General features: G+C 42.4%; 2 protein-coding genes across 4 annotated transcripts; both read left to right on the top strand.

Annotated features, from left to right (window-relative positions):
• Window positions 1-11,904: 11,904 nt before the first annotated feature.
• On the top strand, window positions 11,905-23,553 carry pitx2 (paired-like homeodomain 2). Of its 3 annotated transcripts, none has more exons than XM_046295701.1 (4): window positions 11,905-12,415; window positions 15,046-15,130; window positions 20,039-20,241; window positions 21,552-23,553. In XM_046295701.1, the coding sequence occupies exons 2-4, from the start codon at window positions 15,085-15,087 to the stop codon at window positions 22,113-22,115; spliced, it is 813 nt and encodes a 270-aa protein (XP_046151657.1). In that variant the 5' UTR covers window positions 11,905-12,415; window positions 15,046-15,084; the 3' UTR covers window positions 22,116-23,553. The 3 variants fall into 3 exon arrangements, with proteins under 3 accessions (XP_046151657.1, XP_046151656.1, XP_046151655.1); XM_046295700.1 differs by having other exon boundaries at window positions 11,906-12,415; window positions 15,062-15,130; XM_046295699.1 differs by lacking the exons at window positions 11,905-12,415; window positions 15,046-15,130 and adding an exon at window positions 18,734-19,321.
• Window positions 23,554-43,966: 20,413 nt separating this feature from the next.
• On the top strand, window positions 43,967-75,186 carry elovl6 (ELOVL fatty acid elongase 6). The gene is made up of 4 exons (XM_046295702.1): window positions 43,967-44,250; window positions 63,936-64,067; window positions 64,377-64,528; window positions 73,526-75,186. The coding sequence occupies exons 1-4, from the start codon at window positions 44,168-44,170 to the stop codon at window positions 73,987-73,989; spliced, it is 831 nt and encodes a 276-aa protein (XP_046151658.1). The 5' UTR covers window positions 43,967-44,167; the 3' UTR covers window positions 73,990-75,186.
• The last annotated feature ends 37,697 nt before the right edge of the window (window positions 75,187-112,883 follow it).

The raw sequence follows: 112,883 nt of genomic DNA on the forward strand, positions 1-112,883 counted from the left end.
TTCCATCCTCATGATGCCATCTATTTTGTGAAGTGCACCAGTCCCTCCTGCAGCAAAGCACCCCCACAACATGATGCTGCCACCCGCGTGCTTCATGATTGGGATGGTGTTCTTCGGCTTGCAAGCCTCCCCCATTTTCCCCCAAACATAACGATGGTCATTATGGCCAAACAGTTCTATTTTTGTTTCATCAGATCAGAGGACATTTTCTCCAAAGAGTACGATATTTGTTCCCATGTGCAGTTGTAAACCACAGTCTGGCTTTTTTATGGCGGTTTTGGAGCAGTGGCTTCTTCCTTGCTGTGCGGCCTTTCAGGTTATGTCGATAGAGGACTCGTTTTACTGTGGATATATATACTTTTGTACCTGTGTCCTCCACCATCTTCACAAGGTCCTTTGCTGTCGTTCTGGGATTGATTTGCACTTTTCGCACCAAAGTACGTTGATCTCTAGGAGACAGAACGCATCTCCTTCCTGAGCAGTATGGCGGCTGCATGGTCCCATGGTGTTTATAGTTGTGTATTATTGTTTGTACAGATGAACGTGGTACCTTCTGTCACGCGGGACTAGGTGGGTGAGGAAGGAATCAGGCACAGATAGTTCCACTGGGAAAAGGTGCACTTTAATGTGGCACAAAAAATAACAAGCCCAAAACACAGGGCGCGGCGCGGACAATAATGTGGACCACCCAGGGGTGGACCTCAGGGTGCCAGGTCCAGAAACATCTCTAGATTTATTTTTTACCTTTATTTAAATAGGTAAGCCAGTTAAGAATTCTTATTTTCAATGATGGCCTAGGAACAGTGGGTTAACTGCCTGTTCAGGGGCAGAACGACAGATTTGTACCTTGTCAGCTCAGGGGTTTGAACCTGCAACCTTCCGGTTGCTAGTCCAACGCTCTAACCCCTAGGCTACCCTGCCGCACTGTGTGTACATAACGCACACACGTAACATAAATACAATCCTGCACAAAACAAGGGCGGGTACACATACTTTAAATAAGGAAGCCCATTAAGCACATACAACAGGACCCAGGTGAAACTAATAAGACAAAACAAACAGACAACGAAAAAGGGATCGGTGGCGGCTAGTAGGCCGGTGACGACGACCGCCGAGTGCCGCCCGAACAGGCAGGGGAGCCAACTTCGGCGGATGTCGTGACACCTTCAGGCATTTGGAAATTGCTCCCAAGGATGAACCAGACTTGTGGAGGTCTTCAATTTTTTTCTGAGGTCTTGGCTGATTTCTTTTGATTTTTCCATGATGTCAAGCAAAGAGGCACTGAGTTTGAAGGTAGGCCTTTAAATACATCCACAGGTACATCTCCAATTGACTCAGATTATGTCAATTAGCCTATCAGAAGCTTCTAAAGCCATGACATAATTTTCTGGAATTTTTCAAGCTGCATAAAGGCACAGTCAACCAAGTCTATGTGAACTCCTGACCCACTGGAATTGTAATACAGTGAATTATAAGTGAAATAATCTGTCTGTAAACAATTGTTGGAAAAAGTACTTGTGTCATTCACAAAGGAGATGTCCTAACCGACTTGCCAAAACTATAGTTTGTTAATAAGAAATTTGTGGAGTGGTTGAAAAATTAGTTTTAATATCTCTAACCTAAGTGTATGTAAACTTCCGACTTCAACTGTATGTGAAGTTTCCACGATATATAAATGTGATAAGTTTGTGGCGTATTTCAGAGATACTACAATCAACATTAGGCTGGGTATCAGTCAAGCAAGACTTCATGAGAAGTTTGATGATTTGTGCCACCTTCTTCAAAACAGTTTTTAAATGCATATCTAAAGAAGCGCAAGCAGTTGTTAATCATGCCCTGTCCACAGGCACTTTCCACACTTCATTAAAAACTGCAATGGTGAAACCCCTTCTGAAGAAAGGTAAGATAGATTCTTCAGCTCTTAGCAATTTGTGGCCAATTTCCAACCTTCCATTCTTAAGCAAAATTCTTGAGAAATTGTTTTTCAAATAGCTAAATTGTTTTTTAAGTGGCAACTGTATTTTTGAAAAATTCCAGTCTGGTTTTCATGCCCACCACAGCACAGCCTTAGTTAAAGTGGTCAATTATCTTAGAGCCAACATAGATGCCAAACAGCTCTCTGTCCTTTAAGATTTAAGTGCTGCATTCAATATTTATGACCATTATGCCCTTCTGGGTAAACTGGAGGGGTGAGTTGGCCTCTCCAGCCTCTCCGGTCCAGTTCTAAATTGGTTTAGGACCTATTTAACCGGTCAAGAGTTTTTTGGCAACCATGGAGAAACATCACTCAGAGAAAACACATATCACATGTGGCGTTCCACAAGGTTTGGTTTTGGATCCCGTACAGTTTATATATGTTACCCTTTGGCAACGTTTTCAGAAAGAACAACTTTACATTTCTGTTTCACCAGAGGATTTTAGCTCCACGGATAAATCATTGGACTGTATTAGTGATTTAAATACTTGTATTGCTCATAACTTCCTCCAGCTAAATCAAGACATTATTAAAACGTATCATTAAAATGTATTGCTTGAGCCAAAGCACAGAGAGAGAATCTGGCTGCACATTTTAATTCACGGACAATAAAATACATGAGCAGGTAAATAAAACCTAGGTGTTATTTTAGATTCTGAACTGAATTTCTAATCGTGTGACCAAAATAGCTTTTTACAACCTGAGGAACAATGCCAAGGTACATCAGTTTCTCTCTCAGGCTGATACAGAGAGACTCATCCATGCTTTTATTACAAGCAGGCTTGACTACTGTAATGCTCTCCTGTCTGGTCCACCCAAGAAAGCCATTGGTCAACTGCAAAACATACAGGTCCTCTGGCACTGGAATTTTAACTATCACAAAGTTATTATGCCTCCAGCCTCTGGAATAGCCTGCCAGGGGGGGGGGGGGTGAAACTGTGGACACAGCTAAAAAAAAAGATCTTAACACACTTCGTTTTAGCTTTGCTTCTCCTTCGGATGCTTTTTAGTCATTACATTTTTGTCATTTTTTTTAAAATTATCATATGTTTGTGTAGTAAATATTTCAACTTTAATTTTCATCGTTTTTTGTTTTTTTTCCTGTGAAGCACATTGTGTTGCATTTCATGTCTGATAAATAAATAAGGCTTGATTTGATTTGATTTGGAATATAAATATACACTGAGTGAACAAAACACTAGGATTACCTGCTCTTTCCATGACATGGACTGACCAGGTGAATTCAGGTGAAAGCTATGATCCCTTATTGATGTAACCTGTTAAATTGACTTAAATCAGTGTAGATGAAGGGGAGGAGACGGGTTAAAGAATGATCTTTAAGCTTTGAGACAATTGAGACATGGATTGTGTATGTATACCATTCAGAGGGTGAATGGGCAAGACAAAATATTAAGTGCCTTTGAACAGGGTATGGTAGTAGGTCCCAGGCGCACCAGTTTGAGTGAGTCAAGAACTGCAATGTTGCTGGGTTTTTCACGCTCAACAGTTTCCCGTGTGTGTCAACCCAAAGGACATCAAACCAACTCGACACAACTGAGGGAAGCATTGGAGTCAACATGGGCCAGCATCCCTGTGGAATGCTTGTGACACCTTGTAGAGTCCATACCCCCAACAAATTGAGGATGTTCTGAGGGCAAAAGGGGGTGCATCTCAATATTAGGAAGGTGTTCCTAATGTTTTGTACACTCAGTGTATACTGTATGTACTGAAGATGATGGTGTATATAGACATTATGGACAGTATATGGACAGAAAAGGTGTAGACGTTATATAGGATGAGCCTTAACTAGAATACATATGAATTGAGTAAAACATGATGTAGACATTGTCCTGTTTTCAATGACTACAGTGCCTTCTGAAAGTACTCACCCCCCTTGACTTTTTCCACATTTTGTTCTGTTAAAGAATGAATTTAATATGGATTAAATTGAGATTTGTTGTCAATGGCCTTCACACAATATCCCATAATGTCAAATTGGATTTTGTTTTAAATGAATTCATAAAAAATGAATAAGTATTCAATAAGTATTCAACCCCTTTGTTATGGCACGCCTAAATAAGTTAAGGAGTAAAAATTTGCAGAACAAGTCACATAATAAGTTGTAAGGACTCACTCTGTGTGCAATAATAGTATTTAAGATGATTTTTCAATGACTACCTCCTCTCTGTACCCCACACATACACTATGTAAGGTCCCTCGACACCTATTGGTAGATGGGTAAAATAAAAAAATACAGACATTGAATATCACTTTGAGCATGGTGTAGTTATTAATTACACTTTAGATGGTGTATCAATATGCCCAATCACTACAACGATACAGGTGTCCTTCCTAACTTAGTTGCCGAAGAGGTAGAAAACAACTAATGGATTTCACAATGAGACCAATGGTGACTTTGAAGCAGTTACAGAGTTTAATGGCTGTGATGGGAGAAAACGGAGGCTTGGTCAACAACCTTGCAATTACTCCACAATACTAACCTGATTGACAGAGTGAAAAGACGGAAGCCTGTACAGAATAAGAAATATTCCAAAACTTGAATCCTGTTTGCGATAAGGCACTTAAGTAAAACAGCAAATAATGCAGCAAAGAAATGCACGTTATGTCTTGAATGCAAAGCTTTATTTTTAGAATCACTGAGTACCACCCTTCATATTTTCAAGCATGGTGGTGGACGCATCATGTTATGGGTATGCTTGTCATCGGCAAGGACTAGGGAGTGTTTTAGGATAAAAAGAAACATAATAGAGCTAAGCACAGGCTAAAACCTAGAGGACAACCTGGTATAGATTGCTTTCCAACAGACACTGGGAGACAAATCCATCTTTTAACAGGACAATAACCTAGAACACAAGGCCAAATATACACTGGAGTTGCTTACCAAGATGACATTGAATATTCCTGAGTGGCCTAGTTACAGTTAAATCTGCTTGAATATCTATGGCAAGACTTGAAAATGTCTATCTAGCAATTATCAACATCCAATTTGACAAAGCTTGAAGAATGTTTTAATTAATGTGCAAATACTGTACAATCTAGGTGTGCAAAGCTCTTAGAGAGTTACCCAAAATAATGACAGCTGTCATCGCTGCCAAAGGTGATTTTCACACTCAAAATTACTTTTTTTTATAGAACAATCTGACTGGGTGTGCCTGTCAGGGCATGGCTCCCCAGTGGGTGTGCCTCAGTCCACCCAGGCCCATCCATGTCTACACCCCTGATGCAAACAGTGCATGATGACAATTGCGGATTAGAAATAGCTCACTAACCAACACTTTGGACTAAACTTGTTCAATACCTGGTTTGCATACCCATTGTTGCCTTAGTTAGCATTTACTGGTAGATATCATAAGTCGAAATGTCTTTCCTACCCAGCCGGCTACCGATGACATTCTTCTGTGAGCTGCTCCATGCCAAAACCAGTCGAGAGCTGCGCACTCTTGCTGCCTGCAGATGATATTCCGCTGAAACTAGGCTATGTGTGTGGCGTGCATGTGAATATATTTCACATGCTTTGCAATTGTGTAGGCTGCTTTGTGCATGATATCTTTATTGAACTACATAATGAATAAGTCGTATACCTCCACTACACTACTTTGATATGCATCAGTAGGGATTAAGAAGTGAGTATAGGCAATGCCCACTGAAGAATACGTGTGTAGACGGTTTATACCTGCATATAGCTTCCACTACACCACTGGCCATTTGTGTTTTACATAAAGTGCTCTCTCCTACACAATGGTATTACGGTTGCTGTCCTTTCAGAATCATGAACCTGTCACACACTGAAGGCCTATAGGTTCGCCGCTGTACTAACCTGTCACACATTGAAGGCCTATAGATTCACCACTGTGCAAACATATCTATAGTAGATATAAAGGCTGTTAAGAAACTGTATTAAGGTTTCATTAAATATTTGGCCTGGCGAAGGGGTTTTATGCGCTGACTGAATGGAAGCTAATTTGAGTTTTTTACTCTGCTGGTCTCGGCTGGTCTTGGGAAGAAATTAGGAGTCCTCGCTGTCTGAGACTGAGTACAAATGTATCTGACACGGAGACAAGACCAAGACATTCAACATGGGGTCCGTGACCGGTCTAGAGTACTACAACACTGCCCGGAGAAGCTATTTTTCAGTTTCTCTGTCCCAACTTTGATTTACCTGTACTGTCGCCTTCTAGATGGTAGCGGGTTGAACAAGCCGTGGCTCAGGTGGCTGAGGTCCTTGATATATTTTAACATCATTGGTTTTTTAAACACAAATAAACATTTGATTAATAAAAGATTTAGTCTGTCGTCTTCCTCAAATGAAGGGGATGATGACACAATCTTTGTAAGAGGCAGGGATTTAATTTTTCCTCAACTCGTGGCTCAGTCATTTCATTCAGGTTAAGTGGAGTTAGCCGTGAGTTAGCCTCTGAGTAGTTTAGTTCTGAAGGATTCGTTGACATAGAAATTTACCTGGCTAAAAAGTGAGCCACTTTCACATGACCAAAGATACCTCGCTACAGTGCATTCAGGAAGTATTCAGACCACTTCCCTTTTTCCACAATTTGTTACATTAGACTTATTCGAAAATGTATTAAATTAAACATTTTGGTCATCAATCTACACACAATACCCCATAATGACAAAGTGACAACATATATTTTTTAAATGTATGCAAATGTATTAAAAATAAAAATCAGAAATACCTTAACGTAGTGTGAAATACGCATAAACAATAGCCTACATGTAGGCTAATTCTGCTGGGGGGCAATGACAAGACTTGCAAGGACCATGGCCCTTTCCTCCACGTGTTCCTCCACGTGTTTCCATGGCAACCCCATTGTTTTGGTTGAGATCGATTGACCTCTTTACCACATCTACAGTATGCATTCAAACTACCCTAAAACCCCTTATATGATGCACTTACCTAAGGAAAATGTTTGAGGGGCTCTATGCAGCACCCTTAAATTTCCTTAGGTAAGGGGAAATTATTTATTCGGGGAAATCTTTAAAGGAAACACTTAAGATGTTTTATGCAAACGGGCCCAGGTCCTTAGCACAATCGCTCTCCCTCTTCCTCATGCTGTTAATCCCTCATTCTTTCTATCTTTATCTACCACCTTTATCTCTCCATCTCTTCCCCTCTCCTCTTCTACTATAAACATCTATCTCTCCATCTCTTCTACCCTTCTACATCTATCTCTCTCACTCTTTCCCTTACAGTCATACTCTCTCTCTGCCTCAGTAGACCAATTATGGCTAAGCTGATTCCGATTGCGACCTGCGATACACCTGAGGTACATGGTCAGGGGAGTTAGCGTGTAGCCGATCTGTTTTACATGTTATTGACAAGATGGAAGTATCATGGTCTTTTTATTACACCAATTTCATTCTTGGCCAATTTCCCCTTCGGCAGGTTAGTGGCAGTTCGCAATAGATTTTTTGGTTGTGTGGAATTGATCAGCGAACTGCTTGAGCAATTTATTGGTCCCCTTGCATCTGTGATTAAGATCCGCATGCTACGTGCCCTTATCTATGTGTCCGGCAATATTTTGCAAGACTGATTGTGGGATCTTGGCACTCGTATTAAAAAAAAGGTTGCATTGTGTTCTATATGAGCGTGGGTTGACTTCCCTGGGGGATTCTTTGTTGTTCTCTGGAACATTTTAAATCACCTCTGACCATAGCAATGTCATGTCTTAAGTCAATAAGAATACAGACATGCCTGTTAAATCTGACCAGAAATGACAACAGAATATTTGTTCACGTGTCAACATGGGCCCAAGTTTAATTCAAACTAATCCTTTCTCATTGGAAGCGGTTGTAATGTATGAGATTCATATTAGAGCAGTCAAAGGCCAAAACCACCATGACATCAGCGATGCATTTTCTTTGGGAACTCAAGGCTAGGATAATTACAAAGAAGATAGTATAGGCAAACATCTGAGTACTTTTTAAATATACACTGCATTCGTTGGTAGGCAAGGGGGAGTGCAAGCAACCATGTAAGTTATTATATGTGCCAGCTCTATTAAATTCAAACCGCAGACTCATGTTTAGCTGGACTGTACTAATAGCCTAGCCTACTGTCATGCTGCATCTTTCCCACTGGGTGTTGAGACACAGCTTGGATATAATAAGGATCAGGCGGAAAGCCATTCAACAAGCTCAAGAGCTATCCAGGAGTCACCCTTTTAATTTAGTTCATTTGCAGCTTCTACTTATTAATTTGACTTAGAATAATGCTGGGCCAGTTGAAATACATGTTTTTTCCATTGAAGACGTTTGTAGTAGTGAATTTCTAATCTTTCTCTCTCCCTGTTTCTCTCTCTCCCTACCTCTATGTCTTTCTCTCTCTTACTCTCTCTTTCTATTCCTCTCTCTCCTCCCTCCCTTTCCTCCTCGCTCAAATGTAGCGATGGTAAATTAAGCTGATTTCCAAGCCATTACTTTCTAACATATTAGCAGTACATAAACTGATTTGTTTCAAGATTTGTGGCCTTGGAAACATCATTTGACTCCAAATTTTATTACATGGCCACAGAGTGCCGGCCAGACATTACGTTAGGCGACAATCACATGTGGGTTTGAGGGCTGATGCAGAAAACGAGGCAGACCAGTGTCTCAGGCAGACATACACTCCTGAGAAATCGACTTCACGTCCACATTACCAAAGCCTGCCACTGAAAGAGAGATTTTATGCTGAAAGACAGATTGATAGTGGACCATATGATGTCATCATGCATAGTCCAGTGTTTTGGGGTGGGAGATGGTATGAAAAATGTACAAGTTCATGTCAACCTGGAATGGAATGTATTGTTAATAGTGATGTAGAGATTTGATTGGTGGAGGTGAGAAACATTTGCACAACGTTCTGCTTTGGGGTATTTTTAGTCTAATTTAACTATACTTTAATTGAATCCTCAAGGTCTACGCTGGATTCGACTTTAATGACTAGAAAATGGGATACGAAAAATAATTGGATGTGCCAAACTATTTATCCTACATGTCAGAAGAAATAAAGTGTTCTCGAAATAGACTTACAACACACTGTGTCAGGGGCTTAATATTAATGACACTATGGAGATGAATAGAGGGAGATGTGTGATACAATGCCAAATAGTTCAATATCTCAACTCTTCTGATTTTGGTGCATGAGTATCAGTGGAGGCTGCGGAGGGGAGGACGGATCATAATAGTGGCTGGAATGGAGTCAATGGAGTGGTATCAAACACATGGAAACCTTTGTCGTTGATGGGGTTGATACCACTCCATTGACTCCATTACAGACATTATTGTGAGTCGTCCTGCCCTCAGCAGCCTCCACTGATGTAGTACAGGTGAGTGATAATTGAACCAGTGATAAATGGTCTATAACAAATGTGTGCTATACACAGTGATCACTCACCCCCTATACCCCCAAACGCACATAACAATCTAGTTATTGGGCTCACAGCAACAAGGCCTAGAGAGAGAGAGAGAGAGAGAGAGAGAGAGAGAGAGAGAGAGAGAGAGAGAGAGAGAGAGAGAGAGAGAGAGAGAGAGAGAGAGAGAGAGAGAGAGAGAGAGAGAGAGAGAGAGAGAGAGAGAGAGAGAGAGAGAGAGAGAGAGAGAGAGAGGACTGTCCTGCTCTGGCACAACACAGTCAATGAAGCATTTACTAATGTAACATACATCAAACCATAAATAATTTAGGAAGAAAAAGGTAGATGTAGGCTATATCAAAATGCAACCAAGAAAACACTCACATGCATGTGACACAGGTTTTTACAAATTCCATTTGCAATGCAATGTTTATTATACCATATTCACAATGAATAGACTATGGAGTTGATTGATTAGTTCAGCAACTGATAGTCAATCCCATATTATTTGCCCTCTCTTTGGTTATATGGTGGCTGCATTAGGCTACACTTTCATATCGTGGAATAACAAATACACCCATAAACATGAAAGGGATAGGGTCATGTCTAAAAGTTAGAGTATGCACAAGTAAAAAGTTGAAAAGTCTAACTGTACTGCTGCCGACAGCTGAATGTGTGCCAAGTAGATGATGTGCTCGTTAAGAATCAGGAGAGCGCACTCGGTCAGGTCACCTCCTTTCCCACATCACAGCCCCATCAGACATTCTTTCAAGTGTCCTTCTGCGTCGCCAAAGATGACAACAGCAAATCGATAAGTGCTTGAAATGAAAAGAAGCCGTCGGTTTGCCCCCGAGGCAAAAGATTTCATAGCACCAGCAGCAAGCAGTCTTGACTGAACTTCATGCATTCTTTTGCACCTTTCTTCGTGAAAAGGAGAAGGCAGGCTCTCGTTTTTATTCTCCAGATGAAGGTAAGCGCGGTTATAGAACAACGTGACTCTCAAGACGCAGACTTTTCCCCCTTCTGATATGACAGGCGGGGTTGGGCGTGATGTACCAAAGGGATGCATGCCAGGTTGATATATTTGATAACAGAGTTGGGGGATTTAGGAATTCTGCGGCCCACACGGAGATCAAATATAATGGGTGTATATAGGTCATCTTCAGAACATTTTGTGACCTGATATTAAAATAAGGCGTCGCAGAACAGAAAGTATAGTGCTATATCTGCATTACAGGCTACCTTGCGCGTGTATTAATTCATAATAGCCTACGAATGTGCTTGTTATTTAACTAGGCTATAGACATGTGTTATGCCTATGACCGGACGCAGAGAAAATCAGGGATACAACTCTCATAAATAAGGGTAATTGATTTCCTGTGTCCATAGATCTAATCCGATTGCCTTACACGCAAATGATAGCACCAGTATAAATCATATCTTTACAATAGTTCATTAGACATGCACGTCGAATGCATAATTTACCCACAAGATTATAAGGCCTACATGTTAGGAAGGTGTTTTAAATAGTATGCGTAATGGTATTCTGCGCGTATCATTCAATTAAAGGGGCAATGTGGGGAAAAACATAAGATATACAAGTCCTCTGTCGTGTGCATGTTTTGCTTCAGTGCCCCTTTGCCGCGAAATTCCCATGTGGTTGTGTGCATTAATTCCTTGTTTAATGAGAGTATGACTAAAAATGTGAAAGAAGGATTAGGCACGTGAAATGTACATCCGGTCTGCTTGGCTCATTTAAGATGTGAAAGGAATATCAGTTGTATTTTAAGGATCTATAAATTGCATTTGCATCACAGCCAGCTGTTCGCTTCTGCAGAAAATATTCGATAAGTCTAACAAAAAACGTGTCAATTAAAATGTAGGCCTACTAACTAGATTTATATAAATGTTTATCTCTGTTACACCAAAAATCTCACGCAAAAATGTTTCACTTTAAACTGCCAAAACATTATATAAATGTTTTCAATTTACATTTAAGACATGGTCATTTACACTGACACTGTAAATCTGTTTCAAATGGCAGATATTTGTTTTATCATGATATGAACATTCACAATTCTCATATTTGCACCTGCCAACTAAATTCTAGTCTACTTTTATGATTTATTGTTGTGATGCTGGTTAGTAAATGTAATCAATTCATGAATATATCGCTTTAGCGACTGGTTTCTGGTAAATTTCAACATATATAAGACTCTCTTCCAGCAAATGTATTGTAGCCTAGGTGGGCTGCAAAGAAATGATTGACTTGGAAATAACAGTAATGAAAATGAACATAGGCTTCAAATGCCCTAATCTTACTGAGATATATAAATAGTATAGGCTATTTTATACCGGAATTATAGAGTAAAAAATATGTAGTCATTGCCAATTTGCTTATGCAAACATACACTGTGAATTAATTCCATGTTTGATATATTATCTTAATTAATGAAGGCCTAAAAACAAGAAAATACAAAGGGTAACCTATTTGTTTTAATTAGGTTTTATGCAATACTGTTACATTTCGTTTATTTTATTTTTCATTGTGGTTGTGAATTGAGCGTTTCTAAGTTTATACTGTCTTTAACTACACATGCACGCTGGCGCAGATAAAGACACCCACTGAGGAACACACACTCACACAGACACACACCCACGCGCTCTGTCTCAAAACTCAAGAGTGAGAGAAAAAAATGCGCCACTCTTTCAGTGACTGTCTGGGGAAAAAAAAGTTGTTAAGGCTGAGGACGATCCAAGAAGAGAATTATCTACTGAAGTGACAGCGCCTGCTTCACCATTTTTAATCGCACTGTTAGCTAGATGGTTATAAAATCGTATGTGGCTTCAGTTTTTATCCAATAAGCGGGGAAGAAAATAAATCTAAGTAGCTCTGAGACTTTTTCCTTCGGGAGGCAGACAGCAACTTTCATATTTTGGACCTGGAACTTCGCTGTCTCCGGTTCTTATCTGAAAGGTGAGAAGCGGACCCATCGGTGTGGAATTTACCTCTTAACCAGACAAGAATAAAACAGGAAAGGACGACAAACGCTGGCGTCTTCGACCACTGGTAAGTGCTGAGGCTACACTTTGCGGAGATGTGAGTTAATGCAAGTGAAATAATTCGTTCCACCTCGGGTTAGCCTTTTCGGCGTAATCTGGGAAAGTCTGATGTGAATTTCATCAGCACCGCAGTAACATGAAGGGACATGATAAGTGAGTTCGTGGCAGGTTTCACCTTACAAGTCCGCCAGATGATAATGATGTATCGTTAGCACTGAATTGAACATTGAATGGACTGGACTTCATGGTCTTGCGCCTCTAATTAGCCTAATGCAAAAACACATGCTTTTTATTATTTTTATTTTCTTAATGCAGACAGCTGGACTGGGGTTGTTCGTGTTTTGAAGGAAATTGTGCAAACCAAAGAAATAAAGAAGCATACATCGAACCTTCAAATATCGCTTTCTGATTCAACAATTGGTTGTGGGCTAATGGACTGATTGCGCATCAGTTGCGTTGCGTATATTGCTGTGATTGCATTCTTAATCTCAAACTGGGCATGTATCCGATTGAAATAAATATAATATAGGCTATTTATATTATATGTCGATTATAGTAACACCCTCAAAATATTTTACACCGGTAAAAGGCACATTAATGATGCTATAGATCAATACTGATCATTTAGGCGTATGACTAGGCTATCAACGAATATAGACCGAATGTTATGATTTAGGACAAACATAATTAGACATTCATGGTGTCACAATACACACATTTAAATTGACCTAATTATTATTATTGTTATCAATATTTTTTACAAGTGGTAATAATACAGTAGGCCTAGTAGCAGTAGCAGTCGTAGTAGCAGTATAAGTAGTATTAGTACCAGTAGTAGCAGTAGTAGTAATAGTAGTAGTAGTAGTAGTAGAACTAGTTGTAGTCGGCCTTGTAGTAGGCCTAGTATTAGTAGTAGTTGTTGTTGTTGTAGTAGCAGTAGTAGTAATAGTAGTAGTAGTAGTAGTAGTAGTAGTAGATCTAGTAGTAGTAGGCCTAGTAGTAGTAGTAGTAGTAGTAGTTGTTGTTGTTGTTGTTGTAGTAGTAGCAATAGTAGTAGTAGTAGTAGTAGTAGTAGTAGTAGTAGTAGTAGCAGTAGTGGTAGTAGTAGGAGTAGTTGGAGTAGAAGTAGTAGTAGTAATAGTAGGATCAGTGGTAATAGTAGCAGCAGTAGTAGAAGTAGCAGTAGTAATCATAGTAGTAGTTGCAGCAAAAGTAGTAGCAGAAGTAGCAGTAGTAATAGTAGTAGTATTAGTAGTAGTAGGCCTAGTAGTACTAGTAGACCTAGTAGTAGTAGTAGTAGTAGTAGTAGTAGTAGGCCTAGTAGTAGTATAGTAGTAGTAGTAGTAGTAGTAGTAGTAGTAGTAGTAGTAGTAGTAGACCTAGTAGTAGTAGTAGTAGGCCTAGTAGTAGTAGTAGTACAATGGTTATAATGAGAGACTTGCAAAGTAATGTATGTATTAACTATGCTTGCAAGTTAAATTGGAGTTAAAGTAAACTTCTACAAACAGGTACATTTACCTCCTAATCGTGCAATATTAATTGAATTATTACTTCTTTTTTTAAGTAACATGAATCCAATTAATATGATCAATTGAACTTCTAACATTTCTCACGCAGGCCTATGTGCATACAAGGCTACTGCTCCTTTTTGTGGCCATGTCATTTTATTCGCCCAAAACTTAAACAGGAACTTTCAAATTCAAGTGAATATTTTCGATATTTATATGTGGCTTCTTTGAAACGGCTATTCCCCGTCAATGTCATTTCTAAACCAGTTGTAAAGAGAAGGGGTTAAGGGGAGCCTGTTGAAATATGAATGAAATCGTATTTCTGCGGCTGATTAGATAACACGAGGGATTTGCAATAACCTTGCACCTTGCAACCTGACACCCCATCTTTCATTTTACGGCGGAATACACGAGAACCTGCTCCACTCAAACCAGGGTTAGCAGGTACACGCCATGGGAAAACTAACCTCCAATTTCTCACCCTTTTGAATGAAAATCACAGATGTATGCTATAAAGCAGGTGAGGCGAGTAGGAGATCCGTGCCGCGCAGGCGGGTCCAGAGAGAAAAATAATGAAGGGGGAAAACGGTTAACAGCATGATTGCATGCAAATTTCCCATCTTAAATTATCATAAGCAAACAGTCGGAGGTCTGGTCTAATAAAATCCCATCTGTGTTACTTCATATCGAGTTAGTATGGAGCTGCGATAATGAATTTTGTAATATCCCACCGACAGACATCTCAATCAGCCATTAATCCCGTGATTTTACTGCGGATTCACTCAACTTCCAGCGCCCCAAACTGCTGCATGCTGCCTGGCACAATTTACGCCAACCCCGTCACAGAGTACAGTTGCACTGCTTTTCTGTGGGACTGCATGGGCCTCACATTTGAAGAGCAGTTTAAGTAATGGGGCCTATTCAAACGTTGGATATGTGAGGAAACTTGAGGAAAATTGTGTATAGCGTCATATATTAACAATTATGAAAACATATAGGTGAGAATTGTGTTTGGTCCTGTACTACAATGTATTGAATGTAAATTAATAATGATTGTGTGATTTCTTTGGAGCACACAAGGTAGTGTGTAATCGATGCAACATTTTCAGCATTCTCATAATACATCCAGTCCCTCTCTTTTCCAGAAGCCGTTCTTCTAATTGCAACAATGGACTCCCACTGCCGCAAACTTGCATCAACTTGTGCACAAATAGGTGAGTATCTATGTAACTTTTGACGCACCATCACCACACTTCAACGTGACATTCTTTTCGCACACTGCAGTAAACAGATGCTGAGTTTATAGCAGCATAATTTCGCGTTTTGTTTCCGTTGCATAGCAGGAAATACGATGCATTTCTCTTCTTTAATTGTCACTTTTTTGTCACAAAGGCCTACTTCTTCGTTCCCAAAATGTCAGAAACCTGTCTAGGCCTAAATGCGCTTTAGTCGGGGCGGCAGCGTAGCCTAGTGGTTAGAGTGTTGGACTAGTAACCAGAAGGTTGCGAGCTGACAAGGTACACATCTGGTCGTTTTGCCCCCGAACAGGCAGTTAACCCACTGTTCCCAGGCCGTCATTGAAAATAAGAATGTGTTCTTAACTGACTTGCCTGGTTAAATAAAGGTAAAAACAAATATATATATATATATATATATATATATGGAAAAAGTGGTCTTATACTGTCTTAGAGTGGCACCTGGTGGCTGGGTATGGATGTGCAGTAGCGGGCGACTGGAAAAGGCCTAAGCATAAATTCTATCTTCAAACACCCAGCTTTTGTTAAACGTGCCAGAGGTTACAAATTACTCGCAACACTATATATGAACTACTTTTCTTTGTTGTCATGTTGTCTGTTTTCTTCATTTGACGTATTAAGTAGTCTAATAGCCGATCCTTGGCCTATGAATGACAGGCTATCTAAATGTATTTATTAAATTAGCCTATAAGGAACTCTTATTTTTATGAGACTCCCATTGAAACTTACAGTAGCTGTAATTGATATTGCACTCGTGTGGATATCCATGCTGAATTAATGTATCTTACACCAAGTCGTGGCCCATATCAGTTAGCCTATGCCAGAATATGATGACGCATTTTAAATGCTTACACAGAAATATGCACATAAACAAAAACTGCTATTGTCCGTATGAGTATAAGATACATGAACGATAAATACCCTTTATTTCGTCTGGGCCATGTCAATAATGTTGGAGTGGATTTAATTGATTTTGTTTTCAGGGAATGCCATAAAACGAATATTGTTTAAGTGCTAAACGAATGACCAGTTTGTTAACTCTTAATTTAGCTCATTTTATTTTCGTTCATGCTATATTGGATCTAATCAAGTGACAAAGCACGCATCATCCCGTGAGCCTACTTTGCTCCATAGCAGCAACTTGAGCAAGGACGGCGTTATGATCACTCATTGATTAACAGTAATAAGATAAATAGAAAACATAATTATTTGAGGTAATGCAATGATGAGCCAACGAGGCTTGCAAATGTAGGCACCGGAGTGAAGAGACACTCGAGCGACCTGATTATTGGGATCCCCTTTCAACTGTTTTACACCAGCCTTAATATATGCAGGTCTTGATAGATTGACTCCAGGGAAAACTAAATGTATAATGAAAGCTTATTCGTGAGGAGGAATATACTAATGGGGGAATCTGATGTCCCCTTAATCTTATGTAAAAAGCCTTGTCGTCTCCCTTATATTGACTGAATTACTAATTAATGGCCTTCTATGGCGTATCGCGCGCGGTAATCCGCGGAAGAGAGATAAAGCATTCTGAAGGTAAAAACAGAAGAGGAAACCGATAATCCACTGCAAGTCTAGTATTACTTTCAGAAAATAATTGAGCAATCACTTGCTTGCATAGCCTACACAAACCCTTTGGACTGTTATGCCATTTACATGTTTTTCTTTTGAAATGATTAGTATTATTTGTTTTGCCTATTAAAAGACATAAATCAGTCAACATAAATCAATTCTCAGAATCCTCGCCAACACGCAGACTGCAGGTGAATGCTTTAGGCCTATGTCATGTTCAAATAAAATGAGTCACCATTTAGATCATGAAGAATTAGACCCCACATTAATCGCATATCAGGGAGATTTAAACAAATCAAATCCACCTGATATGCCTGACAAGGGTGCATGGATCGGCATTCCAGAGAATCCTCAAATAAACTGAAGAAATAAATGATGAACGGAAGACATGCAGGATAAATTCACATCTTCAGTCAAGGATTGCATATATTATCGGCCAGCTACATATGTACCTACAGTGGGGTGGCTAAACACACAACACGAAATTATTTTTTATAAGGAGGGAGGATGGAGGTATAATCATACTCTTGATTTCAACAGCTCTCGCTACCTTCCTCCATGATCCGCGGGCAGCTCTCCCACAAGAGTGCAAATAACGTGTATATCAAGGGCTTTCACGGGATTAGCTCAATAACGTATTAGTAGCCCATATCCTGATATGTACGAGAATGGGGTGAAAAGACGCGTGATGGCTAAATATTCAGCAGTTTACATGCCGGCCTATAGCCTTATCAACAAATCACAACATTTTTTTTTTTTTTTAATCAACTCAAATTATTCATAATTTGTGTGATATTATAATTATTTATATTATTCATAATTAATAATATCAATGCATTCATAAATAATAATATATTATCTGACTTGTGGGGACTGACAACGTTTTCTTCCAAATGTTTGTGTATAGTGTTGCATGAATGAAGATTTTAATGTTGTTTGCATTTACAATGTTAACACAAAGGCCGAAGGGGAAGTATAGTGGTCACATGTAACTGCTGTCAAAAGCCTGATTAGAGAATATCCTCCAAGCATAGGCCATTTATCTGCTAGGATACTGGACATATGTTTACTTTATTTTTACGCGTCGTGATCTTGAGGGAATAAGCGAAAATGCAATGGGAAATCAGCTCTAAGTCATTAAAAGTCCTTATACCAAATTCTTAGGCAAATGAGAGTCTTATCAGATTAAAAACCACAACAAGTCGACTCCCTGAGAACCGCTGAGAGGTCCAAATGTACAGGATATCGGCTAAGGACCGAGATAAACTGCGTCATTTTGACGAGCTAGAATGAAATGGTTACTTATTGCCTAAACCAAGGCCATTTAACTTTTTTCCAATTGGTGACAAATTAGGATATATGTGTGACTAGATTGTGTCACTTTACTTCTTATGTGGTTGATTTATCTGGTCATCATTTATCTGGTAGTCCAGATGGGCACAACTTGAAAGTGACAACATCAGTTCTGTGAACTGGGCCCTGCATGGGGTCTGCGCATCACCATATCCCCATCTTAGAAATACTGTAGCGTTGCTCGTGTGCGCCTTGCTTAGAGGTAGCTAGCTGACTGTTAATGGAAAGATCAGTTCGTCAGGTCATCTTTATTGCTTCGTTTCTTCAATGGGAAGAAGATAAGATTAGCAAGAACACAATGAATAGGCCAAATTTGACCAAATAAATGCATCATGCTGTTCGTTTGACTTGATTTTTAGATATGATTGCCTTAGTTGGGTTAGTGTTCAATTCTGCAAAATGGGCATTCGGTTCGTCTTGGGTAGGCTACACTACACGGTGCCTCTCTCTTTACATGCTTTTAAAAAAAGAAAAAAAAGCACCGTACTCTACCCGGCATAAACAGATTGGCAGACGTCTCTTACTTCTCCGCGCGCCAGTTGGCTGGGCAAACCGTCATGTCCACGTTGACGGCCTGTATAACAAATGGGAGGGCTCTCGGTGACGTCAAAGGTGTAGGAGAGAGTCACAGTGGGACAGCCAGAGCGCAGCGAACAGCTGAAATGAAGAGTGAGCGGCGTAGTGTGCCTAGCCTCTGGATATAATATCACCTACCTGCCCTTGTCACTCTGGTACTCCGCACAGCTAACAGTATCAGCCCGAGATACATATTTGCTCTTCCTTCAATCAAAACGCCGTTGCATTTTCATCCAACGCGAATAATGCTGGGTTTCTTCTAAAGACATTTTAAGCCGTTTAAACAACTTTTTTTTAAACATTAATTTGCCAGAGGAGACGTGTTGCTGTGAATCTTAACATCACTGATTCCCCCTTTTCCCTATCCGTCGGACGTCTCTCTCTTTTTGCCTGCACTGAGGGAACGTAATCCACCTCTGACAGCGAGTTTTGCGCGCTATCCTATTCATATGAACTCTATGAAGGATCCATTGAATTTGGACCATCATCACCACCACCACCTAACCGGGACTAAACTCTCCTCCACGCACCACACGGCACTAGCAATGGCCTCTAGTCTGCAGCCGTTGCAGCGGTCTGTGGACTCCAAACACCGGTTAGAGGTGCACACAGTATCAGACACCTCCAGTCCGGAGTCCGTAGGTAAGAATCATCCCGTGGTGCAGACTACTGTCAGCACATGGCTTTTTGAGGATGGATGGCCGCTTTTCTGATGATAGGAAACAAGATGTCTCTCTACAGCCTCTCTCAACAAAAGCTGTTTGAGACCGAGGACGTTATTAGTTTATGTATGCAAATAGTCTGGGTATTGGAAATATCAGACAGAGGATCACTCTCTTTTTGACTATACAGATATTGTGATTGCGCCAGTAATTGATTTATTTGTGTCCATAAGTGTCAGGGAACGTGACGCTGTCGTTACTTTCATAACAACCTTTGACTCCGGTGAAGTTATATATTTTTCGAAATGTTTCATGTCTTCACGCATATTTTTGTAAGTGTAATAATTGTAATGAAACGTTTACATTTTTTTACATGTAAACCTATATTCGATGAATTACAAAATCTAGAAACGTTTTTAAATACCATTTGTGTAGTATTACCATTGTGCATTCTGACATTGTTTTGGAGTCACGTTGTAGGCTTTTTAACTCATTTTCATGTAGCCTACATGCTTTAAATAAGGAATCGTTACATTATTAGCAGTTTAACTATGAGAGTAACATTTGATCCCAAGGTTTTAAAATGGGTTCCAATTTTATGAGGATACCTCTTATAATACCGCCCAGGATAGGCTACTTCACGCATGTGACCGACCCGACAATGACTCATTTAGTATTTTGTTCACTGTTTCAACAGAGAAAGACTCAAAGGGCCAGAGCAAAACTGACGACTCTTCAGATGATCCTTCTAAAAAGAAGCGACAGCGGCGACAGAGGACTCACTTCACAAGCCAGCAGCTACAGGAACTGGAGGCCACGTTCCAGAGGAATCGCTATCCGGACATGTCTACAAGAGAGGAGATAGCCGTGTGGACCAACCTCACAGAGGCCCGCGTCAGGGTAAGGCCCTTGAGAACGAACACCATTCATGTGTATAATTTCGGGTTATTTGTGCCACTCATATATGGAGTCGAGGCAAGGATGTCAATTATTACGTAGGGAATTTGGGCACACATAATTACTCACCTCCAGAACATGTTGTCTTAGGGAAATAAAATTGCATGACTGATTCTTTGCAATGATATGACTCAGTTATAATGTCACAAAATAGTAAAATACCATACATTAGATGGCTACGCCTATAATGCATTGTTATTTAGAAAATCTCTTAATGATAGGCGGTCTACCTACTTTACTCTATATTTTTCCCTGTACAACAGTACGATTTTACTGTCAATATCTCTGCAGTGGATAAAATGGAAATGTATTAAATATATCAATTTCACACATTTACTATATTTAGGCTATAATATCACAGTTTTGTTAGATATCTGACATTGCTGATAACTAGATAATTAGGCTGTTATTAGTCGTTTTAGAAAAACAAAGCATAATTACAGGCTAATTAACTTGTTAGCTGTTAGAACTATTGACATTATTGGCTGACAGATACCAATCTTGTTACTATGTTCGTTTGAATGAGGTGCAACGCTTGTATTTTGCGTTTATCATTCTCATGTTGTTTAACTAAAGCTACTAACGTGTTTGTCTCCGCCTATGGAGGAATACACATCTTCAGACACCACATTAAGATGGTCCAACGACAGTTAGGAACGATGGATGTGTATTGGGATTCTATTGGAATCAACCCAGATTGCTCTGCACGAGAGAAAGTGACTCAATTAGGCCTGGTAGAGTTGCAATCCAACATACTATTGTTATCACAAATAGCGTTGCGCTTTTACAATCGTTTTTTGGGGGGATTATGTAAATTATTTAAACGTTTGAGAATAACTAGATTTTTGGGATAGCCTGTGTTAACAATAATAATAATTTAGTTGTATATTTATATTATTTTGCAAAGCCTGTGTTAACAACAATAACAATTGAGTTGTATATTTATATTATTTTGCAAATTGGTAAGGTCGACATTTGTCATTTGTGAGAAATTCATTTAATTGATTTACAGTTGTATGTCTGATTTTGACTTAAGACACACCTGAAGGCCACACATGAATACCACATCTGGTTCCTTGCAGACCAATTAGGATACCCATCAATTACATTTTTGTGAATTGCACAGGATAGCCAACAAGTCCTAATATTCGTATGTTGGCCTGTTGGCTATAAAATAAAGCACGTGGGGCCGCCTTCATATTGCATTAATAGCCTATTATTAAATTCTGAACTCATATTTGTCTTTGTCATAGGTGTGGTTCAAGAACCGGCGAGCAAAATGGAGGAAAAGGGAAAGAAACCAGCAAGCCGAGCTATGCAAGAACGGCTTCGGTCCTCAGTTCAATGGACTTATGCAGCCCTATGAAGACATGTACCCCAGCTACACATACAACAACTGGGCCGCCAAAGGGCTAACTTCGGCCTCCTTGTCCACCAAAAGCTTCCCTTTTTTCAATTCCATGAACGTCAACCCTTTGTCATCGCAGACGATGTTCTCCCCGCCCAACTCCATCTCTTCAATGAGCATGACTTCCAGTATGGTGCCGTCCTCGGTTACTGGCGTGCCCGGTTCGAGCCTCAACAGCCTCAATAATTTAAACAACCTTAGCAACCCCTCTCTGAATTCGGGAGTTCCCACGCCAACCTGCCCGTACGCTCCGCCGACCCCTCCTTATGTGTACAGGGACACTTGTAACTCCAGTCTGGCAAGCCTGAGACTGAAAGCCAAGCAGCACTCGAGTTTTGGATACACCAGTGTTCAGAATCCAGGCTCAAATCTGAGCGCGTGCCAGTACGCCGTGGATAGACCAGTGTAATACCTGAGAATTTCACGAGCCCCAGTCAGAGGAACGAGAGACTACTTCTTTTTTTTCCAGAAGGGCACTAGAATACTAAACCACCGAAACCCGCGATGGAGTTTCAAACTTAAACGGAAGTAATTAGGCTTTTATTTTATTTTATCCTATTTAGTATTTTGTTCTACACCGGCGAGTGGAGAATGTATGATACTTTACTTTCCACGCTTGTTTATTTTGAGGTTTCTAATTTTGGACGTTAATGACTGAAAGGTTGTATATATATCGAAATATCATCTCCAGTTTATTGAGGCGAATGCTGTTGCTCTCCAGTTTTCTCAAGGTTAAATTTAACAAAGCATGTGAAAACCCTAAAGGAATAATGTTTTGCTTGCAAACAAGGGAATGTACATACTAAACGCACCAGTTGTGTGTTTATAACATATTATAAATTTATTATTAAATGTCTGTGTGAATATCGATTTAGAGTAGCAATCTTGCGTATAAAAAGACGCATCAAATGTTCCTGCGAAATTAAATTGGTTTTGCTCTGTGTATACTATTTAGTACGGAATTTTGTTTCGTTTTTTTTCAACAAAAAAATAAATAAACTATTGTGTTTTATTTAATGGAAGTAAATATATTGTTCAAAACGTTTTGTTGAGGATTTTTGTGCTGATCAAAGTGTTAGTGTGAGTTTTGTCGAGTCTATAGTGCAGGGAATGACAGTGTGTCTATCGGGGTTCGATTACGCGAGCTACCAGGCCTACTAATCTAAAGCGAAAACAATGGCCCTCTCCAATACACATATGAATCGAGACGCAGGGAGATGCACGGGTGGAGAGGGCGAGATGCCCCGCCAGATTAACTGCTGAATACATGTCTGCTTTTTAGCCAAGGCCCCGGAGTGATCACTGGTGCTTGAAATAACACTGGAATCAACAAACTGGAATTGGACCACACAACAAAGGCCCGAGCTCATTACCTTCTGACACATAATAATCACGAGTGCTATATATATATAGCCAAACAATGAGCTTCACTGGACGTTTAAGATGCGCCTCTTGATGCAGTGGAATGTGATTATAGACATACATAACATTCTATATCACAAAATAATCAATAATACCAATACAATGTTAGCATCTTGTTTTTATTTTGATTTGTGCAATGTTCTACAAATCTCTCATAAACACAGCGATTAACTATTGCAAAACTATTCTCTAGCCTATTGAGATATAGGCTATATGACAGGCCTATGGCGTCGTGTTCTGGGCGTAGATGTTCATATTGTAAATATTTTCACTTTTGCTATATTTGTTGTGCAGATCTACAACAATCTGTCTTTTCAATAAGATAACAACACCAATCATAATATCAATAACAATTGGCTAACTATGACTACGATAATAACAATGTTATACTTGGCTGAATAGTACATTAAACATTTTTAAATGTGGCTTACTATTTTTTCCAGAGAGCCCATGCACCTTCTTTTACGCATTGTGTTGACATGTTCGTTCCGGCATTGTAGTTTTGTCTATACAGTCCTGTTTACAATGTGCTGTGGTCCGTTATCAAATGCACCAGTGCGTTTATAGACAATCAAAACAACTACAAGGCACCGAGAAAATATAATTCACAAGTTTGAACAAACAAAGAAAGGTATGTAGCTCGGGACGGGGGAGGCTGAGACTTGTGATCTAACGTCAGCGCAGAGCTCGAGATCATTGTAGAGCGCTGATGAAAAATGGAAGAGTTACCACTGTTGGCCACATTGGCTAACAAGGAAAATGCAACCTTCAGCAGATGTCGAGGGAAATAGCCTTCCATTCGAAATCAAATGCACTGTGCAGGGAGGTTTATTTGGCCTAGAGGAATTATTTCATATTTGCAGGTGACCCCTTGTTCATTTGATAATGTGTTATTCATTATGCTCATACAATGTTTGAAACAATAATTGACCTAATTTAGTTGTGCTGTAGCGAAAGTCAATCACTATTTTATTAGCACATATTAATGCGCGTTGAGGCTCATCAAATATAACATAACATGAAAGAAATACTGGTCGGATTTTTTTTTGCCCTTATAGCAGCATCCACCAGCTGGAGCACCTAGGCTACACCAAACAAACCTTTTCCATAAAAAGAGCCCCCCTAAAAATGTTTCTTAAAGACCTGGAGGCAGTACATTTTGAATTTCAGATCCGCTCGAGTTTGATGGAGTCGGTAACATGGAGCAATATTAGGCTGACAAGGATAAGTTGCAGCCTGGCGAATATGCAGTCTGCGTCTCAATACACATCCCAATCAACATTTGGGCACAGAGGGCCTGAAGAGACAAGTCTTCAGGGAGACATCTCACTCGCCCAGAAACCGCCCAAGACTCCAGACCTCTCCTTCTGTTAAACATGGACTACCCGGTAAGAAATATATTTCAATGTTTTCAATAAATTACAAAAATATAACAGGGTTGACAGGCTTATTTTTTGGTAATTGACCACAAGTGGTTTGCTCAAACATTTTTATTTGTGACCAAATTATTTCACGTTTTTGAATTTAAAATGATGGAAAATGCTTTTAGCTTTTAAAAATTTAGGAAGGCAATCTATTTGATCAGGTTTATTTGGTTGCAGCTCAATTTTACCTCCTGCAAAGCGAACGTCCTTAATAATATTAAAAACGCTTCGGTTTGATATCTGTCATTATTGAGATTCATTTTAAAGAGATGTAAACAACCATTCAAAAGTAAACTCAACTCCTTGTTTCACGAAGTCAATGTTATTTCAAGAGCTTATCCTCCACTAAGCTGGGCCTTCTTCGCTAATAGCATAATCATTTTTTATTCATTTAACCTTTATTTAACCAGGTATGCTAGTTGATAACAAGTTCTCATTTACAAATACGACCTGGCCAAGATAAAGCAAGAACAACAACACAGAGTTACACATGGAATAAACAAGCGTACAGTCATACCTCAGTTTATTAGGCTACCACAAACAACACCAATAAGACTAATAACTACTTAGACTTTAGAGAATAAGCAAAGCTTTGTTACCTTTTTGAAGATGTTACCCTTTTGCAGTTTTTTTTCTCTCGCTTGGTTGTTTTATTTCCACTGTGATTGTAGCTTACTCTTTACAGAAATAGAAATATCCCGAAACATAATGTGAATGCTGATTCAATTCGTTGTCTAATTTTGTCACCTCATGTTGGGGTTCTTATGATAAGGAAAAGTTACAGAAAATGCAGAGACCCTATCACCTCTATCCCACCCCGGGAATTCAAATTAAGCAAGTGAGAGCACACATCCATGCATGACTCGTTACTCCTAATCTAAATAATTAACAAGCTCTCAATATTCATGTCATGGTGTGCCAAACATGCGAGACATTTTGCCAATATGGTGTCTATTTGTTGTCCAATTATACACACCAATTACATGCAACTCCGATCTTCTGAAAGCTATTTTCCAACGACTTTGCTATGCACGTCAACTTGTTTTAGGTCTTTCTGTTCTGTGCAAAATGTGCTCGACATGCCCTTGCAATTTTTCATTTCAGATACACGGGTGCACAAGTTGATAAAAATGCATGAGCAATTTCCTATTCAAATAATTTTGTAGTCAAATATCAACCAAGTCAGGCATAGGTTTGGTCATCTTAGTGGGTTATTATATATAATACATTAACAATATTAAGCAAATGGAAAATTAATGTTTTCAAAATAGAAATGCATTTTTTCACGTGGGCGATTATTCAATAGAATCATGGAGTTTCTTCTCGTTTGAACTGGGAACGGGGTGAATTAGGTCTTTTAACTATCGAAACAACTATTTATATTTTCTTTCTTTGTTTTACCAATGTGTCAAGTTGAATTATAGTATTTCAAAAGCTACCAATTTATTAACACTTTCAACACTGTTGCATTGTAGGGTGGCTTGTCAATGGCGGAATTGACGACATTATTTGAGAAGAATATGCCTACTTTTTTGTCAGATTCAACAGTTAAATTGGCTAGCCATAAACAAATAACTATTGAGCAGGCCTACATTAGATGCGTTGCTTAAACGCAAATCCCATTCAGCCTGGGAAATGTACACCTCTTCCTTTTGATGATTTGATTGCATTATGCTGTACAAGGCAAATTGGTATTGTCATAATCAGTGAAATATCAAAGAGAATGGCAAGCCCTCTTGCATTGGCTGGATAGTAGGAATACACATTGAATAATCTCAGACAAACTCCTTCATGCTTATCAATTCCAATTATTCGCCTCTCACACACACAAACACAATAATCCACACACATACACATTGGCCATACCACTCTGGGTCAGTGGGGGGCTTCTGACCAATCATAGCATAGGGGTCGCTGCTAGAGGTCAGATGAGCTGACCTCAAACATTCTCTTCTCACCCCCCCCCACACACACACAAGGAGGCCCTCCATAACAAGATGAAATACAATTATTCCCTCTCAGACAAAGGTGTCTTCCATAGCTAAGTGTACACATCACCTTGTCTTTGTTTGTATGAAGAAAGAGTCCTTCTGTAGCTCAGTTGGTAGAGCATGGCGCTTGTAACCCCAGGGTAGTGGGTTTGATCCCCGGGACCACCCATACGTAGAATGTATGCACACATGACTGTAAGTCCCTTTGGATAAAAGCGTCTGCTAAATGGCATATATTATTATTATTATAACCCCTATACATGTTACATGGTAATTGCATAGACAGTGTAATTACAGCATAAAACATCTGTTAAACCTGTTTGTGGTAAATAATTGTACATTACATAAGTAAGAACCTTACAATAAAGGGGGTCTAAAGTCACTTGTTGTGTGTGGGTGTGTATATATATGTTTGCATGTGTGCACACCTATGTGTGTGTGTACGCCTGTGTATGCCTGTGTGTGTATATGCTTCTGCTTATGCTGTGAAGCCTGGGAGCATGCAAGTGTGTGTGACTCGGACAGCTCTAGCTCCTCTCGTCCTGTTTCCGTGGGCTGCTGGCTGGCCGGTCGGCTAGAGCGTGTGAAAGCAGATAACCAGGGCAAATTTCATGACTCACACACTTCCTGCTCTGTGAAGTTATATTAAAGGATGCAGAAAAAAACTATCTGATGTTTTGTCTCCAAATCGATTGCTACACATTGAGCATGTTGGCTTCACCCTTGAGTGTGTTCAAAGGATCGGTACCATGGCCCTAATGTGCCTTGAATAGAAAAATAATATGATCCGAGGATGGATTCAGTAGATAAATAAACAGTCTTGTGTTTTCTAACAGTCTTGCCTTCAACCATGTGGTGTTAAATTGACTATTCAGTTTTCTAGTAGTCTTCCAGAAATGTATTGGAATGGGAGGTAATAGCCTATTAGGAATGTGCACTGTGTCTTTTGGGTGACATGGGACCATGTATCAAGCGTTTCAGAGCAGGAGTGCCTTATGACCACAATGAATACAATTACATGGACAGGGGGAACTGATCAGATCAGCTCTCCTACTTGAGACCAGCCAGGTCACCTGTGATACAAGTCAGTAATCAATGTCCATCCATGTTTGAGGATGTCGGGAGATGATGTGGAAACAGGCCACTAGGAGTAACAGTGAGCACTCTTACCTTCAAGTAGGTTTCAGTTTTGCGAGTGTGTTGTAAGCGGGAATGGTGGATGGGCAGATGAAGCCTATCCCCTACCTTAACCATTCTAAGTGAATGCCTAACCTTATACATTTGGAGTTAATGCCTGAAGTTAACCCCAACCTTGGGGGAGTTATGCCTTTACAGCACAGGAGGTTGGTGGCACCTTAATTGGGGAGAACTGGCTCGTGATATTAACTGCCATTCCATTTGCTCCGTTCCGGCCATTATTATGAGCCGTCCTTCCTAAGCAGCCTTCTGTGCTTCACAGCGTGAGGGGTTTTTAAACCCAAAATACACTAATTCATTATCATTTACTGAATATGCCATACGTCTGTTGTGTCTCTGTTGGCCCTATATAGAGACATTAGAAGCACATTCATAGTGCCTTTTGAGGTATGCCTAAAAAAAAACGATCTCAAACACAGAGACATATTATCCACTAATCACCCAACCTACTGCAACTACCAATATCTTCCTCTTCATGTCCCTTCATGTTAACCTGAGTCTCCCCCTCATGTGAGTCATCATGTTCAGACACCTTTAGTTTACACTGTAAGTCTGCTGTCTGGCCAAACGGCGTCAATCGCTTCTCAATGTTTTCCTTTCTGCCGTCACCTCCTATAACATTCTAAATGGCTATTACCTCTACCCCCTACTGTCAGCCACCCAGAGTCTCTGACAACTACTCTGATACAGAACATACTTTCATGCTGGTTAAAGTTTGACCTCATGTAGGAGGATACATTTCCTAAAAGGCAAATGTTTCAGCAAAAAATACATAAAATAAATATATACAATGGCAAGAAAAAGTATGTGAACCCTTTGGAAATACCTGGATTTCTGCATAACATTTGATCTGATATTCTTGGGATGTCTGGTGTGAACTGCCCTCGAAGTCATGCCACAGCATCTCATTCGGGTTGAGGTCAGGACTCTTGACTGGGCCACTCCAGAAGGCATATTTTCTTCTGTTGAAGCCATTCTGTTGTTGGTTTACTTTTGTGTTTTGGGTCGTTGTCCTGTTGCATCCCCAAACTTCTGATGAGCTTCAATTGTCAGATTCTCCTAAAATTCCCCTACAAAATGTCATGATAAACTTGGGAATTAATTTTTCCTCGATGATAGAAAGCTGTCCAGGCCCTGAAGGAGCAAAGCAGCCACAAACCATGATGCTCCCTCCACCATACTTTATAGTTGGGATGAGGTTTTGATGTTGGCGTGATGTGCCTTTTTTCTCCACACATAGTGTTGTATGTTCCTTCCAAACAACTCAACTGTAGTTTCATCTGTCCACAGCGCCAGTAGCGCTGTGGAAGATTCAGGTGCACTTTTGCAAACTTCACATGTGCAGCAATATTTTTGTTGGACAGCAGTGGATTCTTCCGTGGTGTCCTCCCATGAACACCATTCTTGTTTAGTCTTTTAAATATCGTAGACTCGTCAACAGAGACGTTAGCTTGTTCCAGAGATTTCTGTAAGACTTTAGCTGACACGCTAGGATTCTTCTTAACCTCATTGAGCATTCTGCGCCTTGCTCTTGCAGTCGTCTTTGCAGAACAGCCACTCCTAGGGAGAGTAGCAACAGTGCTGAACTTTCTCCATTTATAGACAATTTGTCTTACTGTGGACTGATGAACATTAAGGCTTTTAGAGATACTTTTGTAACCCTTTTCAGGTTTATGCAAGTCAACAATTCTTAATCTTAGGTCTTCTGAGATCTCTTTTCTTCGAGGCATGGTTCACATCAGGCAATGCTTCTTGTGAAAAGCAAACTCAAATTTTGTGAGTGTTTTTTTATAAGGCAAGGCAGCTCTAACCATCATCTCCAATCTCTTCTCATTGATTGGACTCCATGTGAGCTGACTCCTGACTCCAATTAGCTTTTGGAGAAGTCTTTAGCCTAGGGGTTTCCAACCTACACTGGGAATGTTTAAATTATATATTCAATATAGACAAGAAAAATACAATCATTTGTGTGTTATTAGTTTAAGCACACTATGTTTGTCTATTGTTGTGACTTAGATGGAGATCAGATCCAATTCGATGACCAATTTATGCAGAAATCCAGGTAATTCCTGCCGGGCGCAGTGCATGCTAACCGGGTCGCCAGGTGCACAGTGTTTCCTCCGACACATTGGTGCGGCTGGCTTCTGTGTTGGATGCGTGCTATGTTAAGAAGCAGTGCGGCTTGGTTGGGTTGTGTTTCGGAGGATGCATGGCTTTCGACCTTCGTCTCTCCCGAGCCTGTACAGGAGTTGTAGCGATGAGACAAGATAGTAACTACTAACAATTGGATACCACTAAATTAGAGAGCAAAGGGGGTAAACAAAGAAAACCCTTTTGCAATTATGTTAGCAAAGCTGAAAACTGTTGTTCTGATTAAAGAAGCAAGAAAACTGGCCCTCTTTAGACTAGTTGAGTATCTGGAGCATCAACATTTGTGGGTTTGATTACAGGCTCAAAATGACCAGAAACAAAGAACTTTCTTCTGAAACGAGAGGGGTTTACCAAAACAGCTTATATAACCTAGAGGATTTAGGGAGAAGGGGGAGAGGATGAAGTGAAGGAGAGCGACTGTTATTGTGTGTGTGTGCTCACCTGGTTTCCACACTAAGTGGCTACGGAGTACTTTATGCTGAAAAACAGACACATGAGGACAAACACCTATCGTGGTGTACCTGAAACATTTAAATATAGAGGGCTATGTGTTTCACCACTTGGTTATTGCAAGGCTAACCACCAGGGAAATCATGACTTGGCAGCAACAGATAAACACAGCCATTTCACTGTACTGTGGTGTAAATCTGAAAATTAGCAGTTGACATCTTAAGGGTTAAAGTGTATATATATAATATATACAATTACTTGTTTTAAGCAACTGTAAAAAATAAAATAAGAACATTATATATATATAATGTTTTATTTATTTTTTACTTTTACAGTTGCTTAAAACAAGTAATTATTGGCAATGCTTGAGTTTGCCTAAAATTTTATTCCTGTCAATTAAATGGTGAGAGAAATGACAAGACAACCCAAATACGGCCCTCATTTCAGCTGAGACACTCAGACACAATCACTTCACTGTCTTGAGGCCCCCAGAAGCCAACCTAGGTACTACAGTGCATTCTAATGGTACGCAATATGACATTTTTTGCAATCTTGAGGTTAGCAGGTATTGAGTGTCTATATGGCCCAATTCCAAACCAAAAACTTGTTTCCTTGCAGATCTGAAAATAACTAAATAATTTTCATCATAAGAAACTAGACCATGTCAACGAAAATACCTACCCAGATCTTTACGATCAGTAGATCGGGTAATCAACAAGGAGCGAGGGTAGAGACCAATGGATAGCACTGGTACCCAGAAGCGACTTATTGGTTCAAGCTATATGTCACAGATGGTAGAATCTCAGGAAGTTTATCTAGGAAACACACTGCGGAATATTGATCTGTGGTAACATTATCTATGCCTGATCTCCACAGGATGTCCACTTCCACTGGGGGCTGCAGTGAGACAAAGCTACTGGGATCTCCTATAGGACCTACGGTCTTCTGACAGACACCTGCTACAGTACCAGGGAGAACCATGGCACCACGGTCCTCTACCTCTATTCATCTAGATTCTACACTACAGTGTGGTTCATGCTCATACTGCAGTGGAACATGACGCCCAGTAATACTGAATGACTAATTTAATCATATTGAAAATAGTTTGTTTCAGTTCAAGTTTCATTCTACTGTACCAGTGTTCATTATATGCAGTTGCTAAAATGTATATGGTTTGTCTTGACAAGATGCAAGCATAGATTATTACATTGTTATTCACAAAGATGATTATTGTCTCAATAAATAAAATGTCCATAAAACATGTTGGCATTAAAAAGGTTTAAACAGTTCCTATAAGTGACAGGGTGTTTATATTGCTTTTCACCACTCTGTAATTCAGATAATATCCAACACCACCAAATAACTGTTCAGATGAAGTAAATATTGAAGTTTAAATACTTTAAAATACTTTATAAAGTATTTAAGATATGCTTAATTTATTTTGGAGATTGCACTTTTGGGACTATATATTCCATTAGTTCCATTGTAAACATAATCAAGTGCATCTCAAGTATTTGATGTATGACTTGACCCAGGTCTGGAGCACTGTCTGTGACAACCAACCCATGTCTCAGTTACCTTACTTTATTACAGAGCTTTAACAACAGTAGGAAGACAAGACAAGACATGCCTCATTTGGTGAGCATTAAAAAGAGTTTAACTTCTGACAAACATTAAAGGGATAGTTGACCTCACAAACATTAAAGGCATAGTTCATCTTCTTACAAACAAAACACAGTTCAACCTTCTTCACATTATCACATAGGCCTGGACTACTTTGCAGGTTAGAGCATGTACATTGGCTTGAGGCGGCTGAAAGGTAATTTTTGTGGTGCAACAAGGTATATTGAATTGACACCCTATAGTAATACTGAACCATGAATACCAGTCTCTCCTAAACTGGCCAGTTTGACATGACTCCCTTCAATTGTTTGCTGTGAAATTGCACACCGGTGAAAGGGCCACGCACAGGTATATGTGCCGGGCAGGTTGAGATAACAAGCGTATAAATGTACATTGCATTACTTTTTATGTCCATACCACCAAACAACCATTAGCAGTTACCTGGCCATGTCCAACCTCCCTCCTTTTGCAATTATACTATTTAATAAGGAAGGCACGTCCGAACCCGCTCTCACTCTAATACACTCTGGTGAAAAGCAATTTGCTGCATGCTCCCATAATGGGAGTCCCATTCCAACATCGCTGCTCATTACCGGGCGCAGTGGGAAATCCACTGTGTGCGACGCGGTAATCCCGGCTGGAAGGCGCCGCGATCATTAATGGAATGGACAGAACGGTAAGGCAAGACACACAAGGGATTGGATGGATGGAAGATGGATGTGACTCCCAACACATAACCACATATCAAATATGTTGGTGTTCTCTGCGGGAGAATATGACGTGGTGCCTCTGAAACTGCCTAACAAATATGTTTTCCCTTGACGTCTTGGCAGGCTGTCCCTGAGGTCTACTATTTTCTTTAACATGAACATGTTCCTTCCTGAATCAAGTGTGTTGCTGACCTTTTGCTGGACTTGACTTCCTTTCAGCTCCTATGGTGGAGTAAAAGGCCTCAGCGGTTGCATCTTCAGCTAACTCTGGTCTGACCGGTTTTCTCCTGCCTTCATCTTTTCCGCGTTCATCCTTCTCCAAGACTTCACCAACCTTACTTTTTCTGGACCGGTGAATACATTTTGGTACAAATGTCCATTCTTTATAGGACTGTATGCTTAAAAACGGGTAAAAAAAAAAAAAAGAGTAGCTCCACACAACCCCAGTCCTCTAGGAGCATGCTCAGTGTGTTGATGCACACATCTAGCCAGAAGAGGGCAGCAAATTTAGTCAAACCAATTAAAATGGTGGAAACCGTCATTTGAGAAGTTTGTATGGTCATGACAAGTTTAATGAGCTTTAGTGTTTGAGTCATTGGAAAACATTTTAGTTAACTGTGCTTGAAATGAATTAAACCACTATTATCCTCATCAATACTTTGCATTATACACTCCTTGTAAACATTGTAACATGACAACTTCTATGTGTTCATGTTCAAACTACTTTATCTACAATTAGTGACAATAGTGTGCTGCCTATGGTCACAGAAAAGGTTGCTTCACTTTGTTGGACCTGCATTTTGGCAATTTATCTGCTATCCTTCAGGTTACTGAAGCAGAAAGGTTAGGCAAAATATATTTTATCCTCACTAAACCGATTGTATAGCCACTTTCCCGCAGCACAACCCTGTGACAGCAACTGATATAGTTTGGTTGAAGCGCTCACGCTAGAACTGAACACTGTTGTTTACCTTGTTCAATCACACATCAGATCTTCCATTCTCATTGAAAATGTCCCCCTTATTTCTAAAATGTTACGTGGAGTAGAGTTATTGTGAGGTACAGAGCTGGTTGTATATAGAGAATAGAAGGGGAGGCCATGTCATGAATCCTGATTGTCGAGGTGAGTGAATGGTTCTGTTCTGCTCCTTGAAGTTCACTGCTAATATATCACCAGCAGACGGCACTCTACTGGAACAAACCAATGACTGTACGGAACATGCAGACAAACTGTATACCTCTCATTCATTGCCTTGAAGACACAGACTTGTCTACTCCTAAACAATAGTGCGATTGTGCTTGTATAATGTTGCCATCATGCAATTGAACAAACCCTACTGTTGTGGGCCCTCAATGTGTTGTCTGGATCAAATAAGTTTACTAAACTTAATTCAATAGGCTAGGCACACATAGAAAATGAACACTGCTCACCACTCAAAGCATTCTGAAACTCTTGTTACATATGCCTCTTGGAGGAAGGAACAGGGAATAACAAGGAATAACTGAATACATTCATGTGAGCTGATGTCTCCCTGTACATCCTCTCTCGCTCTGTCTCTCACACCCAGATTAATTTCCTATCCCCCAGAGTACCTTTGAGGGTTCTCCTATCCCAGCTGTGCAGAATAAGGCCAAGATGCCTGGCATGACTGACCAGAGAAGCTGGATACTCCCTCGAGGCAAAGGCCACAAAAACAAGTGGACACACACACACACCAAACCAAACCAGTTCATCCTCCCCTGGACAATGAACACAACTTCATTCCTTTTTGATCCTCCTGTTGAGTTGTACCTGAACCTTGGTCCGCAGGTAGCCTAGTGGTTAGAGCATTGGGCTAGTAACCAAAAGGTTGCTAGATCAAATCCCTGAGCTGACATCTGTTGTTCTGCCCCTGAACAAGGCAGTTAACCCACTGTTCCTAGACTGTCATTGTAAATAAGAATTTGTTCTTAACTGACTTGCCTAGTTTAATAAAGGTTACATTTCAGGTCTGTGGGGTATCCTTAATGTAATGAGCTCAGGCACTGACAGGCAGAGGGTCATATAGCTTTGTGGGGGGTCCTTCATGTAATGGTACACATTATACACTGAAACAGTCATCACTTTTATGCAGTCATTACTGCTTTGATTGAGTTTCTTTTCAGTTACAGGAAGGTGCATCAGTACACCACCCTGAATCCAGGACTCCTTACGAGTCACAGAACTGTGTTAGACCACAGAGTTAAAGCATTGGGACTAGCTCAGGGAGCTAATGCAAGTCTTCAGGTCTCAGGCGAGGTTTCTCATCAGGCAAGCTTGGTTTATAGTACCACAGACAGGATTGGTAACTCTCAAAATGCATACTACCGTGCTTCGAGCACGCAAATTGGAGCACAGGAGGGTCGGAGTATGAGTCCAAATAAAAGTATGGGAAACAGAGCACGGAGGGCACTTCTCAAATGCGTACTCCATTTGTATATATTTAGAAGCATGTATCGATACAAGATTCAATTGAAAGTATGTTAAGAAATATGATGCTACCACGCAAAAAAATGACGCAAAATGTTTTCAAATCAATGGAGGACACTATTTAAGCTAAATCTAGAGAAAATACACTCCGACTTCAGAATGAAATGTTGCCTATATTATCTTGATACGTTAATAAATACATGCTGTGTTAATTTTGGAACGCTTACCTGCCTACGACTGTAGATCGCAAGCCCATAATAAGTCAATAGGGCTAACTGGCTCGCTACTACTAATAGCTAGCCCACAATTTATTTTACGTTTACCTTGCATAACATTACTTTAAGGTCATTTTTTGTCTGTTTAACTAACTGGCTAGGTAGATCATTATGATTCACATATCTAGCTGATAATTATGAACTAAAACATTTGCTTTGCGTAAATCTGGTTTTCATTGTCTTGGCTGGGAGAAGGTTCAGTGAATGGGGAGGTAAAGCGTGAGGTAATACAGTAGGAAGAGTGTGAGTGCTTCTCAAATGTAATGTTTTATGCGTTCTCCACACTCTCGACCTTAGAAGAACATACTCAAGAGAAAGTAATCGGAGAATGCACTCAGAGCATGAGTGTGTGGAGCATGGTAGTATGCATATTGAGAAACACCTGATGACTCAATATGTGCAGACAGAAATATTACCACATTATCACACACTGAGGATGACAGTATTTCTACATCAGGTGATATAACCTACCCCTTTCAAATCTAGGGCAAGGTTGTGGGAGTCCACTCCATATTGGATAACAGAATGTGTGTGTGTGGCGATCTGCCACCTGCTGGCTTGGGAAACACCGCTCTTTGATTGCAATAGTTGAGATAAGTTCAGATAAGAACAGCCTACTGTAAACGTATTCAGGTGCAAACTGATGGAGCAATTCACAATTATACTCCAGCAAGCAACCTTCCAAACCCTACCACCCAGATAATAAGCCCTAACTCTAAGTTTGCGAATTTGGGGGACATCCAGGAGCAGAATAGAACCAGCAGCTTATAATGCCTCATGAATTAGTGTTAAAATGCCCTGTATGAGATGATCCACATAATGACTTGGGAATCCACGCAGGAGTTCCATATTCAGGTTTTGGCTCTTAAGGCAGTTGCTTGTGTAAGGAGGAATGACATTATATCACTTAATGAGCATTAGTGGTGTAAAGTGCTTAAGTAAAAATACTTAAAAATACTACTTAAGTAGTTTTTATGGGTGTCTGTACTTTACTATTTATATTTTTGACAACTTTTACTTTTACCTCACTTCATTCCTAAGGAAAATAATGTGCTTTTTATTCCATCCATTTCCCTGACAGCCAAAAGTAATTGTTACATTTTAAATGCTTAGCAGGAAGAGAAAATTCACAAACTTATCAACAAAACATCCCTGGTCATCCCTACTGCCACTGATCTAGCGGATTCACTAAACACACATGCTTCGTTGGTAAATGTGTGCCACTGGCTATCCTTAAATAAATAGAAAAACAAGAAAAGTGTGCCACATGGTTTGCTTAATAAAAGGAATTTGAAATGATTTATACTTTTACTTTTGACACTTAAGTATATTTTGAAAATTACATTTACTTTTGATACTTAAGAATATTTCAAGCCAAATACTTTTAGACTTTTACTGAAGTAGTATTTTACTGGGTCACAATCACTTTTACTTGAGTCATTTTCAATTAAGGTATCTTTACCTTTATTCAAGTATGACAATTAGGTACTTTTTCCACCACTGACAAGCATGTGCATTTAATGTAACTCCTTAAATATGTAACTCCTGCATGGTCTCTGAAGTCGTTACACCCCTGTAAAGCATTTAATTCAGGGCATTATAATACTGCTTCATAAGGTATAACAAGTTGAAAACCTTGCAAACCTGAATACGGAACTCCTGCACGGATTCTGATGTCATTACCCACCTGTGGAGCATTTCATGTAGTGCATTATAACATCCACAGAGCATTATGGCCAGACTGAATAACACCTTAGGAAGCAGTGTTATAATTTACTGTCTGTAATGCTCTGTGGATATTGCAATGTATGTATGTTTATGTGCAGTGTTATCAGCACATGTTATACATAGCTTATAAGGCATTAGGAATGTGCTCTAATGCAGTATGAAGATGGTATTCATATGGAGTATTACCAAATGATTATGCACTACTATAAGTAAAGGAAACTTATTTTTGCTGCATATTTCTCAAAAGGCTGTATGTAGTAAGCATTTGCAGTGTCAGTGATGACATACACACCGTGACGTATTTCATTACACCTTATATCATCTTCACAGAGTCTTGCCCGCTACTGAATGGTGTAGTGTTTCTAACACAAGTTGGAGGAGAGTCTTTCATCAGAGATAGCATTTATTTTGGGAGATTGTAAAATATGACCTTTTCATTCAAGACAGGGGAAAAATATTGTTTCAGGTGATAATAAAACATATTTTGTTTAGTTACTTTTTCTTCAACTTGTTTCTCTAACTTTGTAGCAAGTCAAGCTAGCTAGCTAAACGTTAGGCAAGCTTGAAGATACCACTCTAGCTAGCGACCTCCACCCCACCTAATAATTATCATAAACAAACTTAATTACCAACACTAACTTAAATGGGTTGCAACAGTCATATAATTTAATAGGATTAACAGCCAATGTCTATTATTTAACATTACTATTAAAATAGTAATAATTTAGGGTACTAGGGAGTAACTAGCCCCCCCTGTCACGCCCTGGTCTAAGTATTTTGTGTTTTTCTTTTTGTATTGGGTCAGGCCAGGGTGTGGCATGGAGTTTTTGTATTGTGGTGTGTTTTGTCTTGGGGTTTTGGTGTGTATGTATTTGGGATTGTAGCTAGTGGGGTTATCTAGCAAAGTCTATGGCTGTCTGGAGTGGTTCTCAATCAGAGGCAGGTGCTTATCGTTGTCTCTGATTGGGAACCATATTTAGGCAGCCATATTCTTTGAGTTTGTCGTGGGTGATTGTCCTGACGTCCATATACTGTGTTAGTTTGCACCAGTTTAGGCTGTTTCGGTTTTCATTACGTTTATTGTTTTGTAGAGTTTGTGTTTTGGATTCGTGTTATGTTGTGTGATTAAACATGGATCGCAATATACATGCTGCAGTTTGGTCCGACTCTCCTTCACCTTATGAAAACCGTGACAGAATCACCCACTGTAAACGGACCAAGCAGCGTGTCGACAGGCAGGAGCAGCCCAAAGAGGAGCTGCGTATTAAGGATTTTTGGACATGGGAGGAAATCCTTGACGGGAGAGGACCCTGGGCTAAACCAGGGGAGTGTAGCCGCCCAAAGGTGCAGCAGGAGAAGAGGAAACAGGAGCAGCCCAAAGAGGAGTACAGTATGGCCTATACTTCTTGGGAGGAGATAGACAGGTGGGCGGTCGACCCAGGGAGAGTGCCGGAGCCCGCCTGGGATTCGATGGAGCAGTGTGCGGAAGGTTACAGGAGAATGAGTTTGGCGAAGCAAGCACGACGGCGCGGACGGAAGCCCGGGAATCAGCCCCAAAAATTTCTTTGGGAAGGCTTACAGGGAGTATGGCAACGCCAGGTAGGAGACCTGCGCAAACTCCCTGTGCTTACCGGGGGGCTAGAGAGACCGGGCAGGCACCGTGTTATGCAGTGGTGCGCACGGTGTCCCCAGTGCGGGTGCATAGCCCTGTGCGGTATATTCCAGCTCCGCGTATCGGCCGGGCTAGATTGAGCGTCGGGCCAAATGCCATGAAGCTGGCTCTATGCATCTGGTCCCCAGTGCGTCTCCTTGGGCCGGCTTACATGGCACCAGCCTTGCGCTCGGTGTCTCCGGTTCGCCTACATAGCCCAGTACGGGCTATTCCACCTCGCCGCACTGGCAGTGCGACCGAAAGTATTCAACCAGGTAAGGTTGGGCAGGCTCGGTGCTCAAGAGCTCCAGTGCGCCTGCACGGTCCGGTCTATCCAGTACCACCTCTACACCCCAGCCCTCCGGTAGCAGCTCCCCGCACCAGGCTTCCTGTGCGTGTCCTCGGCCCAGTACCACCACTGCCAACACCACGCCTACAGTGCGCCTCGCCTCTCCTGCGCTGTCGGAGCCTTTCTCCACCCCTGCGCTGCCGGAGTCTCCCGCCTGTCCGGCGCCGCTGCCGGAGTCTCCCGCCTGTCCGGCGCCGCTGCCGGAGTCTCCCGCCTGTCCGGCGCCGCTGCCGGAGTCTCCCGCCTGTCCGGCGCCGCTGCCGGAGTCTCCCGCCTGTCCGGCGCCAGAGCCCCTCTGCCCAGAGGCGCCAGAGCCCCTCTGCCCAGAGGCGCCAGAGCCCCTCTGCCCAGCGCCGCCAGTCTGCCCAGCGCCGCCAGTCTGCCCAGCGCCGCCAGTCTGTCAGGATCAGTTAGATACACCAGTCAGCCAGGATCCACCAGTCTGCCAGGATCCGCCAGAAGTGCCCGTCGGCCAGGATCCGCCAGTCGGCCAGGATCCGCCCGTCGGCCAGGATCCGCCAGTCAGCCAGGATCCACCAGTCAGCCAGGATCTGCCAGATCTGCCAGTCGGCCAGGATCTGCCAGTCGGCCAGGATCTGCCAGATCTGCTAGTCAGCCAGGATCCGCCAGAAGTGCCCGTCGGCCAGGATCTGCCAGTCGGCCAGAATCTGCCGGAACCACCAGCAAGCCAGGATCTGGTAGATCCATCAACCTGCCTGAGCTTCCTCTGACTCCCGAGCTTCCTCTCACTCCCGAGCTTCCCCTCAGTCCCGAGCTGCCTCAGTCCCGAGCTGTCCTTCAGTCCCGATCTGCTCCTCAGTCCAGTGGGGTTCTGGGTGAGGACTACTAGTCCATGGTCGGCGGCGAGGGTGGCCTATCCAGGGACGCGAGGAGAGGGGACTAAGACATTGACTGAGTGGGTTCCACGTCCCGCGCCGGAGCCGCCACCATGGACAGACGCCCACCCGGACCCTCCCTATTGTTTTGAGGTGCGTTCGGGAGTCCGCACCTTAGGGGGGTTCTGTCACGCCCTGGTCTAAGTATTTTGTGTTTTTCTTCATGTATTGGGTCAGGCCAGGGTGTGGCATGGAGTTTTTGTATTGTGGTGTGTTTTGTCTTGGGGTTTTGGTGTGTATGTATTTGGGATTGTAGCTAGTGGGGTTATCTAGCAACGTCTATGGCTGTCTGGAGTGGTTCTCAATCAGAGGCAGGTGCTTATCGTTGTCTCTGATTGGGAACCATATTTAGGCAGCCATATTCTTTGAGTTTGTCGTGGGTGATTGTCTTGACGTCCTTATTCTGTGTTAGTTTGCACCAGTTTAGGCTGTTTCGGTTTTCATTACGTTTATTGTTTTGTAGAGTTTGTGTTTTGGATTCGTGTTACGTTGTGTGATTAAACATGGATCGCAATATACACGCTGCAGTTTGGTCCGCCTCTCCTTTACCTTATGAAAACCGTGGCATCTGGATGAAGGTCATGCTTAGGTGAACACTTACAAAAAAATACATAACCAGGCAAGTCAGTTAAGAACAAATTCTCATTTACAATGACGGCCTCCCGGGGAACAGTGCCCTGTTCAGGGGCAGAACAGATTTTTACCTTGTTGGTTACTGGCCCAATGCATGAGGGTGCCAGTTACCCAGGTAGAAGATTATGGCATAGGGTTTCACACAAGTGTTAAAATCCATTTAATCACTTTTATTTAGAATTATTTGTAAGTAATACTTAAAAGCTAAGTGTAGTTGTCTTATTTTTGATTATTTAAATAAAATATGGGAGGGAAAGGGTGCTGCACATGTCACCTTTAATATCTGCATTATGAGGAGATTTGATGTAAAGTCTTTTTACTTACCTGCTGTCACGTTCGTCATATACATAATGAGCGGACCAAGGCGCAGCATGAGTAGAGTTCCACATATTCATTAAAGTGAACCTTCAAAAAACAACAAATAATAAACAAACGTGCAGTTCATAGCGCACATAGCACTAAACCAAAACTAAACAATATCCCACAAATGCAGGTGGGAAAAGGACCACACTAAGTATGATCCCCAATTAGAGGCAACGATCATCAGCTGCCTCCAATTGGGAACCATACTCACACCAACATAGAAATTCAAGACTAGAACACACCCTAGTCAAGCTCTGACCTATTGCACCATAGAGGACCCCAAGGGCTCTCTATGGTCAGTGTGTGATACCTCCAAAATGCCCCCACCCCCCCCACACACACACACACACAAAAAGGTGTGGACTCTGACCGCAAAACCTGAAGGGTTAGGGTGGGCAACTAGCGTCGGTGGTGGCTCCGGTGCGGGACGTAGCCCCCGTTCAGACAGCGGATCTGACCCTGAAGCCGGGCTGAACGCCGTGCCCGGACTGGGCACTGGCGCAGAGGAAGTCTCCGGCCATAGATTGCGACTGGACGCCGTGCCTGGGCACCGGCGCAGAGGAAGACTCCGGCCGTGGAGTGGGACTGGACGCTGTGCCTGGACTGGGCACCAGCGCAGAAAGCTCCGGACTGTGAACCGTCGCTGGAAGCTCCGGACTGTAAACTGTTGCTGGAGGTTCCGGACTGTGAAACGTTGCTGGAGGTTCCGGGCTGTAGACCGTCAATGGAGTCTCCGGACCGTGCCCACGCACAGGACGTACCGGGCTGGGGAGGCGCACTAGAGGCCTGGTGCGTGGAGCCAGCACAGGTGGCACCGGACTGATGACACGCTCTTCAAGGCGAGTGCAGGGAGCCGGCACAGGACGTACCGGGCTGGGGAGGCGCACTGGAGACCTGGTGCATTGAGCCGGAACACGCTCTTCAGGGCGAGTGCGGGGATCTAGCACAGGGCATACCGGGCTGGGGAGGCGCACTGGAAGGCCTGGTGCGTGGAGCCTACACAGGTGGCATCGGACTGATGACACTCTCTTCAGTGCGAGTGCGAGGAACCGGCAGAGGACGTACCGGGCTAGGAAGGCGCTTTTCAGGGCGAATGCGCTGCAGAATTCACCTAACCAACATCTCTCTCCGATCTCCCTCCTCGAACAGCTTCATCGACTCCTAGACGGTCTCTGGCTCTCTCCTCGGCTCGACCGACAGCCCCTTGTGTCCCCCCCCCAAAAAATGTTTCTGTGGCCGCGGACCCCAGTGTCGTCACTGTCCTCCTATACTCCTTGGCGACTCCCGCCAAGGAAGGGTTTCGCATTTGCCCATATCCGTAGCGCACATAGCACCAAATGAAACAATATCACACAAACGCAGATGGGAAAAGGACCATACTAAGTATGATCCCCAATTAGAGGCAACGATCATCAGCTGCCTCCAATTGGGAACCATACTCACACCAACATAGACATTAAAGACTAGAACACCCCCTAGTCACGCACTGACCTATTGCACCATAGAGAACTCCAATGGCTCTCTATGGTCAGGGTGTGACACCTGCACATTTTGTTTGTACTTTCTTTGCTGTTCCTTTTCCATACAATCCATTATGTACAATTCCACTAAATATTATTTGAATAATGCAACATGTTCAATCCCAGCAGTCATTAAAATGACATTCAGGAGCAAAAGGTTTTCAATAGATGTTTTTCATTCATTAAAAAACATATATTATTTGGAATATAATATTGGAATGTAATATAACTAATAACATTAAATAACTTTGGAATATAACATTTAATAACAATAACTTAACTCATTAATTCAGTGTGACATTGATGTGGAAACTCTCTTATGCTCTGCTATTGCATGATTCTAATTTGTACATAGATAGCTTTATTTGTGACCTCCAGTAAAATTGGAGCACAACTCATGAGCCCACCTCCTGCAATGCTCAAACCTAATCCAGTCCCCACCTGTGACTGAAAATTGGGAGATATGCCAATTTAAAAGCTCTTAAAAACATAGCTAGCTATCTAGCTATATGACATAAAATGCTGTGTAAAATACCTAAAATTCAATAAAGTAAGATTAACTGCAAAAGTATCAGTCATTTACAACTGAAATTAAGTTACGTTATCTTTTTAATGTATTTTACCTCAGACGATCTGGTAGTAAGGCTGCTAGCTAGCACTCCTAGCAGCTTTTGCGAACTAGTTAGCTGGCTAGCATTTACTGCTATCGAAGTTGCTAGCTAGCAAGTTAGCATAAAGTAGCGCTAACTGTGCTAGTCATTGTCTAAATGACAGGTAGAAACATTCATAACTGTAAAAGGGTAACTGACCCCCAAAACACTAATCCAACATTATTTAAAATGTATTTAAATATTTATCTGTAAACAACATGATTATTTATCTTAAGGCTTGTACATTTAAAAACAATTATAGATCCAACTTCATTGGAGTAACGTTATATAAACTTTAAAAAAAAAAAAAAATGGATACATTTACCACAAAATAGTTTTGTTGAAATATGTCCAAAAGTTGTGAAGACACAGAGGATTTTTTGTTGTTGTTGAGCAAGAGCAGTGACAGTCAGAGAACGTATTTGGTAACTACCCCAACGGGCTAGTTACCCACTAACGTTAGTACCCTATACGAATGGGTAATTGCTTACAAGTTGCTAGCTATCCCATAAAGCCATCACCAAAAACCACACATGTTCATATTTTTCTGTGGTTGGTCACTTCCTGTTCTTCCACGGACTCGTCCTTCTCGCAAGCAGAGCCTTCAACCGCACGGGGGCGTTGCGATTCCACTTTGTTGTGGACGTCCCCATTTAAATGAACGACATCCTGCGCAATTTAACGGGGTTCCTATGGTTAACGTGAACGAGGCATCACAGTGACAATCTACTTGCAAAATAAATTCGGCGATTCAGGCTTTAGGACCGTGAATCCACCTCCTTGGTGGAGAGGGCCTATGCCGGATCGAGCTGTCATATAGTCTGACGTTCGCGTTCAGTTTGATAGTTTTTGGCAGGGTCAAGAGCGATGCAAGACAAGGAGTGTAGATGAGATAGAGAGATAAAGAGGAAACCAGTTAAATATAACACCCAATCAGAATATAACTTTGTATCCGTTTACAGGAAAGCGCACAGTGAACATGTCGGTGTTGGCGCTACAAGAGTACGAATTTGAGAGACAGTTCAACGAGGACGAAGCCATACGATGGATGCAAGAAAACTGGTAGATATAGTCTATGAAATATCATATTGATGTGGGGAGGATTGTTTGTGTATATGTGACACAATTTCCTCATACTCGTATTAATAGAAACAGGAAATGAATTAATAAGAATAGCATGCTGCTAACGTTAAGCTTGCAAATAGCTTATGTTGTGGTCTGCTTAGGCTTTCCTATAAGGCTTTCCTATAATAACATCTTTCTCATAAAGCAGCTAGAGGATCATCCGCACACAGACAGTAGCCTACCCTATTCACAACATATGCAGGCCTGGCTGTGAATTAGGTACAATGAATCAAGAAGGTGCCCATTGGTGAATAGCCTACCAACTGAACCTATCACTCTATTATTAGGTTACATCTCGTTACAATTTCCTTGCCTTCTGATGTGACTTTCAGTGATTTGCGTATGTAGAATGTTTATTTTTAGGCATCAGATTCCAGGTATTCAAGGTGATTCGGCGCTACTGTTATCTGTCTGCTGACCAGATAATTCCGTCCTCTTACATTTACCGCTGCCCAATAGCCCTGTATTACAACCGGTACGCTATGAATGAAATAAATCCCACATGCCGAGAGTTGACAGAGGTAGACCTTTCGTTTATCAGCATACTATTTTGTCTAGTCCGTTGCGCTCCAAAAACGGATTACATTTAGACCTACAATATGCACAATACCGGTTTGGAGTCTGTAGTCTCGTTTCTCTGGCCAAACAGACAGAATAACTAAACAAACGTGTTCATTCATTGACACAAAGCGCACCAGTGCCTGTGAGTCTAACCTTCCTAGCCTATAAATCTAAGGTGCTAACCATTACAAACACATTCCTAAAGAAAAGATGACCAAATTATAGGCAAACACTCAAAATAACATCACTGCCTGGATAGGCTATATGTTCATGTTCTGGCCAAACCCTTAACATATACATATGCTCACCAAAGACAGGGTAAGACCATTATATATCCACCACAGACTGAATAAATAGAAAACTAACAAAACTGGTCTTGGTAATGCCTATTGATGCCGGATGATGCAGGTGATGAGCACGGCCATAATCAGGTTATGCTCCATCTGAAATCACACCCTACTAATACCTGTAAGTGTCTAGGAAATAAATCACCATTATGTTTTTTAAAAATCATTTTTATAATTGACTGTTATCCATGACAATCAGTGTCTAATTAGTCTCCTGTGTTTACCATTGTAATAGCCTATGGGAGGTTACCACTTATGCATTGGTTATTAACTGACTTAAATAATGATTAAAGTATTTATACCTGTTGAAAAACCTTCAATAGACAGGTAAAAATCTAATTTGTAATGCAACAGCAGCCTACACTAATGCCACACGCTGGTTTATTGGTAGGCTACAGAACTAGGAAATAGCAAAAAGAAGTGTGTTAATTTGTAATAGTAGAAACATTTATGTTGCAATTAAACATTCTTTAAAAAGGAACAATTTACAGATGTCCAATGTGTTCCTTTTCAGAATCAAGCGTGTGGAAACATTGTGCAGGAGCTGCCCATAAGTTGGTGCTACCAACGGACCAATAGAAATTATCTTATGATGTCTGCTGACAGAGTGCTAGCCAATCACATAGCAGCTCATGATCTGTGCCCACTCTTCTGGGCAGCGTTTGCACTGCAGCAGGGATGTCTGCTCTGACAAGACCATACCGCATGGTTCTGAGAGGAAATAACCACTGCACAAATTCACGAGTGGTTAGTCATATTCACCCAAATTGACATTACACAATAGGTGTATGAACATGTTACATGTTTTGAGAGATATGTTATAGAGTAGTCAACTTAGTTGTAAATAGGTGCAGCCCTTCAGCCTAAACTCCTAAAGAGAAAAATAATAATTGAATGCTAACCAACCTGTTTCTTTCTCTGCCGTACAGATACAATAACAATGCATTGCTTCATGGGTGATTTTCTGGCACATTTCAACTGCCTTTAACCATTGGGGCCCTATTCAATGAAACAAAATACCATAATGGCACTTTCTGATGCATGTACTAATCAAAACAACACTTTCAAACTCTACAGCATTGTAATTGAAGCATGTGTTCTCACTATGCAGGTGACCTCCCTCTCTCTCTCATCACATTTCTTGAATGGGCTACTGTATGTTGAGGCCTACCAAATACCAATGGGAAATAGAGGAAAGTTTTAATGGTAGGCTGCTGCAGTCTATTGACTACTGTGTGATGAAATAGTTGCAGGGGCGGCCTCTGTAGCTGCCAGTACTAACAAACTCAGAGGAAGTGCACCTTAGTCCAGCGAGGACAAAACCCCTGGGGAAAGTGAGGACAGATGATAAGCTCTTTTGGGAACGACTGCAAAGAATCAAGCTTACGCAAACCTTGCCTCGTTGTTATAACAAGGCTTGCTCTTTGCTATTGGGGTGTTCAATCCAAACGGGAGAAAAATGTCATGGTTGACTCAGCATGTCTGGGAATGGCATCTGATCTTCAAATCACTGCTTCGGCTTCAGGGGGCAGTGTGCTTAACTTGAAAAACAGCATATAGCTACCCTCACATAATTGCTAATTAAACTACCCTCACTTGCCATTAGCTCCTGCAAATACCCTCCCCCTCAGGACAAATGTTTTTGGTTGAATCTCCGTGAATTTATCAAATCTCCCACTGGGCACACCATGTCATTTCAAGGTTGATAATTGGGTAATATTTGGTTGCGATGTTTATTCAATGAGATTACAATCACTCAAATGGGAATACAATTTCAGATATTTTCTTTATTTACACAACAAATTGTGATATCACTGTTCATCTAATAGCACAACCACATGACCTGTGTTGCAGTTGAGATTACATTAAAAGTGCATGGTGCAAGTGATCAATAGCGTTCAAGATTCTGCACAGATCATTACAGCAATTGTGAAGATTTTCACAGACCTGCGACAACCTATGCACACTAGCTTGAACATATGATTACATAAGAATACCTTTATAGTTACAGTAACCTCAATGTGGCCATGGATGTGTTTCTCATTTTAAGGTTGAATGTTACTTTAATTTGTAAGAGCCTTCATTTAAGGCTATTTTCTGTATTACAAAAGTAGCATTTAATTGTATTTGTTGACAATGCAACCAAATATCAACATTTAAAGGAGATGTATCTACTGCTTGCATAGTTTCACCTGAGCCACTGGCTTCATCCCATTCTTTAACTTGTATTTGTGGTTGAGTTATAATTTATTTTCTTCTATTTTGTTTTTATTTGGGTGGGGTGGGGGGGGTGTAGATCAGCTTTAATATTGTAAATAGATTGTGGCTTCTATCAATGTTATTGGTTGAGAGAATGCCAAGAGTGTGCAAAGTTGTCATTAAGGCAAAGGGTGGCTACTTTGAAGAATCTCAAATCTCAAATATAATTGGATTGGTTTAACACTTTTGTGGTTACTACATCATTCCATATATGTTATGTCATAGTTTTGATGTCTTCACTATTATTCTACAATGTAGAAAATAGTAAAAATGAAGAAAAACCCTTGAATGAGTAGGTGTCCAAACTTTTGACTGGTACTGTACATTTAAAAATATATATATTCCTTCTTTATTATTTTCCCCTAACCCGACTACCCCTCCCGTAATTGGAGTAAACTAATGGGACAACAATACTTATGCTTTCACTTCCAGCTTATACATACTACACACATTTCACAGACAGTATATTTTACAGTAGTTATATTGTTTGTTTTAGTCCCACCCGTCAGCTAAGCTCAACCCCTCCCATCTATCTCTGAAGACCATGCAGTCTAGCTGCCATATATTTTTCCACTCAAAATATAATTTGTTAAAGGGTTTCTTTTGAATTTTGGTAATGAGGCCATTTACAGTGCATTCGGAAAGTATTTAGACCCCTTGACTTTTTCCACATTTTGTTACATTACAGCCTTATTTTAAAATTGATTTAATTGTTTTTTCCCTCATCAATCTACACGCAATTACCCATAATGACAAAGCAAAAACAGTGATTTAGATTTTTTTGCAAATTTATAAAAAATATAAAACTGAAATATCACATTTATGTAAGTATTCAGACCCTTTACTCAGTACTTTGTTGAAGCATCTTTGGCAGCAAATACAGATTCGAGTCTTCTTCTACATCTGCATTGCTTGCTGTTTGGGGTTTTAGGCTGGGTTTATGCACAGCACCTTGTGACATCGGCTGATGTAAACAGGGCTTTATAAATACATTTGATTGATTCCTGGGTATGACGTTACAAGCTTGACACACCTGTATTTGGGGATTCTTATCTGCAGATACTCTCAAGCTCTGTCAGGTTGGATGGGGAGGGTCACTGCACAGCTATTTTCAGGTCTCTCCAGTAATGTTCGATCGCATTCAAGTCCAGGCTCTGGCTGGGCCACTCAAGGACATTCTGAAACTTGTCCCGAAGCCACTCTTTTGTTGTCTTGGCTGTGTACTTAAGGTCGTTGTCCTGCTGGAAGGTGAACATTCCACCCAATCTGAGGTCCTGAACACTCTGGAGCAGGTTTTCATCAAGGATCTCTCTGTACTTTGCTCCGTTCATCTTTCCCTGGATCCTGACTAGTCTCCCAGTCCCTGCCACTGAAAAACATCCCCACAGCAGGATGCTGCCACCTCCATGCTTCAACTTAGAAATGGTGCCAGGTTTCCTCCAGATGTGACACTTGGCTATTCAGGCCAAAGAGTTCAATCTTGGTTTCATCAGACCAGAGAATCTTGTTTCTCATTATCTGAGAGTCCTTTAGGTGCCTTTTGGCAAACTCCAAGCGATCTGTCATTTGCGGAGTGTCTTCCGTCTGGCCACGCTAACATAAAGGCCTGATTGGTGGAGTGCTGCTGAGATGGTTATTCTCCTGGAAGGTTCTATGCCTTTCCAAATCATGTCCAATCAATTGAATTTACCACAGGTGGACTCCAATCAAGTTGTAAAAACACTCCAAGGATGATCAATAGAAACAGGATGCACCTGAGCTCAATTTCAAGTCTCATACTTATGTAAATAAGGTATTTCTGTTTTTAATGTTTAATACATTTGCAAACATTTCAAAAACCTGTTTTAGCTTCGTCATTAGGGGGTATTGTGCTAGATTGATGTCAATGTTTTATTTAATCCATTTTAGAATAAGGCTGTAACATAACAAAATGTAGAAAAGGGGAAGGGGTCTGAATACTTTCCCGAAGGCACTGTATGTATATACTTCCCCAGAGTCAGATGAACTAAAGGATACCATTTTTATGTCTGTGTCCGTTATGAAGGAGGTTAGAGGTAGTTTTGCGCATCAATGCTAACTAGCATTAGGAAGTCTGGATATTTACTAGGATGCTAGAGACAAAAATGATATCCACTAGTTCACCTGACTCTGGGGAAGTAGATAAAGACCCTCATTGTCAAAGTCCCAAAGTATTCCTTTAACTTGTGGAGAAGTTAATAGGCTATTTATTGTATTTCAGAAGTGATTTCAAAAGTAATATTGAATTATGTTTGGTTGTCAACACAACCAAATGTAATCATTTTAAAGGGGATTTATTTTCTGCTTGGATAGTTCCATCTGTGCCACTGACTTAGTCTGTCTTTAATTCCAGTTTTTCTACAAATTAATAATTGATATGTTGGATTCACGTCTCCATCTCAACCAACAATCAAAGTTAAACAATAGGATCAAATAAAAAGTTAAATGCACTTTAAATCAAATTTGATTTGATTTAGTCCGATTCTTTAACTTAGATTTTTGATTGAGACGGAGACGTGAATCCAACGTATCAATGTTATACTGTAAATGACAGTAAGTAACATTCAACCTTAAAATGAGTAACACATTCATGGCCACGTTTTGAGGTTTGACGCCTACCAGAGCTTAAATACTTAGACCTATTTTATTGTCTATTTTAGTTGAATTCTGGGTTGAATTGGAACAATAGCTGTTGATGACCTAAAATAGTATAATTTATGATATATGAGTGAGTATTGTCCCATTTCATTTGCTCTGATAAACCTACCCTTTGGAATGACTTGGATAACAACAGTGAAACTATTTAGTTTTTAAGAGGAGATCTCTCAACAAACATTCTTATAATAGCGCATTGTAATAGTGACAAATATCATAACTAAGCAGGACAGGGCTTGGTTAAAACCTTGGATGAGTGACCAAAGTGTTGCCCAGCCTATAGTTTTTTTTTCTGATAGTGGATATAATGATCTGATGTGGTTTTAATGAAGGTACACATTTTACGTATTGTCTATGTTGAAATTTGGTTACCATGATGGCATAATTCTGTGGTTAAAATTTCAACCTTAAAACAACAGTTTACTTTGACTTACATTGACAAATGATGTTGAAACAAACAAAGAATCTCAGTCCTGGGCACATACAGCATTTTGGCAACAGACACTTGTTCTTTTGGAGTTAGTCAACAAAGTGGCACTGTGACATTTTGATGATGGTTTGACATTAAATAGATTCATTCACAAGATCACTTTGAGGTCACCGTTCAGTGGCAATAGAATGCATGATGTGGCTAACTGAAAATAATTTTACATTCAAATGTCTCGATATTTTTACGTTTATAAAGAGGACACTATTTGTTCTCTGTGTGGTCCTAGGTATAAACCTGATGAGACATTGCCCAATGAGAGAAAAAAAAACAAGGGACTGTTTTTGCTCAGCATAGCGTTATTAACTATCTCATTCCCAATTTTTAAAGGAACAGAATCAGAACTGGGAATGAAAGTGATCTACAGTATACTGTTCTGGAACATAACCATTATTTTAAACCCGTTAATAACATTATTTTAGTTCTGGGCATTTTCTTCCCACTCCCACAAAAGATGAAAAAAGTGCCTATGCAAAGCCCTCTCTCTGTCAATCAGGAACTTCTTTCAGTGTCTTCCTGCCAGTTGAAAATCTTTGCCAGTGTGTGTGTGTCTACGCAACCTGCCTTTCCCCTCCCGAAGCATAGCAGTAGCCTACTGATGTTACAAGCGTGATTCAGAAGATAGGGAGAGATTTTTTTTATTATAGAAGAATGGATTAACTTTTTCAATGATAGTTAGGGACAGTGGTGTCTATTCATGGTTGCCAAGGGAAGCCAGGCTTCCCTAAAAAATGGGTTAGGGTTAGAAATAGAAAAAAACATATCATAATTTATATTTCGTGTCTCTGTGTTTCATAATTTGTCTTCAATTTGCAAGAGGCTGAATGTATCTCACCAGAGAAAGCATCTGAGTGAGCGAAATAGCTCCCCTCTGTCTCTGTATGTGTAGGCCATCTATCTGATGCTGTCTGGTCAAAAAGAGTATGACATTGTTGCATTAAATGCAAGGGAAGCCAGTGAGCATTTGGCCTCCCTTGATCATTGTTTAAATAAAATAATAGCCAATCAGCATTGAGCTTAAATTAGTGAGCTCAACTGTGAATTGTCCTGGCACACATAAAAAAGTGTCAAGGGAAGCCAGTTTGGATTTGGCTTGACTCCTATCACATCACATTGCGAGAAATATGTCAGAAACAACTTGATTTTTTGCATCTCAATGTATTGTCCTCCGGTGGCTAGCTAGCTAGCTTGAATTATCCCTTTCCTAAATTAGCCATGGATGGAGATAGGGATTTGGACTTTTACTTAATTCTCCGTTCTGGCCAGTGATTATAACGGTGATTCTGATCCAACCATAAATTCATACATTGTGCCACTGGACTGAGAGGATGGAAGTTCAAATCAAATTACATTTAATTGATCACAAATGCCTAATACAACAAGTGTAGACCTTACTGTGAAAATCTGAAATAAATCATTCTCTACTATTATTCTGACATTTCACATTCTTAAAATAAAGTGGTGATCCTAACTGATCTTAGACAGGGAATTTTTACTCTGATTAAATGTCAGGAATTGTGAAAAACTGAGTTTAAATGTATTTCACTATGGTGTATGTAAACGTACGACTTCAACTGTACGTATAGGTAGGGGTAAAGTGACTATGCATCAATAATTAGCAGAGAGTCGCAGCAGCGTAATAAATTAATAAATAGGAGGGTCAATGCAAATAGTCCAAGTAGCCATTTGATTAGCATTCTTATGTCTTAGGGTAGAAACTGTTAAGAAGCCATTTGGACCTAGACTTGGCTCTACGGTACCCGCTTGCCGTGCGGTAGCAGAGAGAACAGTCTATGACTTGGGTGGCATGAGTCTTTGGCAATTTTTAAGGGCTTCCTCTGATGCCACTAGTTAGGATGCTCTCGATGGTGCAGCTGTATAACTTTTTGAAGATCTGAGGACCCATGCCAAATCTTTTCAGTCTCCTGAGGAGAAATAGGCATTGTTCTGTGTGCTTCACAACTGTCTTGGTGTGTTTGGACCATGATAGTTTGTTGGTGATGTGGACAGCTCTAAACCTGCTCCATCACAGACCCGGCGATGAGAATGGGGGCGTGCTCGGCCCTCCTTTTCCTTTAGTCCACAATCATCTCCTTTGTTTTGATCACGTTGAGGGAGAGGTTGTTGTCCTGGCACCACACTGCCAGGTCTCATCGTTGTCGGTGATCAGGCCTACCACCGTTGTGTCGTCTGCAAGCTTATTGTTGGTGTTTAAGTCATGCTTGGCCACACAGTCGTGGGTGAGCAGGGAGTACAGGAGGGCCTAACCACGCACACCTAAGGGGCTCCCATGTTGTGTTGTTGCCTACCCTTACCACCTGGGGGCGGTCTGTCAGGAAATCCAGGATCTAGTTGCAGTGGGAGGCGTTTAATCCCAGGGTCCTTAGCTTAGTGATGAGCATTGAGGGCACTATGGTGTTGAATACTGAGCTGTAGTCAATGAACAGCATTCCCACTTAGGTGGTCCTATTGCCCAGGTGGGAAAGGGCAGTGTGGAGTGCAATAGAGATTGTGTCATCCGTGGATCTGTTGGGGTGGTATGCAAATTGGAGTGGGTCTAGGGTTTCTGGGATAATGGTGTTGATGTGAGCCATGAACAGCCTTTCAGTATGTAACTAGCTAACGCATTTTATTCAGGTAGCCTAGGACAACAAAAAATAAAAATGTGTACTGTATGACACCTTTTAAGCAACACGAAAGAGAGAATGATGGCATTGGCGTTTCTCTACCTGTAGGGTGAGACAACATGTTTTTTTCTATTTGCACACACACACACACACACACACACACACACACACACACACACACACACACACACACACACACACACACACACACACACACACACACACACACACACACACACACACACACACACACACACACACACACACACACACACACAAATCAGAACAATGGACAGCCACATCATAGTTAGCTTATGTTGATTGGACTAAATAGTTTTTGGTATATTTTAGTTTTCACTGTATTAGACTAATAAGCATAAGTGATTTGATGATGTTGAAATGTGGAAATGGTGCTGGAATAGGGGAGGCAGCTCCTGTTTTCTTTGCAACTTGCTGTAACTCTGTGGTTCTATTTTAAAAGCTATTTAGTGGTCCGAAAATGTCGGATACATTAGCTTGCTTGCCCATGCTATAGGTCATGTAACTCTTTGTTACATGCAATATGCTTTGCGGACTTCACTGGACAGCGGTTGCTCTCCAGTATTGTGAACAAAGGTGTGGTTTAATTTGTTCTGCCATGGTGTCTTCTTATTGTCCCTGCCTTCGTCCTATATATCACAGTAGCAAGGCATATGAACTAACAGGTTATAGAGCAAATAACACAATTATCACAACACAGGTTCTAATATGGCTTTTTTTGGGGGCTTTGCCTCCCCCCGTGATTTTAACCATGCACTGCTACTGGTTAGGGATACATAGTTATCACAGTTGACATTTGATTTATTGACTACAAAATTGTAAGACAGGTTTTTAATTTCGGTGCTGCTCTGACCACATAAGCTTGTTTGTTAGCTAGCTATCTCTGGTCCAACGTTAAGTCAACTCTTAAGTTGAAAGACATTCAAAGTTCCTCCATAGAAGCCGCTCCTCCGTAGGTATAATGCTGTGGGCCTAATTCAAATGATGCATGTCATAACAAGATGCCCAGTGCTTCAAGCCAAGCCTCCTCCTCCACCCTCACTCACCCTCTCCCTACCCGCAAAATTTCAGCTGCCTCTTGTCTTTCTGTCATGCATGTAAACATCTCACTGATCTATAGCTTACCTTCTCCATCGCAAGCTGCTCTATCCGCACTGCATGATTGGTGAAGTAATTTAATGTTGAGTTAAATGTAAAAAAAATGTCCTAACTTGTTAAAACTTCTCAGGGCTGCAATCCCGTTAACGGGATCGATATGACAACAGCCAGTGAAAGTGCAGGGCGCCAAAATTCAAAACAACAGAAATCTCACAATTAAAATTCCTCAAACATACATGTATCTTATACCATTTTAAAGGCATTCTTGTTGTTAATCCCACCACAGTGTCCGATTTCAAATAGGCTTTACAGCAAAAGCACCACAAACGATTATGTTAGGTCACCACCAACTCACAGAAATACCCAGCCATTTTTCCAACCAAAGAGTCACAAAAAGCACAAATAGAGATTAAATGAATCACTAACCTTTGATGATCTTCATCAGATGACACTCATAGGACTTCATGTTACACAATACATGTATGTTTTGTTTGATAAAGTTCATATTTAAAAAAATCTCAGTATACATTGGCGTGTTACGTTCACTAGTTCCAAAAACATCCAGTGATATTGCAGAGCTACATCATTTTACAGCAATACTCATTATATATGTTGACAAAAATCCAATTCTTAGACATGGAAATAGAGATATACCTCTCCTTAATGCAACCGCTGTGTCAGATTTAAAAAAAACTTAACAGAAAAAGCAAACCATGCAATAATCTGAGTCAGAGCTCAGAAATAAAATAAAATAATCCACCATGCTGTAGTCAACAGAAATCAGAAATAACATTATACATATTCCCTTACCTTTGATGATCTTCATCAGAATGCACTCCCAGGAATTGCAGTTCCACAATAAATGCTTGATTTGTTCGATAATGTCCATTATTTATGTCCAAGTAGCTACTTTTGTTTGCGCATTTAGTACACAAATCAAAATGCTCGTGCAGGTCCATCCGAACGTCGGACGAAAACTTCAAAAAGTTATATTACAGGTCGAAGAAACTTGTAGAATCAATATAATCAATCTTTAGGATGTTGTTATCATAAATCTTCAATAACGTTCCAACCAGAGAATTCCGATGTCTGTAGAGAAGCCATGGAATGCAGGTCCCTATCAAGTGAAATTCACGTGACCAGGACCTGGCTCTCTGCCAGACAACTGACTCAAACAGCTTCCATCCGGCTCCACAACACAGTAGAAGACTCATTCAAGTTTCTAAAGACGGTGGACATCTAGTGGAAGCCCTAGGAAGTGCAACTTGATCCATATCCCACTGTGTATTCAATAGGGGCTGGGTTGAAAATCGACCAACCTCAGATTTTCCACTTCCTGTTTGGATTTCTTCTCAGGTTTTTGCCTGCCATATGAGTTCTGTTATACTCACAGATATAATTCAAACTGTTTTAGAAACTTCCGAGTGTTTTCTATCCAATGCTAATAATAATATGCATATATTAGCAACTGGGACTGAGGAGCAGGCGGTTTACTCTGGGCACCTTTCATCCAAGCTACCCAATACTGCCCCTGCAGATTAGTACATGGGGCCCTGACCGCAAGTTTGGGAACCACTGTAATAACCTCTCTCTCTCTCTCTCTCTCTCTCTCTCTCTCTCTCTCTCTCTCTCTCTCTCTCTCTCTCTCTCTCTCTCTCTCTCTCTCTCTCTCTCTCTCTCTCTCTACTTGCTTCCTCTCGCTCTTTGTCTCCTCTGCTTCCTCCTGAATGCATTGCAGCCTGCCTCAGCCTCGCCAGGTATTATGAGAACTTAGTAGCCTCTTTTTTTACTCCTGTTGAGGTAGACTCCATTTAATGTTAGCTTCTTACTCCATCCTAGCTGGCTAATACATAGTCGGAGCCCTTCAACGTTACTGCAATATAAGTTTCTGCCGGAAGCTAGCCACCTGACTGACTGCCACATCTATAAGCGACTATTTACCAGTTGTGCACTTGTTATCCGAGAGCCGTTTTTTGTTTGTTTGGAAGATGTCTATAGACACGGGCGGAGGCGCAGGACGGTTTTAAAATAGCATTTTGTCCGGCATCTCGCAAATACACTGTCAGAAACTTCTCTGCTTGCTTGCTTGAACCGACTCCGTGCTAGGGTAGTTAATTTCATGTCTATGGCCCTCGGCCTGTGCCACGAGAGGGTGGAGTTAGCCATTTGAGAGAGTGGTGAATGTGCTACTAAAGATAAATCCAGGGAAAGCAGGCGAACATAACAAACATACCACTATCCACTCATTCGCAAAGAGGCAGGCGCAACTCGAACTTAGTCAGATCAAGAATATAAGCGTTCTGAGCTGATTGACCCTGGGAGCAATATTTAGATGTTGATCTATATATTTTTTTATGATTGTGTACAAAATATATATTTGTATTATTTAAAAAAAAAATAGAAAAAATTACAGAGGTCCGGTCCTCGTTGTCCTCACATGTAGTTACGGCCTTGGCCCCTGTGTGTGTGTAGGCCCCTGTGTGTATGCCCTTGTGTGTGTGCATGTGTCTGCTTGTGTAAGCAAGAGTATAAGTATGAGTGTATGGCTCTGTGCCAGCAAGTGACCAAACAACACACAGATCAGTCCATAATGTTGTCTACTTACAGTACAGCTGGCTGGTCTTAATGTCCGACACACTGTGGCTGCCTGACACTGAAGTACACATATATTCCATTTACCTGCTGAGTCATTCCCAGTCAATCCCCCCACAAAATTCACCATTGCTCAGAGTCAGTGATGGTTGCTCAGGTTGTGTAGTGTATTCAGTCATTGAAACCCTCAGTGGACTTCCAAGCAATCGGACACCATCCTCTTGAGCGACTGCATGCCATTGTAGGATCAGTTGTTTCATGCAATTCTGAAGGAAGAGCTGTAGACCTCTACAAACCGTGATGAGATAGATACCATGTTAGCTTACTGCATGGACATACAATGAGAATACAAAACATTAAGAACACCTGCTCTTTCCATGACATTGACAGACCAGGTGAATCCAGGTGAAAGCTATGATCCCTTATAGATGTCACTTGTTAAATTCACTTCAATTAATGTAGATGAAGGGGAGGAGGTTAAAGAAGGATTTTTAGGCCTTGAGACAATTGAGACATGGATTGTGTATGTGTGCCATTCAGAGGGTGAATGGGCAAGACAAAATATTTAAGTGCCTTTGGACCGGGTGTGGAAGTAGGTACCAGGCCCACCGGTTTCTGTCATGAACTGCAACGCACATTGCTTATCTATCCAATTGTTTCAGACCTACAGCAGTTCCTAGGGTTAGTCTTTGGACAATACCCAGTATTATCTTGCCATCACATTCCAACTTCCTAAGGAACCTTACTCTCCCCTCAGTAGCTAATACTACATAGTCACTGATTGTGACTTTCTGACAAAGGTTAGAATGTTCCTTTCGCAAAGGTTAGGCCAGCTAGCTGGTCCCCAATGAGTTATGGTATCGACTACTGGGAGCAATGTTTTACATGCTGCTTTTCCCAGACGGATAGGATGCGATGATGGTGATTGCTGCTGACTGCATCGACCCAGAGCCTACCTCTGGCTTGATGTTGTCACCCAGCAGTACACCTGGATGGAGGATACAGAGAGGGAGATGTGGGGGGACTTTGCCATCTTGTCAAAGTGTCAGCTGAGAGTCAGGATGCAGACAGAGGAAAGAGCAGTCGTTCCATTGTATTTCATCAAACAGCTTTTGCAGAGGCAGATATTCATTTTCAACCTGCCAGTGTATCAAATGAAATGTGTTTTTGCATTTGCTCAAGTGGCCATGAGGTCAAATATACATCTAATTTGCACTGCTCACCTTGCATCTTTTTATTCGCTAATGATCTACACTTGGCAAAATGCAATAAGTCTCATTCAAACCTTCTAAAGCTTTCATTCTCTTCCTACTATAAATAAACCAGCCACTCACCATTACACTTTAATCCCTTAACAAGCTGAAACGATTATCTGCCAGAGCCAAACAAAATAATTTGCCTAGTTGTACAGTTATTATCAGCTCAACTGAAATAGGCAGTGTAACTAACAGTGCACATTTTAATGTATCATGATCAAACTCATTCTTCCCATTGAATACACTGGTGTAAATGTTTTAAACTGTATCATAACACTAGCGCCAGAGGTAACACTTTTTTGTGTTAGGCGTTGTAGGATGTAACAATTATGTTTCTTGCTGTATGTCCAGTTCTAGATGTATAGTTCTCTGTTCACCACTAAATTCGACTCCCGCCTCAAGGCCACCAGATGCATCAAACTCTTTGCATTCCCGGCGGAAGTCATTCATTGTCAATGGAGCCGTCTGCAGCTCTACATTGGGGGTGCCGTACTAGGCGGCGGTGAGTTCTGTATACCGCATGTGTTCAATATTTTCAACTCGTGCGTTGCTTTACCGTGCAGTGGTACAAATGGAGGTGCACACAGACTCCAACTAGCTAGCTTTTAGCGAGTTGAAAAGAGAAGCACGTGTGCATCAAACACGGAAGTTTTGCGGGATAGACATCCAGCAAAACAAAACGCATATGCATCTGGTGGACATCGGGCATCAGGGTGGTTCTTACCGGACTGTCTAATCTGTTATATCCAGGGCCTATTTATATCTTGGCCTTATGTAGCACTTTGTTACAGAACCAAAGGTTTGGTGTACTTCAAGGGTATGCCTTGACGGCACAACTGATTCCACTGCTACTGTGCAACCTACAAACAACTAAAACAAGCCAAAGGACAAGGCCATTCACCCTGAACTGAGTTGCTTTACTGTGAAGGCAGCTCTCAGACCGAACACACACACACTCATCCTTATAGTCAGTGTTACGTAAGGGGTGAAATCTCCAGCTAATACAGATCCAAGTTACACATCAGGTTAGCCAGCAGCTTTGACCAAAACAGCTAGGGGAAGGGAAAGGGCCACAAGTGTGACTAGCCTAGTTATTGTGAACTGCTAACACTAGGTGAGCCCAACCATTAGAAGGTGCATCCAGATCTAGCCATCAATATTGAAAGACTCCTTTTACATTAGAGAAGTTGAGTTAAATAGTTAAATAGTTCCTGCCATGGTCCAATTTCATGATCAGGTGTGATTTATGCCTTCAGGTAAGATTTGTTTAGAGATCTGTCCACACATTCCCTATCTAATCTCTCTCTGAAATAGGCCACTTAGACTGTTAAATATTTACAGAGCGAGATACCTATTGCAAGGATTTTTTAAACAAGCCCTAAACCAGGGGACATATTATTCCAAAAGTAAATGCACACAGGTACAATATTGTGCAATCCTACATTATGATTATAACCAGGCTCAGTCATTAGTTCTGTGACCTCCATATTAAATATAATGTTTATAGTTCAAGCCACTAGCTAGCTCTGTTTGGCAGGATGACCTGATACATTGTGCAGACATAGGAGGGAATGGGATCCCCCGGAAGGCCGCCACTGCTTTGCTCGCTCTATCAGAAAGCATTAGATCAGCCCCTAATGTTTGCTTAGCTCCAGCAAAGGCTCTGGTACAGACTCGGCCACCGCCCAGCAAGTCTCACACAGTGATAAGGGAATGCATGGGAGGTGGCTTGCTCTCCACGAATGCTGATGATGACTGGCAAAATGGAGCAGTCTGCAGCTCTGTTGGATAGCTCTCAGGGATGTGAGAGGTACACTATAATAATGAAGAAAAAGAGACACAACTCCATTTTAAAGCATAGGAAAATGTCAGTAAATATGTCCCAAATATGTCCCCACTCAATGTTCGACCTTTGCTGTATGTGACGTTTACTATTTTCACAGTTATTATTCATTTGGAATCACTGTTAGGCTGTGCTTTAAACTGCCTTTGAAGCTGAGTTGAATTCTAAAGGTATTTTGAACAAAACTCAGCTGGAAGAATAAAGTAAGGTTTCAGAACGTGCAGAGTGTGAGAAGTCTCTTCTGATTGCTCTACTGTACTTGCAACAGTAGTACTCCATCCACTGATACATTGTGCAATCGTCATTAGTCATGAACAGCATTCATAGTGTAGAGTTTCCTGTTAGGGTTTTCCAAATAGTATTGCGTTTACATTTTAGCAGACACTCAGTGCTGGGGTTCCTGACTCCAAACGGGGTTTTCATCTAAATATATCCTGTCTCAGGTCGCTTTGTGGTTCATTATTGTTGGATGGGAGTAAAGAACAAATAAATCAGATGTGAAGAAATGAGTCCAGTGCCAAGGGTCTACTGTCTTGGAGTTGATTGAAGTGCTGTGTATAAATCTTGTTTCAGGTGAAGATTAATCTCTTGGATTAGTCCACCATCCCTGATGCCGTCATTCAGAGACGATTGCATATCTCTGACTATAACCCTCCCTGGCAGAGCTTCTCTTTTAAAAGTCGCTTAGAGGCACAGATCTAGGATTCATTTATACTCCGCCAATCATGACCTTAACTATTAAAGAGCCACTGAACTCGTCGATTCGCTCGTTTGTTTTTCTGTTTCGACACTAGAATAACTGTTTCTGACTCATATTGATGCCACATAGGCCGTTTTCAAAGGGTTTCGTTGCTTTTTAAAGGCAGTCAATCTTTAATATGCAAAACTGACCATAGATCAGCATCTAGGTGATGACCTCTGACCACTAGACCTACGTATAGAGAGGCAGCAAGAGACACTTTCAGCCCCCAGCCCCTAACCAAAGCTCCGACGTGAATGCTCTTGCCACATGCAGGTACTATGAGGCACGGAGGCATGATGTGAATTCACACTGACGTCTCAAATGAATTCCCATTCCTGGAGGCATTGCTTAGCTACAGCTGGCCCAATTGAGCAAGGAGAGAGACAGCCCTCGAACCTATTTGTCAACTTTGACCATGCCCCAGGTTTTCTCTGACCTTAGTGGGTTTTGGTCCATGTTATTGTACCTCATTCAGACTGTACTCTGTAGGGCTTTACACACTACTGAGACAAACCAAGCTGAACAAAACCAAGTTTTACTGTGCTGACCTGGTTGAGCGTTCACCATAGTTGCTGGGAACTGTGCTGAATAGGACCGTGTGAAAAGATCACAACCAGCACAGTTTGGTTTGGGTTCGATGGTGTGAACAGGGTACTTGGTCCTCTACTTCCTAGTATCTACATCTCTGAAACTTTAACTGTACTGTTCTGAGGAATCTGTTTATCATTGTGACCTTTAACCTTTTTGGCTGTGAAGACTGTCTGAGGAATGTGGGCTTGTTTCTCGTCTGGAATTCGCTCTGCCTCACTATAAGGTGCTTACTCTGACTCTCTCCATTCTTCACCCTTGTTTATTTTCTTTGGAACAAAGATGTCCTTCTGCGCTCTGAACTGTGCTATCATTGTGTGACAGCAGCTTCTTTGGGTTTTCACTGCACTGCTTTGTCCTTTGTTCAATCAGTTATCAAGCCTGCAAGCAAACACACTAGCTTTGTTTGATTATTTGCATTTTGCACAAAGGGGATACTCGTTGTCAACAACAGTGATGTTCTTTCAGGATATTGTTCTTGGTGAGGTTGTTCAAAAGTGTTAGTTCTGGTCAACACAAGCTAGTGAGTTTCACCATAGGAAGTTAGGATATATTACTTTTCTATATTGTTAGATTTACTTTGTTTGCAGACACTTTTTTGAAAAATTCTTCCGTTTCTTCAAGGGAAATATTCTGAGCAAAAATATAAACGCAACATGTAAAGTGTTGGTCACATGTCTCATGAGCTGAAATAAAATATCCCAGAAATGTTCCATACCCACAAAAAGCTTATTTCTCACAAATTCTGTGCACAAATTTCATTACGTTCATATTAGCATTTCTCCTTTGCCAAGATAATCCATCTACCTCAAAGGTGTGGCATATCAAGAAGCTGATTAAACAGCATGACCATCATTACACCTTGTGCTGGGGACAGTTAAAGGCCATGCTAAAATGTGCAGTTTTGTCACACAACACAATGCCACAGATGTCTCAAGTTTTGAGGGAGCGTGCAATTGACATACTGACCACAGGAATGTCTACCAGGGCTGTTACGTAATATTTTAATGTCAATTTCTCTACCATAAGCCGCCTCCGATGACATTTTAGAGAATTTGGAAATACATCCAACCGGCCTCATAAACGCAGACCATGTGTAACCACGTCAGCCCAGGACCTCCACATCCGGCTTCTTCACCTGCGGGATTGTCTGAGACCAGCCACCTGGACAGATGATGAAACTGAACGGTGTTTCTGTCTGTAATAATGCTCTTTTGTGGGGAAAAACATTTTCTGATTGGCTGGGCCTGGCTCCCCAGTGGTTGGGCCTGGCTCCCCAGAGGTTGGGTCTATGCCCTCCCAGGCCAACCCAGGGCTACGTCCCTGCCCAGTCATGTGAAATCCATAGATTAGGGCCTAATTTATTTATTTCAATTGACTGATTTCCTTATATGAACTGTAACTGAGTTAAATCGTTGTTATTGTTGCATGTTGCGTTTTTTCTTCAGTAGAACTAACCAGAATCAAATATAGTACCCAAATGTAAACTTCCCTACTTCGAATATGCTAGGTACCTCTGGTACCTCTGGTTCAGGGAAAGATGATAGGGGCTATGTGGGGTGAAGTGCCTTGACAAGAAATGGGGCATGATCTTGCTTATCCCTATATTGCTTCTGAGAATTAGGTCTTAAACAGTTTTATAAGGATGGCCAGGACAAAGTAGGTAGAGGTATGAATGGGATTTTAGGTAATATTGCTGCATTGCAATGACAAATGAAAAGACAACTCCAATCTGGCCAATGGGAATGGCAGAGAGGCTGAGAGGCAAAGTCTATGCTATCATAGAGTTATAAAACTCAAGCATAATGACAAGCCACATTTTCTTCCTCAATATATCATCATTATCCTAAATAAGCTCTCTTTTTGCCTCTCTTCATTTTTCACAGGGAAGCAACGTAAAAAGAAAAAGCACCTCTTGGTTTTAAGTTCTTGTAGACCCACCTAGTCAGCTGAAAAGAGCAAGAAATAGTGCCGTTGTCACCATATGAAGCTGAGGTTGCAGAATGGAAAAGGAAAGTTATCTTTAGGGTTTTGGTTATAACATATGGGAGCCCAAATTCTGGGTACCTCTTGGTTTATAGTTAACATCACTTTGTTATATATAGTAATTTATTGCATAAGCTGCATCATCAGCCACCCACATTTGATTGATTAGACCTCAAGTCTCGTTCTGAGCCCACTGGGACCAAACAAAAATTTTGAAACGTCACTTTATTTTGGGCCTCTCAGCATCCAACCCCTCAGATGATAATGCTGAGCACTTCAGTATGTAGCTCAACTGGCCAGGCGGTGTATCAGCTGGCGATCAGTGTGGAAGTAATGGAGTAGTCTGCTCCAAAATCAAAGTTTGTCAGAAGCTTTTCGTATTACCCCAAAAGTGATCTAATGTTGCGCTGCTGTATATTTTATACTGTGTACTTTATACTGTATATTTTAGGCCATCTGTTCTTACACTATTTTACACTTGTAAGTGCTGATTATGTTCACCAAACTCCATCCTTCCTTTACAGGAAGAAGTCCTTCCTCTTCTCAGCCCTCTATGCTGCCTGCATTCTAGGCGGCCGCCATGTAATGAAACAGAGGGAGAAATTTAATCTGAGGAAACCGCTGGTGTTATGGTCCCTCACCCTCGCAGTGTTCAGGTAAGAGGGCAGACATTTACAACACTGGTCCAGTCAATGCACATTCTGTAAGCATCTTGTGGCCTTAGGTTCCTCTTAAAGGAACAGTCAGGATAGTTTGGAATAAAGAAGTCATGCTGCCACTTTTCAGAATTACACACTCAAACAACAATGCTGCACAAACATTGCTGTGGCAGGAGAGACTGGAGAGAGACTTTATACCTGAGTCCTGGGGCTTGACTGTATACCCAAGTCCTGGGGCTTCACTTATACCATTCTCTCTCTCTCGCTCTCTCTCTTTCCTTCTCTTTCTCTTTCTTTCTTGTCCAGTATATTTGGTGCTGTTCGCACTGGAAGCTACATGACATACATTCTGATGACTAAAGGGCTCAAGCAGTCAGTGTGTGATCAGAGCTTCTACAACGGGCCTGTCAGCAAGTTTTGGGCCTACGCCTTTGTGCTCAGTAAAGCACCAGAATTGGGTAAGTTGACTGTTATTATTTCTACTACTGCTGATGCTACTACTACTACTACTGCTGCTGCTGCTACTACTGCTGCTACTGCTACTACTGCTGCTGCTGCTACCACTATTACTCATGCTACTGCTGCTACCGCTACTACTACAACTGCTGCTGCTGCTACTACTGCTGCTACTACTACTACTACTACTACAAATACTACTATTAACACTGCTACTACTACTACTACTAACACATCTACTACTACTGCTGCTACTGCTGCTACTACTGCTGCTGCTGCTACTACTATTACTAATGCTACTGCTGCTACTACTACTACTACTACTACTACTACTACTACTACTACTACTACTACTCTTAACACTGCTACTACTACTACTACTAACACAGCTACAACTGCTACTACTGCTGCTGCTACTGCTGCTACTGCTGCTGCTACTGCTGCTACTGCTGCTGCTACTGCTGCTACTACTACTACTGCTGCTACTACTACTACGACTACTGCTGCTACTACTTCTACTACTACTACTAACACTGCTACTGTGCTTTTTTCTGTCGATAGTGTCCATTGTGGTTAGAAAGATTTATGAGACCGTGGCATTGGCCATATAGTATGTTGAGATAATACCCATGAAATATCTCTGCTCCCGTTGGCTGAAAGGATCGGCACACGGATCTTTTCTGTCCTCCAATGACCTCAGAGACATGCGTGTCATCTCACCCCAATCGGTCCTAGTTTTAGTGACCTTTCCCTCGTACCCAGAGTCAGGCCTTTTTGTGTCTGGGAATCCATTTTCTGCCTGTTTGGCCCTTTTGTTATTGCCCAGTCCTGCCGTCACTGGGGCTCCACACCCTGTCAGTTCTGAGTACGATGCCCAGAGCAGGAGCCCCCTCTCAGGGGCACAGGGAGGGGGATAGAAGCCCCTACCCCTTGCCTGGCTCTGGCTCTCTTGTTGGAGGGTGGAGTACAGACCTGTTGGCCCAGACACTGATCACTGTCACAGAGGCATATGGGAGAGAGATTTTAGAGAGAGATAGAGAGAGAGAGAGAATGATGCTGTACAAACACACTCCCACACACAGACTGAATTCTCTGGTGGTGTTCCACTGTCGAGCAGTGGATTCACCAATTAGTCAGGTATGTTATGGTAAGAGGTAAGGTCACCTTGAATGCATTGCATTTATATGTTAGGTGGTTTTCCTGTATAACCTGTAGCTGAGACGTCAGATGTAAGTGTACACTGTGGGCCCCATTTCACAGAGCAAAGCTGGAAAATGTTCCCAAAGCTTTTAAACAGATACATCCTGGAGACTGCTCTGCATTACAACGAAACAAATATATTTCACATTTATTTAACCAGGTAGGCCAGTTGAGAACAAGTTCTCATTTACAACTGCACACTTTTAAACAGAAACACCCTGGAGACTTCTCTGCTTTAAAACAGATACACCCTGGAAACTGCTCTGCTTTAAAACAGATACACCCTGGAGACTGCTCTGCTTTAAAACAGATACACCCTGGAGACGGCTAAGCTTTAAAACAGATACACCCTGGAGACTGCTCTGCTTTAAAACAGTACACCCTGGAGACTGCTCTGCTTTAAAACAGATACACCGTGGAGACTGCTCTGCTTTAAAACAGATACACCCTGGAGACTGCTCTGCTTTTAAACAGATACACCCTGGAGACTGCTCTGCTTTAAAACAGATACACCCTGGAGACTGCTCTGCTTTAAAACAGATACACCCTGGAGACTGCTCTGCTTTAAAACAGATACACCCTGGAGACTGCTCTGCTTTAAAACAGATACACCCTGGAGACTGCTCTGCTTTAAAACAGATACACCCTGGAGACTGCTCTGCTTTTAAACAGATACACCCTGGAGACTGCTCTGCTTTTAAACAGATACACCCTGGAGACTGCTCTGCTTTAAAACAGATACACCCTGGAGACTGCTCTGCTTTAAAACAGATACACCCTGGAGACTGCTCTGCTTTAAAACAGATACACCCTGGAGACTGCTCTGCTTTAAAACAGATACACCCTGGAGACTGCTCTGCTTTTAAACAGATACACCCTGGAGACTGCTCTGCTTTTAAACAGATACACCCTGGAGACTGCTCTGCTTTTAAACAGATACACCCTGGAGACTGCTAAGCTTTAAAACAGATACACCCTGGAGACTGCTCTGCTTTAAAACAGTACACCCTGGAGACTGCTCTGCTTTAAAACAGATACACCGTGGAGACTGCTCTGCTTTAAAACAGATACACCGTGGAGACTGCTCTGCTTTAAAACAGATACACCCTGGAGACTGCTCTGCATTAAAACAGATACACCCTGGAGACTGCTCTGCTTTTAAACAGATACACCGTGGAGACTGCTCTGCTTTTAAACAGATACACCCTGGAGACTGCTCTGCATTAAAACAGATACACCCTGGAGACTGCTAAGCTTTAAAACAGATACACCCTGGAGACTGCTCTGCTTTAAAACAGTACACCCTGGAGACTGCTCTGCTTTAAAACAGATACACCGTGGAGACTGCTCTGCTTTAAAACAGATACACCCTGGAGACTGCTCTGCTTTAAAACAGATACACCCTGGAGACTGCTCTGCTTTTAAACAGATACACCGTGGAGACTGCTCTGCTTTTAAACAGATACACCCTGGAGACTGCTCTGCATTAAAACAGATACACCCTGGAGACTGCTAAGCTTTAAAACAGATACACCCTGGAGACTGCTCTGCTTTAAAACAGTACACCCTGGAGACTGCTCTGCTGTTAAACAGTACACCCTGGAGACTGCTATGCTTTTAAACAGATACACCCTGGAGACTGATCTGCTTTAAAACAGATACACCCTGGAGACTGCTCTGATTTAAAACAGATACACCCTGGAGACTGCTCTGCTTTTAAACAGATACACCCTGGAGACTCTCTGCTTTTAAACAGATACACCCTGGAGACTGCTCTGCCTTAAAACAGATACACCCTGGAGACTGCTCTGCTTTAAAACAGATACACCCTGGAGACTGCTCTGCATTAAAACAGATACACCCTGGAGATTGCTCTGCTTTAAAACAGATACACCCTGTAGACTGCTCTGCTTTAAAACAGTACACCCTGGAGACTGCTCTGCTTTAAAACAGATACACCCTGGAGACTGCTCTGCTTTAAAACAGATACACCCTGGAGACTGCTCTGCTTTTAAACAGATACACCCTGGAGACTGCTCTGCTTTAAAACAGATACACCCTGGAGACTGCTCTGCTTTAAAACAGATACACCCTGGAGACTGCTCTGCTTTAAAACAGATACACCCTGGAGACTGCTCTGCTTTAAAACAGATACACCCTGGAGACTGCTCTGCTTTTAAACAGATACACCCTGGAGATTGCTCTGCTTTAAAACAGATACACCCTGGAGATTGCTCTGCTTTAAAACAGATACACACTGGAGACTGCTCTGTTTAAAACAGATACACACTGGAGACTGCTCTGCTTTAAAACAGATACACACTGGAGACTGCTCTGCTTTAAAACATATACACCCTGGAGACTGCTCTGCTTTAAAACAGATACACCCTGGAGACTGCTCTGCTTTAAAACAGATACACCCTGGAGACTGCTCTGCTTTAAAACAGATACATCCTGGAGACTGCTCTGCTTTAAAACAGATACACACTGGAGACTGCTCTGCTTTAAAACAGTACACCCTGGAGACTGCTCTGCTTTTAAACAGATACACCCTGGAGACTGCTCTGCTTTTAAACAGATACACCCTGGAGACTGATCTGCTTTAAAACAGATACACACTGGAGACGGCTAAGCTTTAAAACAGATACACCCTGGAGACTGCTCTGCTTTAAAACAGATACACCCTGGAGACTGCTCTGCTTTTAAACAGATACACCCTGGAGACTGCTCTGTTTTAAAACAGATACACCCTGGAGACTGCTAAGCTTTAAAACAGATACACCCTGGAGACTGCTAAGCTTTAAAACAGATACACCCTGGAGACTGCTCTGCTTTAAAACAGATACACCCTGGAGATTTCTCTGCTTCAAAACAGATACACCCTGGAGACTGCTCTGCTTTTAAACAGATACACCCTGGAGACTGCTCTGCTTTAAAACAGATACAGCCTGGAGACTGCTAAGCTTTAAAACAGATACACCCTGGAGACTGCTCTGCTTTAAAACAGTACACCCTGGAGACTGCTCTGCTTTAAAACAGTACACCCTGGAGACTGCTCTGCTTTAAAACAGTACACCCTGGAGACTGCTCTGCTTTAAAACAGATACACCGTGGAGACTGCTCTGCTTTAAAACAGATACACCGTGGAGACTGCTCTGCTTTAAAACAGATACACCCTGGAGACTGCTCTGCTTTTAAACAGATACACCCTGGAGACTGCTCTGCTTTAAAACAGATACACCCTGAGAGACTGCTGATACACCCTGGAGACTGCTCTGCTTTTAAAACAGATACACCCTGGAGACTGCTCTGCTTTAAAACAGATACACCCTGGAGACTGCTCTGCTTTAAAACAGATAAAACAGATACCCCTGGAGACTGCTCTGCTTTAAAACAGATACACCCTGGAGACTGCTCTGCTTTTTAAACAGATACACCCTGGAGACTGCTCTGCTTTTAAACAGATACACCCTGGAGACTGCTCTGCTTTAAAACAGATACACCCTGGAGACTGCTCTGAAGATACACCCTTTAAAACAGATACACCCTGGAGACTGCTCTGCTTTAAAACAGATACACCCTGGAGACTGCTCTGCTGTTAAACAGATACACCCTGGAGACTGCTCTGCTTTTAAACAGATACACCCTGGAGACTGCTCTGCTTTAAAACAGATACACCCTGGAGACTGCTCTGCTTTAAAACAGATACACCCTGGAGACTGCTCTGCTTTAAAACAGATACACCCTGGAGACTGCTCTGCTTTAAAACAGATACACCCTGGAGACTGCTCTGCTTTAAAACAGATACACCCTGGAGACTGCTCTGCTTTAAAACAGATACACCCTGGAGACTGCTCTGCATTAAAACAGATACACCCTGGAGACTGCTCTGCTTTAAAACAGATACACCCTGGAGACTGCTCTGCTTTAAAACAGATACACCCTGGAGACTGCTCTGCTTTAAAACAGATACACCCTGGAGACTGCTCTGCTTTAAAACAGATACACCCTGGAGACTGCTCTGCTTTAAAACAGATACACCCTGGAGACTGCTCTGCTTTAAAACAGATACACCCTGGAGACTGCTCTGCTTTAAAACAGATACACCCTGGAGACTGCTCTGCTTTTAAACAGATACACCCTGGAGACTGCTCTGCTTTAAAACAGATACAGACTGCTCTGGAGACTGCTCTGCTTTAAAACAGATACACCCTGGAGACTGCTCTGCTTTAAAACAGATACACCCTGGAGACTGCTCTGCTTTAAAACAGATACACCCTGGAGACTGCTCTGCTTTTAAACAGATACACCCTGGAGACTGATACTCTGCTTTTAAAAACAGATACACCCTGGAGACTGCTCTGCATTAAAACAGATACACCCTGGAGACTGCTCTGCTTTAAAACAGATACACCCTGGAGACTGCTCTGCTTTAAAACAGATACACCCTGGAGACTGCTCTGCTGTTAAAACAGATACACCCTGGAGACTCTGCTTTAAAACAGATACACCCTGTAGCTTTGCTTTAAACAGATACACCCTGGAGACTGCTCTGCTTTAAAACAGATACACACTGGAGACTGCTCTGATTTAAAACAGATACACCCTGGAGACTGCTCTGCTTTAAAACAGATACACCCTGGAGACTGCTCTGCTTTAAAACAGATACACCCTGGAGACTGCTCTGCCTTAAACAGATACACCCTGGAGACTGCTCTGCTTTAAAACAGATACACCCTGGAGACTGCTCTGCATTAAAACAGATACACCCTGGAGATTGCTCTGCTTTAAAACAGATACACCCTGTAGACTGCTCTGCTTTAAAACAGTACACCCTGGAGACTGCTCTGCTTTAAAACAGATACACCCTGGAGACTGCTCTGCTTTAAAACAGATACACCCTGGAGACTGCTCTGCTTTTAAACAGATACACCCTGGAGACTGCTCTGCTTTAAAACAGATACACCCTGGAGACTGCTCTGCTTTAAAACAGATACACCCTGGAGACTGCTCTGCTTTAAAACAGATACACCCTGGAGACTGCTCTGCTTTAAAACAGATACACCCTGGAGACTGCTCTGCTTTTAAACAGATACACCCTGGAGATTGCTCTGCTTTAAAACAGATACACCCTGGAGATTGCTCTGCTTTAAAACAGATACACACTGGAGACTGCTCTGTTTAAAACAGATACACACTGGAGACTGCTCTGCTTTAAAACAGATACACACTGGAGACTGCTCTGCTTTAAAACATATACACCCTGGAGACTGCTCTGCTTTAAAACAGATACACCCTGGAGACTGCTCTGCTTTAAAACAGATACACCCTGGAGACTGCTCTGCTTTAAAACAGATACATCCTGGAGACTGCTCTGCTTTAAAACAGATACACACTGGAGACTGCTCTGCTTTAAAACAGTACACCCTGGAGACTGCTCTGCTTTTAAACAGATACACCCTGGAGACTGCTCTGCTGTTAAACAGATACACCCTGGAGACTGATCTGCTTTAAAACAGATACACACTGGAGACGGCTAAGCTTTAAAACAGATACACCCTGGAGACTGCTCTGCTTTAAAACAGATACACCCTGGAGACTGCTCTGCTTTTAAACAGATACACCCTGGAGACTGCTCTGTTTTAAAACAGATACACCCTGGAGACTGCTAAGCTTTAAAACAGATACACCCTGGAGACTGCTAAGCTTTAAAACAGATACACCCTGGAGACTGCTCTGCTTTAAAACAGATACACCCTGGAGATTTCTCTGCTTTAAAACAGTACACCCTGGAGACTGCTCTGCTTTTAAACAGATACACCCTGGAGACTGATCTGCTTTAAAACAGATACACCCTGGAGACTGATCTGCTTTAAAACAGATACACCCTGGAGACTGCTCTGCTTTAAAACAGATACACCCTGGAGACTGCTCTGCTTTAAAACAGATACAACCTGGAGACTGCTCTGCTTTTAAACAGATACACCGTGGAGACTGCTCTGCTTTTAAACAGATACACCCTGGAGACTGCTCTGCTTTAAAACAGATACACCCTGGAGACTGCTAAGCTTTAAAACAGATACACCCTGGAGACTGCTCTGCTTTAAAACAGTACACCCTGGAGACTGCTCTGCTTTTAAACAGTACACCCTGGAGACTGCTCTGCTTTTAAACAGATACACCCTGGAGACTGATCTGCTTTAAAACAGATACACCCTGGAGACTGCTCTGATTTAAAACAGATACACCCTGGAGACTGCTCTGCTTTTAAACAGATACACCCTGGAGACTGCTCTGCTTTAAAACAGATACACCCTGGAGACTGCTCTGCTTTAAAACAGATACACCCTGGAGACTGCTCTGCTTTTAAACAGATACACCCTGGAGACTGCTCTGCTTTAAAACAGATACACCCTGGAGACTGCTCTGCTTCTAAACAGATACACCCTGGAGACTGCTCTGCTTTAAAACAGATACACCCTGGAGACTGCTCTGCTTTTAAACAGATACACCCTGGAGACTGCTCTGGTTTAAAACAGATACACCCTGGAGATCGCTCTGCTTTAAAACAGATACACACTGGAGACTGCTCTGTTTAAAACAGATACACACTGGAGACTGCTCTGCTTTAAAACAGATACACCCTGGAGACTGCTCTGCCTTAAAACAGATACACCCTGGAGACTGCTCTGCTTTTAAACAGATACACACTGGAGACTGCTCTGTTTAAAACAGATACACACTGGAGACTGCTCTGCTTTAAAACAGATACACACTGGAGACTGCTCTGCTTTAAAACAGATACACCCTGGAGACTGCTCTGCTTTAAAACAGATACACCCTGGAGACTGCTCTGCTTTAAAACAGATACACCCTGGAGACTACTCTGCTTTAAAACAGATACACCCTGGAGACTGCTCTGCTTTAAAACAGATACAACCTGGAGACTGCTCTGCCTTAAAACAGATACAACCTGGAGACTGCTCTGCTATAAAACAGATACACCCTGGAGACTGCTCTGCTTTAAAACAGATACACCCTGGAGACTGCTCTGCTTTAAAACAGATACATCCTGGAGACTGCTCTGCTTTAAAACAGATACACCCTGGAGACTGCTCTGCTTTAAAACAGATACACCCTGGAGACTGCTCGGCTTTAAAACAGTACACCCTGGAGACTGCTCGGCTTTAAAACAGATACACCCTGGATACTGCTCTGCTTTAAAACAGATACACCCTGGAGACTGCTCTGCTTTAAAACAGATACACCCTGGAGACCGCTCTGCTTTAAAACAGATACACCCTGGAGACTGCTCTGCCTTTAAACAGATACACCCTGGAGACTGCTCTGCTATAAAACAGATACACCCTGGAGACCGCTCTGCTTTAAAACAGATACACCCTGGAGACTGCTCTGCTTTTAAACAGATACACCCTGGAGACTCCTCTGCTCACACATATTGTTATTGTATGTTGACACCTACAGCATAACAATGCTGGGAACCCAAAGTGCATTCATCTGTGATTTAAAATTGATTAAACATGAGCACTGAAAATATTTATTTGGGTCCTTGCTTTGTCTTATCGCTCCTAACTGTTGCCATCATGATCTTTGAACATTGATTTACCAAGAACATGAGGGTATTAGAAGATGATGCTTAAATAACACTTATTTCTAGCATTAAGTGCTACCTGAAATGGATGACTTGCTATGTAAAGGTGTGCGCTTTGGTTCCTTTCCATTTGTAACTGACATTCTCTCTCTCTCTCTTGCTCTCTCTCTCCACATCCACCATGCAGGTGACACCCTGTTCATCGTGCTGCGGAAGCAGAAGCTCATCTTCCTCCACTGGTACCATCACATCACTGTTCTGCTCTACTCCTGGTACTCTTACAAGGACATGGTGGCTGGCGGCGGCTGGTTCATGACCATGAACTACCTCGTCCACTCCGTCATGTACTCTTACTACGCCCTGAGGGCGGCCGGCTTCAAGGTCTCAAGGAAATTCGCCATGTTCATCACACTCACGCAGATCACCCAGATGCTGGTGGGCTGCGTGGTGAACTACCTGGTGTACTCGTGGATGCAGCAGGGTCAGGAGTGCCCGTCTCACGTGCAGAACATTGTGTGGTCCTCGCTCATGTACCTCAGCTACTTTGTGCTCTTCTGCCAGTTCTTCCACGAGGCCTACATTGACAAGACCAAGAAGGCCGCCGCAGCTAGAGCAGAAGCCGCTGCCGCAGCCGCCAGGAAGGCCCAGTAGACGCGTTTTGAGAGGGAAAGATAGAAGGGAGACTGATGGACACGAAACCGCGAGGACCAAGGACTGAGGAGATGGGGAGAATTATCGGCAAATGGATGGATGAATGATTTGAAGGATGGGTGGAGGAATGAAAGAGGGAGGTTGGGGAGGGGGGGTAGAACACGAGGGAACAAAAGGTTGGACTGCTGTCTATTTGTGCTTGAGCATACTACTAACGCGCAGATGTAAAATCCTTCACTTTGACGGAGGTGCCATCTCAAGAGAGCTGCACTGATGAAGGAAGCAGTACCTACCAAGGCGATAAACAGTCAGTGTGTCCTTTATCTGATGTTTCTTTGGCTCCCACTTGATTCTCCATATTAATGGGACAGTTAATTTTTTACCTGATAAAGGAAGTACATCTACTTGAAAAGGTGTTACTTGATAAATAGGAAATCTATTGGTACTTATGAAGAATGCGGGGACTTAAATGTACGATTGAAACCATCTAGGTGTTTTTTTGTCATTTCTTCATTGTCCTTTGCTTTTCTGTTTTTTTGTTGAATCGTTTTAGACACTGGGAGTGTGTGAGAGGTAGACTTTTGTGTGACTTTTGTGTGCTGATGGAGTGAATGACACTGTAACTTCTGTACCCATCATTGCAACACAATATTTTCTCAGGTTTTAGGTTTCCCTCAATTGTTTCATATTATATGCATATCATCTTGATAAAGATCTTGATAAAGGTCAGATATGGGCTTAAACAATGCCAAAGGTCATCAAAGGGGAAGGTTGCTTAGTTACATACAAACATCTGAAGGCCCATTGGAGAAAATGAATCTTGTGACCACACTGATTCAATGTGTGGCATGATGGGAAACGGAGTCTGACAGTGATCTGTTCACCTGCCAGTAATGACCTCACAAAGTCGCAGACCACATTTGAAAGCGAGACGCTATACATTTCCAAAGACTTTAATGAAAGAAACGGTAACGGAAAAATGCCTCAAGACCAGTGGACATCGAAGTGTATTGAATTTAAAACATATTTATGTTAAAAAACAACAACATGCAATTGTCAAAATTCAATGTTATAACTTTACGTAACCTGTATCTTTTAATGGTGTCTGTCATGTTATTGTGCATTCACACTGTATCAATGTAAATCATTGTCGCTAAAGAACCAAGTGTGCAAACAAGGAGCGTCATTATGCCTACAGTGTCATGTCTGCTTATTTTAATCTCAGCAACGACTGTCTTGGCATTGGCATCACATATACCATTTACTCCATACCAATTAGTCATTGTGGTTTAGTGGTATGTCAGTAAAAGTGAAGAGTACAAATCAAGGGGAAATCATGCCCCAGCCCTGAGCAGCTTGAATTTCATTGGAGTTTATTCACAGTATGCAGAGAAGGTGTGTGTGTGCATGCACATGTGTGTGAGAGCTGCATGTGTATGAGAGTGTGAGAAAGAGAGCTTTTGCACCTCATCTATTTTGCATAACATCTTAAAGGTCCATTGCAGCCGTTTTTATCCTCATATCGCATCATTTCTGGATAACAATTAAGTACCTTACTGTGATTGCTTTCAATTTAAAGGGTCAAATTAAGTTAAAATAGCTTCTTAGCAAAGCACAATTTCTCAAACAATAATTTTGCTAGGACTGTCTGAAAACTAGCTGTTATTGGCAGAGAGGTTTGGTACTCTCTTATTAGTCTATTAACAAATTGCATTATCATAATTTTCTCAATTTCACAGTATTATTCCAACCTCATTGTGTGGCAATATATATAGAACAAAGGAAAATCATGTTTTTGACTAAACTGGGCCTTTAACCAAGAGCTAAACTGGTTAAGTTGCATACCTGGAGCATGGTCTGACCAAAAAATTGCAGACATTCCACCAGCTAGTTTAGGCTGAGAATCCAAAGCCACAACATCATAATAGATTATGGTTCTAGTGTTTGTTGGATACTGAAAACAGCTTCGCACACAGAACATACCTTGAAACATGCATCACAGGTACAAAACAAATGAGGTTATTTAAAGTTTAGACGGAACTAAATGACCTACGGTTAAGGAAACATTGTTAATCACATCCGGAAGTAACTGCATCTCTCACAAATGTCAATGGAAGTAATTGGAAACATGCATTATTCTATAACAAAATAAACATATCCTAAGTGAGAACATTTCATTGCTCATTACAGCTGAAGAGAATGAAAACACTCGATGGCAACAAGCATATCTGTCTGCACTGGTGTCACAAGCAACAATCAGGTACTGTATAGGTGCCATAACACTGGAACCTTTGGCCATCACACGTATGAACCCTGCTATTGGTTTAATTATAGTCACATATGTATCAACCCTGCTATTGGTTCAATTATAGTCACATGTGTATCAACCCTGCTATTGGTTCAATTATAGTCACATGTGAATCAACCTGCAATTATGGTCAGTAGCTGTAGGTGGGTGATAAGCAGTCATACCATACATGTGGAATTAGGCTGCTATCATCATAGAGATTAAGATAAGCAAATTCATGTCAGATAAGCTCAATATCCTTTCTATTCCGTCATATCGCTGGTGTTATCATAAACACTGCATTTTAGAGAGTTGGTCAATGTTGAGATAAGGGTATTGTGTGTGTGTGTGTGTGTGTGTGTGTGTGTGTGTGTGTGTGTGTGTGTGTGTGTGTGTGTGTGTGTGTGTGTGTGTGTGTGTGTGTGTGTGTGTGTGTGTGTGTGTGTGTGTGTGTGTGTGTCGCTGTGTGTACAGGTGTGCATTTCTGGCACTCCTACAGTATCATACAGTGCAGCCTTTTCATATATAGGCCTACTCTGCATAAGACTACTCCACATTGGCTCATTTGATTGGGGAGAAGGCTCAAGTAAGGTGAGGAAGATGAAGCCATAACAATTCAATCAAGTCAATGTATGTTCAGCCAGACTGCTCAATGTATACTTACGCTTGTCTAACAAGTGGTTAAACATTGCACCAATGCAAGTTCCCCAACCCCCACAATGTCAAGTGATTCAAGCTCATACACATCATGAAACCGATGAACCATTTTGAGCCCTTTCACACTACCCTCATTAAATATTCACAATGAGGCTCTGGGGGGGGGGTTGCATCTTCAACATAGCAGTAACTGGATCAACATATTACTTAAATATGTAGGACTATGGACAATTATGGAAGATATAAAGGCTGGATATAAGACAACATTTCATCAAATGAAATGCAGGAGATGAGTACTTGTCGAGCATGTTACCGTGCTACTGGCACTATCAATTCCATTAAAAATAGGACATCTAAAGGAAAATATTTAGGCTAAAAGACCGGCATAGGAGAAAGAAATGGGACTTGACAAAGTTATGAACTGAGTTAGAATGAATTCACCATTTCACCCGAGATACATTAGAAATGGATTACATTACCGATACTTACTGTGAACATGAGGAGAGACCAATAATGTAGACTGTACAAAAATATGAATGCAACATGCAACAATTTCAAAGATTTTACTGAGTTACAGTTCATATAAGGAAATCAGTCAATTGATATAAATAAATTAGGCCTTAATCTATGAATTTCACATGACTGGGCAGGGGCGCAGTCATGGGTGGGCCCAGGAGGGCATAGGCCCACCCACTTGGAAGACATACGCACCTACTGGGGAGCCAGGCCCAGCCAATACGAATACGCTTTTCCCCACAAAAGGACTTTATTACAAATGTATTCCTCAATTTCATCAGCCGTCTGGGTGGCTGGTCTCAGACGAGCCCACAGGTGAAGAAGCCGGATGTGGAGGTTCTGGGCTGGCGCGGTTACATGTGGTCTGCGGTTGTTAGGCCGGTTGAACGTACTGCCAAATTCTCTAAAACGATGTTGGAGGCGGTTTATGGTAGAGAAACAAACATTCAATTCTCTGGCAACCGCTCTGGTGGACATTCCTGCAGTCAGCATGTCAATCGGACATTCCCTCATAACTTGAGACATCTGTGGCATTGTGTGACAAAACTGCACACTGTGTTGTGACAAAACTAACTTTTATTGTCCCCAGCACAAGGCACACCTTTATAATGATCATGTTTAATCGAATTATATGCCATACCTGTCAAGTAGATGGTTTATTTTGGCAAAAGAGAAATGCTCACTACCAGGAATGTAAACAAATATGTTCACAATATTTGAGAGAAATAAGCTTTTTGTGCGTATGGAACATTTATAGCATAATTTATTATTTATTTCACTGAGTACTGCCCCTATATACAGGACCTTCCACCCCCACCTAGGATATGGACGCCTGGTGAAGCCCTAAGGGTCAAAACTTTGTTTTAAATAAAATCACCTGGGAGCATAAGCAGCAGTGTGTAGCGTTTTCCTTTATGTTTTACATTATTTATTTCAGCTTATGAAACATGGGACCAACAATTTACGTGGAGTGTTTATATTTTTGTTCAGTGTTTATATAACCCTGGATTGCTCATGGTATGTATTGCCCAATGAGAGGCTTTAAAGTCACTGGCAGCCAAATTGGTACTCCCCAGTTGGAGCATTCCCCATAGGAATTAACGGAATTCTACACTATTTCAATCTAATGTTTCAAGGACAAAATGTATTTAAGTATGTTTGTTGTTGTAGTGGGGACAGTAACATTAATCATATCTTTAAAAATACTTTAAAGTTCCAATGCAGCTCTTTTATATTTATCTCAATATCAAATCATTTCTGGCTAACAATTCAGTATCTTACTGTGATTGATTTCAATTAAATTGTTCAAAAATAAACAAAAATAGCTTATTTTTTTGTTATTATTATTATTTTTGGTATCGTTATTATTTTCCCATAATCCTACCACTCTCCCCTAATTTGAGTAAACTAATGGACAACAACACATAGGCTCCTACTTCCATCTTATACATACTATATACATTTTACAGTATATTTTACATTAGTTATCTTTTGTTTGTTTTTAGTCCCATCCTTCAAGCTACGCTCAACCCCTCCCATCTATCTGTGAAAACCAGTTGTGATTTCAATTTGCCATATTTTTTTGTAAATTTGTTGTAAATGTGTGATATAAGAGAGAGAGACTTTGCAGTACTTTAACATCAAAAGATTGAACATACCTCCAGGGGTACACGCAATGCCGCCATGGGTACGCCAAATAAAAATGTGATTCACTTTAAAAATAATAATAAATGCAGTCGCCCTTTAATATATAAGTCCAAACATTGAAGCAGCAACTGCAGTTTGCCCCATTCATAAATATGTTTTGAAATATGTTTTTATTTAACATTTTTATGTTTAGTTCACATAATATAATAAAAACAATATTCATTATGACAGGGGTACGTGCAATTCTTTTGGGGGTACGCTAAATGAAATGTGATTCACATTTAAAAAAATAAATAAACATGTTTTGTTTTGTTTTTTAAAAAGATGTTTCTCTATATTTTTTCCCCTCACATTTTCATACAGTCCATTTATATTTTCCAACGGGGCTATACACTTGGGTGAGTTTTTTTTCTTGACTGAGTAGCCTAGTTTAACTGTCAAAAATAAAATGAAACCATCTAGTGTTCAGCAAAATAACAACACAATGTCAAATTCAGGTAGCCTAGTCAAATAATTAACAACCAATCACATTAACCGTTACTCTCTCGCGGGAATTCCACTAACAGTCCGGATGTAGCCAAATGTAGCTGCTCATGTTGTTATCTGTACTGATGGCGCAAAAGCCATGACAGGGAGACATAGTGGAGTGGTAATGTGTGTGCAAGCAGTTGCTCACGATGTCACTTGGGTACACTGCAGCATCCACCGAGAGGCTCTTGCTGCCAAGGGAATGCCTGACAGCTTGAAATACATTTTGGACACTACAGTGAACATGGTTAACTTTGTTAAAGTAAGGACCCTGAACCCTTGTGTATTTTCTGCACTTTGCAATGATATGGGCAGCGACCTTGTAACGCTTTTACAACATACAGAAGTGTGCTGGTTATCAAGGGGCAAAGTATTGACACGTTTTTTAAAATTGAGAGATGAGCTTAAAGTTTTCTTTACTGACCATAATTTTCATTTGTCTGACCGCTTGCATGATGATGAGTTTCTCACGACTGGCCTATCTGGGTGATGTTTTTTCTCCCCTGAATTATCTGAATCTAGGATTACAGAGACTATCCTCAACTAAATTCAATGTGTGTTACAATTTGAGGCCATGATTAAGAAGTTGGAACTCTTCTCTGACTGCATTAACAAGGACAACACACAGGTCTGTCCATCATTGTATGATTCTTTGTGTGCAAATCATTTCAAGCTTACGGACAATGTCAAATGTGATATAGCAAAGCACCTGAGTGAGTTGGGTGCGCAATTACACAGTTACTTTCAAACTGGATTCGTTATCCCTTTCCTGCCCTGCCTCCAGTCCACTTACTGATATCTGAACAAGAGAGACTCATCGAAATTGCAACAAGCAGTTCTGTGAAAATGTAATTGAATCAGATGCCACTGCCAGATTTCTGGATTGGGCTGCGCTCAGAGTGTCCTGCCTTGGCAAATTTCGCTGTTAAGACACTGATGCCCTTTGCAACCACGTACAGTATGTGAGTAGATTCTGAGCCTTCACTAACATTAAAACTAAATACAGGCACAGACTGTGTGGAAAATTATTTAAGACTGAGACTCTCTCCAATACAACCCAACATTGCAGAGTTATGTGCATGCTTTCAAGCACACCCTTCTCATTAACCTGTGGTGAGTTATTCACAATTTTCAATGAACAATTAAGGTTTTGTATGTAAGATGGTGAAATAAAGATGAAAATTATTGATTATTAGTATTTATTATTTGTGCCCTGGTCCTATAAGAGCTCTTTGTCACTTCCCACGAACCGGGTTGTGACAAAAACTCACACTCATTCTTATGTTTAATAAATATATTGTATGTGTGTGGCAGGCTTACAATAATGGCAAAAAACAACATTCGAGAGTGTGCTAACCCTGGTGCTAGAGGGGGTACGCAGCTGGAGGTTGAATGTTTGAAGTGGTACGGGACTATAAACAGTTTGGGAACCACTGCTCTATACCATGCTGCTGTACTTACAGCACTGTAGCCCTTATAGCACCACAGTAACATTTCATTTCACACAGAAAGAAATCTTGTACCCTAACCATTCACACCATGTTTTTGCAGAATTGCTAGACGAAGAAACCGGCTGTTCACATTAGAGCAGGAGCAACAATAGTGAATATGGTCATTTCAAACAACAGCACACGTTTACAACATCTGCAACACAACATCATCAGGACAACACAACATTCAGTAACATAAATATGGTGAGTTTATCCGCATTGGCAGTCTCCTGAAACGCCATCAGATTCGTGTGAAGCAGCTCTACAGAGTACCATTTGAGCGAAATTCTGACAGACTGAAACAACTGCGCTATTAATACGTACAAGTAAGCTATACTATCACTATCCTGTCATTGGTACTGTATTCCAGTGAATTGTGCTACATATTGACTGCTCTATGTCTATTCATACTGTCATACAATAATGTTTTGTCTTGCCTGTTGCAGAGAGTTCTGGATCTAGATGCTGCTGCAGAGCATCATGATTTGGTCTACGTTGACGAGGTCGGCTTTAACCTAGCCAAAACAAGACGCATGGGAAGAAACCTCATAGGACACCACACCATCGTCAATATCCCTGGAGAGTGTGGTGGTAACGTCACAATGTGTGCAGCCATTAGTCAGAACGGTGTCCTTCATCAACATGCCACTCTTTGTTCTTATAATACTGCCCACATTATCACCTTCCTTGACACCCTGCATAATATCCTCATTCCCAATGACCAGAGGAATGGGCCAGAGCAGTCCAGGTTTGTTGTCATCTGGGACACGGGCTGCTGTGGTCCGCAATTGGTTCATTGACCATCCGCAAGTTGATGCTCAACCTGCCACCATATCATTTACATTTACATTTAAGTCATTTAGCAGACGCTCTTATCAATTTCTAAACCCAATAGAAGAGATCTTTTCGATGTGGCGTTGGAAGGTGTACGATCGCCAACCCCACCAACGCATACCCCTTCTCCAGGCGACGGAGGAGGCCTGTGGTGACACAGACGCGGGGGCATGCCAGGGCTGGATACGCCCCTCCAGATGCCACTTCCCCCGCTGTTAAGCCAGAGAGAACATCGCTTGTGACGTTGATGAGGTGCTGTGGCCAGACCCAAATAGGAGACAGGATGCACCCTAATTGTTTTTTCTTTATAGTAACAAGCCTGTTTGTTTATCATGTACAGTATGTGTTTTGTCTGTTACTGTTCATCCCGAAATCTGGATGAAAATACAATGTTTTCAGAAATAAATACATTTCATACCCCACCTTCCATTTTTGTTTATAGTGTAAATATATACTGAATATGCATACATACTGTATATATTTGTGCACATACATGTACGTGTGAGTGCTATGACAAACTGCCGTGGACTCCACTGCGCACTGAATATGCAAAAGACACAAGATAGTCGTGTTTTACATTTGTCACATCCGTGTCTAGTTGGCGTGTATAAGAGCTCATCATTTGATGGTTTGTGTGTAGAGTTTTGACGCAAAAACACAATTTCGAGAAGAGTTTAAATAGTTTAGAATGAAGCGTTTGGTTTTGCAAGAATTGTGTGACGTTTTGCATGTTGTGTCTGTGGGGGTTTGTGTGTAGAGTCCAGAGAAAAGGAGCCATAGTTTCAGAAATCATGTGTAAGCAGTTGTCAAAAACTGTAATTGTGAATGTGTGACAGCAGTGCATTGTCCCTAGTGGTGGAATAGAGCTGACTCAGAGCAAGAACTATTGTCAAGGTTTATTCAGTCCTCTATCGCCATCTCCTGGACAAAAGACACATACAACTCAGATTTAGGCGTCAATCTACTTCATGGCCTGGAGCACTGCATACTTCACTGACATTTGAATCTCTGTTACAGCTCTCCTATCATATTTTATGATCAATCTTTTCCTCTGATTCTGCATCTGTTGGATTTGTGTGTTTATGTACATATTTTCAAAAATAGCAAACGTACATTTAGACATAGTTGGAAATGTTATCATATATTTAGTCAGTTTACTTTTCTTGGATAGATCAAGTTGCTTGATATTCTGTGAATATATGCTTCTTTGCACTATGGAACCACCACTTGAAGACATACTGCTGCAGAAAGGCTGATATAGGTTACCAGCGTACCATCTTGCATGGTTTAGTCCTTGGTATGGGTAAACACAGTTCACACCACCAATCCCTCGTCTCCTCCATCTCTATCGGACTCCCTCTACCACCTCTAACCTCTCGACAACTCAATCAAGGGAGTAACAAGTAACTCACTCACTCAGCTTTTGGGCACAAGTGTTCATGCCAAAATACACTAAATAAACATTATCCCCCATTCTTTCTAAATCTGTCCAAAGGCTTGCAAAACAGACCTAAAGTGCCCAGTTTAGACGCCAGGGGGACAAAGAAGTGACCTGAAGGATCAGGGTAAAGCCTTTGAGTGGACAGCTAATACTATGTTTAGCCACTCTCATCTGTGGACCTAGCAGAGTGAATAGACGATGGCCATCTTGGGCCAACTGCTTCTATCTACCATATGACTGGGAAATTAGGGGGTAAGAATAAGATACAGTAATATTTTTTTCTGGGAAGGTAAGGTGTTGTTGTTTTCTCTCTCTCTCTCTGTCGTTCTCGCTCTCTTGCTTTTTCTCTTACTCTCCCGGTCTCGCTCTCCTCTTTCTCTCCTCTCCCTCTCCTCTCCCTCTCCCATTCTCTTTGTAGCTCTCTCTATCTATCTCTCCCTCCTTCCATCTCTCCTTCCCTCTCTCTGTCTCTCTCTCCCTCTCTCCCCCGCCCCTGTCTCTCTCCCGCTTCCTCCGTCTCTCCCTCGCTCTCTGTCTCTCCCTCCCTCCCTCTCTCTGTCTCTCTCTCTCTCTCTCTCTCTCTCTCTCTCTCTCTCTCTCTCTCTCTCTCTCTCTCTCTCTCTCTCTCTCTCTCTCTCTCTCTCTCTCTCTCTCTCTCTCTCACCCTCCCTCTCTCTGTCTCTCCCTTATCTCACTCTCTCTCTCTCCCTCTCTCTCCCTCCCTCTCTCTCCCTCCCTCTCTCTGTCTCTCCCTTATCTCGCTCTCTCCCTCCCTCTCTGTCTCTCCCTTCCTCTCTCAGGTGGATAATCTCCTCATCCCTTGATCCCTCATTTTAAATTCCCAACAGCTGAAGTGAAAATGGGACTGGACACAAACACTGAATGAAGTAGTAGCAGTAGTAGTCTTAGTAGTAGTGATGGCAGTAGTAGTAGTAGTAGCAGTGGTATCAGTAGTAGCAGCAGTAGCAACAGCAGTAGCAGTAGAAGCAGTATTTGTAGTAGTAGTAGTAGTATTAGTAGTATTAGTAGCAGTAGTAATAGTAGTAGTAGCAGCAGCAGCAGTAGTAGCAGTAGTAGTATTTTTGGAGTAGTAGAAGTAGTATCAGTAATAGTAGCAGCATTACTAGTAGAATTAGTAGTAGTAGTAACATTAGTAGTAGTAGCAGCATTAGTAGTAGTAGCAGTTGGAGTAGTAGTAGCAGTAGTATCAGTAGTAGGAGTAGTAGAAACAGTATCAGTATCAGTATTAGTAGTAGTAGTAGTAGTAGTAGTAGTAATAGTATCAGCAGTAGTAGTAGCAGTAGCAGTATCATTAGTAGCAGTAGTAGTAGAAGTAGTAGTAGTAGTAGCATTAGTAGTAGAAGTAGAAGCAGTAGTAATAGTATTAGTAGTCATAGCAGTATTAGTAGTAGTATTATTATTATTTAGTACTCATAATAGTAGTAGTAGTAGTAGCAGTAGCAGCATCACTGGTAGTAGTAGTATTAGTAGCAGTATCAGTAGTAGTAGTGGCAGCATCAGTGGTAGTAGTAGTAGCAGTAGTAGTAGTAGTATAAGTAGCAGTAGTAGTAGTATAAGTAGCAGTAGTAGCAGTGTTAGTAGTAGTAGTAGTTGTAGCAGTTTTAGTAGTAGTAGCAGCATTAGTAGTAGTAGTAGTCATAGCAGTAGTAGTAGTAGTAGTATTTAGTAGTAGTAGCAGTAGTAGTAGTAGCAGCAGCAGCAGTGGTAGTAGTATTAGTAGCAGTATCAGTAGTAGTAGTGGCAGCACCCGTGGTAGTAGTAGCAGCAGTAGTAGAAGTAGTTGCAGCATTATTAGTAGCAGTAGTTGTAACAGTAGTAGTAGCATTAGTAGTAAAACTGGTAGTAGCAGTAGTAGTAGTAGCAGTAGTAGTAGCAGTAGTAGCAGTAGTAGTAGTAGCAGTAGTGGTGGTCATATTAGTTGCCATAGAACTATTAGTAGTGTTAGTAGTAGTAGTAGTAGTAGCAGCAGAAGTAGTAGTAGTAGCAGTAGTAGTAGTAGCAGTAGCAGAATTAGTAATAGTAGTAGTAGCAGTAGTATTAGTAGTAGCCCTTGGTAATGGTAAACACAGTTCACATCATCAATCCCTCTCCCTCTCTATCGGACTCCCTCTACCCTCTTGTAGAGGGAGTAGTAGTAGTAGTAGTAGCATTAGTAGTAGTAGTAGTAAAAGTAGTAGCAGCAGTGGTAGTAGTAATATTATTATTAGTAGTTGCAGTAGTAGTAATAGTACCAGTAGTTGTAGAGGTAGTTGTAGTCATATTAGTTGTCATCAGTAGTAGCTGTAGTGGCTGTAGTACTAGTAGTAGCGGTAGTAGTAGTAGTAGTAGTAGTAGTAGTAGTAGCAGCAGCAGTAGTTGTAGCAGTAGCAGTAGTAGTAATTGTAGCTCAACCCAGGTCATGTATTCATTAGATTAAATATGTATCCCTCAAGGTCAAACAACTAGCACCTCATCGTCAAACAAATACAATTTCTTTAAACACAAAAGTTTAGATGGTGAGTATATAAAAACATCCTTGAAAATGAAAGGATAATATTGTGAGAGAAAATGCCTTTTACTTACCATTAACTCTATTGCCCCTAATACAAAATAAATTGACACGGGTCCAATTTCATCTTTATTTCACGGCCGATCTACCACTATTTTAGAGTAGAGAGCTAAAAAGGCTACAATGGAGGGCAATATATAGATGTGTTCCCTTGCCAGGAAATCAATATCAATGTGGCCTCTAATAGTTTTTGAAGGAAAGTATTTTGTTTTCCCCTATCAGCTCGAAACAAAGAAGCGACGTTGGCCCGCCATTAACCATCCCCAGTGAGGCTTGAGAGAAACGCGGGTGCATTGGGCACCAAAGTTGCCAGAGTGTTACAGATATAATAATTTGGTCCCTTGACGGGAAAGCATCATCGCTGGAGCACAACCGTCTTTACCTGGGTGAGGTGAGAGGCAGGGAAAGAGAGAGAAAAATATTGCCAGACGGGAAGGCAGGCAGACAGATAGAGAGAGAGAGACAAGCAGACAGACAGACAGAGAGATAATCTGTTATTCTTGAATTGTAGCCAGAGAGGCTCATGCAATCCATGAGGTATTCCATGAAATAATCACCAATAGCCTTTCTCGAAAAGGTTATTTAGAAGTTTCACAATGACTGCTCAAAGAAGTCACTGCCAATGGTTCTCTCCTCGTTGTTAGCTCTTCTTGTGGCTCGAGGCATTAGGCTTATAAGGGTCATCTCCCCCCAAGGCTTTTGAACTATTCTTCTTTTAACATCTTTTAACATCTTACTCTTAGCCATAGTTGGCGTGCTTGTGGTATGATCTTGAGATGGTGGTACATGCTTTTCCTTTTTAAAGAACTAAGGTCAGGTAGTATGGTTGTTACCATTGATTATTGACTACTGACTTTGTATTACTTTTATTTATTATTATTTTTTTTTTTGCACTGAGACAAACCCATATCACACTTGGATTGAAATGGTATTTTCTGGTACTGTTGAAAAGATATCCGTCTCTCCATCAGACAGTTTTTTTATGGATATAAGTATTTTATCGGCCACAAAAATACACAAGCACTGACCCATATGTAAGCTTTAACAGGTCAGTCCAGTTAAATGGAGAATGTGTATGATGAACAACAAAAATACAGCAAAACCAAATAGAAAAGGAAACCAGTTGTTATCAAGTTCTTGAAAATCACACTCACTGTCAATAACTTGACCAGGAATAGACAAAATCACATTGAAGCAGTGAAAAAGCAGAAATCAGCAGCATAACAAGTCTCCACTTTCCTATTAGTAGCGTTCTACACCAGCACTCACAGATAGTGTGTCGCTATGGTTACGTCCCAAATGGCACCGCCTACAAAGTGCTCCCTGCATAGCCCTATGGGCCCTGCACTACATAGGAAGTGGGGTGCTATTTGGGATGCTTTCTCTTTCTTCTTTCTTTTTTTATTCAGACACCCCCAGCATCTCCAATGGAACCTTCCAGACAAAACAATGTTGTTTTAAACCAGCATCAAGGAAAAGTGACTATAAACAAATATCCTAGTTGAAACCCCAGTGGAATGAAGGACAGGCACATTTTACAAGTAGGCCGTCATTGTAAATATGAATTTGTTCTTAACTGACTTGCCTAGTTAAATAATAAAAAATAAAATAGATTTAAAAAGGCAAGCTCATCTCAGACCAGAGCTTTGCTTCACTATATAGGAATTGTAAGATATTTCCGAAATAAATATCATAGTAAACTCATAATGACATAGTTTTAACCCATGAATGACATGTTTTGTTTGATTGGAAATCCTCAAAACAAGCATGTGTGATGGTACCTGTTTCAGAGGAGCAAGAGGGACTAACAGCTCTTCTTGGACAGCTCATGACCTGAATGACCTTTCCATCGCCACCAATGCAAATAGTCTGGGTAGCCATGGCAGGAAGCTTGGCCCCGGTAATGTACAAGGCCGTACACACTACCCTCTGTAGTGCCTTGTAGTCAGAGGCCGAGCAGTTGCCATACCAGGCAGTGATGCAACCAGTCAGGATGCTCTCGATTGTGCAGCTGAAGAACCTTTTGAGGATCTGAGGACTCATGCAAAATCTCCTGAGGGGGAATAGGTTTTGTCATGCGCTCTTCACGACTGTCTTGGTGTGCTTGAACCATGTTAGTTTGTTGGTGAGATGGACGCCAAGGAACTTGAAGCTCTCAACCTACTCCACTACTGCCCCGTCGATGAGAATGGGGGCGTGCTCGGTCCTCCTTTTCCTGTAGTCCACAATCATCTCCTTTGTCTTGATCACATTGAGGAAGAGGAAGAGGTTGATGTCCTGGCATCACACGGTCAGGTCTCTGATCCACATCGATGGAACAGTAGTGGAGAGGGTAGCAAGTTTTAAGTTCCTCGGCGTACACATCACAGACAAACTGAATTGGTCCACTCACACTGACAGCATCGTGAAGAAGGCGCAGCAGCGCCTCTTCAACCTCAGGAGGCTGAAAAATTTCGGCCTGTCACCAAAAGCACTCACAAACTTCTACAGATGCACAATCGAGAGCATCCTGGCGGGCTGTATCACCACCTGGTACGGCAACTGCCCCGCCCACAACCGTAAGGCTCTCCAGAGGGTAGTGAGGTCTGCACAACGCATCACCGGGGACAAACTACCTGCCCTCCAGGACACCTACACCACCCGATGTTACAGGAAGGCCTTAAAGATCATCAAGGACAACAACCACCCGAGCCACTGCCTGTTCACCCCGCTATCATCCAGAAGGCGAGGTCAGTACAGGTGCATCAAAGCTGGGACCGAGAGACTGAAAAACAGCTTCTATCTCAAGGCCATCAGACTGTTAAATAGCCACCACTAACATTGAGTGGCTGCTGGCAACACACTGACACTGACACTGACTCAACTCCAGCCACTTTAATAATGGGAATTGATGGGAAATGATGTAAAATATATCACTAGCCACTTTAAACAATGCTACCTTACATAATGTTACATACCCTACATTATTCATCTCATATGCATAAGTATATACTGTACTCTATATCATCTACTGCATCCTTATGTAATACATTTATCACTAGCCACTTTAACTATGCCACTTTGTTTACATACTCATCTCATATGTATATACTGTACTCGATACCATCTACTGTATCTTGCCTATGCTGCTCTGTACCATCACTCATTCATATATCTTTATGTACATATTCTTTATCCCCTTACACTGTGTATAAGACAGTAGTTTTGGAATTGTTAGTTAAATTACTTGTTGGTTATTACTGCATTGTCGGAACTAGAAGCACAAGCATTTCGCTACACTCGCATTAACATCTGCTAACCATGTGTATGTGACAAATAAAATTTGATTTGATTTGATTTACATATAGGCTGTATCATCGTTGTCGGTGAACAGCGTGGCGGATGTGAATGTAATGATGGTGTTGGAGTCGTGCCTGGCCGTGCAGTCATGAGTGAACAGGGAGTACAGGAGGGGATTGAGCACGCACCCCTGAGGAGCCCCTGTGTTGAGGTTCAGCGTGGCAGATGTGTTGTTACCTACCCTTACCACCCGGGGGCGGCCCGTCATGATGTCCAGGAACCAGTTGCAGAGGGAGGTGTTTAGTCTCAGAGTCCTTAGCTTAGTGATGAGCTTTGAGGGCACTATGGTGTTGAACGCTGAGCTGTACTCAATGAATAACATTCTCACATAGGTGTTCCTTTTGTCCAGGTGTGAAAGGGCAGTGTGGAGTGCAATAGAGATTGCATCGTCTGTGGATCTGTTGGTGTGGTATGCAAATTGGAGGGGGTCTAGGGTTTCTGGGTTAATTGTGTTGATGTGAGCCATGGTCAGCCATTCAAAGCATTTCATGGCTACAGCCGTGAGTGCTACGGGTCGGTAGTCATTTAGGCAGGTTACCTTAGTGTTCCTGGGCACAGGGACAATGGTGGTCTGCTTGAAACATGTTGGTATTACATACTCAGACAGGGAGAGGTTGAAAATGTCAATGAAGACACTTGCCAGTGGGCAGCGCATCCTCAGAGTTCACATCCTGGAAATCCATCTGGCCCAGCGTCCTTGTGAATGTTGAGCTGTCTAAAGGTCTTCCTCACATCGGCTGTGGAGAGCGTTATCATACAGTTATCCAGAACCGCTGATGCCCTCATGCATGTTTCAGTGTTACTTGCCTCAAAGCGAGCATAGAAGTTATGTCGCTCATATGGTAGGCTCGTATCACTGGGCAGCTCTTGGCTGTGCTTCCCTTTGTAGCCTGTAATAGTTTGCAAGCTCTGCCACATCCGACGAGCATCGGAGCCGGTGTAGTACAACTCAATCTTTGTCCTATATTAATGCTTTGCCTGTTTGATGGTTCGTCGGAGGGCATAGCAGGATTTCTTCTAAGCTTTCAGGTTAGAGTCCTGCTCCTTGAAAGCAGCAGCTCTACCCTTTAGCTCAGTGCCAATGTTGCCTGTAATCCATGGCTTCTGGTTGGGGTATGTACGTACAATTACTGTGAGAACTTCATCCTCGATGCACTTATTGATGAACCCAGTCACTGATGTGGTATACTCCTCAATGCCATCGGAAGAATCCCGGAACATATTCCAGTCTGTGCTAGCAAAACAGTCCTGTAGTTTAGCATCTGCTTCATCTGACCACTTTTTTATAGACTGAGTCACTGGTGCTTCCTGCTTTAATTTTTGATGTCAGCAGTAATCAGGAGGATGGAGTTATGGTCAGATTTGTCAATTGGAGGGCGAGGAAGAGCTTTGTACGCGTCTCTGTGTGTGGAGTAAAGATGGTCTAGAATTTGTTTCCCTCTGGTTGTATAGTTAACATGCTAGAAATGAGGTAAAACTGATTTAAGTTTTCCTGCATTAAAGTCCCAGGCCACTAGGAGCGTCGCCTCTGGATGAGTGTTTTCCTGTTTGCTTATGGAAGAACACAGCTCATTGAGTTCGGTTTTAGTGCCAGCCTCGGTCTGTGGTGGTATGTAGACAGCTACGAAAAATACAGATGAAAACTCTCTAGGTAGGTAGTGTGGTCTATAGCTCTTGATGAGATTCCTCAGGCGAGGAAAACCCTGAGACTTCCTTCGTGCACCAGCTATTGTTTACAAATATGCATAGGCCTCCGCCCCATGTCTTACCAGAGGCTGCTGTTCTGTCCTGCTGATAGAGTGTATAACCCGCCGGCTGTATGTTCTTAATGTTGTCCTTCAGCCACGAGTCTGTATATCATTGTGTCCTATGTTATATGTCTCAAATAATTCTGGTAGACAAAGAATAGAGTAACATGTGATCCATCTGTCCATAATGCACAATAAGCGTGATTTATATAGGCTGCTGTTAGCTACCATAAGCTGTTAACAAGCATAGAATGATGGAAGATACTTCCCTTCACATCATAATGTTGGCACCCATTGCAACATAGTGAGTCTCAATCACAGGTCAAAGGTCAAGGGAATGGCGTTATGTTCAGTTCTCTTCAATACATTTCACATGACAACTCCAACACCAGTGTCACTACGGATATAAGCTGTGTAAATACCGTCATGTAAATATGGTTGCTCCTATCTATGTAAATGGTGACCTGGGATTCCTGACTGATGGTATCATTTTGATATCATTTTGACAGACCATATCGGTTCCACAGTAAAACCTGCCCCCGCGGCCTACAGACTCCCTAGATAATATTACATGCAAACAGACATGACTCAAAGGAAAAGATGGTGAAAACAACATTACATAGTCAATAAAGTATATTTTACAGTGGATAGATTAAGTGGCTTTATTACTTTTACAATGGTGTATGTTTGATCTATGTGACCTGTCCTTCCACCTGGAGAAGAGAGGTGTGTGTATGTATGTGTGTGTATGTTTGAAAGTAAACTACATTTTCAGCAGATGTGAAGAAAGAGACAGGCAGAGAGAGAGCGAGTGTGTGAGTGTGAGTGTGACTGTGACTGTGTGTGTGTGTGTGTGTGAGTGTCCCCAAACACTTGTATGTGTGGGGTGCATCAGCTAGAAAAACTAAACCGCAAGGGTATGTCTGCACATGCAGCCAAGTCGAAAGGCAATTTGGGGGAAGAACTATTACCTATTGTCAACTGTGCAGAGATTGCACTGGGTTATAGCTCAGTGGGTCCATCTTGAGGCAGAGAAATTACCTATTTTCGTGTGTAATTGCTGTAGAACAAGCTAAACCAAGCATGTCATTGAAAGCGTGCCTCTTCCACCAGGAAGCCAAACGAAAACACCCTCGAAAAAGCCTTGCTTTGTGAGTCAGAAGAACCACAGAGCCACCTATGTGTCTCTTTAAGCCACCAGAACATATGTCAAGAGAATCAGCCACTTAACTCAGATAGGGGAGTGTGTGTGTGTGTGTGTGTGTGTGTGTGTGTGTGTGTGTGTGTGTGTGTGTGTGTGTGTGTGTGTGTGTGTGTGTGTGTGTGTGTGTGTGTGTGTGTGTGTGTGTGTGTGTGTGTGTGTGTGCGTGTGTGTGTGTGTGTGTGTGTGTGTGTGTGTGTGTGTGTGTGTGTGTGTGTGTGTGTGTGTGTGTGTGTGTGTGTGTGTGTGTGTGTGTGTGTGTGTGTGTGTGTGTGTGTGTGTGTGTAGCGTCAAATGGACGAGGATATAGAGTTTATGTATGCTACAGGCACCTCAGCAAAAGCCACTATTTGTTCCATGTGATTAGCTTAATTCTTGTTTACTCCCTGCTGTTGTGCCTTCACCTATATTACACGTACCATGACAAGGTGCGTTTGATGGACACCTCTGCATGTTTCTACAAAGGGATTGGATACTTGTGGTGGTGTTAACCCCACAAAGGGTCCACGTCTTTAAACTGTTTTTTAGATGCTTCCATCTAACAAGATTTGATGCATCACGTTTATACGTTTACACAACCACAAACACACACACACATCATCACCACCTCCATCACCACCACCACCACCATAACCACGACCACCTCCACCATCACCAAGATACATAAAGAAAGCTAGCATATGTGGTAAGGACTATAGCCTGTAAGTACATTGGTTTTATTACACTGATGGTTACTGTGGTATAAGACCCACCTTATGTAAAGTGTGACCAAACCAGCAAACCCCCTTCATCTCCTTTTCCTCTCTTCTTCCTCTCTCTCCTCTTTCCCCTTCAACCCATTACACTCTTACCTTCATCCCGTCCCCCCGTCCCCCCGTTCCCCTCTCACCTCCGTTCCCCTTTCACCTTCATCCCCCATTTCCCCATTCCCCTCTCACCACTGTTCCCCCGTCCCCCATTCTCCTCTCACCCCAGTTTCCCTCTCAACCCCGTCCTCCCCTTCCCCTCTCACCCTCATTCCCCTCTCACCCCGTTCCTCCAGCCTCCCGCCTCCCCATTCCCCTCTCACCTGTAGCAGTAGTTGACACAGGCAGTGATGGAGAGTAGTGGAATGAGGACCAGCATGCCCAGGGCGATGGCCATGTTCCTCCTCTTCTCCTGTTTGGCCTGCTGCAGCTCCCACCACTCCTGATAACTGAACTGACAGCGCTCGCACATGTAGCCAGAGACACAGCTGGGTTCACCAACACAAAACTCACTGTTAGCATAGATCACACAGTTTCACCTACTTGTGTAAACATAACACAACTTCTGAAAACAAGAAGCTCAAAATCAGTGTTGGCTGATTTATGAGAAAAGTCTACCGAGGACGTCCTGTATATCTTGCAGATCCATGCAGATTTAAACTTTAGAATCGTAAATATGACTGTTTTACTGTCACAGATTCTATAAGTAGTGGGTGGAGGAGTCAGGCGCAGAGAGCAGGGTAGTTCAAAAGATGTGGATCTTTATTTTCCAAGAAACCAGAGAGACGGTCACATCACACACACAAGACCCAGTCCAAACAAACAGGACGAAACTGATCGGAAAAATGAATACCACAAAATAATCACACACCATAAACAGAAAAACAAGCCCGCACAAAAGCCGGTGGGCCTACCGGGTTTAAATAGCCCACAACCAAAACCTAAACACGAAACAGGTGCAACTAATCAGACACAACTAAATGAAACAGAAAAGGGGATTGGTGGCAGCTAGTAGGCTGGCGACGACGACCGCCCAGCGCCGCCCCAACAGGAAGATGCACCATCTTCGGCGGGATTCGTGACATTTACCCTACAGCTCACGTTGTTACCATAGCTACCAAGGAAAGGCTTTACACGTGGAACAATAGTGCCACCTACTGCCATTGTCTAGACTGGCTTACTTGAAAATCCCTATCCAGAAACAACATTCAACTCCAACTCCAAGTTAGTGTAATAAAAAAACAGCATTTTTGCCCCCTTAATGTTGTAGAATAGTCAGTCAACAATAGTGTTGATCCATGTACAAGGAGGTAGATAGGGGGACTTGGTTGCAGGTGTAGGACTCTATCTCTGCGAAGTAAAAGCAGACTCCCTCATAGAGACAGTAAGTATCATGAGGTGAGAGGAGAGGCAGCTCTCCACTGTGTTGGTGTTCAGACACTGGCTGGTGATGTCAATATGGCTACTGGTGGTCACAGGGAAGGCCCCGTGTAGTAGCCAGAGCTCCGTGTGTCAACACAGCCGGTGGAAATTAGTTTCTTAATTTCAACATTTCCATGTCGTTTTCACTCCCATCTAGATATTGATGAATGTAAAATGAGAACACACAAATGTGAAATGCGGGCTGAGTGCATGAATACTATGGGGTAGCGCTGCAATCACCCACACACAGCTCTCTATCCCTAGTGAAGCCTTCCAGGCAGTGCCTCCATCCAGCAGACATTAGTCATCCTGGTCTGTAAGTGCAAGGATGTTGCCAACACTTTTTCAAAAGACCAGTTTCACTGGGACTATAATATGTACAGTATCTGGAAAAATCAGTGGCAGCCAATTTGTGCCAGTATGTAATCCCCGGTATTGTTGTTATAGAGGTGTGGTTTTTATCTGACACCATCTTTTCAGTGAAGAGAGTGGGCTCACTCTCTTTGACCATGTTGTCCTCTGCCTCCCCATCAGAGGAGAGAACAGGCATGAAGAGCAGCATGCTCTCATCATTCAATGTTTGGTTTTTCAGTGAGAACTGGTCTGCAGAATCACCTTCTCCAGAATCTGTAGGAAAAATCATGCGTGTGTGTGTGTGTGTATCTGTGTACGGTATATGTGCATATTTGTGTGTGTGTGTTCCACATAAGCCTCATCTACATTGTTCTCTGTCAGGACTCGTCGGTTGGAGCCATACAGGGATGCCATCTCCATTACACCACTCTTGCTATCACACCAGTGCAGCCTGTCTTCAGTGAAGTCTACGGTCAGACCACTAGGGGACAACAAGTCAGCACCAGTGATGACCGAATGGTCACTTCCTTCTAAAGATGCACTCTGCACCACAGGCCTGGTACCCATATTGGTTCAGAACAACTTCCTAAAAACAAAACCAGAAATGATAACTCAGCCATCCACAATTAACAGGCAGAGGACTATGTGTAGCAAAAATATTGATAAAGAAACATATTGAAAATATTCTACTTGGCTAAAGGATGAACGGCAATTCCCCTTGGTTTCTGTATCCCATTGCTAATAACGTTCTCTCTGTTGATGCCATCGAAAGTGCTGCGATCTAAAGTTGAGAGGCTGAAAGACAGAATACAAAAGCAGTGTCCTAGGCCTCGGCTAAAAACAATATTAACAAAACAGTAGATATATACATGGAGTAGAATGAATGGAATAAAACAAACGCATAATATAATTAATAGTTTAAACTTCAAATAGTTCAGTGTGAATGTCAATGTCAAGGTAATTGTGTGTTTTAAATTCTGATAATAGCATTGGCTCCAGTACTAAACCCTGGGATACACCACCCACCCTCGGTCAGTCCAGTAGAGCTTGCAGTTGACGCGGTCCACAGCCAGGCCCTTTGGTGAGTCCAACCCCTCAGTGAGCAGAACTTCCCAGAACTCACAGTCCAAATCAGCCCGGTCAATCTGCTTCAGTACCGTACTGGCAAAGTACACCTAGGAAAACACACATTTTTTTATTTTTTATCATAATGCCTCGTAAGCATCATTGCCTGACATGGACCAAACCGTTTCACTTCCCCATCATCAACAGTCCTACAGTAACCAGTTATGACATATAGGTGGCAGCAGATCTGAATATAGCTGACCCAAAGTGATCCATAGTCAATAAAGAGCAGTCAAGTGATTTTGCACTGCAGTTTTGAAGTTGTAAAACTGACTTCACTGTAGTCTAGTTCTACCATTTCCTTACTTGTTTTGTACAGGATCATAGTCCAGAGTTAGCACTCTTGCCCTCGGCTCCTCCACAAGGCTGTTGTCACCAGTCCCATCCAGATGACCACATCTACTGTCTACCATTTTGGCAGCAGATAAGGGGGAGATGCTGGAACATATTGATATGTGATGACAAATAAAAACAAGAAGGCAAACATAAATATTTCCCCATGTGTGTGTAGGCTTGCATGTGTTTGTGTGTTTGTGTGTGTGCTTGCACATGTGTGTAATGTGTGACTGCCTGTGTGTGTTGATATATTTATTGTTTGTGTACATGTATGTTTATCCGTGGCAGCATATGTGGTGTGTGTGAGTGTGTAGGAGTGGGGACTTACCAGTGGCTGTGCAGCGTTTGCCGTCTTGGTGGAGCTGGCACACAGGCAGAGTGTCACACTTCCAACTACCAGGGTGGGAGTGTGACGACAGCCCCCTCGGTCTGAAGAAGAGCAGCCTGGGAGATCCATACACACACAGGGAGAGATTTAATGGCACAGCCTCCAATCAGTAAAGACAAAAAAACTCCACTCAGTAACAGCAATAAACTCTTCACTCAGTAACAGCAATAAACTCTTCACTCAGTAACAGCAATAAACGCTTCAATCAGTAACAGCAATAAACCCTTCAATCAGTAACAGCAATAAACTCTTCAATCAGTAACAGCAATAAACCCTTCAATCAGTAACGGCAATAAACCCTTCAATCAGTAACAGCAATACACCCTTCAATCAGTAACAGCAATAAACTCTTCAATCAGTAACAGCAATAAACTCGTCACTCAGTAACAGCAATAAACCCTCTAATCAGTAACAGCAATAAACCCTTCAATCAGTAGCAGCAATAAACTCTTCAATCAGTAACAGCAATAAACCCTTCACTTAGGAACAGCAATAAACTCTTCAATCAGTAACAGCAATACACCCTTCAATCAGTAACAGCAATAAACTCTTCAATCAGTAACAGCAATAAACTCGTCACTCAGTAACAGCAATAAACCCTCTAATCAGTAACAGCAATAAACCCTTCAATCAGTAGCAGCAATAAACTCTTCAATCAGTAACAGCAATAAACCCTTCACTTAGGAACAGCAATAAACTCTTCAATCAGTAACAGCAATAAACCCTCTAATCAGTAACAGCAATAAACCCTTCAATCAGTAACAGCAATAAACTCTTCAATCAGTAACAGCAATAAACCCTCTAATCAGTAACAGCAATAAACCCTTCAATCAGTAACAGCAATAAACTCTTCAATCAGTAACAGCAATAAACCCTTCAATCAGTAACGGCAATAAACCCTTCAATCAGTAAACCCTTCAATCAGTAACAGCAATAAACCCTTCAATCAGTAACAGCAATAAAGCCATCAATCAGTAACAGCAATAAACTCTTCACTCAGTAACAGCAATAAACTCTTCAATCAGTAACAGCAAAAAACCATTCAATCAGTAACAGCAATAAACTCTTCAATCAGTAACAGCAATAAACTATTCAATCAGTAACAGCAATAAACCCTTCAACCAGTAACAGCAATAAACTCTTCCATCAGTAACAGCAATAAACCCTTCAATCAGTAACAGCAATAAACTCAGTAACAGCAATAAACCCTTCAATCAGTAACAGCAATAAACTCTTCACTCAGTAACAGCATTAAACCCTCTAATCAGTAACAGCAATAAACTCTTCACTCAGTAACAGCAATAAACCCTTCAATCAGTAACAGCAATAAACCCTTCAATCAGTAACAGCAATAAACCCTTCAATCAGTAACAGCATTAAACCCTCTAATCAGTAACAGCAATAAACACTTCACTAAGTAACAGCAATAAACCCTTCAATCAGTAACAGCAATAAACCCTTCAATCAGTAACAGCAATAAACCCTTCAATCAATCAGTAACAGCAATAAAAACTCTTCAATCAGTAACAGCAATAAACAATCAGTAACAGCAATAAACCCTTCAATCAGTAACAGCAATAAAGCCTTCAATCAGTAACAGCAATAAACTCTTCACTCAGTAACAGCAATAAACCCTTCAATCAGTAACAGCAATAAACCCTTCAATCAGTAACAGCAATAAACCCTTCAATCAGTAACAGCAATAAACCCTTCAATCAGTAACAGCAATAAACCCTTCAAACAGCAATAAACACTTCACTAAGTAACAGTAATCAGTAACAATCAGTAACAGCAATAAACCCTTCAATCAGTAACAGCAATAAACCCTTCAATCAGTAACAGCAATAAACCCTTCAATCAGTAACAGCAAAAACATCTTCAATCAGTAACAGCAATAAACCCTTCAATCAGTAACAGCAATAAACCCTTCACTCAGTAACAGCAATAAACTCTTCACTCAGTAACACAATAAACTCTTCACTCAGTAACAGCAATAAACCCTTCAATCAGTAACAGCAATAAACCCTTCAATCAGTAACAGCAAAAAAATCTAAACAGCAATAAACCCTTCACTCAGTAACAGCAATAAACCTTCTTAACAAATAAACTCTTCACTCAGTAACAGCAATAAACCCTTCAATCAGTAACAGCAATAAACTCTTCAATCAGTAACAGCAATAAACTCTTCACTCAGTAACAGCAATAAACTCTTCACTCAGTAACAGCAATAAACCCTTCAATCAGTAGCAGCAATAAACTCTTCAATCAGTAACAGCAATAAACCCTTCACTTAGGAACAGCAATAAACTCTTCAATCAGTAACAGCAATAAACCCTCTAATCAGTAACAGCAATAAACCCTTCAATCAGTAACAGCAATAAACCCTTCAATCAGTAACAGCAATAAACCCTTCACTTAGGAACAGCAATAAACTCTTCAATCAGTAACAGCAATAAACCCTCTAATCAGTAACAGCAATAAACCCTTCAATCAGTAACAGCAATAAACCCTTCAATCAGTAACAGCAATAAACCCTTCAATCAGTAACAGCAATAAACCCTTCAATCAGTAACAGCAATAAAGCCTTCAATCAGTAACAGCAATAAACTCTTCACTCAGTAACAGCAATAAACTCTTCACTCAGTAACAGCAATAAACCCTTCAATCAGTAACAGCAATAAACCCTTTAATCAGTAACAGCAATAAACCCTTCAATCAGTAACAGCAATAAACCCTTCAATCAGTAACGGCAATAAACCCTTCAATCAGTAACAGCAATAAACCCTTCAATCAGTAACAGCAATAAAGCCTTCAATCAGTAACAGCAATAAACTCTTCACTCAGTAACAGCAATAAACTCTTCACTCAGTAACAGCAATAAACCCTTCAATCAGTAACAGCAATAAACCCTTTAATCAGTAACAGCAATAAACCCTTCAATCAGTAACAGCAATAAACCCTCCACTCAGTAACATTAATAAACCCTCTAATCAGTAACAATGACTAACCCTTCACTCAGTCACATTGATTTACACACCACTCAGTAACAATGACTAATCCTTCACTCAGTAACAGCAATAAACCCTCCTATCAGTAACATTTTCCCCATTAGGCCCTGGGTATTTATTCTGGGATTCCCTGTTTGTCTGGTGAACAATCTGCCTCCCGTGTCTGCATCTGGGTCTCGCCCTGTGCCCTTATAGTACGAACTGGCCATGACAGACCCAGCAGACTTGACCCAGCTCTGCCACGCTGTCTCCCTGCAGGGAGCCACCATTGGGAGGCCTGAGGAGTTACTGCTGGACCTTTTGGAAGGGCTTCGTTCCCTGACGGAACACCACGACCAAGGGTTCAAGGCTATTATGGAGCAAATCAGAGAGTTAGCTCATAGGCAGCTCACCACCTCTGTAGACTTTCACACGTTGGCCGCCGAGAGTGCCTGGAATCCGGAGCCCCTATTCGATATTTTCCGTCACAGATTATCTGAGGTGGTAAAAGATGAGCTAGCTGCCCAGGAGTTACTGGTGGACCTCGATTCCCTCATCGCCCTCACCATTAGGATTGAGTGGACGTCTACGGGAACACAGGACTGAGAGGAGGTCTGGCCTAGGTCACACTCGTCCATCCACTCACTCAACTCAGAAATAATTTGGAGGTCCCCAACAGCTGTTTTTCAGAGAGGATCAGAGGCCACCCGAGCTCTCTTGAGAATCATCGACGACGGGTGAGTCGGAAACACCGGAACCTATGTAACTGGGAAGGGCTAGATTATCGTCTAGGGAATGTTCACACAAGCTAAGCTCCAGTAGTTGTCTGTATTGTGGTGCTGTAGGGTATTACATAGCCATCAGCCCAGTGAAGAGACCTGAATCCTTAGTAGGTACAAGTACATTGGTGAGCCTGACTGAGAACCCTCTAATTCCCATTAACTCCTTTTTATGTGATCTTGCTGTGGGGAGACCAGTCTAAGTCTCTCCATGTGCTCATTGACTCTGGGAGAGATGAGAGTTTCATGGATGCTACCCTGGTATCGGAACTAAGAATCCCTACTCAACTCCTCTCCGTTCCCATGGATGCCAGGGCACTGGACGTTCCATTGAAAGTCACGCACAGCACAGTTCCCAGTAATATGCGGGTATCTGGAAACCACAGTTAGTCAATACAGCTTCTCCTCATTGAGTCTCCCCACATCCCTATTGTTTTAGGATTCTCTTGACTCTAGAAGCACAACCCCGATATTGACTGGAACACGTGTTCAATCATGGGATGGAGCCCGTTCTGCCATTTACATTGCCTGAAGGCGGCGCAGCCTTCCCCGGGAACGTCTGCCTCCAGGGTTTTCAGCAAGGCTCGTGATACCTCCCTTCCTCCACATAATCCTTACGATTGTGCTATTGACCTCCTCCTGGGCACCACACTGCCTCGAGGCTGGCTATATTCCCTGTCTGGTCTTGAGACCGAGGCCATGGAGGAGTACATCAAGGACTCTCTGGCTGTTGGGAGTGTTCATCCTTTTGCCTCTCCTGCTGGAACAGGATTATTCTTTGTGGGGAAGAAGGACAAGACCGTATGTACATTCATTGATTACCAGGGCCTCAATGGCATTACGATCCAAAATCAGTATCCTCTACCTCTCCTCAGCTTTCGAACCTCTCCAGGGGGCTACCATATTTTCCAAACTGGACCTTCGGAATGCCTACCACCTTGTGCGGATACCAGAAGGAGATGAGTAGAAGACGGCTTTCAACACTGCCAGTGGACACTTTGAATACCTAGTCATGCTGTTTGGACTCACCAACGTGCCCGCTGTCTTCCAGGCACTGGTCAACGATGTGCTCCCGGACATGTTGAATTGTTTTGTTTTTGTCTTCCTCGATGACGTCCTGGTTCTCTCTCTTTCTGCCCAGGAACATATTCTCCATGTTGGACAGGTCCTTCAGCACCTCCTGGACAATCAGTTGTTATTAAAAGCTGAGAAGTGCGAGTTCCATCACTCCACTATCTCCTTTCTGGGATACATCATCTTTGAAGGGAATGTTCAGATGGATCCGGAAAAGGTGAGAGCGGTGGTGGATTGGCCCCCTCCCACTTCCAGGGTGCAGCTACAACAGTTTCTGAGGTTTACTAATTTCTACCGCCGTTTCAGTCTGGGCTACAGCAACCTGGCGGCCCCCCTCTCTGCACTCACCTCTCCCAAGTTACCATTCTGATAGTCTCCAGCAGTGGACAAGGATATTGGGGATCTAAAGCAGCGATTTACTACTGCCCACATCCTCATCCATCCAGACTCGTCAATATGAGGTTGAGGTTGACGCTTTCAACGTGGGAGTAGGGGCCGTCCTTTCCCAGCGATCCGTCCAGGACCAAAGCTTCATCCCTGTGCCTTCATCCCTGTGCCTTCATGCCAATCATTTCAACCCTGTGGAGAGGAACTATGACGTTGGAAACCGGGAACTCCTAGTAGTTAAGATGGCTCTGGAGGAGTGGAGGCACTGGCTGGAAGAGGCGGGACATGCATTTTTGGTATGGACGGACCATAAGTATTTAGAATACCTCCGCACTGCCAAGCGCCTCAACCCAAGGCAAGCTCGTTGGGCCCTGTTAATTAACAGGTTCATTTTCACTATCTCCTACCGCCCTGGGTCCAAAAAAATAAAGCCGGAAGCTCTCTCCCGTCTGTACAGTTCCACTGCCACTCCCTCTGAATCTGAGACCATCCTCTCTGCCAGCTTCGGTTGTTAATAAGGCTCTGGTCCGCAAGGTACAATGTTCCCAACAGGGGAACGCTGGCGGGGCCCAGCTAAATGGATGTTCATTCCTCATTCGGCCCAGCCATCAGGTCCTGGAATGGGCTCACTCCTTCAGGCTTACCTGTCATCCTGGGGCTCATCGTACCCTGGCTTTCCTCCGACAACGCTTCTGGTGGCTCACCATGGCTCCTGATGTCTCGGCCTTCATTGCCACATCCGTCTGGCCTCCTTCAGCCTCTTCCTGTCCCTCATCACCCCTGGTCCCATATTTCCCTGGATTTCGTTACTGCGCTTCCTCCGTCAGATAGGTTTTCCAAAGCCGCCCATTTCATCCCTCTTCCAAAGTTACCTTTAGCCAAGAAGACGGCCCATCTCATGGTGTTGTACGTGTTCCGAATCCATGGACTCCCGGTCAACACGGTCTCGAATCAGGGTCCTCAGTTCTCATCCCGATTCTGGAAGGCGTTCTGCATCCTTATCGGGTCGTCGGCCAGTCTGTCCTCCGGGTTTCATCCCCAATCCAATGACCAGTCGGAGCGAGCCAATCAAGACATGGAGATGACACTTCGGTGTCTCATTGCTAGTAACCCCACCAAATGGAGCCAGCAACTGGTCTGGGTGGAATATGCTAGGTACACTCTTCCCTGCTCAGCTACTGGACTCTTTCCCCTTCGAATGCTCCATGGGGTGTCAGCCTACGCTCTTCCCAGAGCAAGAAGTTGAGGTCAACACCCTCAGCCCAGACATTGGTCCACTGCTGTCGGCGTACCTGGAAAAGAGCTTGGGCGGCTCTTCTCAAGACCACCTCCAGGTATCGTCAACAAACGGACCGCCACCGGACTCTGGCTCCCCACTGTTGGGCAGAGGGTATGGTTCTGGATGATATCCCGCAAACTTCCCCCCAGCACTTAGTCCCACTGCTGTTACCCCGTACCCTCCGTGTTCACTCTACTTTTCATGTGTCTAAGATGAAGCACCTGTCCTCACAGTCTTTTATCTTCTGTTTCTAGGCTGATCCCTTCCCCCCAGTGTCATCGATGGTCTGCCAGCGTACACAGTGAGATGCTTCCTGAGGGTTTGACCACGGGGCAGGGGTTTCCAGTACCTGGTTTACTGGGAGGGTTATGGCCCGGAGGAGAGGTGCTGGGTTCCCGTTAAAGACATCCTGGACCCAGCCCTCATCACTGACTTTCACCGCTGGGTATGAGCCCAGGTAGAACACCAGGTGGCGCCCCTAGAGGGGGGGTGGGGAGTACTGTCACGCCCTGATCTGTTTTCACCTGTGTTTGTGATTGTCTCCACCCACCTCCAGGTGTTACCCGTTTTCCGCATTAGTCCCTGGGTATTTAATTCCGGTGCTTGTCTGTTGCCAGTTCATCTTGTCAAATCACAGCATGTTTTTTCATGCGCCTGCTTTTTCTTATCTCTCTTTTGATAGTCCTCCCGGTTTTGACCCTTGCCTGCTTTGACTCTGAACCCGCCTGCCTGACAATACTGCCTGTTCTGACCTTGAGCCTGCCTGCCACTCTGTACCTCCTGGACTCTAATAACCCTAACCCTAACCCTAACCCTAACCCTAACCCTAACCTTGTTTATGATCTTTTGCCTGTCCACCACCACTTTCTTGCCTACTCCTGGGATTATAATAAATATCAGACTCAAACCATCTGCCTCCTGTGTCTGCATCTGGGTCTCGCCTTGTGCACTTATTGTAACAGCAATAAACCCTCCACTCAGTAACAACAATAAACCCTCCACTCAGTAACAGCGTTAAACCCTCCACTTAGTAACAGCAGTAAATACTGCACTCAATAATACTGGCCCTTGGCCCTTATTGCTTAAATATAGCACTCTCTTGTGCCTTATTTTTTAATGGTTAGATTTTGCTATTGTTATATATTCTAATGAGACCATGTTGAAAATTGTTACAGTCCCATTTCTCATTTTATTATTCCAGTCTTAGATATGGACCTGGAATCGAAAAAATATATAAATGTTATTTTAAGACCCTTAAACGATGTAATTACAATGTAATTACACAAAGAGTGAAACACTGTAACTGCTATGCAGGTTGACACATTTACCAGGTACTTAACTGCTTTGCAGCTGACTGCAAACAATCTCTCACTGCAGTGCTTATACAGTATCTATACAGTACCCTTCTTGTGTCGTCATAATTCTAGGATGTAGGTTAAACCAATTAACTTGGGTTTGATTGTAATCTAGTAATGCAATTTTCTCATGAGTAATTGAATGCATAGCTGAAGGTTTGAGCGTTGCCAAGCCATTGACACAGAGTTCCTACATTCACTAGCATTTAAAAGCTATTAAGCTACCATATACCCTACATGTAAATACACATCTACCACACAATAAGAATTCCATTTATGCGTAGGAATCAGTCATCTTAAATCAGTCAGCTTAAAAACATGGTACAGCCTACATTCAACATTTTGTACCTTGACCTTTCTTCCTCTCTTTTCTCTGTCTACCTTACACCTTACTCTCCAGTGGCCCCCCCATACTCTTATATACAGCCAGTCACAAGACTAAGTCCCCTCCACTTCTGTGATTTTACCTATATAACCTGAGTGAGAGTTGGCACCTAGCCTCTTTCTGTCTTTGTAATGAAGTTCTTCTGCTGTTTGAAGAGAGTCAGACCGAAATGCAGCGTGTAGGTTACTCATGACTTTTAATGAAGAAAATAGCGGTACATGACATAACTGAAAATACGAAAACAACAAACGTGTGAAACTAATTACAGCCTATCTGGTGACTAACACAAAGACAGGTACAATCACCCACGAAATACAACGCGCACTCAGGCTGCCTAAATACGGTTCCCAATCCGAGACAACGAGAATCAGCTGACTCCAATTAGGAATCGCCTCAGGCAGCCAAGCCTAACTAGACACACCCCTAATAATACACACTCCCAATTAATACAAACCCCAATACGAAATACAACATATAAACCCATGTCACACCCTGGCCTACCCAAACAATTAACAAAACACAAGATACAATGACCAAGGCGTGACAGAACCCCCCCCCCTAAGGTGCGGACTCCGGGACGCACCTCAAGAGCATAGGGAGGGTCCGGGTGGGCGTCTGTCCATGGTGGCGGTTCTGGCTCGGGACGTGGACCCCACTCCATCAATGTCCTAGTTCCTCCCCTTCGCGTCCTAGGATAATCCACCTTCTCCGCCGACCATGGCCTAATAGTCCTCACCCTGATCCCCACATAACTGAGGGGCAGCTCGGGACCGAGGGGCAGCTCGGGACAGAGGGGCAGCTCGGGACAGAGGGGCAGCTCGGGACAGAGGGGCAGCTCGGGATAGAGGGGCAGCTCGGGATAGAGGGGCAACTCAGGATAGAGGGGCAACTCAGGATAGAGGGGCAACTCAGGATAGAGGGGCAACTCAGGATAGAGGGGAAACTCAGGACAGCGGGGCAGCTCAGGACAGAGGGGCATCTCGGGACAGAGGGGCAGCCCGGGACAGAGGGGCAGCCCGGGATCGAAGCAGCCCAGTACTGAGGGGAAGCCCGGTACTGAGAGGGAGCCCAGTACAGAGAGGAAGCCTAGTACTGAAAGGAAGCTCTGTACTGAGAGGAAGCTCAGGCAGGTAGTAGGCTCCGGTAAATCCTGGCTGGATGGTGGACCTGGATGATTCAGGTTGTCTGGCCGATCTAGAAGATCTTGGCAGACTGGCACTTTTGGCGGATCCTGGCAGACTGGTGACGCTGGGCCGACTGGCGGCGCTGGGCAGACAGGAGACTCCGGCAGCGCAGGAGAGGAGAAAGGCTCTGGCTGCGCTGAACAGGCGGGAGACTCCAACAGTGCAGGAGAGGAGAAAAGCTCTGGCTGCGCTGAACAGGCGAGGCGCACTGGACGCGCTGGGCCGACTGGGAGCACTGGTGGCGCTGGACAGACAGGAGACTCCGGCAGCGCAGGAGAGGAGAAAGGCTCTGGCTGCGCTAAACAGGCGGGAGACTCCGATAGCGCAGGAGAAGAGAACAGCTCTGGTTGCGCTAAACAAGCGGGAGACTCCGGCAGCGCAGGAGGGGAGAAAAGCACTGGCTGCGCTGAACAGGCGAGGCGCACTGGAGGCCTGGTGCGTGGTGCTGGAACTGGTGGTACTGGCGCGAGGACACGCACAGGAAGCCTGGTGCTGGGAGCTGCTACCGGAGGACTGGTGTGTATAGGTGGCTCTGGATAGACCGGACCGTGCAGGCGCACTGGAGCTCTTGAGCACCGAGCCTGCCCAAGCTTACCTGGCTCGATGCCCACTCTAGCCCGGCCAATAGGAAGGGCTGGTATGAGTCGCAGCTGGCTCTGCACCCGCACTGGAAACACCGTGCGCTCCATAGCATAACCCGGTGCCTGCCCGGTCTCTCTAGCCCAATGGTGAGCACAGGGAGTATGCGCAGGTTTCCTACCTGACATAACTATTCTCCCTTTTAGCCCCCCCCAATAAATTTTTTGGGGTGACTTTCCGGTTTCCAACCGCGTCGCAGTGCTGCCTCCTCATACTCGCGCCTCTCCGCTTTAGCTACTTCTATTTCCTCCTTGGGACGGCGATATTCTCCTGGCTGCGCCCAGGGTCCTTTTCCGTCTAATATCATCTCCCAAGACCAGAAGTCCTCATATTGCTGCTCCTCACAATTAACAGGGAGAGTAGGCTCAGGTCTGACTCCTGACTCTGCCACTCTCTCTCTGTGCTTTCCCCGTTACCTTCGGTTTTCGCTCTGTATAGCCGTGCTTTCCTTTTCGATTCCATCCGTGTATAGCCCTCTTCGCATTGCTGTAGGGAATCCCAGGCGGGCTCCTGCACTCGCTCTGGGTCGGCCGCCCACCTGTCGATTTCCTCCCACGTCGTATAATCCTTGCTTCTGTTGTCCATAACGTCCACCTTCAGATCCTGCCAGTTCACACGCTGCTCGGTCTGTGAATCGTGGTGGGTGATTCTGTAATGAAGTGGTGGGTGATTCTGTAATGAAGTTTGTCTGCTGTTTGAAGAGAGTCAGACCGAAATGCAGCGTGTAGGTTACTCATGACTTTTAATGAAGAAAATAGCGGTACATGAAATAACTGAAAATATGAAAACAACAAACGAGTGAAACTAATTACAGCCTATCTGGTGACTAACACAAAGACAGGTACAATCACCCACGAAATACAACGCACACTCAGGCTGCCTAAATACGGTTCCCAATCCGAGACAACGAGAATCAGCTGACTCCAATTAGGAATCGCCTCAGGCAGCCAAGCCTAACTAGACACACCCCTAATAATACACACTCCCAATTAATACAAACCCCAATACGAAATACAACATATAAACCCATGTCACACCCTGGCCTACCCAAACAATTAACAAAACACAAGATACAATGACCAAGGCGTGACAGTCTTTTCTCTTTTATTAGGCCTCAGGGGTCAAGGTAAGGTCTAGGGGCCCCAACCAGGGCTTTAATACCTGTCACAAAGGGGACCCAAACGGGACTTTTATACCTGTCACAAAGGGGCACCAAACAGGGCTTTGATACTTATTACAAAGGAGACCCAAACAGGGCTTTGATACCTATTACAAAGGGGACGCAAACAGGGTTATCATATCTGTCACAAAGAGGCCCCAAACAGGGCTTTGATACCTGTCACACAGGGGCCCCAAATACCACAAAAGGCTGTGTAAGAATTAATGTGTACAAATACCACACAATATGATGTGGGAACTACTGATGTTGGTTGGAACTAGTGATGAGTACTTCTATATGAAAACAAACTCCCTTTGCACACAATCTCGAAGTCTAAAAACAAAACATGTACAACAAAGTGTTTGTTGCTTACGTGAATGAGTATAAATAACCACACTTTCCAAATCAACAAGACAATACCACTTTTGGTCAAGGAGCAGCATAGGATAATCAGTAGTTCAGCAGCACTGCCTTACCTTGGCAGGTCTTCCTATCAAACAGTAGAACATAACGCTTGGGACATGTGAGGAAGTAGGAGCCTGGAATGTAAGAGTCGTTGACATCTAGGATGTGATTATTGTGGGTCATTCACTTTAGGTTGACGTTCTCTGCCTCACCCCCTGAGTACTAATTGACTTGCCGTATGGTCCAGGATTTCACATCAGTGTAGTAGACTTGATCCAGGGACACGAACATCCCAAAAGATTGACACCTGATGGGAAGAATACTGAGAAGTTAGCAATGATATACACCAATTTACAAGTGATATCTAATTATAAACTACTCTAGTGCCAAACACAGATAGCTGCCCTAATGCAACATGATCTCAATAGAATATGTCAACACAGTAAACCATTGTGTTGATACCTTTGTTGCTGGATAAAAACTTCTTCATATGGCCCTAATGGGGTGGAGTTCAAGGCAGCTCTGGCTTTCCCAATTAAACAGTCATCTCTTAGCAACATATGCATTCACACTCTCCTTTCACATGGTGCACATCCTCATATGTCAGTGAAGACAGTCTTGGACAGTCTGGCTTGTACAATATCTTATGTGTGAGATCGTTTGTCTCTTTCAAGCAGAGTAATAATGATTGAAATAGTAGAACATTGAATTTTTTTCTTTGGCATGTAATGTTATATTACACTAAAATATCAATATGTCATGTTGTTTGGAAGAGAAACTGTTAACTGGGTGATTCCAACATATTATTTTTAAGTGGCAAACGAATAGCTGAGACAACCGTTGTCTTGCCACCCAGGGAAACGGTCCAAAACATGAACGCTAGTTGTGTTGTATTGTGGTGTGTTGTGTTATCCACTTCCCTCCATTTTCTCCACCAGAGACAGTCATGTAACCTGTTGTCCAGATAGTGTGTGTGTTCAGATTAGAATGTGTACCCGGTATGTGTGTCTCTCTATCCTGTATAAACGAATATACATATAATATAATATAATATATATATAATATAACGAACATTCTTTTGGAGAGATTGGAAACCCAAATTGGTCTACACGGACATGTTCTGGCCTGGTTTAGGTCTTATCTGTCGGAAAGATATCAGTTTGTCTCTGTGAATGGTTTGTCCTCTGATAAATCAACTGTACATTTCGGTGTTCCTCAAGGTTCTGTTTTAGGACCACTATTGTTTTCACTATATATTTTACCTCTTGGGGATGTTATTCGAAAACATAATGTAAACTTTCACTGCTATGCGGATGACACACAGCTGTACATTTCAATGAAACATGGTGAAGCACCAAAATTGCCCTCGCTAGAAGCATGTGTTTCAGACATAAGGAAGTGGATGGCTGCAAACTTTCTACTATTAAACTCGGACAAAACAGAGATGCTTGTTCTAGGTCCCAAGAAACAAAGAGATCTTCTGTTGAATCTGACAATTAATCTTAATGGTTGTACAGTCGTCTCAAATAAAACTGTGAAGGACCTCGGCGTTACTCTGGACCCTGATCTCTCTTTTGAAGAACATATCAAGACCATTTCGAGGACAGCTTTTTTCCATCTACGTAACATTGCAAAAATCAGAAACTTTCTGTCCAAAAATGATGCAGAAAAATTAATCCATGCTTTTGTCACTTCTAGGTTAGACTACTGCAATGCTCTATTTTCCGGCTACCCGGATAAAGCACTACATAAACTTCAGTTAGTGCTAAATACGGCTGCTAGAATCCTGACTAGAACCAAAAAATTTGATCATATTACTCCAGTGCTAGCCTCTCTACACTGGCTTCCTGTCAAAGCAAGGGCTGATTTCAAGGTTTTACTGCTAACCTACAAAGCATTACATGGGCTTGCTCCTACCTACCTCTCTGATTTGGTCCTGCCGTACATACCTACACGTACGCTACGGTCACAAGACGCAGGCCTCCTAATTGTCCCTAGAATTTCTAAGCAAACAGCTGGAGGCAGGGCTTTCTCCTATAGAGCTCCATTTTTATGGAACGGTCTGCCTACCCATGTCAGAGACGCAAACTCGGTCTCAACCTTTAAGTCTTTACTGAAGACTCATCTCTTCAGTGGGTCATATGATTGAGTGTAGTCTGGCCCAGGAGTGGGAAGGTGAACGGAAAGGCTCTGGAGCAACGAACCGCCCTTGCTGTCTCTGCCTGGCCGGTTCCCCTTTTTCCACTGGGATTCTCTGCCTCTAACCCTGTTACGGTGGCTGAGTCACTGGCTTGCTGGGGCTCTCTCGTGCCGTCCCTGGGGGTGCGTCACCTGGGTGGGTTGATTCACTGTTGTGGTCGGCCTGTCTGGGTTTCCTCCCCCCTTGGGTTGTACCGTGTCGGAGATCTTTGTGGGCTATACTCGGCCTTGTCTCAGGATGGTAAGTTGGTGGTTGAAGATTTCCCTCTAGTGGTGTGGGGGCTGTGCTTTGGCAAAGTGGGTGGGGTTATATCCTTCCTGTTTGGCCCTGTCCGGGGTGTCCTCGGATGGGGCCACAGTGTCTCCTGACCCCTCCTGTCTCAGCCTCCAGTATTTATGCTGCAGTAGTTTATGTGTCAGGGGGCTAGGGTCAGTTTGTTTATCTGGAGTACTTCTCCTGTCCTATTCGGTGTCCTGTGTAAATCTAAGTGTGCGTTCTCTAATTCTCTCCTTCTCTCTTTCTTTCTCTCTCTCGGAGGACCTGAGCCCTAGGACCATGCCCCAGGACTACCTGACATGATGACTCCTTGCTGTCCCCAGTCCACCTGGCCATGCTGCTGCTCCAGTTTCAACTGGCCTGGGCCCTAGGACCATGTCCCAGGACTACCTGACATGAGGACTCCTTGCTGTCCCCAGTCCACCTGGCCATGCTCCTGCTCCAGTTTCAACTGTTCTGCCTTACTATTATTCAACCATGCTGGTCATTTATGAACATTTGAACATCTTGGCCACGTTCTGTTATAATCTCCACCCGGCACAGCCAGAAGAGGACTGGCTACACCACATATGCTCTCTCTAATTCTCTCTTTCTTTCTCTCTCTCGGAGGACCTGAACCCTAGGACCGTGCCCCAGGACTACCTGACATGATGGCTCCTTGCTGTCCCCAGTCCACCTGACTGTGCTGCTGCTCCAGTTTCAACTGTTCTGCCTTATTATTATTTGACCATGCTGGTCATTTATGAACATTTGAACATCTTGGTCATGTTCTGTTATAATCTCTACCCGGCACAGCCAGAAGAGGACTGGCCACCCCACATAGCCCGGTTCCTCTCTAGGTTTCTTCCTAGGTTTTGGCCTTTCTAGGGAGTTTTTCCTAGCCACCGTGCTTTTACACCTGCATTGTTTGCTGTTTGGGGTTTTAGGCTGGGTTTCTGTACAGCACTTTGAGATATCAGCTGATGTACGAAGGGCTATATAAATACATTTGATTTGATTTGATTTGATTATAAGCATCTTCCTCTCCCTGAGTGAATCAGGCTGGATGAGTAAGCGGGGGAACTCGGAAAAGTGGGGAAGACATGTTTTCTGCTTACTCAGGAGAGCCATCATCAGACTCCACCAACCAAACCACCATTCATACCCAGGATGATTTGCATATTGTTAGCAGCAGTGTCACAAGTGGCTTTGTAAGTAGCTGTAGGCGGGCTAACAAGGCTGGGAAGGGCTCAGTGTCTTCAGCTGTAGTTGAGTTGAGTTAGAAATGTGCCTGCTCAATGGCTTTTTCACCCCTGTTGATAGCACTTGAAAGACATATATCACTCCAGGTCACTCTAGGTCAAATACTGCACATATTGAACTCTCGTTGTCATCGGAGCACTACGATGTATTGGGAAATGTCATGGAGTGCACCTTGGACTACTGCGTCACTGTTCACTGTTTTGTTAGTATGCCCAATCTGATGCTAAACAATGTTTCCATGTAGACCAAATTAATCATACATTAATCATCTAACTAAGATTTTAAGTATGTATGTGGGACATGGTAACAAACGAACTAGGGTTCTTATTACTGTGTTACTATAACTAGTGTTTACCTATAAATATTATATGTTACACGGATCCTTCAGAAGTAATAACATGGTAAAGTGTTCAAGGGGCTCAAGACTAGCAGGTCCCACTAACTCAACCCATCTGTTAGTCAAACAACTTGGGTGTTGTCATGTTAATGGAATAGCTGGTATGACGGTTAGTGTCCAGACACGTGCAGAGGGTGGCATAGGCCAGGGTATCCATGGGAATGGCTTTCTAGCTCCACACATGTGATCAGCATTTATGGTAACGCCTATTCAGGCACACAGTAGGCCTTGACCCATTGATTACGGTCCCGCTCTCTCACTGTGCAGCCAGCCAGTGGGGCTAAAGGATAGGAGAGGAACACCCATGGGTCATAAGCGGATACATTCTAATATTGACATGCTCAAATACACAGCCACATGCATGTTGGTGGACACACAGACATCCACATAATCACTAAGTAACAACTGTGAGACAGTGGAAGTGGAGATCAGGGTGGGATCGACAGAGAAGACAGAGGAAGGGTTGTAAATGTTGAGAAATACACTACCGTTCAAGAGTTTGGGGTCACTTAGAAATG

Source organism: Oncorhynchus gorbuscha, linkage group LG13, assembly GCF_021184085.1.
Source record: "Oncorhynchus gorbuscha isolate QuinsamMale2020 ecotype Even-year linkage group LG13, OgorEven_v1.0, whole genome shotgun sequence".
NCBI lineage: Eukaryota > Metazoa > Chordata > Actinopteri > Salmoniformes > Salmonidae > Oncorhynchus > Oncorhynchus gorbuscha.

Coding starts and splice junctions, on each gene's coding strand:
- pitx2 (XM_046295699.1), top strand. CDS start 19,129: ATGAACTCTATGAAGGATCCATTGAATTTGGACCATCATCACCACCAC. Junction 19,322..20,038: donor CTCCAGTCCGGAGTCCGTAG/GTAAGAATCATC, acceptor CTGTTTCAACAG/AGAAAGACTCAAAGGGCCAG. Junction 20,242..21,551: donor TCACAGAGGCCCGCGTCAGG/GTAAGGCCCTTG, acceptor TCTTTGTCATAG/GTGTGGTTCAAGAACCGGCG.
- elovl6 (XM_046295702.1), top strand. CDS start 44,168: ATGTCGGTGTTGGCGCTACAAGAGTACGAATTTGAGAGACAGTTCAAC. Junction 64,068..64,376: donor CTCACCCTCGCAGTGTTCAG/GTAAGAGGGCAG, acceptor TTTCTTGTCCAG/TATATTTGGTGCTGTTCGCA. Junction 64,529..73,525: donor CAGTAAAGCACCAGAATTGG/GTAAGTTGACTG, acceptor TCCACCATGCAG/GTGACACCCTGTTCATCGTG.